This window comes from Loxodonta africana, chromosome 11 (genome assembly GCF_030014295.1).
Source record: "Loxodonta africana isolate mLoxAfr1 chromosome 11, mLoxAfr1.hap2, whole genome shotgun sequence".
NCBI classification, from domain to species: Eukaryota; Metazoa; Chordata; class Mammalia; order Proboscidea; family Elephantidae; genus Loxodonta; species Loxodonta africana.
The window spans coordinates 72,455,037-72,599,215 of record NC_087352.1 but is presented as its reverse complement, the minus strand read 5'-3'; the positions used below and the strand labels follow the sequence as shown (position 1 = coordinate 72,599,215).

General features: G+C 40.3%; 1 protein-coding gene across 2 annotated transcripts; it reads left to right on the top strand.

Moving 5' to 3' along the window:
• Positions 1-28,281: 28,281 nt before the first annotated feature.
• GALNT1 (polypeptide N-acetylgalactosaminyltransferase 1) lies at positions 28,282-133,308 on the top strand. 2 transcript variants are annotated; one of them, XM_064294602.1, is made up of 12 exons: positions 28,282-28,335; positions 92,108-92,357; positions 99,420-99,594; positions 106,650-106,816; positions 112,755-112,962; positions 116,001-116,171; positions 118,499-118,616; positions 120,532-120,712; positions 121,732-121,871; positions 124,944-125,042; positions 125,551-125,685; positions 131,120-133,308. In XM_064294602.1, the coding sequence occupies exons 2-12, from the start codon at positions 92,219-92,221 to the stop codon at positions 131,264-131,266; spliced, it is 1,680 nt and encodes a 559-aa protein (XP_064150672.1). In that variant the 5' UTR covers positions 28,282-28,335; positions 92,108-92,218; the 3' UTR covers positions 131,267-133,308. The 2 variants fall into 2 exon arrangements, with proteins under 2 accessions (XP_064150672.1, XP_003406374.1); XM_003406326.4 differs by lacking the exon at positions 28,282-28,335 and adding an exon at positions 79,840-79,910.
• Positions 133,309-144,179: the final 10,871 nt, after the last annotated feature.

Below are 144,179 nucleotides of genomic sequence, written 5' to 3'. Positions count from 1 at the left end.
CTGGTGGGTTTGAACCGCCAACCTTTTGGTTAACAGCTAAACTCTTAACCATTTCACCACCAGGAGTGATCAGAAGCTGAGGCACTAAGTCTCATTAGATGTTATTACAAGAGCTATGTCCTAGGCTAGAGCAGTGTGGAAGGTAACACTCACAGATTCCAGGGCTAAGGACCTGGATATGTCTGGTGGCCTTTATTCAGCCTATTTCTCTCTCTCTTTCTCTCTCTCTGCGCATGCGTGCACGCGCACGTGCACACACACACACACACACACACACACACACACACAAAGTCCATGTAACCATAAACTGATGGGTGCTCAGAACCCGGCCCGTCATTGGCGAGGGGTGACATGAATGACCAATAACTCTGTGAAATGTTTAAAAACTAATAATGCCTCAATAAGCAGCTTTACATATTAGTAATGAAAATGAAACAATACCAATATCTATAAATAACAATATGTATAATAATGTAAAATAAAATTATTTCAGTGACAAATACATTTAACTATTTAACTATGCATCCAAATATCCCTTTGATTTTGGGTATGATGTAAAAGAATAAGGGGAAATGAACCAATTCCATGTTATTGAATATATAACCTATTTTAAAATTATGTGTAAAGCCTCAAAATTGGAACAATTACAGCAACATTACAGCATTTAGGATAAATACTGTTTGTGCCAGGATATTTCTTTTAGCTTCTGACTTGCAAATTTAAAAAGGTACTTCAATTTTTTTCAAATAATGTTTTTTCTCCAGGTTATAAAGGTGATCACTGAAGAAAATTTTGAAAAACATAAAGAAAACATTTAAACCACCATCAATCCCATTCTCGGAAAGACCCACTGTTAACATTTTGGTGTGTATTCTCCCTGTCATTCACTTAAATATTAAATGCTGTGATTATTTTCTTAAAAGTGTTTTGATTTCCATCTAACATCATACCAAATCTTCTCGCCTATGCCATTAGAATTCTTTGTAAACATCACTTTCCCCTTCGATTTACTTCTTGATTGAGGTACTTCATATATTCTATAAATACACAAATTTTAAGTGTATATATGGATGAATTTTAGCATATGTACACACCCATGTAGCCACCATCCAGATCTTTATGTAACATATTCCCAGCACTTCAGAAGGCTCTCTTCTGCCCCTTCCTAATCAATATCCCCCTAAAGATAAGCACTATCTAACCTCTGTCACCCACAGATCAGTTGTGCCTGTTCTTGAACTTGATTGAAATGGATCTGTACCACGATTACTCTTTTGTAGCTGACTTCTGTCACTAAATATTAGGTCTATGAGCTCTGTCCATGTTGTTGCATGTTCCTATAGTTTGTTCTTTTTTATTGCTGTACAGTATTTGATTGTATGAGTAAATCAATATTTATTTCTTCATTCTATTGCAGATGAACATCTAGGTTTTATCCAATTTATGAGCAAAGCTGTTATGAGCATTCTTGTACATGTCTCTTTCAAGCACCCATTCCTGTTGGGTGGATACCTGGTAGTAGAATTACTACATCATACATTCTTTTGAATTCTACTGTATTTTTATATTGCAGGTATATCATATTTTTAATTTCCAAATGCTCTCTCTTGTTCTGGTTATTCCCTTTCTCATGAATTCTTTATTTTGGAATAAAATGCCCTCATTTATCTTTTTGAGGATTTTTTTTTTAGTTTTTTATCTGAATTTTCTCCTGCTTTGTTCATTGTGTCTGTTTTCTCCAGGTTCCTTTCTTTCCTTCTCTTTGTTCATTTGCAATCTCACTTACTTCCATGTTTAGGCTTTCCTTAAAGGTCTGGTGGTCTTGACTGGAAGGGACTGGGAGGGAGATTTCAGAGTGAACTAACAGTTCAGTGTGCTCGAGAGGGTGGGCTTCACTATACAGTGGTGGGGCCTTTCTGTGGGTTACTCCAAAGGTTTGTTTCTAGGAGACTTTTCTCTGGGCAATCCAAGCTTTCTAGAAGAGACTCCTTCAATAAACATGACGGGGCAGTTGTGGTGGAAAGCTCAACCAAAAAAAAAAGTATGAAAGGAATGTGGAGAAATGGGCAGTAAGAAGAGAATTAGAATTAATGAACATGGTGGAGTAAATTGGCTGTAGCATGAGTGGGGGGTGGGGAGGAATTCATTCAACTTGTATAAGGTAATAAAAATTGGAGATGTTATGATCAAAACTGGGGTCCAGTTTCACTCCTAGGTATATTCCTAAAGAATTAAAAGTGGGAACACAAACAGATACTCACACCATGTTCATTGCAGCACTATCCACAACAGCCAAAACATGGAAACAGCCTAAATGTTCATCAGCAGATGAACAGATAAACAAAATGTGGTATATACATACAATGGACTATTACTCAGCCATAAACAGAATGAAGTCCTGATATAGGTGACAACATGGATGAACCTTGAAAACATGCTCAGTGAAATTAGAAGTCACAAAAGGATAGATAATATATGATCCCACTTGCATGAAATATCTGGAACCAACGACTTCTTCATTGCAAATACCTTCTTTCACCAACATAAACGGCAACTATACACATGGACCTCACCAGATGGAACACACAGAAATCGAATTGACTACATCTGTGGAAAGAGGCAATGGAAAAGCTCAATATCATCAGTCAGAACAAGGCCAGGGGCCAACTGTGGAACAGACGATCAATTGCTCCTATGCAAGTTCAAGCTGAAAATGAAGAAAATCAGAGCAAGTCCACAAGAGCTAAAATATGACCTTGAGTATATCTCACCTCCATTTAGAGACCATCTCAAGAATAGATTTGAGGCATTGAACACTAGTGACCGAAAACCAGATGAGTTGTGGAATGACATCAAGGACGTCATACATGAAGAAAGCAAGAGGTCATTGAGAAGACAGGAAAGAAAGAAAAGATCAAGATGGAGGTCAGAGGAGACTCTGCAACTTGCTTTCAAACGTCAAGCAGCTAAAGCAAAAGGAAGAATTGATGACGTAAAATAACTGAACAAGAGATTTCAAAGGGCAGCTCGAGAAGACAAAGTAAAGTATTATAATGATATGTGCAAAGAGCCGGAGATGGAAAACCAAAAGGGAAGAACGCCCACTGTCTTCTCATCAGAAAGCCACTTTGCATCTTCTTCCTGAATTTTCTCAAATCTGTCTCTCTCCCTCCTCTTTCTGTTCATCCTTTAAAAAAAGTGTTCGTGTCTCTTATCCATTATTGTTTTCTTTCACATTCTTTGTCCTCGTGGGTGAATATATTTCTCCACTCTCATTTAACAGGGTCTTTTATTTTTTTTTTTTAAGCATAGATGAGAAAGTGCATGGGGTTGTTCTGCTATTTATGACCTTGAAGAGGTATTGATAAGACTGTGAGAGACCCTGTAGTGACACTGACCTCATTGTGGACATTTGGTGAAGTGTTGAAGTTAAGTCTCTCTGCTGGGCCAGCTCGGGGGCCAGACTGCCAGGGCTCCTATCTCAGCGCTACCATTTACCAGCTACGTAACTTTGGGCATGTAACTTATTTTCTTACTGCTTTGGTTCTCTTATCCATAAAATGGTGTTATAATAATAGTACCTATTTCATATTGTATATTGTTAAGCAATAAGACAAGTCAGTACCTGAGAGCCCAATACCAACAACAACAAACCAAGCCCATTGCCATCAAGTCGATTTCGACTCTCGGCAACCTTATGAGTGCCAAAACACAACTGTGCTCCATAAGGTTTTCAATGGCTGATTTTTCAGAAGTAGATCACCAGGCCTTTCTTCTGAGGTGCAACTGGGTGGACTTGAACCACCAACCCTTTGGTTAGCAGCCAAATGTAACCATTTGCTCCACTGGAAGAACTCAATAAAAACTTATTAATAAGATGCAGAGGGGAAAGCTAGTCTCTACTCTGATGGCTGGAGCAAACAGCATCTCTGAGGAGTGGTTCCCCTTGAAACGGGGAGAAATCAGTGGGGTTTGAAAACTGGGGGGAGGGTCTGAATAAAACTTGGGCACTGTCTTTTTGCTTTCTACAGATGCTGATGACTTGGTTTACCTGGATGACCCTGGCAAGTAGTCCAGAGAAACAAACAAGCCACTGAACTCTACTTTCTCTCTTCCCTCTCATTTGGGCATCCAAGTCCAGGCCTGCAGGTCTAGAGGGTCCTGATCTGACCCCGCCTTCCCAGAAGTCCAACTACTGATGAGGAACATCCATGCATGAGATCACACTGGTACTGGGAAGGGCACACGTGTTGCTCAGGCCTCTTTTCGTTACTAGTTACAAAAACCCAGACCACGTATGGTTAGTCAGGAAGATTTTTGGCTAAAATAAATAAATCATTACAAGGTAGGGTAGAGCAGGCATCAGGGACAATGGCAACAGCTTCTCTCTCCAGTCATGTCTCAGCTTCTGCCTATATGTGGCTCTCATTCTCTGCTTGACAGACCCATAGATATCCACACACGTAGGGGTTAGTGCTTATATTTTAAAAGATAAAGGCAGACTCTGTAACACATCTAAGAGAGTTCTTATCTCCTTGGAACTTGAGTGACAAAGAAAAAGCAACAGGAATCTAGGAAGGAAAACCAGAGTACATACAGAGAATGCCATCTGCACGGACCTTTGATCTTAGTCCACCCGCATTACCTTTGCAATGAGCTGTGCAACTCTCAAGCACTGGAAATATGCTGGAGCAAAGGCAATTTACTGCACCGCACCTGAATCAACAAAGAACCATGGGATTACTTCCTCTTTTCCCTTACTCAAAAGGCTGTTCCCTCCTTAAAGGGGATACTCATGTTTCTGAATTCATGTTTTCCCTGCCAGAAGAGCAATTTTATATTATTATGATTCCACTTGGGAGAAGAGATGAAGTTCCTAGATATATTGAAAGAAATAATTTCCCCACCCTTTCCGCAGGAAGAAAAGTAGGAAATATAAGAGTCTCAGGAAGTGGATAGAAATAAAACCTGAATCAAAGTGTTGTTTGTTTAGAGCAAAAACGTAACAGAGAAAATAAGGAATCTGTGGAATACTAGAGAAACACAACTAAATGAGAAACTGAAAGACCTTCTGTAAGATAAATATGGGATAAGTAGATGGGTGGATAGGTGAACGGGTGGATGTAAGGATGAACAGATGAACAGGCGACGGGTCCAGGCATGACCAAGGGCTTACGCCACCTTCTTAGACAAAATAGAGTTGGGTGAATCTTATCTCAGACTGACTCACAGATATCCACACATACTAATTTGAAGAAAGACAAGTGGCACTGCTAAGAGACCAAGAAATAACTATTGATCTTTCTAAATTATTAGGCAGGCCTAAGGAACATAATGGTATTTTTGTTGCTTCTTGTGAACTGTCTATGGGGCTTTAGGAGAGAAATATAGGCGGAAAGTGGTTTTCTACCACATGGTATGGGGCCATTCGACATTCTAGACCTTAATGTAAAGGGCTGGAATGATCCTTTCCTAACTAGAGATGAAGTGGATCCCATAAAGACAGAGAAGAACAGGTTTGCAGAGAGGTAGCCGAGCTGCTTAGGAGGACTTTTAAATAGTGTACTAGGTGTTTTTTGTTTTTCTGTAAAGAAAAATATGAAGGTGAAAACAAAAATGATTCAAAAGTCTACCATGCAGAATAAGTCTTAATATTAAAAAATAAATAAATAAAATAACCTATGCACATATGAGAAAAACTCAAGTAGTAACTGAGACATTTTTCTACAAAATATGGAGGACGATAGAAAGAGAGGGGAAAAAAAGTTATGGCATGGAAAGAAGAATAAGAGAGAAGGAGGTTCCCAATGATTCTCATGAGGAAAGTGACAGAGAAACAAAATGCATATGGCTTCAGTTTTCCCAGAGCTGATATAAAAATGGCGGCATAGCAGAGGCTTTGGCCTTCCCTAATTACATGAAGGGGAAAAAGAATCACCATCAGCATCAGTCCAAGACTGATACCTATGAAGCAAAGGTCAGGCATACCTCCTCTCTCCAACCTTTTTGCCAATTCTGACACCGGTCGCCTCTCCAGTGGCACCCTTTACTTCTATGCTGGGTTCAATAATTTGTTGCAATGGCCACACAGAACTCACAGACAATACTCATGGTTATGTTGTTTATTTGGGAAGTAACGGGTCCTGATACAGGATCAGAATAGACTCAGGATACAGTTCTTTCATCAGGACAACTTCTTAGTCATGCCTACAGGCAGACCTCTCTCTGGCCCTGGGCCCCTCAGGATTCTTAGGCAGGGCTGGCCTCTGCCTTCCTCAGGCAAGTTTTACAGAGCTCCTTAGCTTTACTGATAAGTGGCCAGAGGCACCCAACTCTACAGTAAGCCTGGCCCGAAGGCGCTCAGCTCTCTAGCTCTGTGAGTTGGCGAGCCTAAGTCTGCCAAGTTCCTGGAGGCACCATTCTGCCAGCAAGCCTCCTGCCTGGAGGTGCTCAGTTTTCTTGCTCTGTGGGCCAGGAAGTTGACTGCAATGTCTCCTGCTGGTCTCCTTCTTCTGTTGTTGTAACTTCTTACTGTCTTGCATCACCTCTAGTGTTACAGCTCTCTGTATCCTGGGTCTAGGAGGTTCTTAGCACAAGGACCCTAGGTCTGAAGGATGCGCTCCACTCCTGGCTCTTCTTTCTTGGTGGTAGTGAGGTTGCCCCAGGCACTTATCAAGAAGCTAAAGAGCTTTGTAACATTTGCCCAAGCAGGGCAGAGGCCAGGCCAAGCAACCCAGGAGCTGAGAAGCCCAGAGCCAGAGAGAGGGCTGCCTGCAGGCACGGCAGGTAAGGGGCTGTCTTGCTTGAAGAACTGTATCCTGAGTTGTTCCTGGTCCTGAATTATAACCTGTTACTTCCCTAATAAGTCTGGTAACTGTATGATCTGTAAGTTCTGTGTGACCACTGTGAGGAATTATTGAACCCAGCAGAGAAGTAGAGAGTGCCATGGGAGGAATGGTTGGTGTCAGAATTGGTAAAAAGTTTGGAGAGAGGAGGTATGCCTGACATCCACTTCATAGGAATCAGCCTTGGGCGGTTGATCTTGATTCTCCTTTCCCCCTGTGAAGTTATGGGAGGTCAGATACCCATGAGCTACCATTTTTCACAGTTGGCATCAGAAGTGGGACTCATTGTAATGACTCCAGACTCATAGAGACATGGGACTTTGTAAGAGAAAGAATGAAGAGGCATAAATTTTGATTCTTAGTTGGTCGCTTTGGCTGTTGTTACCTGTAATGGCTGAAAAGAAAGTAAGAGATGTTATGCTGCAGCTGAAGGGAGGAAAAAACACATCTGGAGTGGCTTGGGCCAAAAGCCAGGCTGGTTCAACAAGATGATTGATAGGGGACCAGAGTCTTCTGGTTCTACCCATCAGAAACCCAAGTCCATATGCATATGGATGGGAAGATAGTCAAGGTGAAGAGAGAAGAGAAGAGAAGAGAAGAGAAGAGAAGAGAAGAGAAGAGAAGAGAAGAGAAGAGAAGAGAAGAGAAGAGAAGAGAAGAGAAGAGAAGAGAAGAGAAGAGAAGAGAAGAGAAGAGAAGAGAAGAGAAGAGAAGAGAAGAGAAGATGGTTTTAAAAGGATTATGTGTTTATCTGAATGTACTATGGATATTGAATGTTTCTACTACCTTGTTTTATAAAACAGACCTATATGTACAATGGAAATGACTATTGGGTATTACAGATAACAGAGAGCGTGTAACTCCACCTTCAGCCAATACTTGATTGCATATGCTAAAAGGGGAATTAGAGTTTGCCAGAAAGAAACACAGGCTGTTGGTTAGAATGCAGTAGCCCTGAGTACAGAGTTTTGAGGGCTTAGGTTGAAAACCCGAGCCCCACCAAGAACCTTCAGAGTCAGTAAATTTGCATTTGAAAAGACATGCAGACCCACCCAAAACTGCTGAGAGAGCAGGAAATTTACATTAGGAGAAAGGACCTGGAGAAAAATAATGACTGTTTTGCTTTTTTAATTTCGAGCAAATGGTTTGCCATTGTATGAGTTGAGGCAGGAAAAGTCAGTACCCATCCAAAGAATCCCCTTCCAGGACTGGAAGTAAAAGAGAGCCCGATGAGTAGACAACCTGGTATGCTTGCTTGAGGTGACCACCTGGGGCCACTAGGTGAGTTGAAGTGCAGGGAGTTGTGTGGACTCCTAAGCCTAAGGCTGGTACCCACTGACCTAGCCCACAGGGGTTAAGGACGAGCTAAGCAGAACCCAACCAAATGAAGAGAAAGGTGTTTGGCACCGTGAGCTGGTATACATTGCTGCAATTTGATGGCTTGTTCCGGACTGGACTTTGCTTATGGATGCAGATGCTCAAGATTCCGACTGAAACAGAAGATCCTTCAGATCAAAGAACATGCTTGTCTCCTCAGAGCACTGGTTTGATAGGAATGGGCAATTTAGAAATTGGTTATGTAAAATGGGAGAAGATAAAGGCATGAAGTGGCTGGCTTACACACTTTCCTGAATGTGCTTACATTAAGTGAGGGGGACCTCGCTACCACCAAGAAGAAGAGATAAGAGCACATCCTTTGGACCCAGGGTCCCTACAATAAGAAACTCCTAGACCCAGGAGACTAGAGAGAGAGAGCTGTAACACCAGGGATGGTGCAAGATGGTGAGAAGCTGTGGCAGCAGAACCAGACCAGTGGAAGACAGCACAGTGAGCCAGGAAGTAAGGCAATTACAGTGGGTGTGCTGACCCACAAAGTGAGAGCGCTTAACATCTTCAGGCAGGAGGCTTCCTGGTGAAGTGGGGTGCCTCTGGGCACTTGTCAGCAGAGCTAAGCTTGCTGACCCATGGAGCAAGAGAGGTCAGTGCCTTTGGGCTGAGGTTTGCTGGCAGAGTAGGGTGCCCCAGGCACTTGTTGGCAGAGCTAAAAGCTTTGTAACACTTGCCCAAGTAGGGCAGAGGTTGAGCAGAGGAGGAAACGAGGGGCTGAGAAGCTGAGAGGGCCAGAGGGAGGCCTGCCTACAGGCACATCTGAGAAGAGGTTGTCCTGATCAAAAGGCTGTATCCTGAGTTGTCCCTGATCCTGAATTATAACCTTTTACTTCCCTAACAAACCCCATAACTGTGAGTATGGTCTGTGAGCTCTGTGTGGCCATTGCAGTGAATTATCAAACCCGGCAGAAAAGTAGAGAGTTCCGTGGGAGGGACAGGTGGTGTCAGAATTGGTAAAAAAAAAAGATTGGAGAGAGGAGGTATGTCTGACCTCTGCCTCATAGGAGTCAGCCTTGAGCTGTTGATCTTGATTCTCTTTCCCCCTGGTGAAGTTAGAGGAGGTCAGTCGCTCACCTGCCACCATTGACATTTTTTACAGCAGGGCACGACTGGTAAGGTGAATTTACTGTTTTAATTAACTAAGACTAGTGCAATAAGAAGAAAAAATACAGTATGATGGAGGAGTTAATTCAAAAGAAGCACACGCGAGGTAGCATCTCAAGAAAATGTGGAGCAACATTCATGAAGCGAGTGGATATTTATCAAATACGTACTCTGTGCCAGGAACTGTTCCAGGGGTAGGAATCCAACACCTGCTCTCAAGGACCTTATCATCCACCACCTCAAATTTCTCTTAGAATTCAATCAGATATAAATTATCTCAAATAATTTTAGTGAGAAAACAAGGACATAACTACAAGAAAGTTATGTTATTCTTTGGAACCTCTGAGAAGCTCTTCACTTTTTTTTTCTTTTTAACTTTTATTGAGCTTCAAGTGAACGTTTACAAATCAAGTCAGACTGTCACATATAAGTTTATATACATCTTACTCCGTACTCCCACTTGCTCTTCACCTTTTTAAAAAACAGATAGAAGATGGAAAGAAGGGAGCAGGACCAAAGATGAATTTGCAGATGAAGGATGTTTTCCTAAGGTATCAGGAAGAACAGAGCGCAAAAGGAGATGGGGCTGATTTTTTTCTGAAGTAAACGTTTTTGTTGAGCTATAGCATACAGACCCTAAAGACGGCAATCACAAGTGTACCCCTCAATTAATTTTCACAAACTGAACACATGCATGTAACCTCAAATACACCCCAGCATATTTTTTCCGTTTTCAAAGTGGGCAACTGAGGGCCTAATGTTAATGACTTTGTTCTTTGTTTTAATCTGATTTACATCAGATTAAATTGTTTTGTCAGACCACCTGTGACTTACAACCCCCCACAGGAAAATCAGAGCCTAGATATCTGATATGTACACCTGTAATCTGATAGAGTCTTTTGTCACTATCTTTTTCTAATGAATAACTCCTCCTGCCAGGGCATCTGCAAACTAAAAAGACACTTCTAACCCTTGGAAGATTCTACATAAGCTGTAATGTAAAACTGGTCTTTGGGATTCTGCAGAGACAGCCTGTGTGGCAGCCGGGTCCCCGGTGAGGTATAAAAATCACCTAAATAAACTTTCTCACTCTTTCTGACTTGAAGTATGTTTCATTGGCTCGACTGCTCCAGGGCATGGACCCTAATCAGTTAACACCGGTACTCAGATCAGGAAACAAAACATTGTCCGTAACATAGAAACTTCCTGATGACTCCTTCCAATCATTATTCAACCCAATACCCACCCCCAACCAAGGCTAACCACTTTCCTGACCTCTATCACTATAACTCAGTTTTGCCAAAAGCAGCAACTCATAGCAACCCTATAGAAGAGAGTAGAACTGCCCTATAGAGTTTCCAAGGAGCGCTTGGCAGATTTGAACCGCCAGCCTCTTGGTTAGCAGCTGTAGCACTTAACCACTGTGCCACCAGGGTTTCCAAAAGCATCTAACTTTCTTAAAATTACTTTGTTGAGGTATAAACCGCACATATTTAAAGTGTAAAGTCAAGCACCACGATCAAGATACAGAACATTTCCACCACACCTAAAAGTTATCTCATGCCCCTGTTGTAATCCATCCCTCCTCTTCCCCATTCTAGTTTTGAAGTAGAGAAAATACATTTTCTGCAGTGTTTTAATATTAAAATAAGAGAGAATGTATTTTCTAATTTAGGTGTATAAGCTGTGATTAAGTCTTAATCTTTGAAAACGTCAATTACTTGCTCTGGAATCTGTCTCTCGATTGTTCCTTTGTAGAAAAACAAATTCCATTGTAGAAAAACAAGGTAATCAAGATATTTTGTTGTTGACTAAACCATGTTTCTCTCCGAGGTGACAAAAACAATGAGTGATACCATCAGGACCGGTGATAATGGAGCAAAACCCGGACTCATCTTGTGACCAAAACCAGGATGGCGTAAAAAGGCCTGCAAGACGTCAACAATAGGTCACTTCGTCATTATGTCCCCCTCAGAGAAGGATCAACATTCCCGGAAATCTCTAAACCCTGACCCTCTCCCTATAAAACTCTCTTGTAGTCCTCTTGCGGCTGACAGAATCTGGGGGGAAATTCAGCCCCCTCTGTCTCTCGAACACGGGGTTCCTTAAAGCCCTCTTGCTGCTTACCTCCTCCTGTCTCAGAATTGGCTTTGCGGCAGACGGCTTGAATCAGCAATTTGTGGTAACATTTTCTGTCAATATATATTAGTTTGCATTTTCTAGAATTTTATAGAAATGGGATCATACAATAAACACTCTGTTTTTGTCCGGCTTTTTTCACTCACCACAGTGATTTTGTGATTCATCCATGTAGTTGTATGTATCAAGAGTTTGTTTCTTTTTATTGTTGAGTAGCATCGCGTTGTATGGATCTGCCACAATTTGTTCATCCATTCACCTGCTGGGTCATTTACAGGTTTTGGCTATTACGAATAAAGTTGCTACAAAACTTCACGTAGGAGTCTTTGTGTGAACATAAGCTTTCATTTTTCTTGGGCAAATACCTTGGAGTAGAATGGCTGGGTCACATGACAAATGTATGCTTAATTTCCAGGATAATGCCAAACTGTATTCTAAAGTGATGTGTCATTTTATTTTCCCAACAGCAGTGTATGTGATTACCAGTTGGTCCACATCCTCACCAAAACTTGATATAATCAGTCTTTTTAATTTCAGCATTCTAATGGGTATGTAGTGATATCTCAGTATGGGCTTAATTTGCATTTTCCTGATTGCTAGTTCCATTAAGCATCTATTCATGCACTTCAAATAAGTGCGTTTGTATGTATACCTTTGTGAATTATCTGTTGATTTGTTTAAAGAACGCCAACATCAGCAAAACAGACTTAAAAAAAAAAGTCTTGAGCCAAGAGAATTTAATAAAGTTATTGAAAATGGAAAACAGATGTAATGTTGAGAGATGATAAGGACAATGCAGGCTCTTCATCTTCTATCTTGCTTTAGTCTTTCATTTCAAGGAGAACAATCTTCAGGGTGAAAAGAGAAAACAGCAGCCCCACAAGTCAGGAAGGGCTATCAGCCCCACAGAATGCACTGGAGAGTGAGGCAGAGATCTAGAGTTTTTCAATATTCATTTTCCTCTCCTTTCTTTGGGAACTCTGGTGACGTAGTGATTAAGAGCTATGGCTGCTAACCAAAAGGTCAGCAGTTTGAATCTACCAGCCACTCCTTGGAAACCGTATGGGGCAGTTCTACTCTGTCCTATAGGGTTGCTATGAGTTGGAATTGACTCAGCAGTAACGGGTTTGATTTGGTTTTCTTTAGAAACTTTAAATTTTAGTTAGGTATAGGATGACCAATCACCCCTATTTGCCCAGGACTGAGGGAATCCCAGAATGTAGGACTTTGAGTGCTAAAATCAGAAGACACCAAAGCAAACCAGGACAAAGTTGGCCACCTTCCAGAATGAAGATGGTTATTTCCCAGCCCCCCATTCAGCTAGATGTGGCTGTGCGACCAAGTTCTAGCCAATGAAACAAAAGCAAAAGTGATACATGAAAATTCGGGGCTGCTCACATTTAAGGAAAGGGCTAGCTCTCCCTTTCCCTCCTTTCTGTCTTCCCACTGGCTTGAAAGAAGAAGTGATAGCAGGAGCAGCCATAGAATGCAAGCTGCCTATTAAGTATGTCAGAGCAACGAGAGAGAGGACATTGGGTTCCTATTATTACGGAGCTGCCATAACAAGCAGGAGTGCCTACCCAGCTTTGAAGTGAGAGAAAAGTAAACATATATTTTACTAAGACCCTGTATTTTAGGCCCCCTTTTACACTTTTACAGCTGCCTCATTAATATAGTATATAAGAGCACACCCAGGTAGTCTAAATGATTTCAATGAAAAAATGATTTTCTCGTTGAAGTAGGGAGGTGGGAGAAAACTAGTATTTGTTGAGCTGAGTACTCCACTGCTAGTTTCTTTATATAGGTTATCTCATTGGTTCTTCACAAAAATCTTGCCAAGAGAGTTTGTTGAAATACACTGGGAAACAGGAAAAGTAGTCTAAGGGTAGGTTTTTGAGCTTCAAAACAGGGAAGAAAGCAAAGTTCATAAACCCCAAACTATGAGTTTGACGGTGATCTTGGATCATTTTCTTGAGTAGATTAGTAAAGGGATGTTGGTGAGTGATTTAAAAATGGATGATGGATGCACCAAGAAGAAACCTAATACACTTGTGTTTTGCTCTTTTGAGATGCTATACTGGTAGGTCAGCAAAATGTGTACGTGGAATTTAATAAGCCTATTGACAAGTACATACATGACATCCTTGCTGAGTTGTTCTGGGTGCTAGTACAGCTAGATAGATAATAACAGGTTGAACAATCATACCCAAACAGTATTGGGTAATGCATCAACATCAGCTTGGAAGGAAATTTCAAGAGGTATGCCTTGGTCTGGATAAATCATTTTTGTTGCTGGTGGTGGTGGTGGTGGCGGCAGTTTTTGATGTGTGTGTGTGTGTTTTTCCTGTCCAAATATTTTTATCGGTGGTTTGAACGAACAGATATTGAACAGCTCATCAAACTGGCAGGTGACATAGAAAAACATACCATAAAGACAGAATCAAGACAAAAGCTCCTGCTGGCTAGAATGGCAGGTTGAATCTGACAAGGTAAAGTAATAAACTTGTTCACACACTCAGATTTTTTAAAAAGCTATCCAATTAGACAAGAAACAGGCGGATATCAATTAGAATCAGGCGTAGGAAAGAATTGGGATGGTTCAGGTTACGGCTCAGGTTAGTTAGCAAAGCAAAGCTGGAGTAGTTCTGTCTGTTCTAAATGAAGTGACAGTGTCTGCTGTAGGAAGGCATGGCTCTACTACCAATGGCCAGAGTGGCAGTTCTCATGCCACAACGTCAAAGACATAGAGGCATTGTTTGGAGACAGAGAGGATATAACACAAAATGGACCTCGACTATGGGAGAGCGATCCTGTGCCACTCTAACTCTTCATGGTCCCTTACATGGCTCTCATGCTTCACTCCTCTCTTATCTGATTATCTACCTGCTCCTGACCTTTGGCTTTGCACTCTGTTTCTGTTCACATTGGTTCTTCCTGCTTCTCTCTGCCTTGGAAAAACTCTCTCCCTGACCTGCGGCCTTGGTGCCAAAGAGGCTAGATGGGCATAAGAGTGGAGGAGCTGGAGGTGAGCAGTGGGGGTGCTTGCTCCTCCACCACCTGCTCTTAAAGTGGTGTCTTTTCATACAGATGGAGAAGGAAATCTCAAAGTGGCAACTGTTTAGTATGTGCTTCTCACCTAACTGCAGAATTTAGCTATGCTTCTGTTTTTTTTTTTTTTTCCTGAGCTAATGGATAGTACACAGCATTATGGTGAATAACCCTCCCATAGAAATCAACTAAAACCACTGAATAAAAATGTAAAATACATACTTTATAAATGTATCACTGAGTTTACAAGACAGTAAGGAAGCTTACCAGGCCAAAAATGAAATTAAAGTTGAAATCCAGATAGGAAAAATAGCCCTGAGGTTGGCTTTCACTTTGAGGCCCTCTACCCAACCCTGGTTACCTTGAGCTTTCATTGGATGGCCCTTCAAGGTATGATGAATAGGAGATAAATTCCAAAGCTTGCCCAAAGTGCAAAATCTAAAAGAAAACCCATGCATAAAGCTGGGAATGCTAAGGGTATAGCATCAGTGTAACAATAAACTACAGATAAATTCACCCAACAGAAAAAGACTTCAAGTAAACTTGCCTATGTTGACCTTGGCATTGGGTAAACCAAACTGAGCCCATTGCCATTGAGTCAATTCCGACTCATAGTGACCCTGTAGGACAGAATAAAACAGACTCATAGAGTTTCCAAGGCTCTAAATCTTTACAGAAGTAGACTGCCACATCTTTCTCCTATGGAGTGGCTGTTGGGTTTGAACCGCCAACCTTTTGGTTAGCAGCCAAGAGAAGGTGAAAAAAACTGCCCTGATAGTGTGTAATCCTCAGCAACTCTCATATGGGGTTTTTGCCTGAATTCAAGCTACCCCTGGGGTTTTAAAAGCCTCAGTCTAAAAATGTAAAATACCTTCAGACAAGCACAGAAGTAAGCTAAATCTTTCCTGAAAGAATATACCTTCACCCAGGCCTCAAAGAATTTCCACTGATAAAGTTCCAAGGAATAGGAATTTACTGTCAACTATCCTAGAATATACAAAGAAACAAGGCAACATGAGTGAGTTAGGAGATGGCAGAATCAATCTACAAACACTTCAGTTATTGGAATTATCAGATCCTAAATATAAAATGAATTTGTTTAATAAGTATATAGAAATGGGAGTCAATCCTAAAAATTTTTATCTTATTCTCTCATTGTCTTTCAAAGTATTTCATCCTTCCATAGCTGGGTTTTCTAACTAGCCATGTATCAGAAGGAAAGCTCTGATACTCTTTGCTGATTTATGAACTCTAATCTGTAAAGTAAAAAGATTGGTGCAGATGTGTGTAAGAGTGTGATTATGTGTGTGCTAGAGTATATGTGTACACATACGTACATGTACACATACCCACACAAGTCCATTGTTAGTACTTCAGTTTCCTCTGCTGTAAAATTTGTCTTATGATCGTCTGTCTGAGAAGGTACATTGGGGAAACTCCCAAACAGAAACTTTTAATGGTCTATCTTGTCTGCCTTGGTCCACAATAGTTGGTTGTCTGAGTTTCCAACAGATATACAAAGAAGATGAACAACGTGAAAACTTCTGAACATGGCAACACCTTTTGAGGGTGGGGTGGGTGGCAACTGTTTGGAAATAGCATTAAGATGTTTGTTTTTAATACAGATCTTCAGGTTTTTAACCACTAAATCAAGATCCATCAAAAAATCTCAGAGACTTTCCTGGGAAGTCTCTGGGACACAGATTGGATAGCTCTAGCTGTACCTCCTCCAAGGTGCTCCAAAGGTGGGGCTCAGAGAACGGTATTTTTTTTAATTGACATTTAGATGAAGGTTTACACAACAAACTAGTTTCTCATCAAACAGTTAGTACACACATTGTTCTATAACATTGGTTAACAACCCCATGTCATGTCAAAACTCTCCCTTCTCAACCCTGGGTTCACTATTACCCATTTTCCTGTTCCCTCCTGCCTTCTAGTCCCTGCTCTAGGACTGGTGCGCCCCTTTAGTCTTGTTTTGTTCCATGGGCCCATTCAATCTTTGGTTGAAGGGTGAACCTCAGGAGTGGCCTCATTAGTGATTTGAAAGGGTGTTGGGGGGCCATACTCTCAGGGTGTCTCCAGCCTCTGTCAGGCCAACAAGTCTGGTCTTTCTTTTTGAGTTAGAATTTTGTTCTACATTTTTCTTCAGCTCTGTCCAGGACCCTCTATTGTGATGCCTGTCAGAGCAGTCATTGGTGGTAGCCGGGCACCATCTAGTTGTACTGGACTCAATCTGGTGGAGACCATGGTAGATGTGGTCCATTAATCTTCCCCTCGCGTCTTTCATTTTCTTCATTATTCCCTGCTCCTGAAGGGGTGAGACCAGTGGAGCATCCCAGATGGCTGCTCACAGGCTTTTAAGACCCCAGACTCTACTCACCAAAGTAGAATATAGAACATTTTCTTTATAAACTACGTTATGCCAATTGAGCTAGATGTTCCCCAAGACCATGTTCCCCACAGCCCTCAGCCCAGTAATTCAGTCCCTCAGGGAGTGTGGATGTGTCTATGGAGCTTCCAAGACCTTGCCTTATACAAGTTATGCTGGCTTTCCCAGTATTGCGTACTATCTTACCCCTCACCAAAGTTACCACTTACCTATTGTCTATTAAGTGTTTTTCCATCCCCACCCCTCCCCTCCCTCGTAACCATCAAAGATTGTTTCTTTTCGTATGTAAACCTTTTCATGAGTTTTTACAGTAGTGGTCTCATACAATATTTGTCCTTTTGTGATTGACTTATTTCAATCAGCATAATGTCCTCCAGATTCATCCAAGTTATGAGATGCTTCACAGATTCATTGTTGTTCTTTATTGTTATGTAATACTCCATTGGGCCTATGTACTACAGATTGTTTATCCATTCATCTGTTGATGATTTTTTTTTTTTTTGATGGGCATCTAGGTTTTTCCATTTTTTTGCTATTGTCAACAATGCTGCAATGAACATGGGTGTGCATATGTCTATTGGTGTGATGACTCTTATTCCTCTAGGATATATTCCTAGAAGTGGGATTGCTAGATTGTATGATATTTCTATTTCTAGCTTTCTAAGGAAGCGCCATATCATTTTCCGAAATGGTTGTATCATTTTGCATTCCCACCAGCAGTGCATAAGAGTTCCGATCTCCCCACAGCCTTTCCAACATTTGTTATTTTCTGTTTTATTGATTCGTGCCAGTAAATGCCGGGGTGAGATTGTATCTCATTGTGGTTTTGATTTGCATTTCTCTGATGGCAAGACATCTTGAGCATTTCCTCACATGTCTGTTGGCTGCTTGAATATCTTCTTTGCTGAAGTATCTGTTCATTTCCTTTGCCCATTTTTTAATCGGATTATTTGTCTTTTTGTTGTAGAAGTGTTGGATTTTCTCGTAAATTTCAGAGATTAGACCTTTGCCTGACTTGTAATAACCAACTTTTTTCCCCCAGTCTGTAGGTTCTCCTTTTACTCTTTGGGTGAAGTCTTTTGATGAGCATAAGTGTTTAATTTTTAGAAGATCGCAGTTATCTAGCTTATCCTCTGGAGTTTGTATGTTGTTGGTTGTGGTTTGTATGGAGAACCGTATTTTTAATGAGCATCCCCAGGAGATTCTGAATCATAGTAAGAATTCAGAAATATGAATTTAAGGGACCCCAAGGCTTTAGCATAACAGGATAAAGCTCTTTTTCATGCTTTTGAATATTAATTTATCTAAATGTTCCTTGACTGTTTTCTTTTATTGGAGACACATATTATAAAGACATTTGGAGAAGTTATGCTCACTTTATTTATTTCTTTGCAAATTATCTTGGGTCTGTGTTTCCAATCACTTCTCATTTATTCTCATCTTTTTTTTTTTTTTTTTAGTGTTTCCAATCACTTCTCATTTATTCTCATCTACTTTTGAAAGGGAGTGCCTGAGTGGTGCAAATGGTTAATCTGCTCAGCTGCTGACTAAACAGTTGGAGGTTTGAGTCTACCCAGAGGTACCTCAGAAGAAAGGACTGATGATCTACTTCCAAAAAATCAGCTATTGGAAACCCTGAGGAGCACAGATTACTCTGACACACATGGAGTCTCTGTGAGTTGTAGTTGACTGGACAGCACCTGGCTTATTTTTACTTTTGAAACAAGATCACTGCCACTAATCACTGTGATGGCATGAATCTGACCACTTCCAGGAGTGTCATTGTTGCTAGGTGCTGTGGAGTTGATTCTGACTCATAGTGACCCCATGTGACAAAGTAGAACCACACTATAGCATTTTCTAGACATTAATCTTTCTGGGTGCAGAGCACCATGTCTTTCTCCCACAGAGATGTTGGGTGGATCAAAGCCACCAAAACACAAAGAAACCCAAAGTCATTGCTATTTAGTTGATTCCGACTCATAGCCACCCTATAGGACAGAGCAGAACTGCCCCATACTGTTTCCAAGGAGTGGCTGGTGGATTCAAACTGCTGACCTTTTGGTTAGCAGCTGCTGTAGCTCTTAACTACTGTGCCACCAGGGCTCCAAAGCCACTAGGAAAAAGCAAAAATGGCTATGGTTTTATTTTCTTTGATGGTGTAGATACTTAGGTTAAAAAATAGTTTTTTAGGTTAAAAAACCAGTTCTCTCTCCTGAGAGAGAGAGAGAGATTTATTCTGAGGAATTGGCTCATGAGATGGTGGGGGCTGACAAGTCCAAAATCTATAGGTCAAGTGACAGGCTGGAAATTCTAACAGTTTTGTGTCCTGAATTCGTAAGGCAGACAGTGGGGAAGAGAGAGGAATTCTGGCAGGATAGCTGTTTATAGTCTCGTGCCCCTTGCACCTACCCCTAACTCCCTGCTGAGGTAGTATCAGAGAAGACTAAGTCAGGAGCCAGAACTTTTATCTCAACCTGCCAATAACAAGGTGGTGCACCACTCCCTGCCCCAACCCACTTCTTGCTGGCACAATGTCAGGGGATACATGCTAAAACAGAACACTTAAATAAGATCCAGAATCTCATTACATAATACCCCAAATGTAAAGATACTATTGAAAGTCATCTGTCATACCAAGAACCAGTAAAATTTCAGCTCTAATGAGAAAAGATAATCAACAGATGCCAACACTGAGATGACACAGATGTTGAAATTATTTGACAAGGATTTTAAAGCAGATCATAAAATGCTGTAATAAACAATTATAAACACACTTGAAACAAATGAAAAAATAGAAAGTCTCAGCAAAGAAACAGAAAATATAAAGAAGAATCAAATGGACATTTTATAGCTGAAAAATAACAATAATAAACAAAATTTCATTGGATGTATACTTTCACTGAAATACAACAAAGTATGGATTTTTAAAAAACTTCATTGGATGGGGTCAACTGTAGAATGGAGAGGATAGAGGAAAGAACCAAGGACTTAGAGATAAACAATAGAAATTATTCAGTCTGAACACAGACAGAAAATAGACTGAAAAAGAAAATGAACAGACCTCAGGGCTGTAACAAAAGATCCAGTGTTTGTGCCACTGGAGTCCCAGAAGGAGAGGAAAAATAGGGTGGGGCTGAAAAGTATCTGAAGAAGTAATGATCCAAATTTGGGAAAAATAAAAAAAAGGACATAAACCTACATATTCAAGAAACTAAATGAACCCCAAAGAATTCCAAGACATAGCATAATCAAACTTCTAAAAACTAAAGTCAAGGAAGAAAAATCTTGAAAACACCCAGTGACAAATGACACCTTACTTGCAGGGAAAAATCAATTTGAATGGCAGTGGATTTCTCACCGGATATCACGAAGATCAGTACAACAGTTTCCAAGTGTTGAAAGAAAAGAATTGTCAACCCCAAATTCTATATCCAGAGAAATTATCCTTTAGGAATGAAGAGGAAATCAAGACAATCTCAGATAAAGGAAAACTAAGAGAATTTGTTGCTAGCAGACCTACCCTAAAAGAATGGCTAAAGGAAGTTCTTGAAACAGAAAAAATACGATTAAAAAAGACACACAAGCACATACAGGAATCTTGGAACATCAGAAAGGAAGAAAGAACAGCACAAAGAGCAAATATGTGGGTAAATACAGTAGACTTTCCTTCTCCTCTTGTTTTCTAAATTATGTTTGATGGTTAAGCCAACATCATAACATTGTCTGATATGGTTCTTAAAGTATGTAGAGGGAACATTTAAGACAATTATAAATAAGGGAGGGTAAAAGGGCTTAAAAAAAAAGGGAAATGAAATTCCTACACCTCACTGAAAACACTGGTAGACTGTGATAAGTAATCTATACATAATATAATACCTAGAGCAACCAGTAAAAACTCTATATAGATACACTGAAAACCAGTATAAAAAAATAAAAGTGGAATTCTGAACAGTCTCCAAGCAATCCAAAGGAAGGCCAAAAAAAAAAAAAAGCCAGAGAAATGAAAAACAGAAAGAACAAACAGAAAACAAAAAATAAAATATCAAACTTAAGCCATTACATGTCAATCATTCCTTTAATATATATATGATCTAAATTCCCCAGTCAGAACACAGATTAGTGGAGTGTATTAAAGAAAAAAAAAAACTCAACTATATTCAAGGACATTATGTTGAAAAAAAACCAAAACTTAAAACGTCACATAGTATATGGTTTATTTATATAACATTCTTGAAATAACAAAATGATAGAGATGGAGAACAGATTAATGGTTGCCAAGGATTAGAGATGGAAGTGGTGTTGGTGGAAAGCGGGTGTGACTATAAAGGGATAGCAGGAGGGAGATCTTTGTGGTGATGGAATAATTATGTATTCTACTTCTTGTGGTTATAGGAATCTACACATGTAATAAACTGGTATAGAACTGTGCATACATTGTACCAGTATCAATTTCCTGGTTTTGATATTATATCGTAGTTATATAGAATGCAACTATTGGGGGAAACTAGGTGAAAGGAAAAAGCACCTCTGTGTACAATTTTTAAAATCTCCTGTATAATTATTTAAAAAATAAAAAGTTAAAAAAATAGTTATTCTCAAACTTTGATAGTTTTGTGGTGATTAAAATACTTTGATAACTTTTTTTCCTACTCAGTATGAACTTTTAAAAAAATTTTATAGCACTTTAGGTGAAAAGCTTTACGGAGAAAATTAGTTTCTCATTCAAAAATTCATACACAAATTTTTTGTGACGTTGGTTGCAAACTCTGCAATGTGTCAGCACTCTCCTCGTTTCCACTCTGGGTTCCCCATATCAATTTGTCTAGTTTTCCTGTCCCTTCCTGCCTTCACATCTTTGCTTTTGGGCAGGTGTTTCCCATTTGGTCTAATGTACTTGACTGAACTAGGAAGTATGTTCCTCATGTGTGTTATTGTTTGTTTTATACATCTGACTAATCTTTGGTTGAAAGGTGGACTTCGGGAGTGGCTTCAGTTCTGAGTCAGCAGGGTGTCCAAGGGCCATAGCCTTGGGGGTTCCTCCAATCTCTGTCTGTACTTTGATACTTTTGATAGTCATTAATATTGTTCTCTAAATATTTCCAGCTCTCAACTTTTGGGGACATGCTGAAATTGATTGCGTTTTCCTACCTTCTTTGAAGTTAGATATGCCCATGTGATTTAACTAGACCATTGAAGCGCATGCTATAGAGACTTGGGGAGGATGTGTTAAGACAGCATGTAATCCAGCATGTGCTTTTTCTACTGCCTCTGCCAATGAATTCCCATGTGCTGGGCACAGCAGAGCCCCACTGACCATCAAGGTACATGGAGCATGGGCCAGAAAGGAACTTGTGCAGTTTTAATCCACTGGGGTTTAGGGCTTTTGGAGATAGCCATCCAGTACAGTACTATAACTATTAGTCACAGTCACCTGCTCTGTCTTTCACAAATGGCTGCTCCTATCCTATCCTGTCACCAGATGGAGCCCTGGTGGTGCTGTGGTTAAGCTTTGGGCTACTAACGAAAAGTTGGCAGAAACCGTATGGCGCAGTTCTACTCTATCCAATAGGGTCACTATGAGTCGGAATCGGCTTGAAGGCAATGAGTTTTTTTGTTACCAGATACAAGGCTATGGTGCCTTCCTGAAGGCTTGTGATCCCTTCATCTACCCAGGACTACTTTCACCACAGTCTGACATGCCCCACAGCTTGAACTTACCCATGATCACTGCCCAGTTGATCCAAGAGGACCCAAGGCTTCTGCCTCCATCTAATGTGCCCCCTCTCATTTCTGGGTCTTGGAGCAGAAAGTGCTCATGACAGTGACGATGTGCCATGGGCCGGAGGCTATGAAAGAAAAAAGCATATCCATGTTCCTGAGGCTTCAGCCACCAAGCAGGGCTGCCTGGCCTTTGGTTGGCAAAAGCAAAAACAAGGAGTAAAATGTAAGATGATTGAGTTTACGTGTACAGTAAGATTATGACATGCTTCATGTCATTTGACTCCTATGTGGGCTTGTCTTTGCCCATTTTTTTCCAACATCACCCTCTTCTGTTTCTCTTTTCTGCGTCAGGGTGCCTGGCGCACAGTTCTGTGTAAAAGACCTGTTCTGTTCTCTCAGCCTCCGCTCCTACCACATAGGTCAATTATTCTTGGGCAGTTTCCACTGCTATCTCCTCACTGGAAGTAATCCATGCTAAGGGCCATTCCTTCGCTTTCTAGCTAATCTTGAATGAACAACTAAGCCAGTTTCATAAATTAAAAGAATACTAGCATCACTCAGATAATACCTGTTTTAAGAAATACCTTATAGAAATAATGCACTGAGTTAATGATTTGCTCAAAGGAGCTGGTGCCCAGGTGTGTGCCTCAAGGGCTGTTGTGGAAGGAATGTTGGAGAAGGTAAAGTAGTCTACTTCACAAGGGATAGCCGTGTGTCAGTGTATCTCCGTTAATTAATATTCTGGGGATTCAGTTCTTCTGTGGTAAAATCATGAGCTCCTGGATGGCACAAACGGTTTCCGCTCAACTGCTAACCTAAAGGTTGGCAGTTCGAACCCACCGACCAGCACTGGAAGAAAAGGCTTAGCTATCTACTTCTGTAAAGATTATATCCAAGAAAACCCTATGGAGCAGTATTACTCTGTAATACTAACGTGGCATAGCAACAACAATGGTTAAATCATAGAAATCAGGGGAAATCTCTTAAAAATTCATAAAATCATGAAAAGAAAAATCATACCACTCTCCAGCACAATGTAGCACTCCTGTTGAAGCAACATGTACACAACTGGAGGAAACCAGAGAGTCACGGCACATTGCTGAAGGGAGATAAGAATAACATTGTGCAGGGCAGTGAATTGCCTAACACGGCCCTTCTAGCCATAGTCTTTGTGACTCCCACACGATTGTATGGAATCATCAAATAAGGCACATGGAACCCTAAGGAGGTGTCGTGGTTGGTGTCGTGTGTCAGCTTGATAGGCCCTGATTCCCAGCGTTATGTGGCTGTCCTCTATTTTTGTGATCTGATGTAATTATCCTCCATTTTATATGTTGTAAATCCTAAACTGTATATGTTAATGAGGCAGGATTAGTGTGGGGTATATCTTGAGTCACAGCCCTGTAGGAGGGCATGACTCAAGCCCCACCCTTGCTTTACCCACACCCTTCTCTGGAGAGTGGACTGCATTGCATGTATATATGTGGGTGCTGTGGTGGGGCTCTCTCTCTGCATCTGGAGCCTGCTTCTGGCTCATCATTGTCTGACCTCCAGTTCCTGGGACTTGAGCCAACGTCCTGCTATCTAACCTGCCGATTCTGGGATTCTCCAGCTTCTGCAGCCTCTCATCTGACTTGATTCACCAGCTTCCACAGCCTTGTGATCAGCAGCCTGTTGTCTGGCCTGACAATTTGGGTTTGTTGGCCCCTGCAGTGGCCACTTAAGTCAGAAGAAGCCTATGCTTGACTCAAAGACTGGGGATGTACCAGCCTCCACAACTGTGTAAGCTGTTTCCTTGATACATTTCGTGAGTTCTATAAGACTTTGCGGCAAATTACAGAACCCAAACACGAGAGGAAGTGTGCTGAGGGGAGGAGGTGCAGTTTATGTTAAAGATGATGGATAGTACAACAGTACAAAAGCTGGGCATTTGGGACTTCGTTAAGCTCTGCCTCATGGAAACCCTGGTGGCATAGTGGCTAAGTTTACGGCTGCTAACCAAAGGGTTGGCAGTTCGAATCCACCAGGCGCTCCTTGGAAACTCTATGGGGCAGTTCTACTCTGTCCTATAGGGTCACTACGAGTCAGAATTGCCTCAACGGCAATGGGTTTGGTTTTGGTTTCACAGGAACCAGGTTTGTGCTGATCCTTATAAAAGAAATTATTCATTTACATTGGGAAAGATTATGCCAGTGTCCTTACTTTGCATTCCCTGATCTGTATCCTTTCACCCCTTCCTTGTTGGCAAATCTTCATCCTGTTGTCGGGCATCCACTTCCTTCCTGCTCTCAAACTTGCTTACGCTTTTCTACCTCATATCCCATTCTTTTAGTAGATAAAGTGGAGGTACATTTTCACGGTAAGATTTTAAACAGGAGTCGGAAGACTAAGGGTGTTGAAGGGTAATTATGCTTGGTTATACAAAGTTATGAAAAATGCATCTTATTACTTTGTACAATCATGTTTTCCATTATAGTGAGGGAGCACTACTTGGCCCTTGCCAAAAAAATGTGTTTTAAGATTTGTTTTTTTAAATTTATTATTTTGTTTTTATTACAAACTGGATGAACTTGTTGCAACCAGATCAGAGTCACTATTATCCTGGGCTACCTAACAGTGTACAGATACAGACTTTTTTCCCCAATTGCTTTATTGAGCTTTAGTTTATATACTTTAATATTCATTTCCTTCAAGAGCACAGTTCAATGATTTTTAGTAAATCTGCAGACTTGTGCAGCCATCACCATTAAATTTTAGAACTTTTATATCATCCCCAAAAGATCTTTTGTGCCCTTTGCAGTCACTCCCCATTCCCATCCTCTGCCCTGGGCAACTACTAAAGGACTGTCTGTATAAATTCGCCTTTTCTAGACATTTCATATAAATGGAAGCATGTGCTCACTTGCAGCTGGGTTCTTTCACTTAATGTTTTTTAGTTCCTTCGCATTTTATCTTGTATCAATATTTTGTTCCTTTTAATTGCTGAATAGGATTCCATTGTATGGATATAATACACTCTGTTTATGCATTCACCGGGTGCTGGACATTTGGGTTGTTTCCACTTTTTGGCTATTATAAGTAATCCTGCTATGACCATTTGCACACAAGCTGTTGTGCAGACATGTTTTCAGTTCTCTTGGGTATATATCTAGGAGTGGAATTGCTGGGTCATATGGCACTTTTGGAAACCCTGGTGGTCCAGTGATTAAGAGCTACAGCTGCTAACCAAAAGATCGGCTGTTCAAATCCACCGGTCGCTCCTTGAAAACCCTATGGGGCAGTTCTACTCTGTCCTATAGGGTCGCTATGAGTTGGAATCCACTTGAAGGTTTTTTTTTTGTGGCACTTTTATATATACTTTTTAAGAACTTGCCAAACTGTTTCCCAAAGTATCTGAACCATTCTACATTCCCATTAGCAATGATGTTTACGATTTCTCCATCTCCTCACCGACACTTATCTTTTTGATTACTGCCATTGTGCGCTGGGCGTGAAGCAGTAGCTCATTGTGGTTTTACTTTGGATTTCCCTAATGACTAGTGATATCGAGCATCTTTTCATGTAATTGTTGGCCATTTAAATATCTTCGTTGGTAAAATGTCTATTCTTTTGCCCGTTTTTAATTGGATTATTAGTTTTCTTATTAATGAGTTGTAAGAGTTATTTATATATTCTGGATACAAGAGTTATTTATATATTCTGGATACAAGTCCTTTATTAGATAAATGATTTGCAAATCTTTTCTCCAAAGATACTGTATTTTTTAAAGACGTACATGTTTCTTTCATAAGTAAATTTCCTTATGGTGCATTAACAGGTTAATCATGATTGACTTTGTTCCAAATATTTAGTCAGGTACTTTAAAAAGCAACTTTCAAGTTTTATTTTACAATACTCGAAAAATGTAGATAAGCACAAAACGGGATAATAAAATGCCAGAGATCATTTTTGCTAACATTTTTTGTTTGTAGCCTTCTGAGTCTTTTTGTGAACATACACGACATATATATACATAAACAAACAAACCCATTGCTGCAGAGTCCATTCCGACTCTTAAGAAACCTATGGGACAGAGTAGAGCTGCCCCATAGAGTTTCCAAGAAGCGCCTGGTGGATTTGAACTGCCGATCTTTTGGTTAGCAGAGGTAGCTCTTAGCCACTACGCCACGAGGCTTTCATACATATATATAAACATATATAAACAATTTTTTAATGGAACAATTTAAGTAATAAATGTGGGTGGTGCAAATAGTTTGTCCTCCATTACTAACCCTTGCGCTGAACTACTAACCTAAAGGTTGGCTGTTCTAACGCACCCAGAAGCACCGTGGAAGAAAGGCCTGGCGATTTGTTTCCCTAAAGATCACAGCCAAGAAAACCCTATGGAGCACAATTCTATTCTATAACACATGGGGTCGCCATGAGTAGAAATCAACTTGACGGGAACGTGTTTGGTTTTTATATAATTCCAGTTCCTGGTTGGCAGCAACAGACGCAAATCTCATGAAAATTTAAGTGGAATATATTAAAAAAGCGGTTGGTTATGCATAGTGTAAGTCAGAGAGGACCGCAGTTCAGCGAAGGAAGGGTACAGCTGGGTGTTGGAATTAGCGCCAAGCGGGAATGTTTCCCAGGGGGCTACAGTAGAAGGGTCCCCCTCAGGGCACTGCGCAGGAAACACTTCCCGAAACAGTCCCCATTCTGATAGGGGCTCGGGCGTTTTTTGTCCCCAGAGGCCTGGCTGCCTCTTCCGGCACCTTCCGGGCGGTGGCCTCCCCTCTCGGTCCTGGACCTCCAGTATCCCCATCGCCCCGCAGGGCGCAGAGCTCAGCAGTGCCTGACGAAGGCGCCGACGACAGCCCTCCAACTCCCAGCCCTCCTCGGCCGCTCCAGGGCGGCCCCACCGGCTCAGGAGTGGCTTTGTGCTCGGCCCCGGGTCCGATCGAGGGCCTCCTCCGCATGGTGACGGCACTTCCATTTTCTCCCACCCCGTGCTTTGCTCGACGTGAAACTGCCCGAGTTTTATTCGACTTGCTGCGGCAGCCTCTTTGTCAGTGCACGGGTTCAGGTAGGGACCACCCGGCCCGGACGACAGGGCCGAGCCCGCCGCGGGCGGGCCTCCACTCCGCGCCTCCCCGCCGGCCGCGCTCGGCTGCACGCCTGTCGGGCAGGGAGGGGCAGAGAGGCGGGAACCGCCGGTCCGGTGAGCAGCGCCGCGCTGGACTCGCCGCAGAAGCGGGGGGCGGTGCCTCGGCGCAGGCGCGCGCCCCCGCCTCCCCCGCGCAGCCGCACCGGCCGCCGCCGCCGCCGCCGCGGAGCACGCCGCGCGCAGGGAGGACCGCGCCCGAGCGGCCTGCGCGGGCGGCCTGCGGCCCCGGCCCGCGGCGCGGAGGCGGCCCGAGCGAGCAGCGGCGGCGGTGGCAGCGGCGGCGACGGCATGCGGGGCGGCCCCAAGTAGCGCGCCCAGCCCGCGGAGGCCCGGCGCGGAGGCGGGGGCGGGCGCGGCGGAGGCGGGGCTCGGGTCGGGCCCGCCCGCCCGCTCGCCCGCCAGGGGAGCCGCCGGCAGTGGCCGAGGAGGCGGTGCGGCGGACGGCGGCCCGAGAGTATCGCCCGCGCTGCGGCCCGCGGGACCGCGCGGCGACCGCCCGGGCCGGCCCGAGGAGCGCCCGCCGCCGCCGCCGCGCGCGGACCGAGGTGAGTGCCGCCCGCGCCCAGGCTGTCCCGGAGCCGCGGCCGCTCGCGCGGGGCGGAGGAGGAGGAGGCCCGAGCGCGTCCGCGTCCCCGTCCCCCGTGCCTTTGTGGCCGTGCTGCTGTGGGCCGGGGCGCGGGCGCGCTCGGCGCCGAGTCCGCGTCGGGGACTCCGGGGCCAGTGGACACGCGGCGTCTCTGGTTGGCAGCTGCGGAGAGGAGCGAGTTTCCGCTCTACTTTGACATTGAGTTGGAACCGTTTTTCTTTAGAAGACGGAAGTTTGTTTTATTGACAGAAAATATAGCTAAATATGGCTCCTGGTTTCGGCCGTGCGGTACTTGGAGCCTGGGTGCCAGGCTGACCCTCGCTCGGCCGGCTCGGCGGGGGAGGGGAGGACATGCCGGCGGCCCGGGGCGGGGGCTTCCCGGCCAGCTGCTCACATAGAGGACCGGGTCTCCAATTTGCAAACGTCGGTGGATGGGAAGTAGCGGGCTTTAGGTAATATTCAGCCGTTCTTGAAAGAATGAATGAATGAAATGTCATTTACTCGTGCGTAGCCAATTCTGTTCCTATTTAAAGATGTACCAGGATTGTAGTCATTTGCATTGTCATTGCCTGTCTTACCTGATCAGCCTTGCTAAATGAAGCCCCCCCCCCAGCTTGTGACCTTGGCCTCATTCTTAAAGCCACTGAACTAACCAGCCCTTCAACGCAGCATTCGTGACATTTTCTTGTAATTGTTGGCAGTGGGCAAATTAGTGTTTGTGATTGTGAACTGTTTCTGTAGGGCAGATAATGGAACCTTAATCATACCTGTGTTTAATGTATTGCTTTATAGTAATTCCTGCTAAGAACACTGAGAGGTGGAGTCTCTTGTCCTCACTTCACAGATGAGGAAAAGCTGAGACTCTAAGAAGTTGTAACTTGCTCGTTTCACACAGCTAAGCTGCAGAACTGGGATCCAAACCTAGGTCTTGTAGTCCCATGTTCTTTACTTCACATCTGTGTCGTGTTTAGACCAATATGGTAGCCACTAACCACATGTGGCTATTTAAATTAATTAAATGAAAATAAAGCAGTTCCTCAGTTGCACTAGCCACATTTCAAGTGTTCAGTAGCCACATGTGGTGAGTGGCCATGATTGGACAGTGCTCAGCTAGATTATACACCCGTTGATTTACTCAGTAAATAAAATTTATTGAGGGCTGTCTGTCTTTTGGCAGTTCTTAAGTCCTAGGTATACTGTGGTGAGTAAGAGAGACAAAATGCCCTTGCCTTTATGAAGCTTGTGTTTTAAATGATTGTTTGAGGATGTTTCTGTAGTGCCATAGAGCATTGTGATTCGAAGTGTGGTTGGTGGACCAGCAGCATTGGCTTCACCTGGGAGTTTGGTAGAAATGCACACTCTCAGGCCGTTTTCCCCACAGCAACTGAATCAATCCACTTTAACAGGGTTGACAGGTGATTTGTGTACACATTGAAACCTGAGAAGCACTTACTCAGAACACAGGTGATAACTGAGTTTAACAAATATTCTGATAGTTTGTTTGGTGTGACCTTTAAGAAGCAGGCTGCAGAACTCTTGGGAAGTATTCACGCTTATGCAAATATTTGTTAAATGCCTGGCTTCCCTGATAGGGTGTAAGCTCTGTGAGAGCAGAGATTGTGTCTTCCTTTTCCAGCCATGTAACCCCAGAGCCTTACAGGGCTGGTAAGCACTAGGTACCAGTAAACGCTTGTTGAGTAAGTGAATGCGCGTGGTGAAGTAAGTTAAAACTGGTTGTTAATTACAAGCACTCCCAGGCAAGAAAATTCACTTAACATCAAGCGAGAGCACGGGACCTGTGAAAAAATCGAATCTACTTTTCTGACACTAAACAGTAAGGATCGGTCCAAAAAAAAAAAAAAGCAGTCTCAGTTTTGTTCCCCTGTGTTCCACTTCTGTTCTGACACCACATGTACATGAAGTAGTTCTCCCTCTGACCCTAACCCCCAGGATCTAGGTCAGACCTCCCAAGCTGAAGGGCACAGTCCTCCAGGCCACCAAGTCTGCCCAAGAATTCAGACTGCTGCAAGCTTGGGAGTCCCCAAGACACCCTCGCTTCTGACCTGCTGGCTACCCCCTCATGATACCAGCGCTAAACTCAGGGGTCCCCAAGCAAAAAAACAAAAACAAAAAAAACCCATTGCGGAGGAGTGGATTCCAACTCGTGTTACTGAGCTCCATAGGGATTTCTTGGTGTAATCTTTATGGAAGTAGGTCGCCAGGCCTTTCTTTCGTAACACTGTCGGGTGGGTTCTAACTGCCAACTTTTTGATTAGTAGTTGAGCACAAACTGCACCACCCAGGGACCTTTCAGAGGTCCCTAGGCCCCCCCAGTTCTGACTTGCTGGCTCTCACTACTCCCTTGGGTTCAATAATTTGCCCCAACAACTGATAGAATTCACGGAAAGCACTATACTTTTGACGACAGTTTTATTATAGCAAAAAGGATACAAATGAAGAGACACATAGGGTGAGGTCTGGGAGGGTTCCCAACACGGAGCTTCCATGTGCAAAAAAAAGGACGTGCTCCCTGCCCTTGTACATTGGGTGTCTTTCACCAACTAGGAAGTCCGCGGAACTTTGGTGTTAAGAGTATTTATTGGGGGGTCTCATTACATAATTCAAATTTCAGCCCCTCTCCCCTGAGATCAGTTATTTCAAGGTTGATATTGAAACTCTGTGGGGCAGTTCTACCCTGTCCTGTAGGGTCACCATGAGTCGGAATCGACTCAACGGCACTGGTTTTGGTTTGGTTTTGGTTTATTACTCATCACCCTGTGGGTCTTTCTGGCCTGGCCAGCCCAACCCCCATTAGCATTAGCATAACCTGTTTTGGTTTACCCACAATTCCGATTCCGACTCATAGTGACCGTATAGGAGAGAATAGAACTGCCATATAGTTTCCAAGGAGCACCTGGTGGATTCGAACTGCCGACCTTTTTGGTTAGCAGCTGTAGCACTTAACCACTACACCACCAGGGTTTCCTAGTATTATAAAATAATAATAAATAAATTTGAATCTTAATCATTTATTAGTGATTTTTATGTAGTATTTTTTTTTTAAGTTAACTGAATTCCAGGCTTTTTTTGAATTTCACATTTTTTCCATTGCTGTCTTTCTGTTCCAGGATCCAATCCAGGGTACCACAATGCATTTAGTCATCATGTCTCCTTAGTCTCTGGTCTGTGACACTTTCCCAGTCTTTCATATCCTTGATGGTGTTGAGGAGTATTGTCCAGGCTCTCCTTGTTGAACAGCTTTCCATAGAACACATAGGATCATCCAGTTCTGGGAAAAGGCACTCATACTTGGGCAAGTGAGGCCACAGCAGGGATAACGCTATCTCTGTTCTTATTTATTAGCTTGTTTATGTAATACATGTTTGTCATAACTTCAATATTTGTTTCTAGTCATAGATTTCTTGGATCACACTTTAAAATTGGTTGAGATTTACAAGTGTCACACTGCAGTTGTGAACCAGTGTTTTTTTGTGTTATTTTATTGTTTTGGGTAGAAGTTTACAAAGCGCATCAGGCCTTTTAACAATTTTTATACAAGTTGTTCTCTTGCCGTCGGCTTTCTCCTCATTTCCATTCTGTTTGTTGTCCTTGTTCTAGCCTCCCTTCCCCTCCTTGCGTCTCATCTTTGCTTTTGGGTAACTGTTGACTGTTTGGTCTCATGCAGTTAATTGTTTAAGGGAGCACATTACTCACAGGTGATATTATTTATTTTATAAGCCAGTCTATTGTTGGCTGAAAGATGACCTGCAGAAATAGCTTCACTTCCAAGTTCAAGAGTATCTTAGGGTTGCAGTCTTGGAGATTCCTCTAGTCTCTATCAGTCCGGTAGGTCTGGCCTTTTTTAAGAATTTGAGTTTTCTTCTACATTTTCCCCCCATTCTATCTGGGACCTTCTATTGTGTTGCTGGTCAGAACTATCAGTAGTGGTAGCCAGGCACCATGTAGTTCTTCTGGTCTCAGGTTTGAAGGAGGTTGTGATTCATGTGGGCTGTTTAGTCCTGTGGACTAGTTTCTTCTTTGAGCCTTTGATTTCCTTCATTCTCTTTTGCTCCATACGAGTTGAGATCAATAGTTGTATCTTAGGTGGCTACTTGTGAGCATTTAAGACCGCAGACACTACTCACCAAACTCAGATGTAGAGCATTATCTTATGTGAACTATGTTATGCTAATTGACTAAGTTGTCCCCCGAGACTATGGTCCTGTACTTTTGACCCAGTAAACCAATCCCTTGAGTTGTTTGCATGTATCTAGGAAGCCTCTTTAACTGTGCCCCTGTATGGTTTGTTATGTATGTGGATGTACATGCAGCACACACAAACGTATATACATGTGCCTATAAAACCCAGTGCAATCGAGTCAATTTTGACCCATAGCGACCCTATAGGACAGAGCAGAACTGCACCACGGAGTTTCCAAGGAGCACCTGGCGAATTCAAACTGCCGACCCTTTGGTTAGCAGCTGTAGCACTTAATCACTATGCTACCAGGGTTTCCCATGTGCCTACAGATACAGCTATATGTGCATGTGTATTTACTCACATATGCCTTCCTATACATATATATGCATATACACATGTATTTGTTGTTTTTACTGTTGCAAAATTGTAAATGTTAATAAAAAAATGTTAATAACATTCACCAAAATCGTCCCTTTTTCTTATGTACTTCTGTAGTGCTTTTACTTGCGTTGGTCAAGTTGTGCTGACTTCGCCATATTTGGGATTGCCTTTTCCATCACCAGAAGTAGCAAGTGTCTGTTATCTGGAAAGTGATTCCCCATCCTTTTCCCTCCCATCCCTGGTAACCATCAAAGAACTTTTCTTTCTGGGTGTATATTTATTCTCGACTTTTTATACTAGTGGGACCATGCAGTATTTGTCTTTTTGTGATTGGCTTATTTCACTCAGCATGATGTCCTCCAGATTCATCCATGTTATAAGACGTTTCGTGGACTCCTAATTATATTCTTTATAACCAAAAAAAAAAAAAACCCATTGCTGTCGAGTCAGTTCTGACATAGTGACCCTATAGGACAAAGTAGCACTGCCCCATAGGGTTTCCAAGGAGTGGCTGGTGGATTTGAACTGCCAGTTCTTTTGGCTGGCAGCTGAGCTCTTAACTACTGCGCCACCAGCACTCCATACTCTTTATAGTTGGGTAGTATTTCATTGTATGTATGTACCACGATTTGTTTATCCATTCATCCGTTGGTGGGCACTTAGGTTGTTTCCATGTTTCAGATAAGAAAGGCAGTAGGCTAGAGAGGGACCAAGATGAAGGGAGTGACAGTGGAAGAAAGGAATGAGATAGCTACACGGAAGAGAACTAGGAGCGGATACTTATTGCTTGTTTGTTTATTCAGCTAATATTTACTGAGCGTTTAATGTGTTCCAGACCCAGTGCTAGACACTAAACCATAACTGAGGGCAGGACAGCATTAAACAAATAAACGTGCAGATAAGTACATAATACAACCTGTAATGAGTGGTGTAAAGAAAAACTAAGGGATGCTGAAGAGACTGAGGTGAGGGGGGTGTTGCTGCTTTAAGTTGCCTGGGTTGGTGAGGAAGGCTTCATTGAGTAAAGTGACATTTGAATTCCTCTCTCTGGCTCTTGGGGACCCTCCATAATTACCCCAGCACTGCTTATCCCATCTCATTTCTGTTATTTCACAACACACATGTGCCTCTGCCGCCACAGGCATTGTACGTATTTCCAGCTCTGTGCCCTTTTTTTTCTTTTTTTAAATTTTTATTGTCCTTTGAGTGAAAGTTTACAAATAAGTCAACCTCTCACACAAAAACTTATACACACCTTGCTACATACTCCCAATTGCTCTCCCCTATTTTTTTTTTTTAATGAGACAGCCCGCCCCCTCACTCCAGTCTCTCTCTTCGTGTCCATTTCCTCTGTGCCCTTTTTTTTTTTAATGATTTCTTTTCCTTTCCAAGATGGCCCCTTTTCCACTTCCACTATCTTTTATTCAAAGACTTGCTCAAATCTCACCTCCTTTGTGAAGGTTTTCACTGCTGACCTCTCTGCCTGTGTTTGTCACTCTACTCGATCATCCTGTTTTTGAGAGTAGGGATAATATTTCACATTTATATCTGTGTGTTCTCTCTTGGTCCAGCACAAAGACAAATTTAATGAATTGGTAGAATTAATGTTTAAGTTGCTAAGAAGGGGGTAGGTCTGTTCTGAAGTGTTAACGTTTAGTGGTAAGTGCTCCTTGGATCAGTGGTGAAGGATCAGTTTTTTTTTTTTTTTAATTAAACTTTTTATTTTCAGATAATTGTAGATTTACACACAATTATAAGAAATAATACAGCTATTCATGGTGACCTCAAGTGTGCAAAGTAAAACTGCTCTCCACAGTTTTCAGGGCTGTGACCTTTTGGAAGCAGATTGCCTGGCCTGTCTTCCGAGGAGCCTCTGGGTGGGTTCTGACTGCCAATCTTTTGACAAGTAGTTGAGCATTTAATTGTTTGGGCCACCCAGGGACTCCACATGGGATCATCATGAGTTGGAATTAACTCCATAGCAACTAACAACAACAGCAGCAAATACAGAGAGACCCCAAGTGCCCTTTACACGCTTTTCCGGATGGTAATACCTTGCAGAACTGTAGTAATAGTTACATTGACATTGATACAGTTGCAATACAGAACATTTCCATTGCTATGGGACTCTCTCATGTTTCACTTCTATGGCCATGCCTGGTTTCTGCCTACTTCCACCCCCTCTTTATCTCCTGGCGTCTACCCATCTGGTCTCTATTTCTATGATTTTATCATTTCAAGAATGCTATATATAAATGGAATTATACAGTAAGTACCTTTCGTGTTGGCTTCTCTGGAGAGTCATCCAGGTTGTTGCATATATCAATAGTTTGATTCTTTTTATTGATAGGGTGAAACACAGATGAAATTGTGTACTACAGGTTAGTAAGTAAGCATAAGTCAGCTCGTGCATACCTGGCTTGTTGGGTGATCTGTCCCTGGTCTTGATTACTGCAGCTATGCAGTAAGTCTTGAAATTGGGTAGACTGTTCCTGCTTTATTATTCTTCAGAATTGTTTTAGCTATTCTGATTCCTTTGCCTTTCCATGTAAACCGTAGAACAATCTTGTCTATATTTACCAAAAAACTTGCTGGAATTTTGATAGGAATTTTATTAAATCTGTGTATCAGTTTGAGGAGAATTGACTTCTTTATATTACCTTTACCAATTTGTGAACATGGTATGTCCTTCAGTTTATTTAGATGTTCTTTGATTTCTTTCATCAGTGTTCTGTAGTTTTCAGCATACAAATCCTGTACCTGTTAGATTTATACGTATTTCTTTTTTTTTTTGAGTGTTTATAAATGGTATTGTATTTTTAATTTTGGTGTCCATGTGTTCATTGCTAGTGTATAGAAATATAATCAATTTTTCTATGTTGTATCCTGCAATCTTGTTGAACTCATTTAATAGCTCTAGGAGTTTTTTACGTAGATTTCTTGGGATTTTCTGTGTAGACCAATAGGGACATTTTTATTTCTTCCTTTCCAATCTTTATGTCTTAATCTTTTTTTTTTTTTTTTTTTTTGCCTTATTACACTGGCTAAAATTTCCAGCCTTATGAGGAGAATGGTGAGAGAGGACATACCTGCCTTATCCCCAATCTCAAGTGGAAAGCATTCAGTCTTTCACCACTAAGTATAGCGCTGGCTGTAGGTTTTTTGTAGATGTCTTTATAAGTTGAGGAAGTCCTCCTCTATTCCTGTTTTTCTGAGTTTTTATCATGGAATGATTGTTGCATTTTGTCAAAAGCTTTGTATCAATTGATCTGATCATGTGATTTTTCTTCTTTAGCCTATTGATAAAGATTGTATTGACTAATTTTTTAATATCAAGCAAGTCTTGCATCCCTGGAATGAACCCCACTTGGTCATGTTGTATAATTTTTTTTATACATCGCTGAATTCTGTTTACTAATGCTTTGTTAAGAATTTTTGCATCTATATTTATGAAGGCTTTTGGTATGTAGCTTTCTTTTTCAGTATTGTCTTTAGCTGATTTTGATATCAGGGTAATAATATATAAAATGAATTGGGAAGTGTTTCTGGGTCTCGCAGAGTTTCTGCCTTTGACAGGGTGCAGTCTTAACCACTTTTCTATTGCTCTCTATTAGTGATAAATACTTGAGTTTTCCTTCTCTGACAGGTTTCCGCCTTACACAAGTTCTGGCTTTCACAGGTTTTATTGTACTTCTTTAAGTACTTTTTCAGCCTTCCTTCTTTTCCTCTCATTTCAAGACTGATGACGTGAATGTTAAATCTTTTGTTATCGTCCCATAAGTTTCTAAGGCTCTGTCCATTTTTCTTTCAGTCTGTTTTCTCTCTGTTGTTCAGATTGGGTAATTTGTTCCATTTTCCATTTCCTTTGCTTATCCTTCCCATTCTGCTGTTGAGTCCACCTATTGAGCTTTTTATTTCAGTACAGTCCTACATCGCTTAACATCCAATGGTATGTTCTGTAAAATAGGATGTTGTGTGATTTGGATGTTGCCTGAACACCACAGGCAGACCCTTATGTCCTGACTTATGGACAACTCATACTTAAGAACGAACTGCCATAAACTGTATTATATTAAAATTTAAGTTAAATACATACAGTGGTTCGTAATAATGAATGTACATACTACTTTGTGAAGCTAATGAAAACCTTGCATAGTTTGGAACCATTTAAGTGTTATGTCTGCTACATCTTGTTCTCCGATTGGGATTTCTGAACTCTGTTATAACCTTATAGGACCACAGACACATGTATAGTCAAACATTGGCCGAACTGACGTTATGTGGCATATGACTAATTGTATTTTTCAGCAGTAAGGTTCACGTTTAGTTTTCCTTTACATCTTCTGTTTCTTTGCTGAGACTTTTTATTTTAATAATGAGGCTTTCAAATTTTTAATTTATTTTAAACATGTTTGTAATTGCTCATTGGAAGCATTTCTATCATGGCTTCTTTAAAATTTTTGTCAGATAATGTGTCTTCTTGATGTTGACATCTACTGATGTCATTTTTCATTCAGTTCTTCATATGACAAGTGATTTTTTTTTTTTTTTAATTGAAACCCAGACATTTTTGTATTATGTTATGGGACTGGATCTTATTTAAACACTCTGTTTTAGCGGGCTCTGTTTTGACGCCACTCAGGCAGAAGAAGGGAGAGTAGCCATGAGGACTTCAACTTTTGCCCAGATCAGGGACATAAAAACACCTAAAAGGGCTTTATCACAGGGGATAGGAAATGATGGTCTTTGACCTGAAACCTGGGAGGGGAATGAGAGAGTAGAAGGAAGAAGAAGGTCATTAGTAGTATCCTGAGAATCTTTGACAGGGCTGGAGAATCCTTTCATGGGCAACATCTGAGGTTTTTCATTTAATGAGCTGTAAGGACACGAGTTGGAATCAACTAGACGGCACTGGATTTGGTTTGTTTTTTTTCAAGGACACTCCTGGAGAAAAAGGGCCTTTGCAACAGCAGCTTTTGACTGGAAATGCCCTTGAGTTAGGGAAGGGGATGCAACATTGCCAGCTGACCAGCTGGTCCTTATTGCAACCCTTGTGTCTGAAGGGAAAGTTTGAGAAGTATAAGGGACCAGTGAGTTGGTTCAGATGGACTGGAATGTGGGCCATTGAGAGTTGGAGATGGTGCTGCAATACCCAAATAAAAGTAGGTATAGCACTGGCCATGTGCCAGGTACAATTCTAAGCGTTCTACTTATTAACGGATCTAAACTTTATAACAACCGTATGAGGTAAATACTCTTATTCTCTCCCATTGCACAGGTGAAGGAGCTACGGCACAGAGAGGTTAATTGCGGAAGCTGGAATCTGACTTGTCTTCATGTCTGTTCATTTAACATGACAGTCTGGCTCCATAGTTTATGCTCTTAACCACTGAACTAGGTTGCTTTTCTAAGATAGTTTTGGCAGGATTGAGAGGGACTTTGAATGACAAGCAGAAGAGCGTGTATGTTATTTGGAAGGCAGCACATGGGGTCTCTGTGAGTCGGAATCGTCTCAATGGCACACAACAACAGGGTGTCGTTGAAGGATTTCGATGAGGATATTGATTGGCATGATCAGAATTAAGTTTTAAGGTACATATATGTGGATGATTGTTATTTCCAAATACTAGAGGTAGGAGATGACGCTAATTCCATGTGTGTTACTCTGACCGTGTATAGAGGAACGTACAGGTCAGGTACATTTCTAGAGGTGGAATCAGATGTACTTGTTAATGGATGAAGGAAAGAGAGAAGTCAGTCACTCGATGTATAAGAGAATGCTACCATTCACAGCAATAGAAAAAAACAGTTTGTTGAAGAGAGTTAATGAGTGTGTCTTTGGACGTGTCTAGTTGCAGGTGCCAGAGAGGGAACTCCAGATAGAACTACCCTGCAGACAGCAGAGTTAGTGGACTTGATTTTGCAGGGAGAGGCCATATCTGGAAGTACAGATGAGCATCATCAGCCTAGAGGTGATGAGAATAGGGAGAGGTAGAGAGGGCTGAGAAATAAGCCTTAGGGGGTTCTCACATTTTAGGCTCTAGAGGAGGAAAGAGCATTTCACATCCTCCTTGAACAAATATTTATTGTCTCCTGTGTCCTAAGTACTGTGAAAACAAGGTGAACAAAATTTATATGGTTCCTGTCCTTTTTTGATCATACAGCCTAATGGGGCAGACAGAAATAGACACAATTACGTTAATAACGGAAAAGTGACATTTAAGCTGAGATCCAGAGGTCAAAAAAATTTTTTTTAAATAATACAAAGAGTGGAGGCAAGAGGATTCCATGTAAGAAAAAATGATATGTGCAGAGGCCACCCAGCAGATAAGGACTTGTTCTCTTTAAGGAGCTGAAAGATCAGTGTGGCCAAAGGAGCATTGGTGCAAAGGAATGTGTGTGTGATGAAGATAGAAAAATTGGGACAAATCATGCAGGGCCTTACTCTCAGTGCTCCTGGAAGGTTTTAAACATAAGAGAGCTCTGTTTTCAAATTTTAAGCAGATCACCCCTGCTGCAGTGTCAGTTTGGGTAAGAGACTGGATGGGCGAGGGGAGACTAGTTAGGAGATTCTTGCAGGTGGACTGAAGTAAGATGGTGGCCATGGATATGTCTGAGGCCAAGGACTGGGCCCTGGTGTTTTTCTCAGCAAGCCTCTCTGGCCTTCCCCTCTGTGCCTGTTGTTTTCTCTTCATATCATGTATTATGTTGATTAGTCCTTTTATCTACCTCTGTCCCCTCCTAGTTTATGAATTTAAGAGTAAAGACCTTCTGTTACTGGCCTCTTAAGCAGCAGTGTCTGTCACCTGAGAAGAGATCAGGAAATGCTGAATAATCAATGTACTTATTTTCAGAGGAGAAAACTACAGTCAGGTTTTAGGGTATCTTTTTCCTGTTGTTTTTTCCCCTGAGAGAACTCCAAGAGACTGGAGAGGCTGGTGGCAATGTTTCAGGGGGAAAGGAGCTTGCCAGATATTTGGAGTCTACAGCACAGTGGTTAAAGCACTCAGCTGCAAACCAAAAGGTCAGCAGTTCGAACCCACCAGCCACCCCCTGGGAGAATGATACGGCAGTCTGCTTTTGTAAAGATTTACAGCCTTGGAAATCCTATGGGGCAGTTCTACTCTGTCCTTCAGGGTTGCTATTAGTTGGAATCGACTTTATGGTCACGAGTTTTGTCCCCCCCGCTCCATGGGGAGAAGCACGTACGGAGCCTGTCTGGCGTTCAAGGTGTTTACAGGTGTCTAACCATTGGGAGGTCTGTGTCATTTCCTCAAAGGAGGGCTAGAAGAAGGCAAAGCCAGGAAAGTCAATGGGAAGAGGCCTTATGAAGGAGAATGGCGGTCACTGATGTCCCTTGCTATTCAACAGGCAGGAACATGAAATGATTTGCTCTTTAGTGTAGTGTCAGTAGAGGTAGGAGCAGAAATATTATGAGTAGGAGTGAATGCATGCTGACAAAGTAGCAAGAGTACATGTAGACAATTCTGAGGAAGTATTGTGGAAAGGGGAAAGGAAGAGGGTGTATGTGCAGTGGGAGTAGCTGAGGAAAATAGTTTTTTAATATAGAAAGGAGCAGAACCTATTATTTGTAGGCAGTAGGGTGTGGGTTTCAAGGGCCAAGGAAGTAAGGAGGATTAGAGTCAGTGTGAGGCCGACAGGGGACAAGGAAAGGGGATTGTAGTGCACTGGAGATGGCAAATGTCCCATTGAAAGGGGGGTGACAAGTAATTAGTGCCCAGGATCTTTGAGTGTGTTCTCTCAGTGGTGGCAGAAAATAGTTTTGTCAGACAAGCCAGAAACCTTGATTTTAACTGATATGTCTTGATTTTTAAACGTTGGCAATTAATTAATTCACTTAAAAAAAACTTTTGTAGGGAGGACAGGGTCCCCCATCTTTGGGCCAGCTTGTCCTGAATATTACCTCAGGAGAAAAAGGCCTGGTGGAGTTGGTTGGTGAGTGTGAAAGAGAGAAGTAATTTGTGGAACAAGGCTTTGGAGGCTGTAGAAAGGAATGTAATTAAGTTTACGGGCAGTGAGCATTACCCTTGAAAGGGAGGAAGGACTCTGAGAAAGGAACAAAGGAGTGTGAGGTAAGAAAAGTGAAGTGGAAGGATCTTGGGTCTGGTAAGGTCAGAATCCTCTGCAGAGTCTCACAGAGTGTTTTAAAAGTGTAGTGTTTGGTGGTCTGTGATGGTGTGCACAGTGAAGGTAGGGGGAGAGAGAGGGTGTCCAGGAGGGAAGTTGTGTAGAGCAGTAAGGGTTTGGCCTAGCTAGTGTGGATTTACAGTGTACTCAGCCAGCACTGTTTCAGAACTTTCTCTGAAGCAATGCTAATGTCCTAGAAGTTGAAGCAGGAAAAGTAAACATTGGAACTTGCTTAGAGTTAGGGATTGTACCTGGAAGTTCCAATGAGGTGAAGAATTTTTGTGTGTGTGTCAAAGGGACCATAATTACAAAGGCTGTATGGCTTCCAGATTGGTACCCAAGCACGTGAAACCCTTAGAGGCCATGTTAGGTGGGAGAATAGAGGTGACCTGGAAGCAGATGGAGAAGAGCAGACTTGGCAGGGGTAGAGGACTCTGAGTACCAGGTGGTGTGGATATATGTTTGGATGGTATTTTGTTTTGGGGTTTGTTTTTAGCTGAAGTGTAGGTTCAACATATAGATAGGTAGGTTGGCTCTGGGCCCTGAGACGAGACAAGTCACTTGGGTTGAGGCTGCTGAAGGCTACAGTTTTAAACGGCAGCCTGAATGTTGGAGCCAACAAGGATTGAAGTGTATTTGAAATGGGGAGGAAGATGGTGAACCCAGTGCTGAAGTCAGCTCATTGGGGAAGGTTGGATGGTGACTTAAAGATTAGTGTCAGACTATGAGGATAAGTATTTTGAGGGTGCGGCCTAAAAGAAGTAGCCAGTTTTGACATCTACAGTTCAAAATTTAACTATTATAGTAGCAAGGAGCCCTGGCGGCACAAAGGTTAAATACTCTGGTGTTAACTGAAAGGTTGGCAGTTTGAACTCACCCAGCAGCTCTGAGGGAGAAGGACATGGCGATTTGCTCCCAAAAACCCTATGGGGCGGTTCTGCTCTGTCACATGGGGTCTCTGTGAGTTGAAATGACTCAGTGACACCTAACAACAGTATTGTAATGGCATAGGAAACATCATATGTAAAATACATAACGAAATAAAGCAGTGGATAATATGTAAAAAGTTTGAATTAGTCCGTTTTGCTTAGGGCACGCAGAGGTGGTGGGGTCAGCCTGAAATTCACTTTACGCACACCCACAGACAGGCTGGGTTGCCAGCCCTGATCTGTTTTGTTCTAATTTACTAGCACCTCCCACACTTGTGGGAAGTGACAGTGACTAACCTAGTCATGCCACCGCCTGGAGCCTAAAGCTGCTTGTATTAACACTTTCTGTGGGATCAGAGACTTGATAAAGGCCTTGGGATTTCCCTTCAGGTTTCAGCAGTGGGAGAGCATCGGTTTGTTTAGCAGTAACCAGACCGGAAACTTGTGGCAACAAGCTGCTGCCTGTCCACTCCTTTCCCTCCAAACAAAACCAAAACAAAAATGATTGTGAGTTTAGGGATGCTCTCTTCTCCCCATGTGATGTCCACGTGTTTCTGCATAAAAATGCCGCTGGGCTAGTAAGTTAATTTTTTTTCACATTTTTTAAGTAATGACAGTATTTTTAAAGAGAAAAAGTAATATGGTTATGTGGTGAAATAGCCAAACAGTACAAAGGTGTACCCAGAAAAAAAAAAACCCAAAAAGGTACACAGTGAAAACTAATTCTTCTGCCTCAGTAATACGTATTTTTAATGTTAATAGATGGAAATTGCAGATTTTTTTCTGGGCCAGATGAGCATTGCCTCAGTTTTTTTTTTTTTTTTAAATGAGTAAGAATATTATGAAGAGATATGATAGCTAAGAGTGTCATTTGCTGGTAGACAGTTTTTAAAAAGTTAAATTTGGGGTATATTTTGAAAATGGAAGAAGACAATGCATATTTTGGAGGGAGAGAGAGGATGGCTTGAAGACTAGGGAAGAATAGAAGAGTTCAAGGAGAACTTTTAGAACCAAAAAAAACCAAAACCAAACCCCCTGCCATCAAGTTGATTCTGACTCATAGCGACCCTAGAAGACTGAGTAGAACTGCCCCATAGAGTTTCCAAGGAGCGCCTGGATTCCAACTGCCGACCTTTTGGTTAGTAGCCGTAGCACATAACCATTACACCACCAGGGTTTCCACTTTTAGAACACTGGATGGTAAATATAGTACTTAGAGGGTAGGTTATGTCAGAGGTAGAGAGAAGCACAAAGTCCGATTGGGAAGAGGATTTTATAAAAAGCCAGTCGCTGTTATTAGCTACCATTGAGTCAGCCCCTGACTCATGGTGATAGTGACCCCATGCACAATGGGAGATGCCTGTTGTGATCCACAGGGTTTTCATTGGCTGATTTTTTGAAAGTATATCGCTAGGCCTTTCTTCCTAATCTGCCTTAGTCCGGAAGCTCTGCCAAAACCTGTTCAGCATCATAGCAGCACGCAAGCCTGCATTGACAGATGGGTGGTGGCTGACTTAAGATGTATTGGCTGGAAATCGAACCCCAGTCTCCCCTATGGAAGATAAGAATTCTACCACTGAAACATCACTGTCCCATATAGTCAATTAGGAGGGGATATCTGAGACCCGAACTGAGGAAACCTCGTTTTTCCACAGACCCAAAATGGGAGCTAAAAACAGTAGCTCAAATGATAGAGGGTGGAAATAGGTAGACAAATCGAAGGAGACTGGGATATAGTGGAGCCCTCATGACACAGCGGTTAAGAGTTTGGCTGCTAACCAGAATGTCGGCAGTTTGAGTCCACCGGCGGCTCCTTGGAAACCCTGCTCTGTCCTGTGAGTCGGAATCGACACGATAGCAACAGGTTTGGTTGATTTTTGGTTTTAGACTTGAATAGTGTTATGGATTGAATTGTGTCCGCTCAAAAAAGATACGTTGAAGTCCTAAACCCTAGTACCTGTCAGTGTGACCTTGTTTGGAAATAGGGTCTTTGATGATGTTATCGTGTTAACCTGAGATCATACCAGACTAGGGTGGGATCTGAGTTCTCTTCTTTTAGAAGAGAACAGACAGAGAGAGATGAGGAAGGATACCATGTGACAGTGTAGCTACAAGCTAGGGGAGAGGCATGAACATTTTTCTCTCAGAGCCCTCAGAAGGAATCAACACAGCTGATACCCTGGTTTGGATGTCTCATCTCCAGAACTGTGAGATAATAGATTTCTGCTCTTATAAACCACCCAATTTGTGGTATTTTGCTGTGGCAACCCTGGGAAACTAATACCAAACCAAAAACCAAACCCAGTGCCGTCGAGTCGATTCCAACTCATAGTGACCCTGTAGGACAGAGTAGAACTGCCTCATAGAGTTTCCAAGGAGCACCTGGTGGATTCGAACTGCCGACCCTTTGGTTAGCAGCCATAGCACTTAACCACTATGCCACCAGGGTTTGGGAAACTAATAGCAAATCAAAATCAAACCGTTTGCTGTGGAGTCGATTCTGACTCATAGCGATCCTATAGGATAGAGTAGGACTGCCCCATAGGGTTTCCAAGGAACAGCTGGTGGATTTGAACTAACGACTTTTTGGTTAGCAGCTTAACCACTGTGCACCAGGGCTCCCGGAAACTAATAGCGGTAGTAAAAATAGGATTCCTGGAAAAAATTGTTGAGTTTAAACCTGAACCAGGCCAGCTGGGTAACTTTTAGATTGTTCTTTAACTTCTGAATATTCTATACCCTTAAATACTGTTGAGTTGTAATAAAGTTTTTATATGCTAAAGTGTGCTAAACTAGGGAAAAGGATTGCTACCAAAGAGTAAGAAATAAGAGGAACAACAGTGACCCAAGACCTGGTTCTTTGTGAAAGGTCCCCCCCTTTGTATTCTTGTACTGTTAGCAGCAGTGAACTTGAGGTTGGGCTCTGCATCACACTACTCTTGGAAAGAGGCCTCATAAAAAATACCAAGGTGTCTGCTCCTTGCCCTAGAATTTCACCAGGTAGAAAGTTTCAATTAGTAGTAAGCGGGCTGTCTTCCTCCTACCCAAGTCACACCCGACACACCATAGTTCTGCAGATCTCTGGGGTCGTTCTTCACGTTCATGTACTTGGATGAACCTTATCCAATCACTCACCACATTTCTTCCCTTCTCCCAGGCATCTACATTTTTAAAGCCAGACTTGCTTCCCATGTCCTAGTTAGTATAGCCTGTGACTTCTCCCTGTACTTCCTAAAACATTTTTCCAAGATTTGGCTTTTCTTGTCTTCAGCAGAGCCCCCATTCCATTCTTGGGTCCCTGCATAGTACCATCATGCTACGTCCCATTGACTGATCGTAGCCTGCTTCTCAGTTGGTTCTTTGCTTGCCTGCAGCAGAATTCAGCTCTACTTAAGCAAGCAGTAATTTACTGGAAAGAAATTAGACGTTTACAGGACAGATGGACTACTGGAGAACCAGGCTTTGGAACAGACAGAAACGACGGCAGCTCTGAAAAATTACAGGAGTGTCCTGAGTAGGATGTCAACACTGGCATGAGTGAACTCTACCTGTTTCTTTCTATCTTCGCAAGCCACTTGGTCAAGATTTAAAACTCCTGGAGAGCACATCTGATTGGCCGAGCCTAAATCACGGGTGTGCCAGTGGTGAGAGGAGGAGGAATTTAGCTGCAGGAACCTCCAGGAATCCCTGTGACTTCTATAGTGAGAAGGTAGACACATGGGTTTATAGTCTCACCCAGATCATACAAGGTGAGGGAGAGAGAATTATCCAGAAGGAAATTAGGAAACGAGAATGGAGGAATGCTGGGGAGCAAAAAATAACAAGTGTCTCCTACAGATCCTTTTTCAACATCAAAAAATTTCATGATTCTTCATAGTAGTTTACTTGTGTGAGACAAAAAATAGCTAGAATTTATTTAGTGCTTTGCTTTAATACGATTTGTATCATGCCTGCTCTCAGCCCTTAAATGCTGTTCCTTTAGTCATGACAATGTCCCTGAATTTATATGATAGTAGGTGTCAGAGGCAGGATGCAAACCTAGGTAATCTGGTGCCCACTGCCTCTATGTTATTTAAAAAATTACTGTGAATTAGTTAATACTTTACATGAATTTAGATTTTATTAATCTTTATGGTATCTGTACATATTTTAAAATGATAGTACCATGTACCTATGACACACACACACACACACGTTAATTACATAATTTATTCAGAAGTGAGGCAACTCCTCAACTTCTCAAGGCTCCTTGGACGGTAGATTTGGAATCACTGACCTTGTAGTGACGTGTGGTTGTCTTCCAACCATGGCCCTTCGTTGGGTAACAAGTGAAGGTGGATCCTGAGTAGTCTAAGGCAATCTTGTAGTCCCATCCTCCTTGCCAGGATTGATTCAGAAATAGGCATGTGACCATTTTAGGCTGAGGAAAGTTTGCAGAAGCTTCTGGGAAAGATCTTTTTTCCTTGTCAAAGCCATGGGAAGAAGCACTTCTCTTTGTATACAAGTTGTCATATGTGAATGTGAGACTGCGATGCTGCAGCCATCTTGTTATCAAACCTGAGGAGGAAACCAGCTCAAGAAGGTGGCAAAGCTGAGAGAATTGTAGTGGAATGGAGATGAAAAAACTGCTAGGTTAAGCCAACTCTGAAGTCCACCCTCCCCCTGGACTAGCAGTTATAGACTAATAGTTAAGTGAGCGAGTAAATTTCCTTACATTTAAGCAGTTTGAGTTGGAATTTCTATTCACTTACAGCTAGTCATCCCAACTGATACTTCAATGCAGAGTTGCATTGGGAAGAGGTAACAGGATTCCTCCTGCTAGATGGTCACAAGTGAAATCAAGATACTGTCAGATAGGCTAGTTCCCCAACCTGACAAAGTAGAAAGAGCATTGAATTAGGAGTCAGAGACCTGGATTTTAGTTTCTGCTCTACCACTAGTTACCTATGTCACTAGACCTAAATTTCCCTATATGTAATAACACGGAGGTTGCCTTGAATGAGCTGTAATGTACTTTTCTTTTTATCTCAAACATTCTCTAACTTTGGAACCCATGAAAAATACCTTGTTAAACTTAATTAGGAATTAAGAACGAGATGGTTTTTGGAAAAGGCATCATCCCAGCTTTATATTTATTATCATTCCATAGTCTCGTTAGAGCCCCAAGATGCTCCAGCCAAACAGTTATGAATATTTAGGCATTCGTATTTGTGCATATCCAGATAGGCTAAGTCATGCTGTGCTAACAAACAACTCCAAGATCCCAGTGGCTTAAAACAACAAAGCGTACTGGCTTCGTCACTGGTTGGCTGCTAGGGACTCTGCTCTGCATCACCCTCCCTCTAGGGCCCAAGCTGAGGGAACAGTCTTGAGTGTTGCCAGCACTGTCCCAGAGGAACTCACACGCTATCTCTTAAAGCTTGTGTGTGTCATTTCTGCTCACATTTCATTTGCCCAAGCAAGTCACATGTTTCACTCTTATTTTAAGGGGGTGGGGAAGTGCAGACCTACCCTGTACCTGGGAGAAGAACCAGAAATACTTGAGGGATAGCACTAATGACTATAGCAGTATTGTTACAATGACTATAAACCCATTGCTGTCAAGGCGATTCTGACTCACAGTGACAGAGTAGAACCGCCCCATAGGGTTTCCAAGGCTGTAATCTTTACCGAAGTAGACTGCTACATCTTTCTCCCCTGGAGCGGCTGGTGAGTTCGAACCACCACCTTCTGGTTAACAGCTGAGGACTTAACCGCTGCACCACCACGGCTCCTTCTATAATGACTGTAGCAGTATTTGTAGACAAATATAAAACCTCATCTGTCTTTCAACTGCATGTGTAACAGCTAAGACTTGACTTGGTTACCTTCATGGAACAACTGCAGGTAATGGTGTTAAAATTAACCTCATTGTTTTCTTTGCTCATATTTATTGTAAAGCCACTTTTAGAACCAGTTAATTAGGAAAAGTCTTCAAGAGAGGAAATTGCAATTTGTAGATTGAATCCCTAGTTCTTTCTGGAAGATAATGGACTTTTCATTTCTCTGAGGTAAAAAGAACAAGGAGGTTATCTTATGGATTTGCTAGAAGCAGAGTCTGAGATGCAGGTTTGGGTACAGGTGATTTATTGAGGACGTGTTCTTCAGGAAGAACTTGGAAGAGAGTGAGAGAAACAGGTTGGGGAGGAGAAGGAACAGAAAAATGTGTCTCAGGGTGAGGTTCCTGAATGAAAATCCCCAGCAGAGTTGTCACACCTTGTGGGGCCAGCCTTGTGTAACTTATCAGTCAGTGATCTCCTTGCAGCAGCTAGGGGATGGGTAGATCAATCTGGGCGTCAGTTAACTTCTTGTCTTCCAGCACTTGGGATTGCTAAAACTTTCCTTTCTGATCCAGTACTGCATGCTGGGAGAGGAGCCTGTGCTGGAGCCAGCTGACATGGCCCCTTCTTGTCTCTGACAAGCCGTGAAAACCAGGCTGTATTGGAACCTGCAGGTTTGTGATCAACTAGCAGTCTACAGGGCTGAAATTTAGAGACCTCTATAAAAAAAAAAAAAAAAAAAAAAAAAAAATTTTTTTTTTTTATGAGTGTATGTATGAGTGTGTGTAAGATTTAATGGTACACATGTTGGGAGCAGCAACAGGTTTACATATACAGTCATGCATTGCTTAATGTCCATGATATGTTCTGTGAAATAGGATGTCATGTGATTTGGACGTTGTATGAACACCCTATTATATACTTAGCAAAGCTTCATGGGATACTTTTTGTTTCACTTTCGTATTGGTACTTCTTTGCCTCTTGCTACTGCTATCACTAGCTCTGGTTTTGTTGGGTTTAGAAGCCATGATGCACTTCACGGTAATATTTTCAAAAGAAAATTAAACAGATAATGCTACAACACTCCAGGGACGCACGATACACAAGATTGGATGCTGCTGCCTATTAGCTGAAGCATACAGTATTATACGGTAAACTTTATTTAGGTAAGTAGGGAAGGTTCACATTAAAATAGTGATAGAAAGTATAGTACAGTACATACCAGTAACATAGGCGTTTATTATGACTATCAAGACATACGTATTATAGGTTATATGTGTTCTGTACCATTATACACATGGCAGCACAACTGCTTTGTCTGCAAGAGACATGAAATAGACGTGTTGCAGGTGGGAAGCTGTTGCATTCGCTACGTCCAGTCACAACGTTCCATTCTCCGACTGGGAGTTCTGAACTGTAATATAGCCTTATGGGACCAGGGAGGTACATGGAGCCAGACATGGCCCAAACATGTGCTATGCGATGCATGACTGTATAGTCTTTCAACTTCAGGGAGAATGTAGGTGGCTCTGAATGTCCCTGTGGTTGAGTGCCTGTTACATTGTCCCTGCCTGAGATACTGGGCGGCCAGACATGCTGGCAAGTCTCTTTCAGCATAAGAAATGGGTTGATGGTGTTGTTAGTAAGTTAATAAGTAAGCTAGTAAGTCCTAAAATAGACTTTAACTATAGTGTTTTCTGTGAAATATCACATATGTAGACTAAAACAGTTTAGGAATATAATAATTCATACAGCAAACATTTTGTCTTAGCACAGCCATTCGTCCCAACCCCAAGGAAGTGAAAAGTTTCTCTTTGCTGCTGTTGATAGTCAGAAGTCATGAGAGAGGCATGACTGACCAGCACTGACGAAAGTGGACTGAGACTGTTTTTTTGTGGCTGTCATCCTGACACTGATGAACCCACTTCTTTGAGGATGCAGCGTACCAGAGACAGGGCAGAGCAATTCCAGCTTCTTTATCTGCCGTTAGAGAAAGACCTGCCCATCAGTACACCTTATCCTTTTAAAAGTAGCATTTTGGATTTTAATTCTGACATGGCTGCGATCCCAGGTCAGACCCTTGGAATTGGGGTTCTGAATTCTGGATCAACTCTCTTTGTGTCTTTTCCTTCTGGAGGATGGTGTTAATACAGATCCTGACCATCCTGTATAAGGTGTGTGTGTCAGTCATAGCACCTGCTGTATCTACATTGCCTTCGAGAGGAAACTACCTGGCCCACACAGTCTGTGCTCAAAGGTACTGATAGTTTTATTTTATACCCCTCAGAAGTGTGCGCCAGAAACAAGGCAGCAGGTTTGGAGCAGCTACTGTGATATAAGCTGGCTTGAAAAGATTAGCGGAGCCAGCCGGATTCTCTCTCTCCTGAGAGTTTAACTTCCAAGACTGAGACAGAGGCTTGAGTCTTAACATGATGCCATGGGAGTAAAGAAGCCACGATCGATAGGCAGTTTGAGGAAAAGTGATGATGGAGTTAACAGGGACTGAGCAGAGGTGGTTACTTAGGGGTGAGGTGGAGGAAGCAGGCTCCTGGAGTGCTACTGTTGTTATAGAGTCCTTGAGGGACACTCTACTACTTCCTGCTGCTGGGGTTCTCAGTCAGCCTTACATTCTGCAGAGCCTTTGCATTCCTGCTTCCTTCCCTGAGGCCCAGCGCTATCGGAGCTTCTGCCCTGCTTTGGGATTCCTGGGTTCCCTCACATATGTGCTGTAACTTAGGATTAAGCATGAGTACTTGTTGCAGAGACCCAGGATAAGAATGGCCAAAGTAAGGGAAGGTACTTCTCGCTCATGTCTAAGCCTGGGCATTGACGGCTTATGGATGGCATGATGGCCTCATGGTTTTCTGGGATCTTGGCTGTTCTAGCTTTCTCATCTGCGGCCCCAGCGTCTGGGCTTCGTCCCCATGGTCTAAAATGGAACTTAAGCCTTCACATTCATGTTCCTCGCAGCGAGATGGAGGTAAGGGTGGAAGACGCGCATACTTTGGTCTTTTACGAGTTCCTGTAAAATTAGCACACATTACATCAACTAGAACTTCACTTCAAGGGAAGCTGGGAAATGTGTCTTTAGAGGTTTATCTGCCTAGCAAAATCAGAGGGTATGTAACTGCAGAAAAAGGAGCGTGAATATTGGGGAACACCCAGCAGTCTGTGTTTCTTTTATCTTAAAAGTAAATTCTCTGTTGCCTGAGGCGGCCTGTATGCCTTGCTAGGAAAGAGGCTAATTACCTCACCTTCTATGATCTCCGTGTTTTCATTCCATGTCTGTTTGTACCTAATTTTCTGCTCCATTAATTGTTTCATCCAAACTAAATAAGGATTCATTTGGTTGTTCATTTACCAAGCATTTTATCAATGTCAGTTATGTATTCCAGGGGCCCCTGGGGGGTGCAGAGTTAATGCACCTGACTGCTAACTGAAGGGTTGGTAGTTTGATTCTACCCAGGAAGAAAAGCCTGGTGATCTACTTCCAAAAAATCAGCCCTTGAAAACCCTGTAAAACACAGTTCTACTCTGATACACGTGGGTTTGCCGTGAGTCAGAATTGACAGCACCCGGTTTGCTTGTTTTTAAATCATGCATTCCAGGTACTGTATTAGGTATTGAAGATACAGAAATGAAATAATACATGATCCTCACCCTTAAGGAGCTTACAGTTTGGCAGAGGAAGATATATGTTTAAAAAAATGACAATATAGTGTAATAAATGCAATAACAAAGATCCTTATTAGAGGCACGAAGTGTACCTACTGCAGTGACAGAGAAAAAGGAGTAGTGACTGCACCTTTCATCTTTTTTTTCCCTTCAAGACACAGGAAATGAAGACCTTCACCTTGGCTCTAACGAAGCATTAGCCATCATAGGAACACCTGTCAGTCCAAATGCCATCTTACAAGAACTTCCCTTGGCTTCCCTATCAGTGAACAGAGTAAAAGCTTTCTAAGACCAAATCCCTAAACCTATCACAGTAAAGACTGTTAACTATATGTGCAGTGCCTTATGTCATATAAAACTCTTCCCATTAAGAGCCCCACTTTTCCAGAAATTAAAATAACCTAGTGTACTCGAAGGCAGTGGATTTATGAGTGTTATCAAAACTAAGATTTTACTTGACGTTTTTTGGCATGTTGTTCTTTGTGTCTTGACTGACCACTAGTGTTTTGTTTTACTCTAAATCTTTATTTCCTTTTTTTTCCTCCTGCATTTGTCTTTAAAAAGTTGATCTTTGTTTGATACCAGTGTTGTTTTAGGGAATATCTACACAATAAGTTTAGGCTGAAATTGAATTTTTATAGAGGAAAAAATCAGGTCATTTTAATATGAGTCAGAATCAACTCGACAGCAGTGGGTTTGTCACCTTATGCAGAATGTGTGGATAATATGAGATTCATAAAACATTTTCCTGTGTCCCATCTATCTGCTGGGATGTGGAAATAGCTTTTTCAGACTTCTTCCTTGAAATGGCATTTTCTGTTGGATAATTTTACGTGGAGCCCATTGGTCCCGTTGAACCTCTTGTTTGCACTGTCAGATTATATGTTACATGTATGAATTGAAGCCACTGCTATACTTAATAGCTTATCTGGGTTATGTTACAGCTCTAAATTTTATGTGTTTGCTGTCTTCGCATCTTGACCCTATAGACACAATCAGAACTGTCCAAAAAAAGGTTTTCCTGTAGGAGAGAAATTATTTTTAAAAATGGAGGGTGACTTCAGCCAAAGATTAGAGAGGCCCATAAAACAAAACAAGACTAAATGGGCACACCAGCCCAGGAACAAGGACGAGAAGGCAGGAGGGGACAGGAAAGCTGGTAACGGGGAACCCAGGGTTGAGACGGGGAGAGTGTTGACATGTTGTGGGGTTGACAACCAATGTCACAAAACAATGTGTGTATTAATTGCTGAATAAGAAACTAATTTGCTCTGTAAACCTTCATCTAAAGTACAATTTAAAAAAAAGAGAGTGGAAAAGACAGACATTACCAGAAACAATTGGGGTAGGAGATAGTGACTATGAGACAAAGTGAATTTTTTTGAGTATATTTTTTGGTACTGATTTCAATCAGTTGCTTGCTCTTGGCTTAGTATTAATCTATTTAGATTCTCTCTCTACATGGCGAACTTATATTGTAATAATGACATCCCAAATAATGTGTAATATTTTTACATTTAAAAATGAAATTAATCTCTAAGATTCAGTTTACCTTGAATCCATGTTTGGTTTTTTTTTTTTTGATTGAGTAGAAAATAGCTACAAATGTCATACTATTTTGAAACTAATGGAACGCAGAGCACTTCAGTTTTGTTGTTTTTTATCTTCATTGTGCGAGGGACCATTTAGGTGTACTTTCATAGAATCCCTGGTGGCGTAGTGGTTAAGTGCTACGGCTACTAACCAAAAGGTCAGCAGTTCAAATCCACCAGGCGCTCCTTGGAAACTCTATGGGCAGTTCTACTCTGTCCTATAGGGTTGCTATGAGTCGGAATCGACTCGACAGTAGTGGGTTTGGTTTTTTTCATAGAATCACAGAACATTAGAATTGCAAGGAACCAGGAACAGCTATATCATTTGCAGGGTCCAGTGAAAAATGGAAATGCAGGGCTTCTTGTTCAGAAGCTATTAAGAATTTCAGTATGGTGGCAGCAAAGCATTAAACCAAATGTGTGGCCCTTTGCACAGTTTACCTGCTCGTGAAATGACACTGCAAGGAAATCCTAGAGTTCATTTAGTACAGGCCCTCTGCTTTTCTTAATTAGTAAAATTGATAAATACTTTATTCATGTAACATGAGTAACCTGGCTAACCATTTAACAAATTAGTTGATGCTTTGATTGATTAAATGGTTTTTTCTTTTAACTCTTTTTTTTTTTTAATTGCACTTTAGATGAAGGTTTACAGTACAAACTGGCTTCTCATTAAACAGTACACAAACTGTTTTATGACATTGGTTAAGAACCCCATACCGACCCTCCCTTCTCAACCTTGGATTCCCTATTACTAGCTTTCCTGTCGTCTCCTACCTTCTAGTTGCCCCTGGGCTGGTGTGCCCCTTCAGTCTTGTTTTGTCTTGTGGGTCTGTCTAATCTTTGACTAAAAGGTGAACCTCCAGAGTGACTTCATTTCTGAGCTAAAAGGGTGTTCAGGGGCCACAGTCTCAGGGTTTGTCCAGTCTGTCAGGCCAGTAGATCTGGGTGTGTGTGTGTGTGTGTGTTAGAATTTTGTTCTGCATTTTTCTCCAGCTCTGTCCAGGACCCTGTATTGTGATCTCTGTGAGAGCAGTCAGTGGTGGTAGCTGGACATCATCTAGTTGTACTGGACTCAGTCTGATGGAGGCTATGGTAGTTGTGGTCTGTTAGTCCTTTGGACTAATCTTTCCCTTTTGTCTTTAGTTTTCTTCATTTTCCCTTGGACCTGAGGGGGTGAGACCAGTGGAGTGTCTTAGATGGCTGTTCCAGGCTTTTAAGAATCTAGGTGCTACTTACCAAAGTAGAATGTAGAACGTTTTCTTTATAAACCATATTATGCCAGTTGAGCTAGATGTCCCCTGAGACCATGGTCCTCACAGCCCTCAGCCCAGTAATTCGGCCCCTAGGGAGTGTCAGTTTGTCCATAGAGCTTTCATGACCTTGCCCTGAACATGTTGTGCTGGCTTCCCCAGTACAGGCCCTCTTTTTATAGATGAGGATGTACAGCATTTATATACAGATAGATGCTCTGGTGGTGTAGTGGTTATCCACTGCTAATCAAAAGTCAACAGTTCAGATCCACCAGCTGCTCCACGGAAACCCCACGGGGCAGTTTCTCTGTGCTGTAGGGCTGCTAGGAGTCAAAACTGACTTGATGGCACCCAACAACAGCAGCAAGAGCTGCTGATAAATTATTACTTGTACCCTGTTGCTGTCAGGTACATTCAGCCTCATAGCAACCCTATAGGACAGAGTAGAGCTGCCCCATAGGGTTTCCAAGGAGCAGCTGGTGGATTCGACATGGTGACCTTTTGGTTAGCAGCTGAACACTTAACTTCTGTGCCACCGGGGCTTCTGTTACTATACAGCAGAGTTAAAAACTCAACATTAAAAATGTATGCTTCTGAACATTTTAATTTTGCTACCTTTAAATGCAGGCATAATTAGTATAATCAGTTATTTGCAGTGGTCATAAAAATAACATGGGTTGTTCTGTTAGTTGCCATCAAGTCCATTCTGACTCATGGCGACCCCTTGTGTGCTGAGTAGAACTGCCCCCTAGGGTCTTCAAGGCTGTGACCCTTTTGGAAGCAGGTCACCAGGCCTGTCTTCTGAGGCACCTCTGAGTGGGTTTGAGCTGCCAGTAATCCCAAAGAATTTTATCCTAAATTGTTTCTCAGTTTTCCCTCCAAGAATCTTTTTTTTTTTTTTTTTTAATCTTTGTCATAATTGCTGTCCTGCTGCAAAATTTATTGGTTTTAGGTTTAAATTTCTTTATTTTCCTGTCAAATCTCTAATGAGCCTCAGAAGAACTCAACAGGAAGGAAAAGGAAGAGAAGAAACAAAGAGCCTTTATACAGAGTGGGCAGTAAGCCCCTTACCGCTGGGAATGGTGCAAGTGTGGCAGATACCGTATAGTTTGTAGGACATATGGAAAAACAGCCAACATGTATTTGTTATTGAAAACCACTGCGTGTCTGTCGCTGTAATTGGGATGCATCCCTGTCACTACAGTTTTTTTTCTTAATTAAATTACTTTTATTAGCCAGTGACTAGTTTTTGTTTTGTTTTACAAAATCACTTTGAATTTAGGTAAAACTGATCATCACTGATGTTAGAGATAATTGGAAGCAGCTAGCTACTTAAGCATGACTCATAGTTAAATCATTTTAACGCTTGAATGTTAACCCTCTGTAGTTGTTTGTCTAGAGCATCTTGGGATCATATTTCATTAGCATGCCCTATTTTATACTGTTCTATGTCACAGACAATGGAATGTATGTTAGACCTTGTTTTCTAGCATTGTGGGCTCAGGTGATACACTGGATCACCAGCTAAAGAGAACTACTAGAAAAATGTGTGAGTAAGCAAGCATGTGAACAGTACAAACGATGAGGTAGAAGGAGTTTGCAGTGTAAAAGCTACCATGTGGTCGAGCAGCCTTTCAGCAGACATCAGCTTGGTAGATATAGAAATGGAAAGATCTAACATCCTTTTAAATGAAGTCATTTGAGAATCATCTTTTACTGTCTCGTTAGTCACCTGCAGTTGCCACCTGGAAGACTGGATCTGCTTTGCTTAACTCCCAGTTTTTGGCTAACTGCTGTTACAGTCCAGTGTCTAACAAGAAGTGGTGCCTCGCTTCCCTTAAATACTGACTCAGGGAGCTGAAACCCTTGATGTGAATGCCAGCACGTCTTCCACCATTAAGATAGAAACAACGTGGTGTAGTCCTGTTTGAGTATGTTGCCCTTTAAAAAATGGCTCTGAAAATAATAAAATGCTTTATAGATTAATTCAGTTCAGTAATTTGATAAGCATTTGTAGAGTATGTGTGATATATAAGCCCAGAGTTAGAGTCAGTGGGCGTTAGATGAATAAGACATAATTCTTGCCTCTCAGAGATTGGAAGTAAAAACAGCTATAGTTATAATAAAAAATGTGTTTCAGTGATTTAGTCATTCATCTGTGAACCAGGCACTGTGCTAGACACTTTGAATACAAAGATGCCTATGCCCCAGCATGCACAGGTGTACAACCTTGTGATAACACTGATAGAGGTGGAATGGGGGGAAGTGTTTAGAAGGTGAGGAGAGGTTCCCAGTCCTAGCAGTGTGTCTGCCTTCGTGGAGCTTTGACCTGAGTCTTAAAAAGTTTGGCAGATGGACAAATGGAGGCTGTTTCAGATAGAGGAAACAGCTTATGTGGTGACAGGGAAGCAAGAGAAAGCACGGCATGTTTGGGAACTGGGAGTGGCGGGATGTGACTGAGGAGCGGAGCACGTGAAGGAGGTGCAGTGCGGAAGCTGGAAGTGTGGTCCCGGCCGGATGTGCTGTGCAGAGCTCCAAAGCCTCTGCCTGGAGCACTCCTCCCAAGACCTCTTTGCTGTTCCAGTCGACTCAGTGACAAGCTTCCAAGAGCCTTTCCTGACACCCAGTGTAAAGTGAGTGCCCAGTCACTTCTGACATGCCAGCTCCCCTTTTTATTTCATTATGGAGCACTTATTGCTGGCTGACACTTTTTATTTTTGTTTATTGTCTATATCCCAACACTAGACTACAGTTCCGGGAGAGCAGGAACTTTGTCCTATTTGTTGCTGTATCCTCAGCACCTAGAACCTAGCGTAAAGCTGGCATTTAATAAACGTTTGTGGAATCAGTGTAAATCACGCTATGGATTTTATCCTATAGGTCAGAGGTTTGCAGTCTTATCGGTCTCTAGGCTCCTTTTACATTCTTGTAAATTATTAATGACTCCAAAGAGCTTCTGTTTTTATGGGTTATAGCTGCTGATATTTTCCATATTAAAGATTAAAACCTAGAAATTAAAAAAATTAATGATTCATTTAAAATAATAAAAAAACACCTAATATGCTAAAATAAATAATATATTTTTATGAAAAATAACTTTTTCAGAACAAAAAAAGAGAAGTGTGGCATTCATCTCATTAGTGGAGTCTCAAAACTGGATTCTTGTATCTGCTTTTGCATTCAGTCTGTTACACTGTTATAGGTTATATAGCTTTTGGAAAACTCAGCTGTGTATTCATGAGGAAATGAGAGTGAAAAGGCAAAACGTGATGTGGTGTTAGTGTAAAAATCGCTTTGACCACATAGATCCCTTGAAAAGGATCTTGGGGGAACCGCAGAGGCCCCCTATGCTACATTTTGAGAACTGCTGGATAGTTTTCAAACTTTTTCGTAGCAGGAGTACATTTTCAAATAATTTCTTCTACTAAGCCCCAGGAGTCCCTGGGTGGTGCAGATGGTTAGTATGCTTGGCTGCTAACCAAAAGGTTGATGATGTAAGTTCACCCAGAGGTGCCTTGGAAGAAAGGCCTGGTGAAAAGTCAGCCATTGAAAACCCTGTGGAACACAGTTCTGCTCTGACACAGTGGGGTTGCCCTGAATCGGCGTGGACTTTTTTTTTTATTACTGTAGCTTAACTTTCAGTATTTTATTTAAAGGCTTTTTAGTATATCATAGCTTACCACTTATATTTTAAGGATTAAAATACTAGTATTAATGTTTTATTAAGATCTCATTAAGATTTAATTGTAACCAGAGACTTAGTTTTGTTTCTGGGTCTTACTTTGCTGATGTTGTGAAAGACAGAAAACTTACATAGATTTGCAGCAACCTTATAGAAATATTTGTCGTTAAACATTATCTAACTCAGAGTTTTATAAAGGTAGTTTGTTATCTTTGCACATCTGAGTGTGTAAAATAAAACTCAATTAAGGCATAATACATAACATACCAGTGATCGACGGCGCTGGGTTGGGTTGGGATCGTGAAGATGGCACGGGACCAGGTAACATTTTGTTCTGTTATGCGTAAGGTCACCGTGAGTCAGAGCCAACTCAATGGCAGCTAACAACAGCAACAAAGGTCCAGTACATAACCAGACAAAAGTAAGGAGGAAGTTAAATTTTCAGACTTGTGAAGTCTAATTCTGTTTGCCGTGTACAGGAGGAATTCTCAGGGCCTGCAGAGGGGAGGAGGATGGCAGTTGGCAAGGGTGAGACTGGAGCTTGGACAGTGCTTTAAAACATCGTTACCACCAGCCGGTGTCAGTATGTCGCTGTGTTAAAATACTGTCTTATTTGCCTTGGAAAATAATTCAGCTTGGCCTGTTTTGTTCCTATGTGAAACCGTTTCTGATTTGTTTATTTTGAAAAAGGAGTCACAATCAAAATTCTTGTAAAGCTTCTTTTTTACAAGTAAACTCTGTTTCTTAAAATTTGTAGGCCCTGCCCTTTGGAAGTTTTCTTTGACAGGCAACATAAAGTGGCCACATGGGAACATTAATTCAGTAGCGTTGTTGTTTTCGTATCTGTATCATTGGAAAAAAGGAAAAGCCAGATGGTAATTATAACATGTTTATATAAAAAAGATCTAGCTTTATTGTCTGTCTTTTAAGAGATATAAGGAAAAAGTAATAGATACAGAGAAAAGCAATAAAAATAATTACAGGACTGAAAAGCACTGTCTTGGATTTAAAAAGTAATTATAGGACTGAAAGTACATTCTTGGATTTGGAGTTAAATATTTTAAGGTGTGACTTAATAACTCAGCATCATACCTGATTCTTAGGAAAGGTAGAAAGCCTGTTTTAAAGAGTTCTAAATAGGGCATAGCTCCATAAAAGGTAGAATAAGAGATAATTGGACAAATTGCCTCCTAGGTTAGATATAACATTCAAAAGAACTACCTTCATAATGATAGTAATTAAATTCTAATTACCTTTGGAAATAGATAATTTTGCTCTTAATAACCATTCTTTCAGTAAAAATTTCAATACCTTCTTTGATTTCATCATAATTTTATGTATTTATTTTTTGAAGAGGTAACATAACTTTTTGAGCAACATCTCCAACTATGAGTATTAAAGTGTGCCCCTAACTTATTGGAGTGGGGCAGTTATATAGTGTTAACATGTCTGTGAGCTACCTCACACCAAGCCAAGAGGAAAATGTTCATAGTTCCTTATAATTTTATGTTTAGTAAAAATTAATTGGTGGTATGTTTTGGAGAGATACTAAGTGTTTTAGCAGTAGCTGCCTTGTTGATGATTGCAAACTTTCACCCCCAGGCACTTCTGATCCTTTTTCCTATTTCTCCTTTCTACTGGACTTGCTACCTTCTCTGATATAATTTAATGTACTTATATTTATGTTTGTTGTCTGCTCCTCTCTTCCCACATAGGCCCTTGGGAGGCATCAGTCCTTGTTTAGTCTACTAATACGATACGTGCCAAGTGCCTTGAACAGTGTCTGGCACATATTTGTTAACTGAATGAATCACTTTCCCTTTGGTTTTTACAAGAAGAGGTACATTTCTTATGGGGAAAAAAATACTCAGCTAAGCAGAATAGTTACAGCATTTAGAGGCTTCAGTTTCTGGCAGTGTGGCAGATCAGAGATTTTAAAAAAGCTCCCCGTTATTAAGTATTAAAAATACTGGACCAAATATTCAAATAGTCTTGCAGTGCATAACTGAGCTGACAAAAAAGTAAGGGAACTCCTTAGAGGCCCAAAACAAGAAATCTTGAATCCCAAGAGGTTGGCTTTTGGTGATGCTGCCTGGAGGTTTTTGCATCTGTGGATCTCTGGAACCCTAGAGCAGGATGGCCATGGGGTACTGGACAGACTGTAGGGATCAGGCAGGGTGGGAAGTAAGATCCAGAGATTCTTAGGAAGCTGGAACTCCCTGAATGGTGTTCGTGGGTAAACTAGAGAGGAAGAAAATCCCACTGAGCCGGGATGGGGGAAGGAGGGAGTGAAGAGAATAGGAGTGGGGCAAAAGAGGGTTTCCTGCCTCAGCTTATCTGTCAGTGGAATGTCTCTCCTGAGAAATTATACCTGCAAGTTGTTCTCACTGGATTTGGGGGTGGAGTTCATACTGCCTAGTAGACACACACACACCGAAATCCCAAGCCAAGAATTTAGTGAAACGGCTTAGGGGCCTGAGAAGCACACTATATTCTCTCTGGAGAGAATGCTGTCAAGTTGGTCCCCACTCGTGGAGACCTCATGCACAACAGAACAAAGTGCTGCCTGATCCTGTGTCATCCCTGTGATCGTTTGTGGATCAGACCTTTGTGATCCACAGGGTTTTCATTGGCTGATTTTCAGAAGTAGATTGCCAGGTCATTCTTGGTAGTCCATCAGAGTCTGGAAGTGACACCAAAACGTGTTCAGCATCGTAGCAGCACACAAGCCTCCACTGACAGACAGGTGGTAGCTGCACATGAGGTTCGTTGGCCTGGAATCTCACCACATGGAAGGTGAAAATTCTACCACTAAACCATCAGAGTCCCCTTAATGTTTAGAGAGTATAAAAATATGCTTAAGGAGCAAGAGGCTATCAAAAATATTGAACAGAGGGTTTATGCCAGGAAGGCAAGATTGGTTCTGCATTAGAAAATCTATTTATGTAATTATTCACGTGAACGGTTTAAAGTTGAAAAGCCATATGATCTTTCTTTTTAAAATTTTTGAGCTGTAAGTGAAAGTTTACGAATCAAGTCAGTTTCTCATCCAAAATTTTATATATGCCTTGCTGTGTACTCCTGGTTGCTCTCCCGTTAATGAGACAGCACACTCGTCCTCTCCACCCTCTATTTTCATACATTCGGCCAGTCTCATGTGTCTACTTGATCCAAGAAGCTCGCTCCTCACCAGTATCATTTTCTTATAGTCCAGTCCAATCCCTGTCTGAAGAGTTGGCTTTGGGAATGGTTCCAGTCTTGGGCTAACAGAAGGTCTGGGGACCATGACCTCCGGGGTCCTTCTAGTCTCAGTCAGACCGTTAAGTCTGGTCTTTTGGCGAGAATTTGAGGTCTGCACCCCACTGCTTTCTTGCCCATATGATCATTTTAAGAGATGCTGAAAAACTGCAGAAGAGACCTATATAAATGGAAAAACATTCTATGCTCATGGGTTGGAAGGCTTAGCATTATAAAAATGTCAGTCTGCCCAAAGCAATCTGTAAATATATTGCAGTCTGATCCAGATCCCAACAACATTCTTTAATAAAATGGAGAAACTGATCTCCAACTTTATATGGAAAGGAAAGAGGCCCTGAATAGCTAAAGCAACATTGAAGAAGAAGAACAAAGTAGGAGCCCTGACACTTCCCAACCTTAGAAATTACTGTACAGCCACAGTAATCAAAACAGCCTGGTACTGGTACAATGACAGACACAGACCAACGGAACAGAATTGAGAACCCAGAAGTAAATCCATCAATCTATGGACAGCTGATCTTTGACAAAGGATTGAAGTCCGTTCAGTGGGAGAAGTATCTTAACAAATGGTGCTGGCAAAACTGGAAATCCATTGGCAGAAAAATGAAACAGGATCTGTACCTCACACCATACACAAAAACTAACTCAAAATGAGTCAAAGACCTAAATGTTAAAACCAGGGCTTTGAAGTGGTTCAAAACAGTTCTGTCATGGCCAACGAAAATACTTTGAAGCGTGTCGACCACCATCTTTAAGGAGGTCACTGATGCCTGTTTCCTAGCCAGGTCAGAAGCTGACGTGCAAGAGATTTGGTTGCTATGCAGTGTGTACGCTGCCCATGTTTCCATCGGCCATAACTGAACTGATTTGAACTGGTTCGAAGCCCTGGTTGAAACTAAAATTACAAAGTTCCTAGAAGATGACATACGGACAAAGCTAGGGATCCTGGTTTTTGGCATAAAATACGCTATGAAACACAACTAAAAATGCACGAATGACAGAGAAACTAGATAAGTGGGACCTCCTAAAAATTAAAAACTTGTGCTCATCGAAAGAGAAAAAGTCTGACACTGAGCTCTTGGGAATGCATGGGGAAAGAAAAGTAGGGAAGAGGGAGTCACAACAGAGATTTCTATTTACTCTGCAAATTGTTTTTAGTCTTCCTCATTCATAGCCCAGAGCCAAGATGCTAACAATCATTAGCCATTAAAAAAAACCACTGCTATTGAGTCAATTCTGACTCATAGTGCCCCTATAGGACAGAGTAGAACTGTCCCACAGGGTTTCCAAGGTTGTACACCTTTAGAGAAGCAGACTGCCACATCTTTCTCCCCCAGAGCAACCGGTGGGTTTGAACTGCCGGCTTTTTGATTAGCAGCTGAGCAGTTAACCACTGCGCCACCATTAGAGAGATGCAGATGAAAACTACAATGAGATACTATCTCACCCATGCAAAAATGACACCAATCAAAAAAATTGAAAACAACAAATGCACGTGAGGTTGTGGGGAGAGTAGAATTCTCATATACTGCTGGTGGGGTTGTAAAATGGTACAGCCACTATGGAAAACGGTGTGGTGTGTCCTCAAAAAACTAGGAATAAGAATACCTTATGATCCAGCAATTCCACTCCTAGGTTTATATCCTAGAGATAAAGAGCAGTGACACGGGTAGACATATGCACACTCGTGTTCATTGAGGCATTATTCACAATAGCAAAAAGATGGAAACGACCTAAGTGCCCATCAACAGATGAATGGATAAACAAATTGTGGTACGTACATGCAGTGGAATACTACCCAATGATAAAGAATAATGATAAGTCCGTGAAACATAACATGGATGAATCTGGAGGACATTATGCTGAGTGAAGTAAGTCAAACACAAAAGGACAGCTATTGCATGATACTACTTTTATAAAAAGTCAAGAATAGGTATGCACCCAGAAAGGAGTATTCTTTGATGGTTACCAGGGGAGGGAGGGTGAATCACTTCCTAGATATGAAAAAAAAAAACCTGTTGCCGTTGAGTCAGTTGTGACTCATAGTGACCCTAGATATTAGACACGTTTTAGTTCTGGTGATGGGAAAGAGAGTACACAATATGGGGGAATAAGCACACCTTGACCAAGGTAAATGAAGGCACTGAGAGGTATGTACGAATAAAGGACAAACTACGGTAAATGCTGTAACATATGCAATTGTGCAACAACAGTAGTAACAAGCAAAAGATAAATGAGTGGTTATGTAGGTAGATACGTATCCTGTACGGGCGTGGGAAGGCATGTGGGAGTGCATGCATGTGCATATACAGGTGCAATTGTGGACATATGTGTATCATGTTTGTATGTCCTGCATATATATTCACATATACAATAAAGCACATAAGGGGCACAGTTATGGATACTTCCTGGACATACTCAGATGCCTTGTGGGATTGATTTCCTGTGTTTGAAGGGCCAGGACCATAGTCTCCTGGGACAGCTGGGTCAATTGGCACAACTTAATTCATGAAGATAATGTTCGTCATTCTAGTTTAATGAGTAGCATCTGAGGTCGTAAAAGCTTTCGAGCTGTCGTCTAAGATACAACTATTGATCTCATCCTATCTGAAACCAAAGACTCGAGGGAGAAATTAGTCCACAGGACTAATGGCCCAGCAAACCACAGCTTCTTGAAGCCTGAGACCAGAAGAACTAGATGGTTCCTGGCTACCACTACTGACTGTTCTGACCAGGGACACAATGGAAGGTCACGGTTAGAATGGGAAAAAACCGTAGAACAAAAATCAAATTTATAAAAAAAAGATCAGATTTACTGGACTGATAGAGGCTAGAGAAACCCCTGAGATTATTGCCCTAAGATACCCCTTCAACCTGGAACTGAAGCAACTCCCAGAGGTTACCTTTCACCTAAATAATAGATTGGCCTATAGAATTAACCATAGCACCCCTGAGGAATGTGATCCTTTAAACAATCAACTTATATGAGACTCAAACACTCAACATTTACACAAAAGCAAAGATGAGAAGGTAAGGAGGGGCAGGTGGAGTGGAAATGGTGAGGCAGCTGACACATGAGATTGTAATCAATGTCACAGGACAACTTGTACATTAGTTGTTGAATAGGAATTTAATTTGCTATGTAAACTTTCACCTAAAACACAAGAATTTTTTTTTTTTTTTAAAGTGAAAGGCAACATAAAGAATATGAAGAGATAAGAATGACTTTGAGGGTGATGGAACTATTCTGTACCTCGATTGTGGTTATGCTTCCATGGTGTATCTGTCAAAATGCATCAAATTGTGCATTTTAACTGGGTCCAATTTATTGTGTGTGAATTATTCCTCAATAAATAAGTGTTAACATCTAAAAAAAAATTAGTTTTTAGGGGAAAAAATGCAAAAAAAAGCAGCATTTATTAAAATCCAACAATCTTTTATGATCAAAACTCATACCAAGCTTAGAAGGGAAATCCCATAACTTGACAAAGAACATCTACAGAAAACCTATAGCAAGCATCATACTTAGTAGAGAAACATTAAAAGCATTCTTTTAAAAATCAGGAACAGTATAAGGATGTTCACTGTCAATTACTTCATCTCTACAGAATAGCACTGGAAATACTAGCCAATGCAGAAAGGCCAGACAAAGTTACAATACTGTAAGGAAGGAGCAAAATGGTCAGTCCTTACAATCAGTATGTATGTAGAAAATTCAGAAGAATCAGCAGATAAACTTGTAGGACTTGAAACAGTTTAGTAAGTTCTTAAATACAAGATCAGTATAGTAAAATCAGTTCTGTTACTCTGAACTAGTAGCATACAATTAAAAAATTTTACAGTAGCAAAAAAAAAAAAAAGCTACCTAAGAATAAAAGAAAAAGACGTGCAAGATCTTTACGTAGAAAGCTATATAAAACCAGAAACCCGTGTATCAAGTCGACTGACTCATGACGACCCCATGTGTTACAGAGTAGAACTCCATAGGATTTTCTCAGCTGTAATCTTTACAGAAGCAGATTGCCAGGCCTTTCTTCCGTGGTACCACTGGGTAGGTTACAACTGCCAACCTCTAGGTTAGTAGCGCCACCCAGGGACCTATAAATTCATTGCAATTTCAATGAAAACTCCGAAGGGTGTGGTTTTATTTTGGTGTTTGTGCAACTTTACAAGTTTTTTCTGAAATATATTCAGAAGAGTAAAGGGACAAGAATAGCCAAAATATTCCTGAAGGCCACTTGGCCTATCAGATTTTAAGATTTAATGTAAAACTTTAATAATTGAGTTAGCGTAGTATCAGGGCAAGGATAGGTAATGGAAGGAAATTGTGGCAACAACAGGATTGAACATATGTGGAAACCTGATACATGACATAGCTGGTGTTAAAAATTAAATAAGGAAATGGAACACTCTTTAAATAGTATTGAGATTATTTTTTGGCCACGTGGAAAAAAATAAACTTGGTTTCTTTTCCCATGCCATGTTAAAGCAGTTCCAGATGAATTAAAAATTTAAATGTGGAAGGCAAAACTTAAGCCTTTAGAATAAATATTAGGGAGTATTTTATGGGAAGAGGGCTTTCTTAACTAGATGCCAAAAGCACAGTTATTGAAGGAAAAGATTAATAAATTTGGCTCTTTTAAGATTAAGATCTTTTGTTTTTTGTTTATGCCAAAGAGAATATAAACACTAGTCAAAAGTAGGGGAAGATATTTGTAATGCATAACACTGACAAAGAATTTTTTAATCACAGCAGTATATGTGTGTGTCTACACACACACACACACACACACACACACACACGGCAGCCATGAGTCAGAACTCACTCAGCGGCAGCTGACAAAAACAGGCACATATGTATGGAAAACATAAATGGGCAAGACAAAAGGAGAACAGTTTCACAGGAGAAAAGTGGGTGGCCAGTAAACATTTGTCATCAGGGAAATGCAAATTCAAGCTACATTGACAAAAATGTAAAAATATCAGGTATACCACTAGAGTACTCCATGGTAAAGGTCAGTAAACTTTCTGTAAAGGCCCAGATAGTAAATCTTTCAGACTTTGCAGGCCATACATTCTTCCGTTGCAGTTATTCAGCTGTAGCATGAAAGCAGCCATAAACCACACGTAAACAAATGGACATGGCTGTGTTTCCCATGAAATTTTCATAATGAAAATAGTAGTTTGTGGATCCCTGCTCTGTGGCAGTAAAGTTAATGAACTATTAATACATCCAGATCCCTGGTGGCACAGTGGTTAAGCGCTTGGCTGCTAACCATAAGGTCAGTGGTTTGAACCCACTAGCTGGCTCTCCAGAGAAAGATGAGATAGTCTACTTCCATAAAGATTCCAGTCTTGGAAACCCTATAATAGGGCAGTTCTACTCTGTCCTATAGGGTTGCTATGTGTTGGAATCACCTTGATGGCAATGGGTACTGGTATATCAACATGGGTTATTCTTAACAAAGTTGGATTAAAAAGGTTGTAGAAGAATACATCCAGGAAGATTCCATTGATACATACTCCAGAGGCAGACAATATAAAGGGTACAGGCTTATGGATTTTACCGTGGTTACTGGGATTTAACTCATTTTAAACTCTGGCCTTGACATTAAAGTCTGTGTGATTTTGGCGAGATTATTTAATGTTTTAAAATATGAATTTTCTTACCTGTAAAATGGGGAGCGTAATAGTACCTAGCCCATTGAGTTGTTGGGAGGGTTATGTTGTATAATGCCATGAAAGTGCTTATTGTTGTTAGTGGCCATAGAGTTGGCTCCAACTCATGGCAACCCCATGTACAATAGAACAAAATGTTGCCTGGTTTCTGCCATCTTCACGAGTCCATTGTTGCAACCACTGTGTATTTTGAGTGCCTCCCAACCTAGGGGGGTCATCTTCCAGCATTATATCAGGGTGTATTCTCTTGTGATTTTCACTGGGCAGTTTTTAGAAATAGATTGCTAGGCTTTTCTTCCTAGTCTGTCTTAGTCTGGAAGCTCTGTTGAAACCTGCCCACCATGGGTGGTCCTGCTGGTATTTGAAATAATTGTGGCATAGCTTCCAGCTTCATGGCGCATGCAAGCCACCACAGCACAACAGACTAACAGGCACTCAGTAATTGTTAGCTATGCTTTCTTTCCCCTCCTTTAGCGAGCTTCAAACTTATATGCCTATTAAAAGGAAGGAGCCTTTATTGCTTTAGGAATTTTTAGGTCTATTATTTAATCCAGCCTTGTACTACATAGGCTAATGTGACTAGTACTAAGGCTTTGAATGTCCTCACATTGAAGTTTTGAGTAATGTTTAATTTCTTTTACTTAGTACAGTTCGTAAGACTTTCTCATGTTTTAGTTTCCGTGTTTAAATCATCAAACTCACTCACTCACTGTAGCTTGCTAAATCCTTGACAAAAACAACTTCCAGTGTCACTTGACCTTTCTGTAGCATTAGCATTGTCAATGACTCCCTTCTTATCCTTTGGTTTACTCCCCAGATTACTATCTGATCCCTCAGACCTTTCAGTTTTCTAAATATTGATGTTCTACCTACCTCTAAAACTTCTGACACTTCAACTTCCTCAACTGAAAAATGAAGATCAAGCCTACCATAATGGGTGTTGTTAGAATAAAATTATCTAATCCATAATCACCCGTAGATGAACCCCATACACAGGTTCTGATTTTTTTATAATTACCCGTAGGTGAACCCCATACACAGGTTCTGATTCAGTTAGGCTGGGCTGGCTCTGTCATGAAAACAAAACTTTATGAGTAGTTCCTCTCCCATCTGAGCAGCAATGATACGTGAATGGAATGCATATGGCACAATGCAGGCATTCAGTTTCCCCTTTCAGCTATCTCTCTGGCCACTGTTCTTGATACCTGGCTATTAAACCACCTTGATTCCTTTATTACAGGTATTCATATCGACTGTCTCCTCTCTGAGGGCAGTGACATTGTTTAACTCACCCTTGTTCTCCCAGGATCAGGCAAAGTGCTTGACGTATGGTAAATAGGTGCTTATTAAATTTAAGTCGAATGAATGAATATGTACATGCCGTGGTCTTATTCACAAAACACCAGTGTTTGCAATATTTGGCCTACCCAAGTAGGGTGTTAAATCCATTGGAAATTCTAATTTAGCTTTTAGCTATCTGAAATGCATTTAAAAGCTGTTCCTTTGTTTTAACTTTGCATTTCAAAAAATTCTAACATAAGTAAACATAGAGGGAATAGTAAAATGAACCCCCTTAACCTGTATCTGGCCTCCAGATTCAACAAAGACCAAGATTTTACCACACTTGTTTCAGATTCAACAAAGACCAAGATTTTACCACACTTGTTTCAGATTCAACAAAGACCAAGATTTTACCACACTCGTTTTCAACCTCTCAGTCTTCGCCTCCCTCCCCTACCCTTGAGTCCAGCATTCTTCAGTTTATGTCTCTTAAAATGAGGACATTTTCATATGTATAACTACAATGTCGTTATCATTTCTAAATAAAATGAGCAATAATTTCATGTAATTATCTCATAGTCCATAATCACATTACCCCACTGTTCCCTGAATTGTCTTTTTGAGTTGGTTCGATTCAGTAGATTCAGAAATCAAATAAGATCCGCACATAACATTGGGCCGTTAGGAAGAAGCTATTCTTAGGAGGAAATCAAGCAATACTTAGTTTTTATTATTTCTCCCCCTTTTTACTCTTTTTATAGCTCTCCCTCAAGATTAGGATTCTTTATAATGAATCTATAAACTTTTCTCTGATCAGGTACAAGTTTCCTCTCCCTTAAGACTTGCTTTGCTGGTGTTTGTTGTAATCAAGCACTTAATGCCTGCGCTCCAGCTAACAGCAGGGCAAGTGCAAAACTGAAAGTTACAGTTAAATATAACTATTCTCTGATCTTCCTGGTGCAGCGAGGTAGCCTGTGATCAGTACTGTTAAGTTTTTTTTCTTAAGCTGTAAAATTTATATTAATTAAAAAGTATGTGTTCTTTGTGTAAGCATAGCTTTTTAAAATTTTATCATTGCCCTTCTTGAATTTATGGTTGTAAGAAGGAAGCCAAGACTAGGTTGTAACATAGTATGTGTTTGGAAAAGAATGCCAATGACTGAATTTACACAGTTCTTAAACCCTCAAAAGCCAAGGTGGAGAAATGTCATCTGCAAAAAATGTATGTTTTGGTTACAGTTCTGTCGGTAATAAATACACGCACAACTGGTTAGTGTATTTAAGAAGGAAAGGGGCATAACCCAAGTGGTTAGAGGCTTTAACAAAATACAATTTTGAGAATTAGGTAGGATTTTAAAAAATTATGTAGAAGATATGTTTTGATTTAAATACTGTGATTAGTTCTGGGACTTTTTCAGCAGTTATGTTGTTAAGTAAAAGCTTCATTGCGTTGTTTTTGTTGTGTATTTTGTTTTTTGTTTTGGGGGGATTCCGAGAGCAGGAAACAAATCCTATAATCTGCCCCCCAGATAGTTGAGAAAAATCCTAAAAGTGGACCTTTGAAGTGTTATCCCCTAGTAAAGGTTTTAACTAGTATCAGTGCAGAAGCAATCTGAGAGGACAGGAAGACTGCCCTGGGGGGAGTGAGGCAGAAAATAGCGATTCACAGAAACAAAGGGAAAGGGGCCAGAAAGTTGAGTAAAATCAGCAGGAGAGAATGCAGAACAGGCACTGTAGTTACGAGAGAAGTTAAATGGCATTAGAGAGAAAACAAATAGGGGAAAAAAAAACCATGTACTAAACTGCTGACTGAAAGGAATTGTACGGTATATGTGGCTTGCAGTATGTGCACCTGTGAAAAATCTGTGAATGGAATTCACGACTAACTCAAGCACTATCTTTCCAAAACATCCTAAATGAACAGAGTTTTGTTTTTTCCTTGTTTTTTTTCACGTGGAATCTAAACATTCCTGGCCATTACCTTGCGCTGAAATCTAAAATCTACCCCCGCCTGGAGTTTGTTTTTACTTGGTCTGTTGAGCAAATTTTAAAAACTCTCAGATCCCAAAATATCACTTAAGTTTAAATATCCAAGCAACATCAGACAGAAGTAGTTCTCAAAATTGGGTTACAGAAAAGAACCAGAGCACCTTCATGTTAGCGATTGTAGAAGGCAACCGTGGTTTCTTCTCAGGGTTCTGTCCTTTTATATATATATATATATATATTTTTTTTTTTTTCTCTCTCCTCCCAGATGATCCACTTGTGATGGAGGAAGAGTAGGGAGGAGGGAACGACAACAGAGATTTCCATTTAGCCTGCGAATTGTTTTTAGTTTTCCTCACTCCTAGCCCTGAGCCAAGAGGCTGTGGTGTCTCAGAGCCTGGTTTATCGTTCATCCTGGCAGTGCAGTTCTGGGGGCAGTAGTACACTAACTGCCCTTACAGTGTGGTCGACAAGCTTCTGGTGAATTTTTTATCTACCCTAGTTGGCCACCTCTGGTAGTGTACATGTTACCTTTGCATTTTGGCTTGGTCTGTGGGCCAGCAGTTGTCTACGGTAGTACAGAGGGTAAGATAAGGGACAGTCACGTACCTACCTCTCCCCTGTGTCTCATCTTAACATTTTGCCATACTTCTATAAGTTAGCATCTGAAAGCTCCCTACCGTCTCCCAGCCCCCCTCAAAATAAAGGTGCTTTAAACAAGGTAGAGGTTTGTTTTTCTGTCAGTGAAAGAAGTCCTGAAGTACAAAGTCAAGAGTGGATGTGACAACTGTGTGGTCATCAAGGACCCAGAGCCTCGCCTTTTATCTTTCTGCTTTGCAATTCTTAGCTGTGGCTTTCATTCTCAAGATCACCTTACCGGTTGCAAGAAGGTACCTTGCAGCTCCATCCATCTGGTTTACATTCCAGACAGCAGGATAAAGGAAGGGGTAAGGGCAAAAGGATCCATGTCCCAGTGGAGTCAGTCCCCCTTAAATACCTTTCCCATAAGCTCTGCTTGACAATTTCTGATTTTATCTTATTGGCCACTGTCATCTACAAGGCAGGCCCAAGATATAAATTGCCACTCAGGAATACAGTAGTTTTATTAGGAAGATTGAAGAGGACTGTAGATATTGGGTGAGCAGCTAGCAGTCTGCCACGGTTCAAATCTGCTATATAAAAACAGTTCTGATGTAGTTGAAGGTCTTTCCTTCCTCCTCAGAAATAACTCTTCTCTGAATTTGGTATATTATTTCCATGCATGTTATCGTTTACAGTGTATATTTGTGTGCATAAGCAGTGTCTTATTTTTATGTTTTATGTAGTTGTAAATGGAACTTATGCTGTAAATAGGACATAATCTTTCAAATTTTTTTTTCTCATTCAACAGTTTTTTGAAGTTCACCCATACTGAAGCACATAATTCTAGTTATTCGTTTTAACTGCTGTATAGTATTCTGTTACTATGATTTATCCATTTCCTCTTGGTGTACATTTAGGCTGTTATTTTTATTTGTTTGCCATTATAAACAGGTGCTACAGTTTATAATGTCTTTGTATGTGTCTCCTTGAACACATGTGCGAGAGATTCTCCAGGTTATGGACCTATATAAGTGGAATTACTCAGAATATTGCTTTCTTCTGCTTTCCTAAGTTTTCCCAGATTGCTCTATAAGTGGCTGTGCCAAGTTACAGTCAGACCAGCAGTGTATAAGTGTCCCCGTTTCTTTACTCATTACCAACACTTTATTTTTGCCAATCTGAATGAGTGTTAATTTCCCTGAAACCTGCTGAGGTTGAGCATATTTTCATATGTTCAGTGGCTGTTTATGGTTGCTTTTCTGTGATTTGCCTGTTCAGACCTTTTGCTTCTTTTTCAGCTGTGTTGTATTTTTGTTGTTGTTTGTTTGATTTTTGTTTTGGAAAAGTTTTTATATATTGGTACTAATTCTTTATTGATTATTTAAGTTACAGATGTTTTTCCCCCAGTCTTTGGATTATCTTTCAGTTTTATGGTTATATAGGAATATTTAATTTCCATGTGGTAAAAATTATTTAGTTTTCTCTTTCATAGTTTGTACCTTTTGAGTATTGCTTAAGAAATTCTTCTCTACCTAAGAACATGAAGATGTTTGCCTATATTTTGTTTTAAAGTTTTAGTGCTTATATCCTTAAATCATTAATCATCTGAAATTGATTTTTGTATATAGTGTAAGGTAGGGATTTTATGTTGTTTTTTTCACGTGGATGAACATTTATTAAATAGTTCATCCTTTTGCATTGATTTGTAAAGCCACCACTGTCCTTTGTCAAGTTTGCATATTTATATAGGCCTGATTTTGAGCTCTCTATTCTGTTTTATTGGTCTGTTAATCTCTTTCTGGCCGTGTGCCACACAGACTTCATTGCCATAGCTTGATATGTGGTAAAGTTTTCTCACCTTGTTTTTCAAAATTGTGTTAGCTATTGTTGACTTTGCTCTTCTGTGTGATTTTAGGATCTGCTTCTAAAAGTTCCTTTAAAATTTATATTGAGATACTGATTGGATTGGAAATGCATTAAGGTTTGCAGTTCAAACCTACCCCACAGTACGTCAAAGAAAAGGCCTCGCAGTTTGTGTCCATTGAGTTTACAACCAAGAAAACACTATGAAGCAGTTCTACTCTGTAACACATGGGGTCACCATGAGTCAGAATCAACTCGCTAGCAACTAACAACATATAGATTAATGTTGGGAGAATTTACTTCTTTACTGCAGTAAACCAGGAGCGTGATACTGTAACGCACCCACGAGCATCGTATCTCTTCATTTTTTAAGAGTTTTCTAAGCAATTTTCTAACTGTTACTGATCCGGAAGAATTCAATTGAATTTTGCGTTTTGATCTTGTATCAGGCATCCTTGCTGAAATTTCTCATTAGTTCTAATAGCTTCTCTTTATTTTCATGGTTTTTCTATCATTACTTTGTTGTTGTTTTCCTCTTTCCGATTCTGAATTTTTTTGTTCCTTGTTTTACTGCGCTAGGTAGGATATCTAGTACGATGTTGACTGGAAGAAGTGACAGCAGGCATCTTTGTCTTTTTTCTAACTTTAAAGGGAATCCTTCTTATGCTTCACCAGTAAGTATTTTGTTTGCTGTATGTAGGTTTAGGGCAGGTATTCTTTATCAGGCTAACAGCGTTCTTTCCTTTTTTGAATTTCCTAGAACTTTTATTTCTTTTTAATGAGTAGGTGCTGAATTTCATTAAATTCCTTTTCTCCATCAATTAAGATGATCATATGGTTTTACCCCTTTAATTTTTTAATATGGAGAATTACATAATAGAGTTTCTAAATATCAATAAATCATTATCACCCCTAAAAATATTAATAATTTCTTACATTATAAAATTTTTAATGAATGTTCAAATATCCCTGATTGTTTTATGAATTTTTGTTACAAGTGTTCAAATCAGGATACAAATAGTCTATACATTTCAATTGATCAATATGCTGATTAAGTCAGTCTCTCACCTCTTTAGTAATATTTTACTTCGATACACATAATTTCAAACTTAAAGAAAATTTGCGAGAATATTACAAAGAACACCTGTTACCTTTTATGCAGATTCAGCATTTGTTTCTGTACTCTGCTTTTTAGTAGTGGAGATGACCAGTAATCAACCAATCACCATTATGTCAGTTCCGACTTCCTGCGAACCCCATGTGTGTCAAAATAAAACTGTGATCCATAAGGTTTTTAATGACTGATTTTTTTTGAAGTAGATCACCAGGAAATTCTTCCAGGGTGCCTCTGGGTGAGCTTAAACCTCCAACCTTTTGGTTAGCAGTGCAGTGAGTTAACTATTTGACCACACAGGGACTCTGTAAATCTAGCTTTTCTGGCTGACGCCCAGCTAGGCTCTGCCAATAGAGGGCACTAGAGGGAAACTGCAAAGCTACAGGAGGGAGAAAGGACGTCCGTTGTGCTTGCTGCTTTCCTTCTGAGAGCATCTCCACAGTGGCTTCTTCACCCAGGCAGTGGCAGGTCGTCCCGTGGTGGCAGCTGAATCCAGTTTGTAGTTTTTCTAACACTTGCGAAACTAGCCTCATCATACTCCTCTCAGAGAAACCAGTGCCAGCTGGCCAGCACCCCTTCCTTATATGTCTGGGCTCAGGCTCAAAGCTCAGTCACCAGCCCACCAGGTAGCATCCCTCCCTTACAGGTCTGAGTTTCAGCTACAACTGCTAAGCTTCCAAGTTTCGGTTAATTCTAAACTCATCTTTTTGGTCCCCCAGGTCCAAGGGAAGTTGCTACTTTCTGTGATCCCATAGTGTCCTCTTTTTACAGTTTCAATTATCTAGTTAACAATTCTTTGTATTAAATTATTTCTGTTCATATAAGTGATGTGGTTTCTTTCTCCTGGCTGAACCCGGGTCTGAGAAAACAGACCTTCACATATGGACTTTTGAAATCGTTTTGTTTGTGTCCTGGGATTGAGTTAAGTGCTGAGCTCCCTGGGGAGCTTTCGGTGGGAAATGGGTGCCAGTAATTCCTAACATAAAGTGGCATCATGTTTATCAAATTATCACCTGTGCTTAATTGAGATGATGTGTCAGCTTTAGCAAATGACTTGGGCAGGGTTGAGGGGTAGGGGGGCCCGTCCAAGGAATTGCTATGTTTGATTATTATGGCAGCAGTAATGCCTGTAGGGCCTGGGGTGTTGAATGATCCCTTATGAAGGAACTGGAGCTTATTTTTTCAGCTTCATTCCACAGATTTTAATATGCTGTGTTTTGATTATTCTGTTAAAGATATTTTGTAATTTCCCTTGTGGTTTCTTCTTTATTGATCCATTTGTTATTTAGAAATGTATTACTTAATTTAAAATATTTGGGGTTTTTGTAGATAATTGTTTTCTTATTTAACTCTACTCTGGAATCCCAAGGAGACTATTTGATTCTATCATATGTTATTGAACCAGTAGCATCAGTGATGAACTTCACTGGTTTTCATGGACTTACTGTCATGAGTTTGATGAATTTTTGTCGAAGGTAGAAGTTAAATGCCCTGATTGGCCCTACCACAAAGCAGTTCAGTGGCCTAACGGTGGTGAACGTTAACTGTAATTTTTTGAGCTCGGGGCCAAGAACAACGGTCTCTTGTCTCCAGTGTGCTGTTGTAACCCAGCAAGTGAATTTTCCATTTCAGACTGCATTTTTGTGTTTAATATAGCTCATTCTTTTGGTTTCTGTTTCTCTGATGAGAGATCCCTCTCTTCATTTATTATCATTAGTCCTTGAATATATGTGTAGTAGTTGCCTATCAGTTTTTAACTAATTCCAGTATCAGGGTCATCTTATATTTAATGACTGTCCCCTGCTTTTTTCCTTGATTGTGGGCATATTTTTCAGTTTCTTCTCATGTCTGGTAATTTTTGACTATACTGGATATTGGGGATGTGTTGTAGTGATCCTCAATTCTGTTTTTTCCTAACGTTGGTTCTTTGTTTCAGCAGGCAATTAACTTCGGTGCATTTAAACTCCAAACTCTCTCCTGCTTTGGGCAACAGCTAATAAGCTGCTCAATTCTTTCAGCCATCTAGATGTTGCTTTCCTTTGGGGCCTCTGAGTCTCTCCTGTATATGTGTGATTCAGGAGCCAGCGGGTAGAGTTTATATGCGTATCTTGGAGTTCCCTCTTTTCTAGGTTCTCCACTTACTTTCTAGTTGCTGTAGTAGCTCTAAACCTCATCCTCTGATGCCTCAAGCCAATAAGATTGTGCCTTTTCTTTTTTGGTTTCAGCTACTCTGCACGGTGCCACTATGAGTCAGAATCAACTAGGCGGCAGCGGTTTTTTGTTTGTTTGTTTACTTTGCACAGTGTAGGCAAGTGTGTGACCTAAGGCAACAAGCCCCATAAAGGCAAATTCCATCCCTCTTTCAAGGCTTAAGGAGCCCTGGTGGAGCAGTGGTTAAGTGCTCAGCTGCCAGCCAAAAGGCTGGCAGTTCCAACCCATCAGCTGCTCTGTGGGAGAAAGATGTGGCGGTCTGCTTCCTATATTGGGGCAGTTCTCCTCTGTCCTGTAGGATCTGTATGAGTTGGAATCGACTTGGGGCAGTGTATTTTTGTATGTCAAGGCTTGGCCTCCCTCCAATTTCTGACTTCTGGTTGTTCTCTGGTGCCTTCAAATAGTTTTTTTTTTTTAAACATATTTTGGCCAGAGTTTATAATTGTTATTTGTGAAAGGGTTAGTCCAGTCAATACAAGCTACTCCACCTCTTCTGTGCTTAAGTTTTCCATGCTTTGCTTCTGAGTTTTCTGAATCCTTGTTTTTGATATGTGGCTTGTAAATAACTTCTAGCTTTTATTAAAAAAAAAAAAAAAAGTTGTCAATCTGACAACTTTTAATGAAACATTTAGTACTTCTATCTTTATTTTGATTCCTGATGCATTGGGATTCATGTCTACCATTTCCTTTTGCGCTTTCTATATTTCTGGTTTTCTATGATTTTAAATGCCCTTCTCATTTTTTTTTTTAATTACTTGAGTTTCTTATTCATCTTTTCTTCAACTTTGGCTTCTAAGTTAAACATTCTGTAATGAGTTGTTACCTTTAAATTTTTCAATATGCATATTTGACCTGAAAAAGTCTAAAATCAAATATCTCAACCCCTAAATACAACAACCTTAAAATGCTCTAACTTTAGTTACCTCTTCTTCTTATGCAGTATTTCATTCTGGTATTTTCATTCACTTGTTTAATCAGTTATTCAGCTTCTCTACCACATGCCAGGTACTATTACAGGTGCTACAGTAATAGCATTACACAAGATAAATTCCTGCTCTCCTGGAGCTTACACGATAATTAGCAAATCAATATAATGATGTGAATTCATAATTGGTGGTATAATGGAAAGTAAAGCATAATAAAGGATAGATAATGTGGATGAGTTTCTGCAGTATTCAGACATTTTGTAAGAATTTTTTGGCTCAGGTATGAAAACACATAATTCCCATCCTGGAGGAGCTTGCAGTCTAACCAGAGAGTACCAGGAGGGGAATGTGGACATGGGAGCCATCGGCACATGGTAGGTGCCACTCCGCAACTGATGAGCTTCCCAGGGAGGGCGTGCAGAGTCAAAGGCCCTCAGGGCAGATCCAGGGCAGAGGAGGAGGAGCCAGTAAAGAAGACTGCCAAGCAGGGTCAGAAAACTCAGAGTGCAAAGAATGACTTTGGAAGCCAAGAGAAGAAGAGGTTTTATTTTATTTATAGCCTGTCTTACTCCAAAAATAATTTAAGATAGCTGAGACATCAAGTAAAACGAGGGTGAGAAGAACACTAGTGTTGGGAGTTAGGAAATGAGAGTGACTTGATCAGTAAATGGTTTCATTGGAGTGAAGGCATACTACAGTGGGTCAAGGGATTGAGAAATTACACTTTAAAGGCTACTTGCACAAGAAGTGGGGAATGAAAAAAAAAGAGAGAGGAGAAGATAATTTGAGGGAAAGAGGGCAGCATGTGGAACTCAGGACTGGGGTTGGTGTTGTGGCAAAAATACAAAGCAAAACCCTGTAGATTTGGGGTTCCTTGGACAGAAAATAGCTTGGGCCTCTGGCCTGGAGGAAGTTCCTGCTGGGTCCTTTCCTTCCCAAAAACTGCTCCTCAGGATCCCTGGGGTTTTCCAGTGCAGTGCCCTGGCAATGTTTTTCTTAGCATCTGAGCTCATGGTTGTAGGGAAAGGTATCTATTTCCTGGAACCCCAACACTGTGTTCTATCATAATGGTTTGGTATTAGTATTCAAGAGATGGAAGTAAAAACAAAGAAGAAATTCATGACTTCCTTTGACCATTGCCCTTCAGACTCCTTTGCATGATAGTCAGGATTTTCCCTGTACTGAACACATCCCTTCAACCAATCTTCCAGCTCTCCTGCTGGATGTTCCCTAGACATTCCCTGCCTTCCTCTTTTATCTTGCACTGTTTTATTCACTTGGAATGTCTTTTTATGTGTCTACCTTGAACCAATTCCCCAGTCACTTCTCCCCACTGATTTCTCTCCTTTATGCACTGTGTAAGCCCCTTTTGCAAAGATACAAAAGCTTTTTGTAAACTGTGAAGTGCCGCACAAACTTACCTTGTGATCTCTCCTAGAGTGTAAGCTTATTGAGGGCAGGGACTGAGCCTTTTCATGTTTATGTGCATCTGACACTTAAGTGTAGTGTCTTGTACATATTTGACATTCTTTAAAGTTTGAATGAATTATGTATATGTGATTCTGTGGTAAATTATGCTGGGTCAGAGATAGGTATATTATATGCCAAATTCTAGTTTGTAGTTATTAAATGCATATTAAAATTCCACTTTTATACAGTGTCCTCTGTGAAGGTTGTTGTGTGCCGATTCTGACTCATAGCAACTAGGTCAGAGTAGAACTGCCCCATAGTGTTTCCTAGGCTGTAATCTTTACAGGAACAGATCAACAGGTCTTTTCTTACATCTGTAAAGGTAGATTCCTTAATTTGAGTCCTCCGCTGGTTCACATCCTCACTTTTGTCTTTATAGCATACACGCCTGTTCAAATCGGTAATTGTAGCTTGCAGAGTGGCGTATGGGGATGTTGTTGACTGAAGTAATGGAACACTCAAACAGTGAGAGCTTTATCATCTCATAACCAGAAGTCTGGACGTAGTTGGTTTCAGGTTTGGTCTGTTTGGTGGCTCTGTGATATCCGGGTCCCATGTGCTTTCCGTTTTTCCCTTTGCCATTCTTACATGTTGATGATGGCTTCCCTCATGGCCTCCGGATGAGAACAGCACTTCTGGGTATGCTTAACAAACAGTATCCAAAGCAGGGCTTCAAACCAGTTCATTGTGTTTCGAACCCCTGCAGAGAATTTGCATTTCTAACAAGTTCCCAGGAAATGATACACCAGGTGATTCTTATGTGTAACATCCTGGGAACTTGTTAGAAATGCAAATTCTCAGCAGGGGTTCAAGCTGGAACAAACTAGTTCAAAGCCATGATCCAAAGGCAGAAAAGTATAGTTTTTCTTGGAGCATCTCTGTGAGGGAGCAAAACTTTTCCTCAGGTCCCACTGGCCAGGCTTGGGTCACTTGTACTGGCAAGAGGAATAGGAAGGCCATGGTTGGCGTGGACCAATCAAGAAAACTCCCCTCGGGGAAACATATTGAATGATAACCTGATTCAATCAGAGCTATGATTCAGTGAAAAGATGGGAATGGGGTGGAATAAGCAATGAACTTTCTGTGGTCAGCCACGGATGGTATGTGTCTTTGGCCTTTCCCTCTGGAAAGTTAATATCCTCATAGATTTTTAAGAGGAAGAAGGACAATTTTTATAGTATTTCTACTGAGCTTCGTGTTTGATCTCAGTAATACTTTATTCACTGACTCATTCATGTAATAGACATTTATTGACTACTTTTTTGTTGTGTGCCACCCACTCAGCACTACCGAAGTACCTGAATAAGATATGATCCTTGCTTTCAGGTGACAGCTGGCTTACAGTCCAGCAGAACAAAGTGGCTGAGGTGAGGGGAGAGGATAGAGTTATTCTGTAATAAACTGATACGAAGAAATTTATTTTTCAGCAGGAGATGTGGGACATGTGGATTTGGGAAATGAATTCATTTGAAAAACCACTTTGGGGTAAGTTGATAGTTGGGAATAAATGACTTCAGCGTTGCTTTTATTTCTCTTTAAATTGGCATTTGATCTTACAACTCTGTGGGTTTGGACTCTTTGATTGATTGGACTTTACGCTTCAGATACACATAAAAGTCCCATGTAGTGATTTTAGAAAGGTAACCATTAAGCATAGCCCCAGTTGCAATTAGTTAGTGCAGGTGCACTAATTACTTCTCATTAAGGTGGTCAGTTTGAAAACAAGGTTCAGAAACAGAAGCTTATTGTGTATACCCTGCTTGAGCTTATCCAGTGGTTCCGTCTTGTGCTCTGGAACTCAGTCACAGAGCCAGTGTTGAAGATACAGGGTCACAGTTTGCCTCTGAGCTTCGCTTTACAGTATTCCAAATGGCCATTTAAATTCGCATTGCTTCAGTTCTCATATAAAAGCTGCCTGGTTGTTTCATCTAAGAAAGTGCACTATTGAATATTAATGTGTACTTGGAGCCCTGGTGGTACAGTGGCTAAAGTGCTCGGCTGCTAATCAAAAAGGTCAGTGGTTTGAACCCACTAGCCACTCTGCAGGAGAAAGATTTGGCAGTCTGCTTCCATAAAGATTTATAATCTTGGAAACCCTATGGGGCAGTTCTACTCCGTCTTATAGGGGAACTCGATTAAAGGAATAGATAAAAAGGCCCAGGCTTATACTGGTAAAGTAACATTGCTAGGGGGCACAGAACTGAAGATGTAAATTTGAACTTAAGCATTTGGCCTAATAGACATTCATTTCTGTTTCAATATGCTGGTTAGATCATGGGTCATGGGTCGCAAGACCACCCCCAGGTTCGGTAATTCATTAGGAGAACTCAGGACTCAGCATACGGTTGTACTCATGGCTGAGATTTCTTACATGGGAAGAATATAGAGCAAAGTCAGCAGAAGGAAAATGTGCATGGGGTAAACTCAGGAGGAAACCAGCTGTAAGCTTCCAAGAGTTCTCTCCATGTGGATATGCTTAGTTCCTCCCACAGTAAACCGTGACAACATATGTGAAATCTTGTCTACTAGAGAAGCTCATTAGAAACTCAGCACCCAAAGTTTTTACTGAAGGCTGCTTATAGCATGTACCAAAATTCCAGACTTCCAGAAGGAAAGCAGTTGCTCAGCACAAACTGTTGGTATGAACAGTTTAGGCGGAGTGAGCCACCTTATCATCTAGGGAAGGTTTTATATCAATGTAGGAAATGGTTTACAAGTTCCCAGATGCTAGCCAAGGGCCAACCTTACAAGCAGGCCTTTCTAAGGATAGCTTCCAGTCTTTGATAGGTCTGCTATGTTAACTCTGTTTGCACACTAATTTGCCCATTTAAGGAGATTGTGATTATGATCATTTAGCTTCTGACAAATAAGGAGAGAAGTATGGCAAACTGAATTCTTTAGTGATACCTGTTTTGGGCATCCCACTGGTGATTGAATGGACGGGCTCACACAGCTCAACATAAAGTTGTATTCATGATTAAGATTTATTACAGCGAAGGACACAGTATAGGAATAGCAGGAAAAAGATATACATAGACAAAGGCTGGAGAAGTTAGGGACAGGCTTCCAAGCCCTCCCTCTGCAAGGGCCGCACAGACACACACACTTTTCTCTCCAGTTGTGAATCATAGAGACACATGCAAAATGTCTCCGCCCAGGGAAGCCTACTTGAGTATTACAGTCCAAAGTTCTTATAGGAAGCTGGCCACGTAGACAAAATCGCATACCAGCCATGGTAACTGAAACTTGGGACCCCAGACCAGATACCAGGTGTACATCATAAATCTTGGTGTTTACTTTAAACAGTGCTGACAGCCTGGTACAGCCTTACGCACTCCCTGAGACATACAGAGTAACATCATTAACCAGTGACTGTATGAACATTCCAGGAGTTTAGTTCTCAGAGTTTGGCAAGGGTCATTGCCATGACTCCAAGGCATCCCCAGAGATTAGCAAGAACCGAGTAAAACAGACCTGCTATATTAACTCTTTCCTCACAGTAGCCAACACAAAATAATACTGCATTGACTGAATGCAGATATTTCATGCTAGATTTATTCTTTAGAATATAATATTCTACACTCATAGAAAATAATTGGTAGTAGAAATACTTGGTAAATTTTACTTCTTGGAAGGGCAGTTTATAGATTCTTTTATTTTAGAGATTTTTGTCTACAACCGTTATTGTATACCTTTGTATGTTATATTAAAGGACAGTGCAAAAATATGAAGTTAAAAGTTAAATTAAGACATTACAAAATTAACCTTCACTTTATGAAGGCTTTTCTTGTGAGATGCTTTTAAACACAATGGGATTCCTTTTTATGGAATTTGCAGATTCTCAGAAATCCCAGTTTTGCAGAAAGAAAGTAACCCATAGTTTAAAAAAATGCCTAATTCCAGGATTTGGGACCAGTCTTTACTACTTCAGTTATTCCTACTTAAAACCTACACTACGTTATGCAAAAAAGAAAGAAAGTGGACGGGGAAGGCTACATGCTTGAGTATGGGAAGCTCTGAATTGACCACGTTAAGTACATTTCCTTATTTTTCCCTATCACAGAGCCTGTTGTGCAATAATAGGAATCTCCCAGGGTGACTAGAGTACGTAACGTTTCCCTAACTTATTTGACCATGAAATCTCTTTAGTGGGGCTTCTTTCTCAGCTATGGGGGAAACATTCTGTGGGAAGCCATTAAAGGGTTTTAGGTAAAGGAGGGGCAGAAACAAAACAAGTGTAGGGAAAAACCTACTTTAAATGAAACTTTGTTACAGAAAATTTTAGTATCTTATACTGTCTTAAGATAAAATCTATTTAGGAACTTCCCTATCTGGTTGTCTTTTTCCTGCCAGGTTTCCTGAGTCGATGTTTCTCTTTTGGAATGTGAGTGTTATGTCTTAGACTGTTGTTTAACAGTGGGTTTAGGTGATAAGAACTTCCCTAGTGTGGGTTATTGCCTTCACGCTGGTACCATCCCTAATACCTGACACAGTATTAAGCACATAGTTGGCCATGACTCACTTTGGTGAAGGGGAAGACAGTACACAATACTGTAAAAGTCAGTACAACTTGACCAAGGCAAAGCCATAGAAACTTCACAGACACATCCAAACTCGCTGAGGGACTGAGTTACTGGGCTAAGGGCTGGAGACCATGGTCTCAGGGGACATCTAGCTCAATTGGCATAACAGTTTATAAAGAAAATATTCTACATCCGACTGTGGTGAGTAGCGTCTGGGGTCTTAAAAACCTGTGAGCGGCCATCTGAGATACATCTACTGGGCCCATCCTGGCTGGAGCAAAGAAGAATGAAAAAAACCAAAGACACAAGGGAAAGACTAGTCCAAAGGACTAACAGACCACAACTGCTACAGCCTCCACCAGACTGAGCCCAGAACAACTAGATGGTGCCCAGCTGCCACCACTGACTGCACTGACAGGGATCACAACAGAGGGTCCCAGACAGAGCGGGAGAAAAATGTAGAACAAAATTCAGATTCCCAAAAATAAGACCAGACTTGCTGATACAGACTGGAGAAACCCAGAGAGTATGGCCCCTGGACACCCTTTCTACTCAGTACTGAAGTCACTTCCAAGGTTCACCCTTCAGCAAAAGATTAGACAGGTCTATAGGACCAACGGTAACACATGTGAGGAACTTGCTTCATAGTTCAAAGACTAAATGGGCACACCAGCCCAAAAGCAGAGATGATGAGGCAGAAAGGGACAGGAAAACTGAACGAATGGTAACAGGAAACCTGGGGTGGGGGCGGGGGGTGGAGAGTGTTGAGACATTGTGGGGGTTGGCAGCCGTTGTCACAAAACAATTTGTGTATTGTTTAATGAGAAACTAATTTGCTCTGTAAACTTCAGCTAAGGCACAATTAAAAAAAGACATTCTAGAGAGGCTGGCATGAATTGTGACTGTGAAATACTGAAGCTTTTTTTTTTTTTTTTTTTTTTAAAGGAATACAAATAACGATGCCATTTTGAAAAACCATTTTTGGAACTTTTAGACATCCCTTGAGTTTAAATCATCTTCCTATCACCAACTTGTCTTTTATGGCCTCTGCGATTTTTTTGTTTGCATATTTTGTCAGAACAGTAGAATTATCTCACCACAGATGTTTAGTTAAGTGCCTTTAACTATCAGAGTGTTTTTGTTTTTTGCAATAGATAGAATGTAATTTTTAGGGGATTAAATGGTCAGTCACAGCAAATACATTCCTTCTTTGCCTTATAAAAACAAAGCAAGGGAAACTTTAAGGTCAGGAATAAAACATGGATGCCTGTTATCACCTCTTCTGTTTGATATTATACTGGTGGTCCCGACACAGTTGCTGGATTTAAAATCAGTAATCACAAACCAAGTGCATTTATGTAAATCAGCAAAAAACAAAATGTAATTTTAAAAAGATCTGAAGTATCTAACAAATATTTCGTAACAAAATTTGTGTTAGCCCTTGAAAGGAGAAATTTATAAGATTTTATTGAAAGAGATTAACAAAGGCCTAGGGGCCCTCGTGGCACAGTGGTTAAAGAGCTCAACAGCTAACCAAAAGGTCGGCAGTTCAAATCCACCAGCTGCTCCTTGGAAATCTTATGGGGCAGTTCTACTCTGCCTATAGGATTGCTGTGAGTTGTAATCAACTCGATGGCAACGAGTTTCATTATTGGTAAGTAAATGGAAAGAGAGAACATTTTTATGGATTTAAAGACTCCATGTTGTAAAAAATAGCAGCTTTCTCCAATTATCTATACATTTATTGTAGTTCTAATCAGAATTCTAACAGGCTGTTTTGGTAGAACTTGAAAAGCTGATTTCTGAAAATTTTAGGGAAGGCCAAAGGGTCAGGAGCACTCCTAAAGAAGGTAGTGAAAGGTGAGAAGACTTTAGCAGATGTCAGTAATTATTAGAAAACTATAATAATTAAGATAGTAGTGTATTATAGGAATAGACAGACCATCGACAGAACACAGACCCCCAGAAACCTAGTTTATGAGAAAGTCAGCACAGCCCATCTTCAGGGAAAGGATAAACTTTTTATACATAATTCTGGACAGTTATCAATATGGGAGAAAATGACCTTGAATCCCTACTTACATGTGAAAGGCAGGACTTTCCACTTTTTTTATCAGATGGTAAATGAGTAATTTCTCTTATAAAGATAACACAAAGCTGGTTCCTATGAGGCAGAAGTCAAAGATGTCCCAAATGTCCACTTTTTCCAATATGTTGTACGACTCCATCATCTCTAACATCAACTACTCCCTGTCCCCTCAGTACCCTCCCTCCAGTCTTTGGGTTCCCTAATTTGCAGCAATGCCTCACAGAACTCAAGAACAGTATAAAAGAAATGGGTCATGTGGTTGTGGAAGCTGGCAAATCCCAAATTTGTGGGTCAGGCATAGGCTTCTCCTGACCCACATCGCTGCAGGAGCTGACAAACCCAAACTGGTAGTTCAGACCACAGGCTGCTGGCTCAGAAGCCTGCAGAATCTGGCGAATCAGGTCACACAATAGACCACTGGCCCAAGGGGCTGTGGAGGCAGGCGAATCCCAGAATTGACAGGTCAGACAGTAGGCCTCTGGGTAGGTCAACTGATGAGAAACAGGGTGGGATCCTGATGACGTAGAGAGAGCGAGCCTTGCCAGGACAACACCGGTATATCTTAGATTTAGGTCACACCGCAGGGGAGGGTATAACTTTACTAAAAGTGGGGCTTGAGTCACGCCCTCCTGCGAGGTTGGATCCAAGACACTTATCCCAATCCTATCTCATTATCATGTAGAGGTCAGGATCCATGACACATAAAATGGAAGACAACCACACAATACTGGGAATGATGGCTTAGCAAGTTGACACACAACCCCAACCTTCACAGGTTCCATATACCTTATTTGCATAGTCCCACTCAGTCATCGTGTGTGAGTCACAAAGACCATGGCTAGAAGGGCCATATTAAGTAATTCATTGCACCACACATGGGTTGTTTTGTCTTTTTCTTATGAGTTTGTGAAGATCTTTATAGTCTGGATTCCAGCCTTGTGCTTTATGTATATTGCAAGTGTCTTCTCCCAGTTTTGTAGCTTGTCTTAATAAAAAGGTATCTTTTATGGCTCACATTTTCTATGTCTTAAATTCTTCTGTACCCAAAGATCATTAAAAATAATGTTTTAATCTCTAAAAATTTTAGAATTATATTGAATTTATAGATTAATTTTGGGAAGAATTGATGTTTTCTTTCCAAACATGGTTTATCCATTAGACAGATGTGCTTTTATATCCTTCAATAAATCTCCACAGTTTTCTCCATGTCTTGCACATATTTTGTTAAATTTATTTCTGAAAAAACCTTAGATTTTTTATAGCTCTTTTGAGTATAATTTGTTCTCTTTTGTATGTTCTAATTAGTTATTACCACCGTATAGGAACTCAGTCGATGTTGTATGTTCATCTTGTATTCAGCAACTGTGATGAAATCGTCAGTTAGTTCTAATGATTTATCTATTGATTCTTTTAAAATTTCCATGTAAAAATCATGCCATCTGCAGATGATAATTTTTTCTTTTTCACCCTAAAAATGTACAGTGTTTAGGAAAGACATAACTTGTCTTGTTTATGTTACCAAAGTGTACCTGAAGTTCCATCAATTAAATATGATGTTTACTGTAGGTTAAAGAATTTCCTTTCCAGTCCCAGTTTGCTGTTGAAGTTATTGCTGAGTATTGAATTACCCTAAAACTTAATGGCTTTAAACAGTAAACGTTTATTATCTCACAGTTTTCATGGATCAGGAGTCCAGGAGCAGCTTACCAAAACCAAACCAAACCCATTGCCGTCCAGCCGACTCCGACTCATAGTGACTCTGCAGGATGGAGTAGAACTGCCCCAGAGGGTTTTTTCAAGGAGCACCTGGTGGATTTGAGCTGCTGACCTTTTGGTTAGCAGCTGAGCCCTTAAACACTGCACTACCAAGCTGCAAGAGCAGTTTAGCAGAGTAGTGTTGGCTTAGGATCTGCAGTCATCTGAAGGCTTTGACTGAGACTCTGCTTCTAAGGTTGCTCCTTCACGTGCTTGGCAAGATAGTGCTGGTTGTCGGCAGGCAGGAGGCTCCAGTTTCTCACCATGTGGACCTCTCCATAGGGCTGCTTGAGTGTCCTTAGGACACGGTAGCTGACTTCCCCAATGTATGCGATCTGAAAGTAAGAGGAAGCTACAGTGACTTTTATGGCTTAGTTTTGGAAGTCACACACCATCACTTCCACTGTATTCTGTTTGTTAGAAGCAAGTTACTAAATCCAGCCGACACTCAGAGAGAGAAATTAAACTCCACCAAAATTATTTTGTGTATTGAGGGGTGTGTGAGGAATAGGAAAAAATACCTAGCCCTAGAAAATGGTGATCGATCTTTGGAAAAATTTGTCATATGACACTACAGGTAGGATAAGAGAAATTTACTGATGTAATTGATCAGTATATTTTTACATCAATTCCAATTTCACAACATTTAAAATAAATGTATTTTAGATGGAAGGTTTAATCTACTGTCATTGGGAAAAACAAGCTGAACTCTCAGTGAATTCTAAGATAAGTTCTGGTACGTGTCATTTGAGGACACACAAATTTTCTCCTTCTAAAATTGACGTTCTCTTTCTCTGAAGTATTCCCTTTGTATTTAGTTACTTAAAGTTTATTGAAGTTGAATTTGTTGTTGTTGTTAGGTGCGGCTGAGTCGATTCCAACTCATAGTGACCCTGTGTACAACAGAAGGAAACACTGCCCGGTCCTGTGCCATCCCCACAATTGCTGGCTATGTTTGAGCCCATTGTTGGAGGCACTGTGTCAGTCCCACCTCCTTGAGGGTCTTCCTCTTTTTCACTGACCTACTTTACCAAGCATGGTGTCCTTCTCCAGGGCCTAGTCTCTTCTTAACATGTCCAAAGTACATTATCCTCACCATCCTGACTTCTAAAGAGCATTCTTGGCTGTACTTCTTCCAAGACAGATTTGTTTGTTCTTCTGACAGTCCGTAGTATATCCACTATTCTTCGCCAACACCATAATTCAAATCTATCAATTCTTTTTCAGTCTCCTTATTCATTGTTCAGCTTTCACATGCAAAATTTACACACAGTAAAATTCACATTTTTAAGTGTAGTTTTTTAAATTTGAAGAAACATACAGTCATATAACTACCACCACAGTCAAGATAAAGGATGTTCCCATTATTGCATGTTTCTTCATACTCCTTTGAGGGCAATAGAATCCCCTACCCCCATCCCCAGTACTTGGCAACCACTGCTCTGATTTCTGTCTGTATAGTTTTGCCTTTTCCAGAATGCCGTATAAATGGAATTAGGTAGTATATAATATGTAGCCTTTCATGACAGCTTCTTTCACTTAGCATAATGCTTTTGAGGTTTATCTACATTGTTGCATGTATCAAGAGTTCTTTTTTATTGGTACTTAGTATTTTACTGATAGATGTACCACAGTTTGTTTATCCATTCACCAGGTGATGGACATGGGTTGTTTCCAAATTTTGATGATTATGAATACAGCTGCTAGATTTGCATGCAAGCCTTCGTGCGGGCATGTTTTCATTTCTCTAGAGTAAATAGCTAGGAATGGGATTGCTGGGTCCTGTAGTAAGAAACTGCCAGATTGTTTTCTAGTGGCTATACCACTTTGCATTCCCACCAGCAAAGTTATTAGAGTCCAAACCAAAACCAACCCCTCTGCTATTGAGTTGATTCGGACTCATAGCAGCCCTACAGGACAGAGTAGAACTGCCCTATAAGGTTTGCAAGGAGCAGCTTAGGGGATTCCAGGTGCTGACCTTTTGGTTAGCAGCCGTACCTCTTAACCACTGCACCGCTAGGGCTCCATTAGAGTTCCAGTTGCTCTGGTTCCTTGACAGCATTTGGTATTTTTCTTTTAGCTATTTACATTGTATTTCATTCATAGTTGTAGTTCCTTGTGGTTTTAATTTGCACTTCCCTAATGGCTAATGATACTGAACACCTTTTCATATACTTATTTGCCATAGGCATCGCGTTTTTAGTGGATGGTTCAAGGCTTTTGTCCATTTAATTGGGTGGTTTGTTTTCTTATTGTGTTTTGAGAGTTCTTATATATATTCTGGACACCAGTGTGATTTATCAGATGTGTAATTTGTAAATTTTCTCCCAAGCTGTGACTTGTCTTTTTTCCTTTTCTTAACAGTGTCTTTTGAAGAGCAAAAGCTTTTAATTATGAAGTCCATTTTTCAGGATTTTTTTTTTTATGGTTTTTATTTTTGTGTTTTATCTAAGGAATTTTTTCCTAACCCATGGTCTCACAGATTTCTATCTTATGTTTTATTCTAGATCTAGTTCAGAATTTTAGTTAAATTTTACACATGGTACAAAATATGGGTGAAGCTTCCTTTTATTGTGGATATCAAATTGTTCTCAGATTATTGAAGACTATCCATTCACAATATGTTGATCATGTATGTGATTACCATTTGTCTTTTCACCAATACTACACTGCCTTGATTGCCACATCTTTATGTAAGCACTTAGCTGTTAACCAAAAAGTTGATGGTTCAAACCCACGCAGAGGTGCCTCGGATGAAAGGGCTGGTGATCTGTGTCCAAAAGGACATAGCCTTGAAAACCCTATGGAGCATAGCTCTACTCTGCAACACATGGGGCACTTGGTTTTGGTTTATGTTGTTACTTGTGAGCTATTGAGTCAATTCTGACTCATAGTGACCCTACATTTTTGGTTTATAGTCTTTTAGTCTTTAAGATGTAATGTGGCACTGGGGTTTTTTTTTTTTTTTTTTTTAATGAGCCTTTTAATTTCTTGCGGTGTACTCCTGAGTGTTCTGGGAACAGTAAGGAGGCTGGAGTGGATCAAATGAATAGTGAGATCAGAGAGGTAACAGGCAGCCAAATCATGTAAAGCCTTGTCGTTGAGTTCTGCAGAACTGAGTGCCACTCATAGCGACCCTACAGGACAGAGGAGAACTGCCCCGCAGGATTTCCCAGGCTGTAATCTTTGCAGTAGACTGCCACATCTTTCTCCTGTGGCGTGGCTAGTAGGTTCGCCTGGTGGGTTTGAACCACCTACCTTTCACTTAGCAGCAGAGCGCTTAACCACTGTGCCATTGGGCTCCTTGTAAAGCCTTGTAGGGCACAGTAATTGGGCTTTCAGTCTGAGTGAGATGGTGAAGCTCTGGAAAGTTTTGAGTAGAGTTCTTACTTGACCTGGCATTTATCAACAGGATCATTTTTGACTACTGAAGAATAGACATAAGCAGGGGGGCCTAGGTGGAAGCGTTTCCTGCAGTCTGTATTTTGCTGATTGTGTTGCTCTGGTGTCATTTAATCTGTTCTGCTGTCCTTTTTATTTCCTGTAAATTGGTAGATAAATAGAGATTTGACCAAATTCAAGTGTTCTTCCTCAACCACCTCAATATGGGTTATGGTATTGTGTACTTCCCGCAGAAGGTCCTAATGACTGGTCTCTCTTTTTATGATGTTAGCAGCCTTTCATGGTCATTGCTTAAAATCAGCAGAGGTTGTAAAATGATGTTCTGTCATTTCTCCTTCCCTGATTAGCTGGAATGCTTCCTTAAAAAAACACTTGGCTTCTTTTTTATTTTGTACTAGTATTATGAACTCATCAATTTAAGCATATTGACATAGATTTTTCACACTCACAAATTTCTCTTAAGCTGTTAATTCAAAATTGTTCCATCTTTGGTCTGTGGGGCTTCTTCAGTTTGACTGCTGAGATAATTTTTGACACAACGCTAGTCATCTTTGATAGCTTTGATGTTGACAGCCAAACTCATCTTGTCTCATTTTCTGCGTCAGACCTGGAATCTAAAAATTGTCTAAAAAGTCCTGATATCTTTTAGTGGGAAATGGCATTTCATAAGTATATGAATTGGGATTCAAATTATCTTCTGATCTTAAATCTGTATCTGTTTCTTTTTTCTCTGCTAAGATTCTCAGCTCTCAAGATAACCAGGGATAATATAATTAGAATATAACAATCAGAATAAACTGAATTGCTTTATTTCACATTACAGTCTTAACATTCTCAGAATAACATTTCCACACTGCCATCAACAGTATGTTAACTGAAAATGGTTCTTTTTTTTTTTTTTTTTTGCATATGCTTTCTCCATTCTCTCCTCGTTATTTTGCAGCTGTACTGTATCTGTATTGTCAGAGCATGGATCATACGACGTATATCATATACATATTGCATATAGACTTTCCCATAACCTTTCACTTGGCTATAGTTTAAACAAGTAAGTATAGTTGTAATTCTCACCTTTAAATCTTTCTTCAGTCATTTTGATTGTCTGAAGCTTATTTTTTAGTAGATTCCTCAGAGCTCATGGGAGGAGCAGTGATCTCTGAGTTCTGGCATTTTTATGACAGTTCAGTTGCGTCCTTTATACTTAAAGGTTATTTTGGCTGAATATAAAATTCTTGAGTCCGATTTTCTTTTCTTGAAATCTTAAATATGTTAGTTTTGTTTTTTTCTGTTATAAAGCATTGCTGACTCAGTCTACCGGCAGTATGATTTTATTTCCCTTATAAGTGAGCTGATGTTGCCAGTATGTGCCAAGTTGTTTCTTAATTTTTTTTCTATGAATTCAAACAATTTTATAGGAATATATTTTGGTGTTGTTTGTATCTGGGTCAGTATTTTCAGATGCATGTTGTCCCTTTTTATTACATGGTTTCTAACTCCCCCTCCCCCAGAAATTTTCCTGGCAGAGGGTTAGGTTTAGGGTTAGTTAGATATAATAAACCTTTAAAATTTTGTTAATCTGATGGGTGTGAAATAGTATCTCACTGTTCTTTTAATTTGCATTTTTCTTATTGTAGTGAATCGAGCATTTTTTCAGTGTTTATTGGCTAGTCAGATTTCCTTTTTGTGAAGGCCTGTTTATTTCCCTTACCAGTTTTTCTCTTGCATCGTTGTATATTGGTTTGTAGGATTTATTTGTGCATTCTTGATACTAATACTTTTTACATATTTTACAAGGGTTTTTCTGAGTCTGATTTACAGTCTTATTCTTCAGAGTGCAATTTCATACACGTATTAATCCTAGGATTAATGTACATTCTGAATTTTTAAGTAAATGTTTTTTTCTTTCTTTGTAGGTTATGAACGTGTTTTCTGATGAAACGGAATTGGAATAATTTTCATGATATTTGTATATTTATACATATATATGTATATATTTTAAAATTTTGCATTTGACTTAAAGTGCCATGAGAAAATTTGCATATTGCAAGGTGGTCCTAGCCACCTCCTTGATTTGGGTACTCTTGGACATGTTCCTGCTGCTTTACTTCAGTGAATGCAACAAATGTGATGAAAAAAAGGAAAGAGGACTTCCTGCTGGGGATGGTGAGTGAAATATTGTAATAATCTAACCATTTGGATAAATAGATCACAGATGTTTATTAACTAATTTGTATTGTATAAAGTGTTGACTTTTTAGATTAACAATTTTGGATTCCTATACATGATCATATTTCCAACGGTTCTGCAGTGGGTTCTTCTAACAGCTAAAAGTATTAAAATACCATACATAGAATTACTAAGTTCCGTTTTTGTGTTCATTGTTAAATGTAGTTAATTTTCTAGAAATTATTTTATGTTACAGAATGAGGTAAGGAATCTCATTATTGGAACTATGAAAGCTCCAAAGAAGAGTAGTCTAATGCCATAATGCTGAGTGGAGTGTTAAAATAGCATTATCAGTTAGTTATCAACAGAGGTTTATTCCGCCTTCCCGTCTCAGGCTTAAGGGGAAGAAGTTATTGTGGGTAGATGTGATCTGGAGAGTTAAAGAATTGGAGATAGTTCCACTTAGCACTTTTAAGGAGGGCTTTTGAAAATATTGGGCGAAAGAATAGGGCTGCATTAAAATCATTGCAGAATCTGGGATGGAAAAGAAAGGAAACATACAGATATAAAGGGCCTAGGTAGGTAGGACTGGTAGTTTTGGCCGGAGACACCTGGAAAATTGAGTTTTAAGCTCTTTGCATTCAAACAAACAAATGCTGCTTTTTTTGTTTTGTTTTTAACCCGAATGGAAACAACTGCATGTGATAGTAATTCTGCTTTCTGATTAGTTATAAAATACGTGGCATGCAGTAATTCTACTAGTTTCAGGGATTATGTACAACTAATTAATACTTTCAGTATCATTTTTGAGTGTGTAGCCATATGTAAACTTTTTATACTTATATAATGAGAAGGATACCCAGTCTTACTAAAATTTATGATCTAAAAATGATTTATTTGTTTTGGCAACTCTGCCTATTTACTGTAATTTTTATGGATAAGCTTATATAACCAATTTTGAAGAGATTTTTTTTTTCTAGGGAAATTTCCCTAAAATTAGGTTCGGTTACTAGTACTGGACTCAAGTAATACCTAGTCTAACCCCTAACTTAAATTTTGACTTAGGTTTTAAGAAAATACATCTTTACTCAAAGTCAGTTTATTAATTTAGGTAATCTTTCCTGGTTTACTTTATGGCTTGGTGTTTAGTGACTTTAGTTGGTGACAAAACTCTGCCTCCTTAATTGTTGCTAAAGCTCTTACTCCCTGTGCACATTTAATCAAAGGGCAGCCAGTCAGAAAACTCGGGTAGTCTTTTCTCAAATAAAACAGATTATTTTCCCCTCGCCCAACCTTAATTCATTTCCATTTATAGTGGGAATCCATGGTGTTCTATTTTAAATGCAAAAGCATGAAAATAGAAAAAAAATAAGACCTGTAGCATGTAAAGATTCCCTTGGTGAATTATTTTGTGCCGAACAGTGTTCTAGATGCTAGTGGTACACAGTTGAACAACAACAAAAATAAGACAAAATTCCTCCCCTAAGGGAACTCACAGTCTAATGGGAGGGAAAGAATAATAGTAAAATACCAGTGTAATTAATATCATATGAGAGATGTGTACAAGAGCAAAAAGGAAGGAAAGCTTCGGAGAGTCTGAGAAAGTGCAGGAAGGAAGTGATGCCCAAGTTGACTGTCAGGGTAAGGGGGAGTTGGTTCGGTTTGATGCAGGAGAGGAAGACCTTCCGAGCTGAGGAAAAAAAGCCCGGGCAAAGATAAGCAAATGAGAGCAGAGTTGATAGATAGGAGAATGTGAGGATAGAGCAAGGTTGAGGCTTGGGAGGTCAGAGGCCACATCACAGAGCAGCTTTCATAAAGATGTACTAAGGATTTTGGACTTCATCCTGTAGGTGGTGGCATGCCACTGAAGGACTTTAACCTAGGGAGTAAGGACCAAGTAACCTGATCAATCTGTATTTTAAGGAAAAAAGCTTTGGTGGTCATGTGGCTGATGGAACTGGAAAGGAATGAGACAGGTAACAGACCAGTTGTGAGGCTGTTGTGAAAGTTTCAAAAAGTTCTCAGGGCCTACACTAAAATGACACTGGAGGTGAAGAGGAATGAAATATATGAGAAACACTTAAATAGGGAAATTTACGTAACCTGGTGAGCCATTGGCTGTAGGTAATGAGAGAGAGAGAGAGAGGAGAGTCTAAGATGACTCTCAGGGCTCCCTGGTTGAGTGAACTGGTATGAGGTAGAGGCTCCCAGAGAAGGAGCAGCTTTGATGAGAAGTGAATGATTTGAAATACTGAATTTTGGGGTGCTGGCAGAGATATTCAGCCGTAGAAAGTGGTTGAGGCAATCAGTGGAGGATATGTTCTGGTGGTAGGTTAAGCCTTGTCTGTACATGAGACTGCAACAGGCATGTGTAGTGTTAAATGAGATAAGATCCAGCATTGGGAGCCCATCCTGGAAGGTCAGTGATGAAAGAGAAGGCATCTCAGGAAGTCAGAGGTAGAAGAAGTACCTGAAAGGTGGGTTCGTGGAAATCCAGGAGTGGCGTTTGTTTGGAGGAAGATCTTTCTGATGTGTTTGGCAACAGGAGGATTCTCGTAAGCTGTGGAGGGGGGCCCGTGGGTTTGATGGACCAGTGAAGCAGTAGAGATGTGTTGCCCGTTCTTTCAGGAAGCTTTGGCATGAAGGGAAGGAGGTAGTACGATGGTTAAAGAAGGAAATGGAGCCAAAGTAGGCTTCTATGTTTTATTTATGTATGTTGAGAGAGAGAGGCATAAGATATAGGGGAAGGAAGGAATGTTTGAGAGAACAAGTTCTCGGTAGATGAGATAGTATAGTATCGAAAGTATAAGAAGAAGGTTATCTTTGAAGAGGGTTCTGGCGTTAATAGTTTTGAAAACCACTAGTGGTGTGAGTGTCAAAAGGAGTAGCTTTTGTACAGAGTTTAAGAAAGTACAAAGACAAGGAGAAATGGTGAGTAAGTAACAAGGTAGAGCTATGAGATAGCACTGCTGCCTTCTAGCAGGAGAATCAGCAGTTCCTCGGAAAGGGTTGCAAGGTTCCTGGTCTATGGGAAAGAGCCAGATTGGATTTAAATCTGGTAGATTGGAACCGTGTTGTGGAAGCTTTAAAATGGCCTGGAGTGTCAGGCTGAGAAGGAGGTCAGCAGTGGAGAAGTGAGAAAAGGGCTGAGCAGTAAGCCAGAAGAACAGTAAATAGCCAAGGGGAGGAGTTGCAGATGGAGCATTAGAGCAGTGATTTTCAAACTGTGTTCCATGTAGCCTTAAAGGGTTGCAGGGAAAGAAGAGAAGAGAAGAAATGATTTGGGGTGGGAGATAGCTGATGCTAAGCAAGAACAGTTTGAAAAATCTGCTGTGATATGAAGTTTAAATGCAGTAGAAACTGAGAGGTCCCAAGAGGCATCAGAGCCCTAAGTTATTAAGGTTCCAAACAGAGGGCTGGTGACAAATTGCTGTGGTGCCTCTGAAGTGATATTTTACTAAAGGGGGTGGGAGGAAGGGTGATGGCTCCAAGAATGTGGACCCTCTTGATGGAATTAGCAAGTACATTCAGGAGCCCTGGTGGCGCAGTGCTTAAGTGCTGCTAGCCAAAGAGTTAGCGGTTTGAGTCCACCAGCCGCTCCTTGAAATCCCAATGCGGAAGTTCTACTCTGTCCTATAGGGTTGCTGTGAGTTGTAATCAACGACAACTAGTTTGGTTTTTTGTTGTTGTTTGTTTGTGTTTTTGGGTTTCTGCAACCCAGAAGAAGGCTGGTAAAGTTCTCATCTCTTGAGAAGCATAGGGCCTCCAGGATCTTTCCCATTCTGTTGTATTTGAAAACAAAAAGGCAAAAAAAGAAAACAATGAGCAGGTATGACAGTCAGAATAATTGAGTATTGTAAGAATCTTATTTCTGAATATTCTTTGAATTGCTTTAGAGTGTGATTTGGTAAATTTTACCAAATTCTTTCCTTCTTGTTATGAATAAAAATATTCTAGGTTTAAACAGATCCATTATCCTTAGGATCATGCTTAAGGCCTCTTATAAGATTGTTGTTGATATACTTACCAGTTTTCTAGGATTCTTATGTTGTTACTTGTCTACTGTGCATTACATGGGCCAGTCTTTGCTGATGACAGAAGGGTTTGTTTTGTTTTGTTTTCCTGAACAGTTCTCTCATAGTTTTATACTTGTATTTTATACCCCAGGCTATCTGAGAATAGCAAAATTCTTCTGTGGCTAGAAAATTATATTGGGCTTCCCTTGAGAAAACAGGGTTAGTGTTTGAGTTATGGCCTGGGAATATTCTTAGCATACTTTGCAGAGTGGGTTCCTTTATCCAGTTTATGGATTTGTATGTTGTACGCAGTATTAAATATTTTGCAGATACAATTTCAAGTAGAAATTAGTCATTCATACTAGCACTGTACTCGATTTTCTGATCACTGTCATGTTGGTGATTCAAGTTTCCATGTGCTTATGCTGAATTATTTCAACTGCCAAACACTAGGAGACTTTGGAGAACATAGTATGTAGAAGAAATTTCTGGTGATTAAGAATTTGAAGATATTACTAGTAAAGGCTTTCGGAATCTCTTTATTACTGTTTTTTAAAGTAGTAGAGTTTTACATACTGGGCACATTACAAACACAGTGATCACGAGATTAGAATGAGGGTTGAAGCTAACAAGGGTGTTGAAGTAGCAAAGTGTTACCAGTAATTAAGTTACATATAATATTTCAATGTTAAAAAAATCAGGCAGTATATTGCATTTCATTGCATCTGTGCCGCACACCTTTGTTTATAGAATACTTATTTTATATACCACTGAGATGAAAAAAACATTCCAGTTACCATTATAAACCACATCCTAATATCAGAGATGTTAAAATATGGGAAAAAATATTTTAGAATAGATGAAATATAGTATATAAAGACAGTAAAGATGATAATTGTGTAATAAAACCGTTTGGAAAAAATTATTTTAACTTTTTATTAGTATTTTTTCCTAAAAGGGAGTCATAACCGTTTAAAAAAAAAAAACCAAACCCGCTGCATTGAGTCAATTCTGACTTATAGTGACCCTATAGGATGAGTACAACAGCCCCATACGGTTTCATAAAACTACATGCCTCTTTATTCTACTTCCATGAAAAAAATATGAATTAGAAATTTGATTTGTTAAAGTACATTCAAAGTGTGTTGCGTAGTTGGTATATTATTTGGGGGCTTTCAGAGTGAACCTGGTAATGAAGTGTTCTAAAAGGTGACAGTTTTACATTCTCATGTAAGTAAAGTTTAACTGAGGTATATAATAAAGTGTGTTTGTTCTTACAAAGTACTTTAGAACACTCCCTTATCAGTTAAAGTTGATTTGTTTCTTAGAAATTATCTGCATGTACTTGTAGGTTTTATTACTCTTGGCATTGGGGTTCTTTTTCTTGTTTTGTTTTGTTTTATTCTGCCAACTCATATTTAAAGAGCTTACTTGCTTGATAAACATGAGGTAAGATACTGTTTATAGAAATGGTATTACTTGGGTTTCCTATAATTTCTTGTTATTTAATCCTAACATTTTAATGTCTCTCCTAAAATTACAGTTTATTCTGAGAACAGGGGAAATTATTACACACTGTTGTTCTTCATAGTTCTCTAAAATAGATTTTTATATTTCTGGACAGATTCATTAAAGGCACAACGAATAATTTTATATTCTCGCCCTAAATTTTTGTAATTTTTATTGCAAAGCGGCTCTCGTAATGATAGTAGCTTTATATCACCATCTGGAACGATCTACAGGTTAGCCTTAACAGCTAGTGTTACTCTTGGGCAGATGATGCCCGGCTGAGAGATGGTTTTTCTGCTGTTTTTATGTTGCCATTTTTGTGCAAAGAGATTTTTGAGGATGCCTAAAAAACAAAACTACTGAATGTTTAGCTTTTAAAATTAACAATGTGCAAAACAGATATTTTCATTCCGTTCTTGGCCTTTTCCCATTCTTTACCTATCCCGTTTTAGAGGAGAGGTTTATAAACACAGCATTTTCCAAATTTAATATACTCCCAGAACCTGTTTCTCTTGAAATCCTTGTTAACGTTACAAAAGCGTGTAACCAAGTTCAAGGATTGGGAAATGCTGATCTGGAATATTAATCTTTATATGACATTTCAAGTGTTAACAAATTCTGATTAGAATTGTCTTTCATGAGGCCATGCCTTGCATAAAAATCATTACAGTGTCTGTCCACTGTTATCAAGTGTAGGGTTTTCATTTTGGCGTATTTTGAATATCATTTGACTTCCTTATCAGTTCAGCATATACTTATAGAACTCCTGTAAGGCATTATGCTTAACTCCACAGAAGGTACACAAACCAAGCAAACACCTCAGAGCAAAAGAAGGGTGGTAATCTCGAGGGAAGGAGGAGGATAAGGTGGGTTTAGCAATTATTATAATAAGAGGTTGCAAATGAATGGAGAAATAAGAGCCCTAACTGGAATGATAAGGTTGTCAAGATCAGTCAATGATCACTCTAAAAAGATTCAGAAAAGCTGCAGGCAAGAGAAGCTTTATTTAATTTTGCCTTGAAAGACAAGTAGGGGTAAGAGAGATAGGAGTGGGGAGGGAGACCTCAAGGGAGAGGAGCCATGTGAACAAAGGCACCGAAGGAGGACAGCGGGAGGCACATTTGGAGCTAAGTCGTGAGTGGCTGTTTGACTAAAGGATGAATCACTGGGAGGTAGTAGAGGGAGTTCCAGCAGGTGCCAGGCTTGGAAAGTTAGGTTAAATCCATGTTAAAGAGGTTGGACTCTGGGAGACGATAGGAATAAGCTGATAAAGGCTGTGTTTTAGGAAGGTTAATGTGTTGGTAGTATTTGAGATGAGAATGAGGACATTCTGCAGTGATTCAGGTGAGTGGTGAAAGGTGAGGTGGTCCTGAGTCAGGATTTTGGTGTGGAGAGGTGTCTTGAACTAGAAGAGGAGGGGTTCAGAGATGGCTCCGGTTGTTGAAGGCACACATTAAACTCAGAGGTTATTAAACAGAGACATGAATCAATTGCTGTAAAGTTGATGTTAGTTAAGTTTCCTCCTTATTCTTAGTTCTAGAGCCAGTACAAAAGCCTCATGAAGGTCCTGGAGAAATGGGGAAACCAGTCGTCATTCCTAAAGAGGATCAAGAAAAGATGAAAGAGATGTTTAAAATCAATCAGTTCAATTTAATGGCGAGTGAGATGATTGCACTCAACAGATCTTTACCAGATGTTAGGTTAGAAGGGTAAGTACCTAGTGTGGTCCTGATAGTATTTAATTTGAATGAAAATGTGTTCTGAATTCCCAATAAATTGCCCTTTCATGCTGATTGTTCTTAAAGTCAGTGTTATATCACTAAGTTACTGCTTACCCCACTTAAAACATAATTAAGTACTGATGAAATAATACCTCAGATTACTCCTGATCATTAAACCAAACCGATTCATAGTGACCCTATCATTTAGGACTCTGTATTTCAGGCTTTGGAAAATCATTGTTTATCTTAACGAATGGATTACTAGGGGTGTTTTGAATTAATGATTATTAAAACATTCATATGCTCAACTTAAAAAAAAAATCTTTCTTGTAAATGGAAGTATAACTTAAAACATGGTAAAATACAACAATCATAAGTGTACAGCTTGCTGAATCTTTGTGTATGTGTACACCTGTATAACCATCATTCAGATCGAGATACGGAACAATTTGAGCACTCCTGAAAGTTCCCTTATGCTCTTTTCCAGTCAGTGCTCTTGCCCCAGAGGAAACCATTATCCTAGCCTCTCTAAATATGGATTAGTTTTATTTCCAACTTTTTATAGATGAATGCATATAGTACGTAGATTTTTGTGTCTTTGAGATCCATATTGTTGCATATATCATAAGCTTATTCTTTTGCATTGCACTGTAGTGGTTTGCTCTGTGAATATACCGTAGTTCATATACACATGGACGAACGTTTGAGTTGTTTGTACTTTTCTAATATTATAAACAAGGTTGTTGTGACATTGTTGTTCGTGTTCCCGTTTCCTCTTTCCTCTAGATTGGTAGGCTTTCCTGTAGATCTGGATGCTTTCTGTACTGAAATCCTTGAAGTCAGGTAAATTGTGTGCTTGTAGGATAAAGGTGTGAAATTTTACCCGCGGTGTGCGTCTTGGGTCATTGTGTCCATCATTATTACATATTTCAGTTGTCTGGTTTCTCATCCTGGAACGATAGAATACAGCTATGAAAATGAACAAAAACTACATGCCACAGTACAGATAAATCTCACCAACATGATATTGAGCAAAATAATTCACACACAAAAATATATACAGAATCATGCTGTTTCTGGAAAGGTTAAAAATAGGCAAAACAAAACTATAATGCTAAGTATTAGGATGGTGATAGGTCACCTCTGAGCAGGAGTGTGACAGTAATAATTGGTAGCAGGAGCAAAGGGGTCTTGTGAGGTGCTGGCAGTGTTCTATTTCCTGACCTGAGTGGTGGTTACATTGGTGTTTGTTTGTGATAATTCACTGAGCTCTTATGTTTTGTGTTCTTCTCTGTATTTTTGTTATATTTCATAATAAAATCAGTTTCTAAAAAGAGTGGGAGGTAAAGCAGTGGAGACAGCAAGCCTAGACAGCTTTTGGAGTGTGTTACCATAAAGGGACATAGATACATGCTCAGTGCCGTTGGGTTGATTCCGACTCATAGCGACCCTATAGGACAGAGTAGAACTGCCCCATAGAGTTTCCAAGGGGTGCCTGGCAGATTCGAACTGCTGACCCTTTGGTTAGCAGCCATAACACTTAACCACTATGCCACCGGGGTTTCCACTATAAAGGGAAGAAGGCAAATGTGGGTGTTAACCATGGAGGTCATGTAATCAGGGAGACTTTCTTTTTTTAAGACAGTATATAGTACAGTGTATTTGTATGTTGATGGGAAAGTTTGAGAGGAGTATCATAGTAAGGGAATCCCTGGGTAGGGCATGCAGTTAATGTACTCAGCTGCTAGCCAAAAGGCTGGAAATTACAGTCCACCCAGAGGCAGCTTAGAAGGAAGGCTTGGCAATCTGCTTCCAAAAGATCAGCCATTGAAAACTCTATAGAGCATAGTTCTACTCTGACACACATGAGGTTGCCGTGAGTTAGAGATGACTTGATATTGCACCTGGTAAAGCTTAACTCTGACCACAAATCCACGGCATGATCTGGAAGGACTTACGTAAATTCAGTGCCCCTTGTCCTTGTTTCTGGCTGTTTTTGTTTAAATTTCTTCTTCAAAATTGAAGTTCTTAATTTATCTCATTAGGCATACTAAAATACTTATTTAATGTCTTCATTAGGTGGTTCCGTAAAATTTAATTTACCTGAATTAATTTTATGTTCCAGTTGGTTTTTTTTCCTGTCATTTTTAGTGTTTAATTTTTTTCCTGTGTTTTGGGATAGTGCTTTGCAGACTGTTTTAGAGAAGGAGGTTTCTGTTGCTGCTGCTGTTTTTTCTTCATTTGTGGGTTGATTCCCAGCCTTTTCCTGTGCTTTTTGATACATGCAACAACTTGAGTGAATCTCAAAGATATTATACTGAATGAAAGAAAGAAACCAGCCTCAAAGGTTATGCACTGTATGGTCCCATTTAGATGACATTTATGAAAAGACAAAGCTGTAATGATGGGGATCAGGGGTTACCAGGGGTTAGGTGTGTGACTGTAGAAGGTTAGCACAAGAGAGTTCTTTGAGATGATGGAAATGTTTTGTTTCCTGATTGTGGTCGTAGTTACGTAACTCTGTGCATGGGTTAAATCTCATAGAACTATATACACACATACCCAACACCAGTTTAAAAAAAAATGACAATACCAAGTGTTGGTGAGTGTATGGAGCTGCTGGAACTCTCATACACTGCTGGTTTGAGTGTAAATTGTTACAGCCTCTTTGGAAAACTATTTCACAGTACTCACTAAAGCTGAACTTGTCCACACTCTGTTGCCCAACAATGCATAAATGTGTACATACAGTAACCCAAAGACATTATCACAATTCATAACAGCCCAAACTGAAAAGTACTCTAGTGTCCATTAATAGTAGAATGGAAAAATTATGGTAGACTCATGTAATGAGATATTATATAATAAAAACGAACAAACTGTTGCACATAACATGAGTGTTCTGCAAACATAATGTCCAATGAAAAAATTCAAACAAAAAAATAAATTGCATATCAGTGGTTCTCAAAGTGTGATCTTAGGACTTCTGGGGGGTCCTTGAGCCCTTTTCAGGGAGCCTGTATGATCAAAACCATTTTCATAATACAAAGAACATTATTTGTTCATTTTTGTTCTCATTCTTAAGTGTACAATGGAGTTCGAGAGGCTACATGGATCAGGGTCCAGTCAGGAGATAGAAATCACAATAATTTGAACAGGGAAAGTTTAATATAAATAATTATTAACTGTAATGGAATTAACTATAAAGGGTAAAAGACAATTCTGAAGGACAACCTGGGGTTGAAGGAGAGTACCAAGAAAGGTAAAACCAGAAGGTAGTTTCCTCTTAAGGCTGAGATTTAGACCTCATTGGAGAAGGTCTGATTGTAGCTGGATGGTGGACAGGTCTGCTCGTTGCTCCTGGCTACACCTGGGGTACCCTCTGGGGTGGGGTGGAGACTAGTAGGCCAGCCATTGTGGCCAGGACTGACAAACAGGAAATCAGGACTGTAACTGGCAAACCAGACCACCCCAGAGGAGTGGTTTGGCAGACAGCCAAAGCTAGGAAGCTAGCCATTGGGGTGCCTGCAAGGTCCACTGAAAATCAGCCTGTAAGTCTGCTCCTGAATCTCAGTGAGGATGAATGCCTTTGAGCGCCACCACCCATACTCCACTGGAAGCCATGCGATAGGAGGAAGAAGGAAACAAATAGAAGCACATCAGAACCAGGGAGGTAAATTTCTTCCTCCTGCAGCGCCCCTCCATCACCCTTTACTGACAGTTTAAACATTGTGCCACCTGCAAAGGAGAAATGCCTATGGGGTCCAGTTCCATTATCACAGAGCAGGTAATTAAGGATGGATTTGGAACTGAGAGGCAATAAATTGGTAACTGGCACACTACAGTACATGACAGTGATGAGTCATCCCTCTGACAGCTGATGTATGTGTTTGTGAATTCTTGTGTTTTATAATTTTCTGTTTTAATTTATAATATGGTAAATATCAATAGATACAGCCTATGTGGACAAACACTCTTTGACTTCCTCAATAACTTTTAAGAGTGTAAAGAGGTCCTGAGTCAAAAAGCTTGAGAACCATTGCCCTGTATTGTTCCCTGTAAATAAAGATCAAAAAACAGGCAAAACTTGTCTGCAGTGGAAGTCCAGTAGTAGAATGATTACCTGGGGAAGGGGACAAAGGAAGCCTCTGGGGTGTTGGTTTCTTGGGGTGTTCTGTTTCTTGACATTATGATAAAAATTTTAGTCAAGACTCTTCTCTTCCTAATTCATACTGTCTTGATAAACCTGTATATAACTTTTTAGAAAAAGAAAAGAGAAATGCAGGCTTACACTGGTTAGTTTTCATCCCTGAGGATGAAGGGCTCAGTTGGGACAGGGTGGGGCAGGGTGGAAGAAAGCTGCTTCAATACTCTGCCTGTGGCCTTCCTGCTCATGCTCAACTCTGTGTCCTGCAACCCCCCACCCCCACCACCGTCCCAAACACAAACACACAAGTGATCTCTCCGTGTGAAAAGCTTATGTAGATGGCTAAAATGATCTTTGGTTCTTTTCAAGTGCTTTAAGGCTTTCACAGGTAGGTGTCTATGTGTACCTGTTCTGAGAATAGTTAGAATTTTTTCTGTTTTGCTTTGAATTTTATCCTTTATGAATTTATGTTCTCTGAATAATTGTGGTTAATTGCTTGATTTAGGAATCTTTTTTCCTTTTTTGTCATTTATTCTTCTGGTTCCTAATATTTGCTGTTTTCTGATTCTTCCATCCTGTTGTGAATGATTTCCATTTTAGTCTTCTTTTCTCCGAATATTCCTCTCATTTTCTTTCCCTACCGTTTTAGAATTTAATTCTTTAACGCATCATCCAAGAAACGAGTCTGGGCTGTCTCGTGGCACGTCTCTTCTGCAGGATCTGCTGCCTCAGATTTTTTCTGTATTCTTCCCAGCTGCTTCCTAGCCATGCACATGGCTAACAGTACTGTTTGTACACTGTGCGTTTTGTTTAATCATCTTTTACATCTCACTTGATTTTATTTTTGTTGTTTTGGTAAGCTATAGCAGCTTGGTAGTCATTTTGACTATTTTCTGCTTCCTAATTGTACTTTGGAAACCCTGGTGGCATAGTGGTTAAGTGCTACGGTTGCTAACCAAGATTTCAGCAGTTTGAATCCGCCAGGCACTCCTTGGAAACTCTGTGGAGCAGTTCTACTCTGTTCTATAGGGTTGCTATGAGTTGGAATCGACTCGACGGCAGTGGGTTTTGGTTTAATTGTACTTTAATACTAAGTAGAATTAACTTGGGAAAAGAGATCATATATGACACAATGTAATTCAGTTAAATACTTTAACAGACTCTTATTCCAAATTCCCTTTCCCCATACACAGGGCATTCCTGACTTCAAAGTCCTATAGTCTGTGAGTCAGGCATTCAGGATGCACCTTCCCTTTAAAACACTTGGGTTTCTTGTCCTGCTCACCTGTGATATACCTGAAGCTTAGTGCTAATGATATATGCAGAATTTAGCTATTATAAGAGAGTTTTGATGGGAAACTGGTTTCAGAAGAATTATTTGGAGCACTGAGGATTGTTTTCCTTCCAACAGCCAGGACAACCAGTCTTTTGGGCCCCAGTTTTTTAGCCCAGACTGAGAGGCAGTGAGCTGTCGAGAGGGTGGTAGGCTGTGTGGGGCCTTCTAGTGGATTTGCGGGTGAAAATATGGGAATATAGGTAGGGGAAGTGGATGGTGACGTGGAAATAAGGCTATAGAGCTTTTGGGTCAGCAGAGTGATAGTGAGGTTTACTGGTAATAGGAGGTGGAAATCACTCTATGAAAGGGAGACTTGGAAATGGAAAGCGGGGAGAGCTCAAATGGATTTTAATGAACAGGGATGGTGGAAGCTACTTGTTTCTCCTTTCCTGCTGGAAAGGAGGGACAGGTGCTGATGGGGACCGTGCAGTGAACTCTCCTTCTTTCAGCCCCCTTACCCTGCTTTTTTCCCTTCCCATTTCCATTTCTTCCAACTGCCAGTGAGCAGCCCTAGAGTAGTGGAGCCCTAGTACTAGGGTTATGAGGTTGTAGGTACTAAGATTGAAGCTTCAGGAAAGATTTTGTTGATATTTTTGTCATTTCTTCCCACTTCTTCCCTTTCTCCACTCCCATTGCCAGATGATAACAGATAAGGTTGGAGAGAGCACAAGGTTTGAGAAGAAAGAGGAGGGGGGGAAAGGAAGACAGAGAAGGCTAAAGCAACTGTTAGAGTTGGAGATACCTAAGAGAGCTATTATATGCCCTCCTTAGAAGTGTTCATGTTCTGAAACACATCCCGTGGTTTCTGGTTATTGGCTGCCTGTTACTGATCTCTGCTAGTCTGTTTTTAGTAGTTTTATCTAGCTAAAAAGAAGAGACCACATTGCCTAAAATTAGTAGGTTAATTTTATGTTCTAGGTATGTTTCTGGTCATTCTGATGACTGCATTTTTGAACATAGTCCTTCCTAAACAAGATGCACTGTGATAATTATGGAGATGGCAGCATGAGAAGTGCCCAGAACAGCACTGTCTGTCTCTGTGTCCCCAGTTTCTGATCTGTAAATGGCAAAGTGTACCTACCTTACAGAATTACTGGGAAGCTTTTAAGTGAAGCGCCTGGTTCGTAGTAGGTACTCAGCAAGTATTAGTTCTCTTCCTTTGTAGAAGTTACTTTGTTTAGATTATTTAACTGTGTAGATGCAGGTGGCTCTGACTTTTTGTCTAGTTGAATTCTTAAAACCCAATTCAATTCAGGGTGGATAGTATGGCCTTAATACATCCTCCGTTAAAATGATTTCAACGGAATACATCAGGAAGAGACACCTGATTTTAAGAATGCAGCTGACATCCTTAACATAATTTTAATCTAAATGTCTAACTTGAGGTAGGTTCTATTGATTATACATGCAACATTAACCAAAACTTGAGAAGGCACTAAGGGGGCCACCACTAGGAAAAACTGCTTTTATTGCTCTGTCACCCCTTCGAGGCCTCTCCAGATTGATTGATTCTGCTGTCTTCAAGGCCACTTCTTATAAAGGTGTTTGCTTTGTCTCCAGGTGTAAAACAAAGGTGTATCCAGATGCTCTTCCCAGAACAAGCGTGGTGATTGTTTTCCACAATGAGGCTTGGAGCACACTTCTGCGAACTGTCCATAGTGTCCTTAATCGCTCACCACGACACATGTTAGAAGAAATTGTTCTGGTAGATGATGCCAGTGAAAGAGGTAAATTTTAAACTATAATGCCAATAACATGCTACAGGTTTTGTGACTAAAGGTTTAAAAAAGAGTTGCTGTAATTTTTAACCTAATAATTTTATACACTTCTAATTTATCCTAAAATTATTTATGGCATTTGGACTCATTCTCATGTGCAAAAAATTACACCCTTGGGAAACCTAAAATATTGCTTTAATTAGCATTTACTTTGTATCACTTCTTAATTTTGCTTTAAAAAGAAATAATGGTGTATAATGTAAATGTTTATGCAGAACAGTTACAAGGCCTGCATAGTCTTGTTAGAATGTTTTCTTTGGGAAGCTGCAGCCCTCCCCAAGTTAATGGAGAGAGGCTGGATCCTGCGTAGAGCAACAAATGGAGAAATTTACTTTGTATGGTTGGAAGTGTTTTTGACAGCAAAATGGAACCTTAGGTGGGTAAGCTTTCATTCACTGGATTCTGTTTTCTCCATTTCTAAGTTTCAGAAATGATCTACAGCTCGGTGCATAAAAGGATTAGGAAGGAACTTATGAAATGGGGTGATATATGACTCTTCTAATAAATCCTTCTAAAAATCTCAGAGTTTTTCACAAGTGTAGCATCTCCCGAATGGTTTCATAAAGCACTCTTTTGGGAAAGGATGTTAATTAAAGGCACACTGCAAAGTAGTGATGAAAAGGCTCATCAGTAAAGACACATGTAAACTTGGAACTACCCAGCATTTCCCTAAGTCTTTTTTTCATAATACATATATTTAAGTATCATTGGTGCCATGTTTTCTGCCTAATATTCCTATGCCTACTTGAGAAAAATTTGGAGATAGCCATAGCAAATAACTCCCTACTACTTTTCTTTCTTTCTTTGGCCAGCTTTAAACTTCATGACCCATCATTTCAATTTCTTTCACTAGTATCTTCAACTTTTTTGTCTGTTGTCTCATTGCATCTGCCAAGATGATTTAGTCAAGTATCCTACCTTCTCCAGCCTGTGACCCCACAAAATATGTGCATTAAACAATGATTAAATCTAAACATTTAACATCTTAATTATTGGGATTAATAACAATTTAGATCTTATTACTTTGCCAGACTGTAAGAGGTACAGATGACGAGTAAGATATAGATCTACCGTGTTCAAATATCTTATAATCTAGTTAAGGATAACATAATTATGTAAAATATTTAAATAGTATAATATATAATTAAATGCCAGAATGAATGGTAGCTGTTGTAAATTATGAATATCACACTTAATGAGATAATTTCTGTTGAATACAGAAGTGTAAATCCCATGCAGTGAATTTGTTTTCTCTTTAAGAAAATTAACTCAGGTTAAAGTAAGCAGTGATATATGCCAACATCTGTCCTGCAAGTGGCTTGTGTTTGGATGACTTATGTGTTGATATTAGCTAAAGTAAATATTCCTCAAGGAGAGAGAGTTTCCCTTGGATAAATGAATTGTTTTCCCATTTCCTCTTTTGCTTTGGCTACGATTTTGTTGAATGTTTAAAAGGTCTGTGTGGAATAGTTTGTGTAGGATAATGACCTAATCAGAAAGGGGCATGTGCCCGAAATTCAAGTGACAAAAACCCACATATACCATTTCCTTCTTTTCCTCATGCAGAGCCTTAGTTATTTACCCTAACCTGTATAAATCTGTAAGAGAAAACAGGTGTGAGAAGATGGCTACTTTCCTGTTCCATCTGAGGCTCTTAGTCAGGATCCCCAGGTGCTACCTCAGAGTCCCTGATCAGAGGTCTAATTATCCTGCCTGGGAAACTCCAGGTGTCCAGATCACCATTTCTGGTGTGTGAGAACCTCTAGGCATTGTGGTTTTGTGGTTATAATTACAGCCTTGCTATCTAATTGAGAGTTGTCTAATGTAATTTTCTTTGCCTTCATTCATTCCTTCCTTGTAGATGGACCAGGAACCAGAGCAAGCTCATTTTTCTATGTCACTCTTAAATGGTTATGCCCTGTGTATTTTTAAGTTCCTATTCATATTTTAATGGTTATGCCCTGTATATTTTTAAGTTCCTATTCATAAGACACATTCAAGGCACCTTTATTTCTCACCTGGACTGCTGGAATAGAATAACTAGTTCAACTAGTCTTCTCACAGCCACTCTCAACCCTTCCCATGCGCACACCAGGTGCATACAGAGTGAGCTTTGAGAGATGCGAATCTAATCGTGTCACTTCTCTGATACAAACACTTCTCAGGTTTGCATGGCCTGGCCCCTGCCTGTATCTTCAGTCATACCTGGAACCACTCCCTAGCTACCCCACCCCCATATTTCTGCCCTCCCTCCGCAATTTTCTTCTTTGAGTTTGTTAAAAACAGCATCCTTCTTTCTGTCTCATTGTTTTCACTTGGACTGGTACCGTTCTCTCAATAGAATTGTGTTCTCTAGGTAACGTTCTTCAACATCTCCTCAGCCTAAGCCTAATCATTCGTCATAGGCCAGCTCAAATATGAGTTATTTAGAGAGGCCTTCCTTGACCTATCCCCGCCACCCTCAACCACACCATGTCCCTCTGAACACATCTCTAAACACTGTATTTCTCCACAGCCTTCAGCAAAGTTTTATGTGTCTGTTTAGTGTTTCCTTTCCTTGTTAGACTAATGCCATCAGGGCTGTTTGCTCACCCTTGTCTCCTCATTGCCCACAGTGTTTGTTACATAGTGAACAGTCCAGAATTTATTTAATGAATGAGTGAAAGAAATAATTCACATTAATCCTCCACATAACTTCTTGTCAGTACAAACCTCCTGGTTAGGTTGTGTAGCATGCATAGTTTACTCATGGGCTGAGGATATTTGATTTCCCAGTCAACCTGTTGAGTTGTCAATAAAGTCCAAATAACGAAACCCATTGCCAATGAGTTTGTTTCATTGGCAGTGTGTTTCGGAGTAGAATTGCTCCACAGGGTTTTCAATGGATGTGATCTTTTGGAAGGAGATCACCAGGCCTTTCTTCCAGGGCACCTTCAGCTGGATTTGAACTGCCAGCTGGAATTGTTCTCTCTAGCCAAGCGCTTAACCATTTGTGCCACCCAGGGACTCCAAGTTGTCAATAACTACGATTTATGAAGTAGATGCTGTAATTATGCCTGTTTTACTGAAGAAGAAAATGAGGCTTAGCAAGGTAAAGGAGGTACCTAAACTCTGTGTAAACGCAGGGCTTCACCTCTTAACTGCTATGCACATCCCTCCTGGTACAGTTTTACTGTTACAGTTTGTAGTGAAGGATTGAGTTTAGATGAGTCTCTAGTGCATGTCAGAAGTTATGTAATCGTCCTCTCAGAAGGTTATTTTAAAACTTAATTACAACCGATATATGTTCCTAATCTGAGATTACTATTGTTTTTCTAATTTCACACAAAAGGAAATGGGGGTTCATATTTAATAGGGATTAAGTCTCAGGTTTATTAGACTCTAAATACCTTGTTCTTCCTATACACTTCAGAATTCTGGCTAATGTTTCTCATATGTTGCTGTGAGCAGTGAAATTTTTCCTGACCTTCACATTGACATTCATTCCCTCATATTCTCACTCCTAGACAACCTCACACTCCCTGATGGAGCGATACCTGTTGTTGTCGTGTGCCGTCGAGTCAATTCCAACCCATAGCGATCTTATAGGACAGAGTAGAACTGACCCATAGGGTTTCCAAGACTGTAATTTTTATGGAGGCAGACTGCCACATTTTTCTCCCGCTGAGTAGCTGGTGGGTTTGAACCGCCAACCTTTCTCTTAGCACTTAACTACTGTACCACCAGGGCACCTTGCAGAGATGCCTAAGAATCCATTTATAGGCCAGTAAGCTTTACCGATATTCTAATAAACAAGAGTCTCCCTTATTTTTAGGTGAAAATAGTACCTTTTAACCACGATGACTCTTAGCCTCCATGGCATCATTTTGTAAAAGGAGGCTCTAACTATCTAATCCACTGCAGTGCCCTGAGTTCATAGTTACGTATCATCTGGCAGGAAGATACCTTTATTGCTTGAAAGCCTTCATGATGCCAAGCAAATGTGTGAAATAACTTTTTTGAGCTACCAGACCAGAAAATCATGCATTTTTTTTTTCATTTTGTTCATAGACAAGACAGCGTATTCCAGCTTTCAAAGGTATGGGACTTGGGAAATTAGGTTGTTTTGGTTCTTAAGCACTTTAAACTAATTTTTTTTGAAAAACTCACTTGGAGATACATTGTGACACACCCAACCTTTGAGGTACTAGAATATGTTCCAGACCTACTGCATGAGACTCTATCAAACTCTAGACATAAACTGATTAATTTCATGTCACATGAGTTGATTCCACGCCTGGAATTGTTCTGTCTAAAGTTCTCTTCTACAATTTTTTGCTATAGGTGAAAAGATGGACTTTGAAGTCAGGCCTACCTGGTTTTGAATCTTATATTCATTCTTAACCAGCTGTGTCACCTTGATCGAGTTCATTAAATATTCGGAGCCTTAGATTGTCATTTCCAAAGCAAATGTAATAATACATGACCTCATAGGGTTGTTGTAAGGATTAAATGAGATAAAATATGTAAAGAGCTTACCTAGCATAGTGCTAAACGAACACAGAAAGTTAGCTACTACTGCTAAATAGTGCTTTTCCCCAGGGTTGGGTATTACATTCACCTTTTTACTTGGAATCAATTTGTCTCTTTCTTTGTTAATCCTAAGACTTGGTGCCAGAAATCACAGGGGCGATCAGGTAGGAGTCCTACTCCAGGTATTTTTCAGATACTCTTTGTGGCCCAGGTATTAGGAAACGTATGAGCAGAAATGCAAATGATCAGTACTCTTGCATAGTTAGACATCTACCCCTTTCTCTGTCACAGTTTTCACATCCCTGATTACTTCATTATTGAGTCATTCTGGCCTTATCAGTTCATACAGGCAAAAACCATTTCACCGCCATTTGTCTTTCTTTCCCCACTGCATAGGAAGCCCTTTGGATCCCCATTTTTAGTATCTAAAGAGCCTCTTAATGCATGTACCCTGATCTCTCTGTGGCCTTCCCATTGTTAGAGTCCTGTGGGGCAAAGCTAGTCATAGAGTCCCAGTAGTTCCATTTCAAGTATGTCCTTTCCTAGAGGGATAATTTTCATACTTGTCATATAGTTGAGAAGACATTTGGCTATACCACCACAGATAGCTTCTCTGACGTAAATTCTGTGAGGTAACCTGATTTGAAAAATCTTTTCATTTTTCTTTGAGGATACTGAGCCTTTTCTGCCTTTTAAAATCACTTGAGTAATTTGGAGGCAGAAAATTCTTGGTTTTAGGGGCAAACCTCTGTCTGAACTCTCCAGCATAGCCATTGATTTCATATACCCTATACTCTCCTGCTCTCCATTTCCCTTCTCTTTTCTCCTTTCTACTTCAGTTGTCTTAAAAACTTTTTTTACTTAGTCCTACTTATCTGCTAAGGATCTCTAAGTATTTGTCTTCTGAGTTGGACCTCACTTCCCATCCTCTGATAAAAGAACTCTATAGACAAAGACTGTAGTAACCCTAAGACAGTTCATTTCTACCTCTGAAGAAATTACACAATTTTCTGAATTCTAACAGGTACTGCATATTCTGTTCTTTAATCCGTTGGGCTGTTTTCTTTCTGTTCCTCATCATTAAGCATTATTAGAAAAAGAAGACTTGAGCCAGACAGAGAGTTACGCAGAAAAATGTGACAATGTGTCTACTCTTGATTGAGCCTGAGCCGTGTAGTAAGGTAGAGGCAGCTCTAGTAAATGCTCTCCGGAAATAAAGTTTCTTGGTAGAGAAATGAGTTTGTGAGTCAGGCAGGCTGTTGAAAGTGTTACTAAATATGTTTTGGATGAACATTACAAATCAAAATTGCTTTACATCTGGGTAGCCTCAGGTCACACTTTTTTCATGTTACTTTTTGTTTTGTTAATTTCTCAGACTTTTTGAAAAGACCTTTAGAGAGTTATGTGAAAAAATTAAAAGTACCAGTTCACGTAATTCGAATGGAACAACGTTCTGGATTGATCAGAGCTAGATTAAAAGGAGCTGCTGTGTCTAAAGGCCAAGTGATCACCTTCTTAGATGCTCACTGTGAGTGCACAGTCGGGTGGCTGGAGCCTCTCCTAGCCAGGATCAAACATGACAGGTAATTTTCTGGAGTCCATAAATTTGTTTTCAGTGTATTTTTCCTAAGCTATATGGTAAGTTACAAAATTCTGTGTTTTTTTAATAAATGCAAAAATAACTTCCTCCCAAGTTTCCTTTAAAATACCCAGGAAGAGCACTGGTAAACTATGAGAGAAAACCACGTTCTAAAGTCTGGAAGGAATGTTTGCAAACTGTCTTGTGAATGAGGACAAATTAGGAACCACATTGGAATACGTATTGTAGGCTGTGTTCACTAAACTGGAGTAGGACAGATGTACAGTAAACTCCAAGATGCTAGCGTAAAGCCCGTTACTTGTCCCTCCCCTCTAAAGCCAACAGTAGGCAGCCAGTGCTTGTCATACCCCATCGTCTCATCTCTGTCGGCATGCATACTGAGACTGTAGCTTTCAGTGTGTAGCACAGCAGGAAGTTGAAGGAGGTAAAGAGACACATTGCATCCTGAAATGTTTAATTGTGTGTAGGAAGGCACTATAATCTTAATAATGCAGGAAAAACATCGGTAGTAAGGCCATGTGTATGGTTGTAGTCTTCGTGTATCACACTTGTCAAAGAATTACCTACTGCTTGGGTCTGGCTTAGCTCTCACTTATCAGGGGAAAACTAACCTCAGTCTTTTAGGCCTGTTTTAGATTAATTTCTCCTTGTCATCATAATTTAAGCTAGAGGCCTTATCTCACAATTAGCATAGTTCAGGGCTGGAACTTGTTAGGTTATTTGGTAGCGCTCAACAACTAATAAAATGCCAGGTTATATAAACTTAATAAATGTTCATTGAGTGAATAAAGAGCATTTTTTCTACCTTAGATCTGAGATACTTACTTCAGCTGTAATTTTTAAGACAACACCAAACTCATCTCCAGGCTCTAAGCATCGTGTTGGTAGGATGGTTATTCTTCCCCAGAACAGTTTCTACCATGGATTAATAAGCATTTGGTAGATCCAAAAGACTGCTGTACAGTTATTATTTTTGCTAGGCTCTTTTGGTTTGCTCGAAGCAGAAACCCACTCATGTTAACTACAGAAAAGAAAAAGAATATATTGGAAGGCTCCATGTGAGTTGGAACTAGATCAGCGTCAGGAACTGATGGCAGCTCTGGAAACCAGCAACGTCATCTTGTTATCTTAGGCCACATTGTGCTGCCGTTTCAGAGTTTTTGGCCTGCACGTGGCTCGTCTTGGCATTTGATTTACATCTCACAACATCAGAGCTTAGCCTTAACATGGTGTTGTGGTTAGCTTATCTTTTGTTCCAGGTCACAGGTCGCTGGCCAGCCTAAGATTGGACTGCCTTTGAGTAGATGGCCATTCCTAGTCTAATCAGTTGGATGGGAGGATATCACATACTACAAAATACAGCTGCCCAGGGACAGCCGTTTCAGTAAGGGCTGTGAGGAGTAGGTCAGCTTTCCCTAGAAGGGGCTGTGGTCATGTAAACGTGTTAGCTTGTTCAGATTTTATTTTTTAAAAAATCATGGTGCCAATAGAAAACTTTACATATGTATGGTCAGTTTGTATTAAGAAATACAAACCTGAGAGGAAATATCCTTTCTAATAATTAGAAAATACAAATCTAAAAAATGCTGAGATATTATCATTATTATATTAGCAAAAATGTAAGAAAATAACATCCAAAGTTGGTAGCATTGTGGGGAAACTATAGATAGAAGTATAAGTATATATGTAGAACACCTTTGGAAAGCAGTAAAGAAGAGTGCCACAAAAAGTTCCTGCCCTTTAATCATAATCTCACTCCTAGTAGTGTATTCTTACAGCAAAAGTGAAATGCTGTGTATATAAATATGTTCACTGTAATATCTTAATAGCAAGAAATTATAAAAAGTCAGTGTCCCAATACAGGGGAGGTCAGCACAACTGGACTAAACCAAAAGCAAAGAAGTTTCCTGAATAAACTGAATGATTTGAAGGCCAGCGTAGCAGGGGCAGGGGCCTGGGGACCATGGTTTCAGGGGACATCTAAGTCAATTGGCATAATAAAATCTATTAAGAAAACATTCTGCATCCCACTTGGAAGAGTGGCGTCTGGGTCTTAAACACTAGCAAGCAGCCATCTAAGATGCATCTATTGGCCTCAACCCACATGGATCAAAGGAGAATGAAGAACACCAAGGACACAAGGTGATTACGAGCCCAAGAGACACAAAGGGCCACATGAACCAGCGACTACATCATCCTGAGACCAGAAGAACTAGATGGTGCCCGGCTACAACCGATGACTGCCCTGACTGGGAACACAACAGAGAACCCCTGAGGGAGCAGGAGAGCAGTGGGATGGAGACCCCAAATTCTCATAAAAAGACCAGACTTAATGGTCTGACTTAGAGTGGAAGGACCCCTGTGGTCATGGCCCCCAGACCTTCTGTTGCCCCAGGACAGGAACCATTCCCAAAGCCAACTCTTCAGACATGGACTGGACTGGACAATGTGTTGGAGAGGGATGCTGGTGAGAAGTGAGCTTCTTGGATCAGGTGGACACTTCAGACTATGTTGGGATCTGCTGCCTGGAGGGGAGATGGGAGGGTAGAGGGGGTTAGAAGCTGGCGAAAAGGACAGGAAAAGAGAGAGTGGAAGAAGGAAGTGGGCTGTCTCATTAGAGGGAGAATAATTGGGAGTATGTAGCAAGGTGTGTATAAGTTTTTGTGTGAGAGACTGACTTGGTTTGTAAACTTTCACTTAAAGCACAATAAAAATTATTAAAAAAAAAAAAATGTTCAAGAGTTGCTTATTAAGAAAATACCTAAAAGTGGTGATTTTGAAAACTGTAGAGCTGTTTTAAGTATTTTTACATGTGGCAAGTATGTAAAAATAAGACTTTAAAAATGTACGGATGACAATAAATGTGTAATTATGCTAGCTTGGTAGGATGTAGCAAGAGATTTTTTCACTATTTTCTTTAACGTTGTAGAATTTTTTATTTTTAAAGCACTTCCTACACTGATGTGGCTGTCATAGGGAAAATTTTTAATAAGAGTTTTTAATTTGCCTTCATGATTATAGGAAAACAGTAGTATGTCCTATCATTGATGTGATCAGTGATGATACTTTTGAGTACATGGCAGGCTCTGATATGACCTATGGTGGATTCAACTGGAAGCTCAATTTTCGCTGGTATCCTGTTCCCCAAAGAGAAATGGACAGAAGGAAAGGTGACCGAACTCTTCCTGTCAGGTAATTAATTTGTCAAATGTTTTTTCTAAAGTATTATTGGCAGAGGATTGTAAAGATTCAGGAATCATATCAAAAGGATGATGAATACGTTTTGAGAGATGTGAAGCATGTGCACTTTATATATAGTTAAGAGCCATCTTTCATGTATCTGTATTTTAAAGAAGGATTTTATTTCCCTCTAGTCAACTAATAAAATTATAATTTTTCATTTGTATAAATCTAGTACACAGGAGAATTGACAACGTGTGTTACGTTTTTGGTTCCTGTATGAACATCAGTTTGTAAATGAGTAAGTCAGACTTGTGCTTTAATTTGGTTGAAGGTAATATTTAGCTTAAATCAGATTGTCCCCTTGATTAATTACTTTTAAGTGTCAGTATGTGAAAATATCACCTAAAACTGGGTCCTTGCACCAGAATGTACATTTTTAAATTCGGGCTTATAGCATCTGGATGATAATTACTGAATAGTAAAGATTAGAAAAGCTTGTTTAAAAAATAAGTGACTCGATTTGACACAGAGTGTAAAAGGAATTTTTGTTAATTCATTTTCTGATTTTCTTTTGTTCTACACTTGGTCATTCATAGGTTTTTTTTGTTTGTTTGTTTTTTTAAAATGAGATAAAATCTTCTACTGTTCAGAACCTTTCATTTGAGACCTCTGCGTTTTCTGAGCCACCCTAAGATTTATACCAGTTGCCTGCGGCTTCTAAGAGTAACTAGGAGTTCCTTCAGAACCAGTCTTCAGCTTTCTCCTTTTCCTCCTGTCCTGGGTCCTCAGCTCTGCTTTCCCTTGATTTCAGGTCCAGTCCTGGCAAAGTTCACAAAAGCTTTCACTAACTCTACACTTTCCCTAGCCAGCCTCAGTCCTTTTTTATTCTAAGGGACTTTTCTTCTCTTTAGCTGACAGTTTAGTCCACCATCTAAATGAAGGCTTCGTATATGTTCTTAGATTAAGGAACTCTTTGAAAATCTGATACAAGCTGTGGACCTTCTCCAACAGAGAAGAATGTACATCTGTAGACTGGAAGATTTAGCATACAGTTCTAGGAAAATAAGAGATATTCCAAAACCTAGGTCAAGATAAGTCTGGATGTTGGTCTGTCCCCTGTGACTCCTACATTATTAGCCTTTTCTTGTTCTTCTCTTCTAAAACCAAAGTAAGCCCTCAGCTATTCGTGGAAACTGTTTTCACTGGAAGAACAAATGCTGCCACCCTTACTAGGCATGGAATGAGTACATTTCAGGGTTACAGAGGTGGCCAGCTCACCCTAAAATATGATCTTCATACTATCCTGGGTCCCTGGGACTTATTTATTATCTCCTGGTTGAAGTCCCTTTTTTCTTTATATTCATCCTTCATGAAAAACAAAAAGGTTGACTGATATTTAAATCTTCCTTTATTGTCATTTCTCTAATTCCACCAATTACTATCCTCTTTTCAAACCTAGGCAATGTTTTAATAAATTAGACTCTGTTTTTTGCAGAGAACACACCATACTTGATGGGAATGATCATCCCCTTAGAAGAAGTGTATTGATTTTATTCTGTTCTTCATATCCTCCTTTCCTATGAGCTATAGAGAAAGGGCTTATTGTTTTCATCCTGTTTAATCTTATATCTTTACAATATCTGCCACACTTTAGATCCTGGCGTATTAACTCTGTTGTTAGTTGCCGTCAAGTTGATTCCAACTTATTGCGACCCCATGTGTGCAGAGTAGAACTGCTCCTAGGATATTCTAGGCTGTAACCTCTTAGAAGCAGGTGTCCAGGCCTGTCTTTCGAAGTGCCTCTGGATGGGTTTGAACTGCTAACTTTCTGGATAGTAACCGAGCACTTAACCGTTTGTGCCACGGGAGGATCCTTATAATAACTCTAACCTGAGTCTATTTGGTTAATATAGTCGGCTGCATTTATAGTTGTTAGGGACTCTGTAAGAGGTACACAGTCAGGTGGAGAGGATTAGAGAGGACTGGCTTCAACTAAAGAAATTCAAGGTGGACGCTCAGTCAGGATCTGAGAACCAAGAAAGTTACTGAAGGCAGGAAGAGCCCTGAGGAGGTCAAGGATCTTGGCAGAGTGAAAGGAATACCCTGGCAACAAATGATTGGAAGTAGGTCCAGTGGTGGGCATCACTGTAGTGTAGGTCATGTCTGAAGACTAAATAACTGGCATAAAAATAGAGACAACCCCTGGGGGCCTATGAAAGCTTTGGAAGACATATGTGAATAAGCATTTATTCTGTAGTTACAAAAACTACTTTTAAAAACAAAAACTGATTTTTAATTATTGTTATTAATGATACAGTATTATGATTGAATTTCAGAACCCCGACAATGGCAGGAGGCCTTTTTTCAATAGACAGAGATTACTTCCAGGAAATTGGAACATATGATGCTGGAATGGATATTTGGGGAGGAGAAAACTTAGAAATTTCCTTTAGGGTAAGTACCTTTTGGGGAAAGAAAAAAAAAATCTTTTATTTAACCTCAAATGTAGATATGCTTTGATTATTCATGTTATCGCTAAAAAATCAAAGTTAAATTTAATTAGTTTAATTTGACTTCAGAGCCTTCAGTCCATAAGAGCTTTAAACACAAAAATTAATCCTTTAAGTAAAAATCAAGTATGCAGAGAAATTCATATTTATTTATCTGAGATTGTTAATTATTTGTAGCCAATTTGCATCTTTATATCACTGACTAGTTTGGTGATGCTATTAAGAATTCATTACAAACTATTTAAGCCAACAATTCAATTTTTTTTTTTTATTGTACTTCAGATGAAGGTTTACAGAACCAGTTTCTCATTTAAACGATTAGTACACATATTGTTTTATGACACTGGTTAACAACCCCACAACATGTCAACACTCTCTCGACCTCGGGTTCCCTATTACCAGCTTTCCTGTCCCCTCCTGGCTTCTAGTCTTTGCCTCTGGTCTAGTGTGCCCCTTTAGTCTCTTTTTGTTTTGTGGGCCTGTCTAGTCTTTGCCCAAAGGATGAACCTTGGAAGTGACTTCATTACTGAGCTAAAAGGGTATCCACGGGCCATGCTCTAGGGTTTAGTTTTCTTAAGTAATTATCCAACTATGAAACTTGTACAAGATTTCCTAGTTGTTTTTGTTCATTCTTATTATTTTTAAGGAAGTAATTCATTTAAAATAATACATAATTTGTATATGCTACTTTGTTATTTAACTGCCCAAAAAAAAAAAAATTTACACCCTGTAATATACTTTGTACTTCTAGTGTGAAATTTTTTTCTTATATAAAACCTAGTTACTTTACCAGATTTATATTTTTCAAAGCAAAAGAATTCTGGAGTTGTTCTAAATTTAACCTATTCTAGCATATATAATAGCCTTTTTGCAGTTCATGTTTACTAAAATCAACATATTATTCTAATTACATTGCATATTTCTTAAAATAATCTACTTTAGACATGTACCTTACACTGAACGGCACTGTAACCTGAACCTGCTCACTTTCATCCCCAGGGAATCACTTCGTCCCTTGTAAAAAGAAACGGTTGGATTCTAGATAATCTTGGAAATCCTGTCCAACTCTAACATTTTATGATCCTGAGAAATATTAAACATTCTGAATGTTTGACAAAAACAAAGCTTTTCTAAATGTGTTCTAATGGCAAATAGTTAGAAGGTGTTTTAACTCTCAGAAAATTGTATTTTGAAAGAAGCAGAATAATTTATAAAATTAAAAATGTGAAACCATACTTAATATTTTTTTTTTTTTTTACTTTTTCCTTATTGTTCTCAGAGAGACAACAAAATCATGCTCACACTATCTCTCTGAATAACTAACTCACGATCTAGTTTCGATTCCTGGGTTCTGTTTAATGTACAGGGTGTGAGACAGGTTTGAAGGGGAAGCAGGTGAGAACCTGGATGGCTACATTCTGGTCAAAGGTTTTTTGACCATAAATCATATTAATAAATACATTATGCCTTATACACACAATTTAAACAAACATTTCATGAAACAGTATTTCCTTGTTACCAAGTGCTGGTTGTAGTTCATCAAATTTGAATTTATGATGTTATGAGTCATGGTCTGCAATTAGAAAAGCACTATTTTAGACTTCATCTCATGTCTTTTCTATATTTAGCATTCAACCTGTCTTTTCTGAATTTTATCCTTCATCTTGTGTTTAATCAGAACCAAAAATTAGAGAAAGGGTTGCTCCTAAGAAGGCACTGGCTTTGTGACCAGACAGCAAGAGCCACACTGTGTGTCTTTGATTCTGTGAAATTCCGACAATGAAACCCAGTAAAAGTTAACATTTGTTTTTTAACACAGCCGTGACTATCTTACATGATCTGCTCTGTGTTGTCTCCAGATTTGGCAGTGTGGAGGTACTTTGGAAATTGTTACATGCTCACATGTTGGACATGTGTTTCGGAAAGCTACACCTTACACATTTCCAGGAGGCACGGGGCAGATTATCAATAAAAATAACAGACGACTTGCAGAAGTTTGGATGGACGAATTCAAGAATTTCTTCTATATAATTTCCCCAGGTGGGCATTATTTTGTGTTAGAAACACAACACTGTCATTTTCTTATCCCTGATCCTAATGCATTCTGGGGGATGGAAAAGAAGCTTTGATTAAAGGCCAAACACCTACTTCATAGGGTCATTTTAAGGAATAAATGAAATCACACACAGTGTAAAAAGTGCTTAGCAGAATGCCTGGTATAAGATATTATTAACAACAATAATACATTATCCAGGTCAGTTTACATAAATTACTGTTAGCCCAAGTGTTATTCATGTACTTTTTTTTTTTTAACCTAACTGCAGCATTTTACATTTATTAAGTTCCATTGTATTATTTTCATTAATTTCCCTAGCTTTTATGGATTTTCCTTTATCCTTGGCTTCATTACCCAATACTCCTACTCGCCGTTTTAGCAGTAGTCATGTGCATTCTCTCTAAGCAGATCCTCAATGCCTTCATCATGCAGGGCTTTCACGAAAGTATCAAGTATCGAAAGGCCCCATTTTGGTCCTCAGGGACTTCTCTCCGGGAACTTTTCTCTGCTACTCAGAGTTCTGTGGGAGCACTTGTGCCATCAGCCATAAATCTACCTGAGCTTGTTACCATTTCATCCTCATTTTTGTATTACCACTGACTGTCATGTGGCAGTGTGTACAATTCAGTTAGTTGTGTGAGAGAAATCCGACCAGAAGGAATGGTTCTGTTTAGTATCTGATTGGTTTGGACAAAAGAGATCTTGGTTTTTGGCCTTAATATATATTAAAGTGTTCTGAGCCCGTTTAACTTATATCTATGTTTTTAGTATTATTATGTTTAATATTATGTATTTCATTCTCATATAAATTTTTCTTTGAAAAACTATAGCACATTTTGATGTCTTTTCCTTGTTTTATACTTTGGGAGGTAGATTCATGGTATATGAATATGAAATGCTTCCACGTTTCCCATTCATGTGGCTTGTTAGATGAAGCATATAAGTAGAATTGTGTTACCTAATAGAACACTAATAACTCCGGGTCAATTATTTCTTTCAACAGGTGTTACAAAGGTAGATTATGGAGATATCTCATCAAGGCTTGGTCTAAGGCACAAACTACAATGCAGACCTTTCTCTTGGTACCTAGAGAATATTTATCCTGATTCTCAAATTCCACGCCATTATTTCTCTTTGGGAGAGGTAAAAACATAGCTATATCCTATGTAGTTACTATTTTCCCACTTCTCTATCAAAAATAGTAGCGGTTAAACTTCCAACAAGGACTTGCTTTTATATTAAAGTTACATAACCTTAAGCATGGGAAAACTCTTGTTGACAAGAGTCTGCCTCATAACTTGAAATGTCTTAAACTTTTAAACTTGTTATATTTTAAAATAAGAATGTTCTATCCCTAACCTTTCCCAGTTAGACTCTTGCTACAGTATATCACTGTCTTTGGTAGACTTTGTATTTAACAAACTGGTTCCTTTAGTTGAAACTGTTTACTATTAAAGCTAATGTTACGGTGTTAGTGCCTAAATCAGAGCTTGAGGAACTTCGGTAAGAAGGTAGATTTATAAAGAACTGACAAGGAAGCTTGAGGGGGTGAAGGGGATTTTTAAATCTCAGTTTGGGCAGGAAGGTTGGAGAGAATGTTGGTGAGCATGTTTATTTCCAGTGATCCCTTTAGTTATTTAGAATTCAGCAGTAAATTTTCGTGAAACTTGAAATTTACTTATTCATGCTTACAATTAGCCAAGACAATTAATTGTTTGGAGGATGGTCACAAGGAACTACTTCTTGTGCCCTGTTCCACTATATTCCTAGAATGTGAAGGGTACGTTGAGCTTCTTGAGCCTCAGATGGTTCTCATTCACACTTGAGGGAGAATGACTCATTCATGCTTTGTTAACGAGGGAGCCTTCCCTTTGTGGGAGCCCCATTTCAGTCAGGAAAGGCCCTGAGGGGTGATGTGCTGTGGGAAGAATTAGAGCAGTCGCTCTTATAACTTGCTTTTAGAATAGAGAATGAGGAGTTGCTTCTTTCTTTTGAACTGACCCAATTTTGAACAACACCTAGGCCTTGTTGACTGAGCCAAAACATAGGTGTATTACAAAGAGACACTTGTCTAACCCATAGTGGATGATTGCCAAGGCAAGTTTTCTTCGTGCCCTGCCCCTTGGCAGCTGGCCTCCCATATAAGGGACAGGTTTTACCCTGTGTGGCCTGCTGGCTATTGCCGTATTAACTATGCAGCTGGTCTTAAACCTGCCATGCCCTGACTACCACAATCCAGGCTCTAAAGCTCTGATTTGGGGGTCTGTGGTCGTCCCTAAGCACCTGTCACAATATAGCCAGGACTATTATGCTGCGGCCATTGCTCCACCCTAGTGAGCCTGCCTTAGCCAGAGCCTGGAATGTAGCCATTCAGAGATCTCTTGTCATACTTCAACAGCCCAGGGGAGCCTGAAATCATAGGATTTTAGAGTAAAAATGGAAATTAGAAGGCCTAAGTTTGACTAGGATAAGAGACATAACTTAGAGTGTCTGGCGTCAACCAAATTTAACTCCCTTAGCCCTGTAGGACCTAGAACCGAATAAATGTTTTCCATTGTGACATCTAATAGTTACTAATCTGGCAGCTGAATATTCTAAACAACAGCAAAAAGCAAAGGGTCCAGATTGTTGATGGTTTTGTTGGTCATATTGGGCAACCAGCTGTTTGTCCAGACAGATCTAATAATCGTACGATTATTGAGCATGTACTCTGTCAGACATCAGTCTGAGCGCTTTATGTATACTAACTCATTTCATTTTCACATCAACACCGTGAGATGAGTGCTATTACCCCATTTCACAGATAGGTAAATTGAGGTACAGGTAAAGGTTTAACCAAGTGGCTAAAATCACAGCCACAAAATGGAAGAGACAGGATTTAAACTCAGGCAGTCTGGCTCTAGAGCTTGTGCTCTTAGCCACTAACACTCATACTCTTTTTCAGATCTAACCAGTATTTCCTTTATGTGCTTAGTTGAAAAGACAGGGGATGGAGGACGGGAAAGTGAATTTTGCAGCCAAAAATGTTTGGGAAATGCTGTTTTTTGTGTCTTATGCTTTCTGTACCACCGCTTCCCACTCCTACTGAGATTTTTGTGGCTGGGGACATTGCACTGTGACAAGGGCTTGGGAACGACTCCAGCCCCCCAAATCGGAGCTTTTGGCTTTGGATAGCGTGGCCCAGTCATATGACACGTTGAAAGGCACTGAGAAGTTCTTTAGTAAGGAAGCCTATTTAAATTTGTTTAAACCAGCAGTTGCCCAACACATTTGATCACAAAACCTCTTTTTTAGTGGTACATGTTGGAATATTTTGCAGATGGTACATTTGTTTTTATAAACAATAAATGGCCTGTTTGCGGTTTCAACTGTACTAACGCTTTATCACTCAAAATTGGTTACACATTTTTTCTGCCGCCATGACATGACAAATGCCTGTCACACGTCTCCCTTCTGGCTTTCCTTCTAACAATACCATCCACTGGAATAGATGAGGACTTTCAAACCTTCGTTAATCCACCACATGCTTTTAAACTTCAGTGGTTCAGGAGAAACAAAATATCAAAGACATTGCTTAAAATGTTCTTCCTAAGGTTGGTGACTGATATAAATTCCTTTTCCCTAATTGACAAATATTTAACAAAAGAGTGGTGTTTGCACCACACCATGCGTAGGCTTCCAGTTAAGCCAGACTCCGAGCTTTTTGACTAGAAAATTCCCACCTTCACTTATAATCATCAGAAAAAAAAAAACCAAACCCAGTGCCGTCGAGTCGATTCTGACTCATAGCGACCCTATAGGACAGGGTAGAACTGCCCCATAGAGTTTCCAAGGAGTGCCTGGTGGATTCAAACTGCTGAGTAGTTATCCAAAGTCATGTCCCTTGTTTGTTAATAGTGTCCTCAGAGTTGTGAAATCGCTTTACATTATTAGGCAAAGTAGAGATTGTTGCACTGACTGTAGGTCCTAGAAGTACAGCTTGGAAAAGTGAAAGAAATAAGAATTTAAAGGATGTTCCCCTTGAGGCACAGAAATCATATAAACAGCGAAACCTAGACCAAGGAATTTTAGATAGTTGAGACAATGACTTTCCTATACCCTTTACCTGGGGGAATCGAGGTTTTTTTATATAGTACCAGGAAAAGTGACTTTTAGTGTGTATGTGTTTGTCTCCTTCTCTGACTCCTTCTGTTTTCATTATTCCTTGTCCCATAGATAAGAAATGTGGAAACAAATCAATGTCTGGATAACATGGCTAGAAAAGAGAATGAAAAAGTTGGAATTTTTAACTGCCATGGTATGGGGGGTAATCAGGTGAGTATCTCAGTAAAGCTTTAAAAGAGGTAATTTTCAGGTTTATTTTTTTCCCTTCTGCTCTTTTTATTGCCATGATACTGCTCAGGAAGTAATTTCCTACCTTTAAAAATAGTAAAGACTGTTAGGTGAAGAGAACCTTCAATCTAATTACTACTTTTAAATGAAACATTTATAAAAGGCCACTTGTGAGAACTGTATTTACCCTGCTGAGTGCGGGGTTTACTTTGCCCTTTTTATTTTTAGGCAAAGAGGTAACAACCCGTGACAGCATACTTGGTGTATACGTAGCACTCAGGGTCATTTTAGCTTTCCTTTGTGTAAACTTAATGGTAACTTTTCTGAGTCATTTTATTGAGAGAATAAAAATTTATTGTTTTCTTTCTCCATTATTTTAATAAAGTTAAAAAATCATGTATCTTGTAATACTTGTTTTTTCCATGCCAGATTGAGCATAGAAAACACTGTTTACTGTGAAACCTTTATATATGTGCATTTTTGTTTTTAGGTTTTCTCTTATACTGCCAACAAAGAAATTAGAACAGATGATCTTTGTTTGGATGTTTCCAAACTCAACGGCCCAGTCACAATGCTCAAATGCCACCACCTAAAAGGCAACCAGCTTTGGGAGTATGACCCAGTGGTAAGTTACCCGGTTGCCTAACGGAAAAAAACTGTGTGTGTGTCATTTGGGTATATTCATATATTTTATAGCTAAAGGAATGAATTCTTAAGGAGTTTGGATATGAGTATTCTTATACTTCTTATACTCTAAAAAGTGATAAATGGAAACTATAGTGTAAGCAAAATAAACACATTTTATTTTCTCCAGTAATTAAACTAGCCTTGTAAAATCACAGGTACCTTCATTCCCCTGGGTCTTTGTTGTTACCAGGTAGCCACCGATCCTTCTGTATGTCCTCAAGCTCTGTAACCTAGCATGGAAGAAATGGAGCAGCAAATGGGCTTTTTAAATAACTGAAATAAACAGTTAGGTAAAAGACGGGTCTTAATAAAATTATCTGGCCCATAATAATTTTTCAATGACATATATAACATGACTTCTCATATTTATCTTCTCTGCTTTCCTCTGGAGCTGATCTCTGTCCAACTGCTATATATCATGCAAACATAGAGGTACTTAAAAGTGTCTCATGTAAAACTCTCTCCCTCTCCTCATCTCTGGCTAATCTCTCAACTTGTACATTTGACTCTATTTCTGGAATCGGCACCAATGTTTCTTTCTCTGTTGGTGTTTTTCTTCTGCTTATGAGCACAATTAGTTTTCTTCATCATAGGAGAAACATCAGTTCTACTTTACTTTCTATACGCCATCTTACTTGTCTCCTGCCTTGTCAAAAGGGGAGTGAGTTGCCAGCATTCATGCCTCTGGTTCACCAACCCCGACTCTGACCTTGGCCTGACACTTGGAAACTGCTCTTGAATGCAAAGCCAGGAGCTTTCCAGTCTCCTTTTCCCCTAAATTTCTCTGTAGCATTTACTATTGTTAACCAGGTGATTTTTTAAAAACTTTTTATCCCTTGGCTCTTGAAGTCCTACTACTTAGGTTCTTCTCTTAATTTATTCTGTGTTCCTTTTGTCTCCTTGGCTTACTCTGCTTCTTAAATGGAGGTGTTGTCCAGAGTGATGACTTCAGCTGCCTCTTCTTTGTGTACCATGTCATATACAAACCCTGGTCTACTTCACTCTCTCCTGAGTATACCCTGCACTTTCCCACTTCACATTTAAAATCGTACATCTCCCTCTGCCTGACAGATCCTTGCTATTCTGGGGGCCCAGCTTTGACCTCACTTCTGTGGATCCCAGTGAGAAGAAATTAGCTCTCTCTGCCCTAACTTAATTATCATCCTCTTTGACCCCTGTAGTGCTTGTGCTTCTTTGTAGTTATTTATCTACCCGTCTTCTCTCCACTACTAAACTGTTAAATTTAATAGGGCAGAGACCATGTTTTATGGGTTCTGGGTCTCCCTTCACAGTGTCAAACTATCCTATTATCGTCAAGTCGATTTCAACTCATAGCATCTCTATAGGACAGAGTAGAACTGCCCCAGAGGGTTTCCAAGACTATAAATCTTTACAGAAGCAGACTGCCACATCTTTCTCCCACAGAGTAGCTGGTGGGCTTGAACCGCACACCTTTAGGTCAGCAGCTGAGCCCTTTAGCCATAAACTATAGCAAAGATAATATTAAATATAATAATGGTTCACTGAATATGACCATTAGAAATAGCCTGACTATTCTCTTCCTGAGTTTCCCATGGCAGATGCCATTGCCATTTTGGGTGCCACTGCCTCATGCGTTGCAGGAAGTACAGTGTCTCTGGCTCCAGACAGTAAATGCCAGTAGTACCCACAGTCATTGCAACAACCAAAAAATTAAAAAGCCTCTCACATCTAAGTTTATTTGGAAATGGAAATGACAGTGTATTAATTAGACAGTGCTAAACCTACTCATAATAGCTTAAACAAATAGGATTTTTTTTTTTTTTTTAAACATAATAAGTGGCTTCTGGTGTGGATTAAATGGCACAGTGATGTCAGGGCTAGCATCTCTGCAATCCTCTTGGCTTTTCTTTGTTGACAGCAAGATGACTGCTGCACCTCACACATCACATCCCAGTTTAAGGCAGGAAGAAAGGGGAAGGGGAAATGTTGCACAACCACATGTATTACCCTTTATCAGAAAAGCAAAGCTTTTCCTGGAGCCCCCTCAGCAAACTGTGCTAGTGTCTCTCGGGCCAGAACTTCATCTCATAGTGACCCCCAGGTACAAGAAAGGCTGAGAAAGCAAGCATTTGGTTTTCCAGACCTTATGGTATGAGATAGTAAGGAGAAAAGATGGAAATGGCTGTTGGGTAGCCATCTTACAGAGCCTACCACGACATGTATTCCAAAAGTAAACGTTTGATGAGGAATATAAGAAGCTAAAGGTAGGTTGGGGTATTTAGAAAGGACTAGTTGTGAGTGTAAAGTCTTAGAACTTGTAGATTGCTTTGCTAGGTCAGTACTTAGACTAGAGACCAAATCTTTTTTTTCCCCTGAGATGAAACTTTAGTGTCACATTCTGGGTTCTCCCAGAAACACAGTTTGATGGAATTTCAAATTCTCATAGACTCCAGACTTTCTGGAGCCATGGAGGCAGGATAAACCCCTGACACTATTGCCCTGAGATCATCTTTAAACCTTAAACCAAAAATATCCTCTAAAGTCTTCTTAAAGCCAAACAGTAGTCTAGCTTATCTAGTTAAAAAAAAAAAAAAAGTCTGCCTTGAGCATTATGCTCTTTTAAGAACTGTCTATAGGGGATCAAAGTGACAACAACAACTTGAAAAGACTTAGATAGGAACCTTAGGTGGGCAGTGAGTTTATGTTAATGGGGGAGGAACAACTCAGAAAAGGACAAAGATGTACAACACAAAGGATGTAATCATTGTCACTGAATCGTACATGTAGAAATTGTTGAATTGGTATATGGTTTGCTGTTTTTATTCTCAACAACAGAATAAAATTTTAAAAAATTATGCCAAGAGCCCAGGAAACATGAATTGGACACTGATCATGTCAGCCACAGAGGTTAGTGTTGTTGTTACAGTTATTGTACTTTTGTAAAAACAAACTCTGTGCAAAAACAGGAGAAAAAAAAGAATGTAATGTACGTGTAGAAATTGTTGAATGGAAACCTATTTTGCTGTGTACACTTGTCACCAAAAATATTATCTTTATAACAAAACACAGTTTGAGATAGAGTTTAGCATTCAGTATATTTATTAGGGAGCACCTTTGGGATGAACACCGATGAAAGGAAGAAAGCAGGGTTGGACAGAAGGAGAAGTCAAGCTGTGACGCAGACCCGAAAGTCAGCCTGAGCCAGCCTTCACTTCCACACTTAGTTTTTGTCTGGACATGGGACCGAAGGCCTCGGCGGCAGTGTGTGTGGAGAGCTTCAGCTCTCTGGGCTGCTGGATTGTGTTCCAGGTGTGTAGGAGATTGTTAGGATGTTGAGTTTTCCAGTAATGAGGACCCTTTATGGAGCACCTGCCTTGAGCTGACCATTGATGGTTTGCTTTTTTTTTTTTTTTTTTACATATCAGTAATTCCTACTAAATGTGCTGTCACTGTGAACAGACTTCCAAGATTTTTTTTTTTTTTCTGATTAGAACTGGTAGAGCCAGTATATGAAATATTGATATAAAAATAAATGAAAAAGAACTGGAACCAGATTCAGTATCATGAAAACAACATTTTTACAACAATAATTAAAAAAAAAAAACTATATTAAACAGGGTTTAAAGAAAATTAAATCAGAACTGTGTGAAGTACAATTTGTTATATAGTATAGTATCAAATTTCTATATAAATTTTATACCTCAGTGGGGAAAAAGAAAGATACGTAGCTGTATCTGTCAGCCGTTCGCTCAGGCCCTGTTTTGTGTGAGCTAGGCAGCACGTCACCGGCATTATCTCAGTGCTTCCTTAGAGTCACTCTGTGAGTAAGTGTCTTTGCCCCCTTTTTGTAGGTGAGGAAGCTGGGCTCGGACAGGCTGATGTGCTCAGGGGCACATAGTTGGTACATGACAGATCTGGAATTCACTCTAGGTTGGCTCGCTCCAAAGCCCATGCTGTCACCCACGAAACTAGAGAGTATCTGCATTAAAAAAGAACAGTAATAACCACTGTCATGCTGACTCTCCAAGCCTGTGTTCTACTTGTTACACATTTATAACAAAGTGTATGGTTCTGAACCTAAAACCAGTGATGACAGGAAGTTATGACACCTGCAAATGCATCCTACATCCGCTTGTCAGTTCTCACACTTGGACCATGATGCAGAGAGTGATGAGTGATTGGAAGCTAAAAACCTGTATTGCATACAATGAGAGGTTGTTTTTAAGTTCAAATAGGTGCAAAAAAGGAAAGCTTATGTAAGGAGGTAAAGTGTTATCTGATCTTAGAGCAACATTGCTTGAAAATGAAAATGTTCCAGATTAAAAATTACATTGAAGTAGAGCCATGAGTGAAAGAATCGGGTAAATGTGTGTTGACAGACATATTTTACATTTCATCATCGTTGTTTAACACTTAGACAGGATCATCTTTATGCAAATTCCTGCACAGCTGCTGTGGAGTCCTTAACATGACCACGGCACAGTATATCAGAACCAACAGTGTGGGTCATTATAACTGTGTACCTGGTAGCTCTCAGCTACTCTGCCCTTTTTGAAATTATCCTCAAATTCAGCATGACAGTGTCCGATCTAGAATGTAAATAAGTAGCTAGGAAGGTACATAGCTATATCTGTCAGCCGTTTACTAAGGCCCTGTTTTGTGTGAGGCACTGTGGTGGGTACTTCACGCTCATTATTTCTGTTACCAAATCTGCTGAAAATGTGTCATGTTATCCTCATATCAAAAGTGAGAAGGCACAAGTTAACCCACCTCTGACCCCAGTCTGTCTGGCTCCCAAATCCTGTGCTCTTCCTTCTGCCCTGTCTCACCTCCCTCCATCACAAGGGCACCACTAGGTTTGATGCAGACATAGACTCAAGGTTGATGCTACTAAATCATAGCAGTCCCAACATTCTTAGGATTTTGAGTCTTCAAAAGGACCTGAGTTTCTAAAGACTTGAGGTTTAGAGTCAAGGAATTTACTTGAACAGCCTTATCACAGGGAAATGCAGCATTTTCTGAAATTACTTTTAGGAAATCGGTTGAGAGTCTAAGATTAGGAACCTCTTCTCTGGTCATTTTTTAGGAAACTGAACCACAAAAAAATGAAGCTTTGTAGTATTACAGAGCTTCTGGCACAACTGAGACTCAGATTTAGGTCATCTTACTCCAAGTCCAGTGTTTTTCCTCTACCCCAGTGCCTTTGTCCCAGCCACAGCTCTTAATGCCACCTTTAAATATACACCATTTTCTCTGTAGTATTTTAAACAAAGCCACTTTTTCTGCAAAGAAGAATTTAATAATCACCAAAGATGATGGTAGAGTGTTGTTTTTTTTTTTTTCTTTTCCTTCCATTTTCATGGTAAGATTTTTTTTTCTGTCACTTTCAGAAATTAACCCTGCAGCATGTGAACAGTAACCAGTGCCTGGATAAAGCCACGGAAGAGGACAGCCAGGTGCCCAGCATTAGAGACTGCAATGGAAGCCGGTCCCAGCAGTGGCTTCTGCGAAATGTCACCCTTCCAGAAATATTCTGAGACCAAATTTACCAAAAAAAAGGAAAAAAAATTAAGGATTGACTGGGCTACCTCAGCAAACATTTCTGCCACATTCTTAAGTAGCAAAAAAGGAAAAGTGCTTTCCTGCTCTGTGGGATGTAAGGTTTATCAGCCATTAACACTTAGACTTCTAGCTTTTCACTAGCTGTGAACCAGCCTTCCTGTCCGAGGACATGAAACTGCGTACTGGTGAGACTGTGCACACTGATGTTTACAAGATCAAAAGAGTCTTTCATCAAGAATCAAAGAAATTGTAAGGAATATTCAGACAATGAAACAATCAAGAAGATGGGCTTTCTGGAGAGCTGGACCGTTGACGGTTTGCTTACACATCAGTAATTCCTACTGAATGTGCTGTCATTGTGAACAGACTGCCAGGGTTTTTTGGTTTTTTTCTGATTAGAACTGGTAGAACCAGTATATGAAATATTGATATAAAAATAAATGAAAAGGAACTGGAACCAGATTCAGTATCATGAAGACAACATTTTTACAACAATAAAAAAGAAAACTATATTACACAGGGTTTAAAGAAAATTAAATCAGAACTATGAGAAGTACAATTTGTTATAATGTATCAAATTTCTATATAGATTTTATACCTCAGTGGGGAAAAATACTGATTCCGATGACATTCATTTTGTTTTCATCCGTGATAGTCATGGATTGTTTTTTTTTCCTTGGGGTGCTGAAACTGAGCTGAAAAAAAAAAAAGCTCTTCAAACATAGATTTAATTTCTACAACTTTTTTATTTTATTTGGTTTGTGGGCTGTGGGAATTGTAATATTTAACTGCCTTCTAAAAATGTCTGGTCTCAACTGAACAGGTTAGGTATCAGTTGCTCTTGGGTCAACTGGCTTGTAGACTTTTTTTACGCACACACATACACACACATTATATTTTCAACTTCTTAACTAGATTCATCAGAGTATGCTTAATACCCAAGATTCATACTACTGTACCACAGATTTGTTTTCACAGCAATAAATCTTCGGTTCTTTGTTCATGATTCCACTCAACAAAAGGCCTGCAGGAGTGATTTATTATTTGGGTATTTGGAGATGATCTATTTGATGGTTTTTTTTGAAAACCTTTTTCACTCCATACTCAGATGTACTTCATTGTCGAGTGCATATTTAGATTAGATTCTTGAATTGTAATGTTGATCTGCTGCTTTTTTTTTAAATAAAATTTTATTGAAAATGTTTAATTGGCATTTTTTTAATGTTAGCCAAAGAAGTGCAGCTGTTTGTATTTCTAGTCCTGCATTTCTTCCCTGCATCAGTTTTCTTTTTCTTGATTTTTTTAATACCACAGAATAACCTGAACATCAATTAAAAGTTAATCTTTTAATCTTATAGAAAGAAAAATCTCAGTGTGACATTTTTCCTGATACTTAAAACAGTCCATCGGCTCCAGGGCGTGTATTATTCCTTCCTGTTTGTAAGATTATATTTAATGGTATTCTTTTCTTTGATTATCGGAGGCTTTCACTGCAGGCAGTGCTGTTTCTCGTACCTAAGAATGTTTCTGAAGGTCACATCCTTGATGATACCTGCCAAGTGGAGTGTACACAGAGTTCCTCGTAGCCTAGTCAGGTGAACTTCTAACATCAAGCACACGTTGATGCTTTGTGGGGAGCTGTGATAGAGTATATAAACTTTGTCCCCAGGAAATTTGAAATGAAGCGGGTGCTAGATGGATTTTTTTTTTTTTCCTGCTCCATGAGCTATGTTAGTTCTGTCTTCAGTAGGCCTAATGCTTCAGTAAACCATATGTCTAATCAATAAATTATTTTCATGCTCAGAATTTCAGGTTTTGTACTCTAGTGTAGCTTGGACTTATTCCTTACTGTAAGACAGCTTAACAGCAATGTGATTTAAGGTTTTGTTTTTCAATTGGGGGATGTGTGTGGTGTAAGTCATGGGTACTTTTTAGAATCTGATAGATAATCCCATTGCCTTTATTTTTCTAATTAAAATTTCCTAAGTACTTTGAAAATATAAAATCTTCCTGAATAGTTGTGCCTTACATTGGTTTTATTTGAAGTTAAAATGGCTCCCCGCTCATTATAGGCTTTTTGTGAATCAGGCAGTCTGCAAATTACTGTAAATCAAATTGGGAAGAAAACAAGTGAGAAAGAATGAAAAGATGGGATTATGGACCATTGTTTAATCAGTGAAGAATACATAAATCTGATGATTAAGGATAATTTGAATCTCACAAGGCTAACCAAACCTCTTCTCCTTTAGTAGCCCTTAGAACTTGGAATTTACAGCATTTCCTCACCCACTGCTATCCCAACCCATCTTAATACGTCTGTGTTTCTGTTCTAATTGGCAGTCTTAAAAAGTGGTACTTTGTTCACCACTCTGCAAATGAAGGGCACCAAGTATGCCATGTCTCTGTTTCTCTGTTCTACATTTATCTGAAAAACAAAAGATTCCTGTCTATAAGGATTAGGTACTTTTCTTGGAGTTAAAGTGATCATCATCTATGAGGTATCCCCAGAGCAAATTTAATTTCAGAGCTACACGTTCTTCAGAGGAGAAAAGTTCAGAAGGTATCATCTCTGAGAGGATAACTGTGGGAAGTGGGATTCAAACAGTGAGTCACTTTTTGCTGTTTGGAAAATTAGATGTTTCCAATCATATGTGACGCTTCTCCCATTCTCCTATTGCTTGAAGAGTACCAAAGTGTCAGTAAATCTACTAGAAGTAATAATTTTGTAGGATTTGTGGTAAATGTAAGACACTCAGTTGTGTCTATACACCAGCAAGAATTGAAAATTAAAATTTTAAGTACTGTTTATAATACTATGCTATACCCATTGCCATCAAGTCAATTCCAACTCATAGTGACCCTATAGGACGGAGTAGAACTGGCCCATAGGGTTTCCAAGGAGCGGCTGCTGGATTCGAAATGCCTACCTTTGAGTTTGCAGGAGAATGCTTAACCACTGCACCACCAGGGCTCCCTCTATTTACAATAGCATCAAAGAAGTCAAATATCTAGGAAGAAAGTTAACAAAAGATGTACAAGATCTCTATCCTGAAAGCTACAAAACATTGCTAGAGAAATTAAAGAACATTGCAATAAAATAGAGGGATATACTCTGCTTGTGGCTTAAAAGACTGCATAACTGCCAAATGGCAGTTTTCCACAAATTGATCTATAAATTCAACAAAATCAAAACCGTACCAGTCATTCTTGTATAAATTGACAAATGTGTATGGAAATGCAACAGACCTAGAATAGCCAAGATAATCTTGAGAAAGAAAAATAAAGTTGGAGAACTTAAACTACCCAATTTCAGGAATTGCTCTAACACTATAGTAATTAGGAGAATGTGATACTAGAGTTTGGATAAAAAGACGTTAACCATAAAAGAAACTGATAAATTGCATCAAAGTTAAACATTTCTCATCAAAAAGATACTGTTAAGAAAGTGAAAAGGCAAGCCACAGACTGGGAAAAAATATTTGCAATACACATAACACCTCTTAAAAACCATTGCAAGAGCAGGCCAGAATGAAAAAAAGCAAAAGACTTGAATAGCCACTTCACAAATACCGGAATGACCAATTGGCATAGGAAAAGATGCTCAACATCAGTTACCAGGAAGGGTAAAAGATGATACCACAAGGAAATAGCACTGCACGGTGTAAATGTGAAGCAACTGGTGGAAGTGTGAGATAGTATAATTACCTTGAGAAACACTTAACCAGTTTCTTTGATTCAGTGATTCCACTTCTAGAGAAATAAGTATGTTCATAGTAAGATTTGTACAAGAATATTCACAGCAACTTGTAATACCCCAAAACTGGAAACTGCCCAAATATCAATGAACAAGTTAATGAATAATCACATATTTATACCATGGAATAAACAGTTGCCATCAAGTTGATTCCAATTCATGGCAACCCCATGTGTGTCAGAGTAGAACGGTGCCATAGGGTTTTCAGTGGCTGGTTTTCCAGAGTTTGATCACCAGGCTTTTATTCCGAAGCCTCTCTGGGTGGACTCCAACCTTTCAGTTAGCAGCCAAGCTACATTAACCATTTGTACAATCATGGAAAAGTACCCTCCAATTAGAGAAAAGAAAAAATTACTGATAATAGGGATAAATCTAAAAAACACTGTTAAAGGAAAACTAGATGCAGAAGAGTATATACTGTATATATAAAAAAATATTTTTTTTTTTATATATAGATAAGAATATATTTTCCCGTTATATATCAAGAATAGGCAAAATTTAGTATAGGCAGATCAGGGTATAAACATAAGTAGTGTGAGAAAACTCTCCGTGGTAGTGGAAACACTCCATGTCTCGATTTAGACGATGGTAACACTTGGGTATACACTATTTAAAATTTTTTGTGCTATATACTTATGGTTTATGCATTTTAGTATGTAAATTACACCTCAGTAAAGCACTGGGGGGAGATGGTAAAGGTGTTTACACTTTGACTTAAAGGTTTTCTAAAAATGTCCTCTATTGCTACAAAACACCCAAAGCCTGAATAAATTGCAACAAATAAACTTTTAAGTGGAAATATGATCTCACAGGAAAATTCCTATGGCTCAGGAAAGAAATGAAAAATTATATGTAAACTTAAACCACGAAAGTATTAATTGAAAGTTGTTCCTCTCGGGGAGGAGGGGGGGACCTAGATTTGAGAAAATGCGAGCTTAGATGTTGGGCTTGAACAAAATTGGGAAATTGAACTGAAGATACCTGCATGAAGTTGAGATATTCAAAGGAGTTACACCTACAAGTGAAAAGGTGAGTGAGGAAAAGTCTGCCTTCTTGTAAAGGAAACCAAAGGGGAATCGACCCTGCTGCTTTTCCAGTTAGTATATAACGATTTCTTAGTTATCTAGTGCTGCTGTAACATACCACCAGTGGATGGCTTTAACAAACAGAAGTTTATTCTCTCTGTCTAGTAGGCCAGAAGTCTGAATTCAGGGCGTCAGCTCTAGGGGAAGGTTTTCTTAGTCAGTCTGGAGGAAGGTCCTCGTCATCAATCTTTCCCTGGTCTAGGAGCTTCTCAGTGCAGGGACCCTGGATCCAAAGGACACACTATTCTTCTGGCTCGTGTTTCATGGTGGTATGAAGTCCCCATGTCTCTCTGCTCGCTTCTCTCTTTTATATCTCAAAAGCAGTTGGCTTAAAACAACCTAATCTTTAGATTGAGTCCTGCCTCGTTAACGTAGCTGCCGCTAACCTCGTCTCATTAACATCATAAAAATAGGATTTACAACACATAGGAAAATCGCATCAGATGACAAAATGGTGGACAGTCACACAATACTGGGAATTACAGCCTAGCCAAGTTGATACATTTTTGGGGGGACACAATTCAATCTATAACACAACCTAGCTAAATTGACCCAGATTTTGGGGGACACAATTAGTAACGGTGACAGTGACGATGCCACCCTTTATAATTACAGGCCTGCTTTCATATAGATCATAGGTTTAAAACCAGTCATGAAATCCATAGATCAAGAAAATCAAGTGAGTCCAGCACTTACTGGAAACCATTAGAATAAAACATAAATCTGTTTTGGAAAAAATCTTGGTTCAGGCTTCCATATGCCCACAAATTAAATTCAAACAAGAAATCACTGTCAAAAGGAGGATTTGAGCTATCATAATGAGTGTTAACAGAAAAGAATGAACAGAATTACTCCTGGTTTTGGTAACGGGAGAGTAGCCTGTATCAGACACCCTCCTGCCAGTATCGTGTTAAGTCTGATCAAAATACTTTTATTTTGTTCTAAGGTGAGCGAGGTCGTATTTACATGGCTTTTCCCCAGAAAGCACTCCTCCGTGCACACAGCACACTGGAGGTAGAGTTCATGCAGAAAGTGAGGGTCTTTACTAGGCTGAGCAGTAAGAGGTCCAGCAGAATGGCTGGAAATAGGGAAGGAAATCCCAGAAAGAGGGATCCCCAGATCATTTAACTGAGCATGCACAGGATAAGACTCCTGGAAGTCCTGAGTGAAACAAGAAGGCAGGAGGATAGTAGAGATTTCAGCAGCGATCTCAGAGCCCAGCACTGAGAATACAGAGATTGGAGTTCAGATATTCCCACCTGGAGGGGCTTGATAAACACTGACCTTTACTTTGAAATCATGATTTTGAAATGAACGGCCATGTTTCGGAGTAAGGACCACTTTTCAGGGCTTAGGGCTACTCCCAGAACCACAGGAAGAGTGGAACTAGACCAGACCTCACAGCCTAAAACCAAGCCTGTATTACGTTCAGTTGATCTGCCAGTGGATTAACCACCTCCTTGAGCAAAACAGCTTTCCTAAGAATAAAACAGAATCCAGAGTCTCTAATGTATCAATTACGATGTCCAAAGCTGTCAAATCCATTGCCGTTGAGTCGATTCCGACTCACAGTGACCCTATAGGACAGAGCAGAACTGCCCACGTAGGGTTTCCAAGGAGCGGCTGGTGGACTCAAACTGCCAACCTTTTCGTTAGCAGCCAAGCTCCTAACCACGGTGCCACCAGGGCTCCATGTCCAGTATACAATAAAATACAGGAGAACAACTTCCAGCGCGACAATGTGAGGACCTCTATAAGCCCACTCTTTAGTGAAACTGGTGAAATTTATTTATTTTTTATTATTTTTTTTTTCAATTGAAGTAAAAGTTTATTTGACTTGATTTCCTCAAGATATAGTTAAAATTAGTTGGCATATTCCTCACTTTGTTTTCCTAGGTACATACAGTCTAGTATCTTTGGTCTCCTAATAAAAAAATTCTATAATATTTGATTTTCCTAATCTTTATTTTTTTTTCCTGAATAAAACTTATCTGTTTAATGTAGTTCTTTTTTTTTAAATAACTTTTATTAAGCTTCAAGTGAACGTTTACAAATCCAATCAGTCTGTCACATATAAGTTTACATACATTTCACTCCCTACTCCCACTTGCTCTCCCCCTCTTGAGTCAGCCCTTTCAGTCTCTCCTTTCTTGACAATTTTGCCTGCTTCCCTCTCTCTCTATCCTCCCATCCCCCCTCCAGACAAGAGTTGCCAACACAATCTCAAGTGTCCACCTGATATAATTAGCTCACTCTTCATCAGCGTCTCTCTCCCACCCGCTGACCAGTCCCTTTCATTTCTGATGAGTTGTCTTCGGGGATGGTTCCTGTCCTGTGTCAACAGAAGGTCTGGGGAGCATGGCCGCCGGGATTCCTCCAGTCTCAGTCAGACCATTAAGTTTGGTCTTTTTATGAGAATTTGGGGTCTGTATCCCACTGATCTCCTGCTCCCTCAGGGGTCCTCTGCTGTGCTCCCTGTCAGGGCAGTCATCGATTGTGGCCGGGCACCAACTAGTTCTTCTGGTCTCAGGATGATGTAGGTCTCTGGTTCATGTGGCCCTTTCTGTCTCTTGGGCTCTTAGTTGTCGTGTGGCCTTGGTGTTCTTCATTTTCCTTTGCTCCAGGTGGGTTGAGACCAATTGATGCATCTTAGATGGCCGCTTGTTAGCATTTAAGACCCCAGACGCCACATTTCAAAGTGGGATGCAGAATGTTTTCATAATAGAATTATTTTGCCAATTGACTTAGAAGTCCCCGCAAACCATGTTCCCCAGACCCCCGCGCTTGCTCCGCTGACCTTTGAAGCATTCATTTTATCCCGGAAACTTCTTTGCTTTTGGTCCAGTCCAAATGAGCTGACCTTCTATGTATTGAGTGTTGTCTTTCCCTTCACCTAAAGCAGTTCTTATCTACTGATTAATCAATAAAAAACCCTCTCCCACCCTCCCTCCCTCCCCCCCCCGTAACCACAAAAGTATGTGTTCTTCTCAGGTTTACTATTTCTCAAGATCTTATAATAGTGGTCTTATACAATATTTGTCCTTTTGCCTCTGACTAATTTCGCTCAGCATAATGCCTTCCAGGTTCCTCCATGTTATGAAATGTTTCCCAGATTCGTCACTGTTCTTTATCGATGCGTAGTATTCCATTGTGTGAATATACCACAATTTATTTACCCATTCATCCGTTGATGGACACCTTGGTTGCTTCCAACTTTTTGCTATTGTAAACAGAGCTGCAATAAACATGGGTGTGCATATATCTGTTTGTATGAAGGCTCTTGTATCTCTAGGGTATATTCCTAGGAGTGGGATTTCTGGGTTGTATGGTAGTTCTATTTCTAACTGTTTAAGATAACGCCAGATAGATTTCCAAAGTGGTTGTACCATTTTACATTCCCACCAGCAGTGTATGAGAGTTCCAATCTCTCCGCAGCCTCTCCAACATTTACTATTTTGTGTTTTTTGGATTAATGCCAGCCTTGCTGGTGTGAGACGGAATCTCATCGTAGTTTTAATTTGCATTTCTCTAATGGCTAATGATCGAGAGCATTTTCTCATGTATTTGTTGGCTGCCTGAATATCTTCTTTAGTGAAGTGTGTGTTCATATCCTTTGCCCACTTCTTGATTGGGTTGTTTGTCTTTTTGTGGTTGAGTTTTGACAGAATCATGTAGATTTTAGAGATCAGGCGCTGGTTGGAGATGTCATAGCTGAAATGAAATTTATTTTTAAAACAGCCACTTAAAGTCTCTGGAAATTGCCTAAAGAGCATACAGCAAATGAAAAAAAGATCCATTCAAGGGAAACTAGTACAATTTGGTAAGAAAATTGAGCGTCCTTTTCCGTGCAGCAAGAGAGAAACTCCATCCTGGTATAGGCAAGAACACAGGACTCCATTTCCCCACAGCGACCAGTAGAGAGCTGTCTTCCTGGGAGGATCATTTCTCATCCTTCCCCATTGTCGAAGCTAAGTTCCAGACCAGTGTGGCCAGGAGGTGGGGGTTCCCTTCTCCCACCCAGCCCCCATTCATGGAATGGAGACGCTACTGTAGATGTGGCCCTGCTGAGCATTCTGGGGCCCTGCTCCCGAGCCAAGAGGCAAGCTGAGAAGACCTCAGACTACTGCCCCCGTCAGTGTGCACTCAGCTCTTAAAGGGCAGAGAGAGTATCACCCAAAACGAAGCACGCCATTTCCCCATCCCAAATGGTGGAGGTTGGGGTGAAACGCAGCTGAGAGGAGATTGGCAGATTCAGTGAAGATGCAGGGTAAACTAGGAGTCTCTGGGTGGCACAAGTGGTTAGGTGCTTGACTACTGGCTGAAAGGTTGGCTGTTCAAATTCACCCAGAGGTGTTTCTGAAGAAAGGCCGGGTGATCTGCTTCCAAAAGGCCACAGACAGCCTTTATATAGCAGTTCTGCTCTGCATGCGTGAGGTCGCCATGACCTGAAATAGACTCAACGGCAACTAACAACACCAGTAGGGGTAAACTCTAGGTTGGCTAGTTTGCAGGAGAAAACTGGAGAAAGACAGTCAGGAGGAGCCCTCTTGGGATCCGAACAAATATCACACATTGACCTCAGGGAACTATTGCTTTAAAAGAGCCCAAATTTGATTGGATTAGTCTGCAGAGCAAATATATACCCCAGGGCATTGCTGAAAACAGTAAAGGAATAAAGCCAGCAATTAGTGGAGTTTAACAGCTAGATGTGGTCAGAAAAAGAGAGTCCTGACAAAACCACTGTCGTTAAGTGGTTTGGGGCTGAATTGTGCAGCCCAGTTTTGAATTTTGGTTATGGGTTGAATTGTGTCCCCAGAAAAGACATAGGGTCTTTGCAAATAAAATTAGCTAACATGGAATCATACTGGAGACCCAGACACACAGGGAAGAGAGCCTTGTGAAGACAGGCCGGGATTGTAGCTATGCTTCCACAAACCAAGGAATGCCTGGGACCACAAGGAAGGATTGTCCAGGTCTGCAGGCAGGAGGGCTATGTCTGAAACTGGCACTTCTCTATAATCCTGCAGGGAGGATGCTGCCCCTGAAATGCTTGAGGTCCTGGCTCATGGGCTGTGACTTTCTGTCCTCGGCTTTGGGCCTTTGCCAGGTTTCAGGGCAGCAGGCAACATCACTCTGCATGTCCTGTGTGGAAACATCGACAATTGTGACATTTGAGGAACCAACATGAGAGGGTCCCCATGAAAGGAGATAGCCTGGCCCTATGGAAATCGCACCAGCTTCATAGTCACAGGTTCAGATCCTAAGTGGGGTGCTTACCAGCTGAGTGACCTTTTCCAAGTTCTTATTCTCGAAGGGCATTAGTCATGTCGTCTCTAAAATGCCAGCATCATTGGGGAATTATAATGCACTGATAGAGATGGTGCTAACAAATGATTTTTCCCTTCCGCTGTTCTCATAATTTGCTTCTAGGGCTAATGCCTGCGGTGGGGCAGCTCCACAGAGCTGTGTGGTCAGAGCAGATCAAGGCTGTCTGCAGCTGGGCAGCTGCAAGAGGAACCAGTCCAGAAGAACATAAATCTAGTCCCATTTCCCCACTACATGATTCATTCAACTACCAAAGAGACATTTAAGGAGCCCTGGTTATGCAACAAGGAGCCCTAGTTGCACAGTGGTTAAGTGCTCCGCTGCTAACCAAAAGGTTGGTAGTTTGAACCTACCAGCTGCTCTGCAGGAGAAAGATGTGGCAGTCTGCTTCTATCAAGATTACAGCCTTGGAAACCCTATGGGGCAGCTCTACTCTGGCCAATACAGTCGCTATGAGTTGGAATTGAGTTGGCAATGAGTTTTGGTTTGGTTTAGTGGAGTAAAGGTCAAGCACTTGGCTGCTAACCAAAAGGCTGGCAGTTTGAACCCATGCAGCCGCTCTTCAGGAGAAAGACTGGTGATCTGCTTCCTTGAAGATTACATCCTAGAAAAAAACTTATGAGGCAGTTCTACCTTGTCACATGGGGTCACTGTGAGTCGAAATTGTCTCAAAGGCACCCAAAAACAACAAAGAGAGGTATAAAACTGCAAAAAGGGAAAAGAAACAATGTATAATAAAAGATAGCATTTATTCTTATCTTACCTCCTCTTTTCAGCACTTCCAGTGTTAATAAACCCAGCGAATTTGACTTCAGTCTGCACCCTGAATGTGGGCCCAGGGGAGGCTGATCCACAGGGCAGCTTTAGGGATAGAAGCTGACTTGAGAAAGAGGGCCAAAAGAAAAGGCTCAGCCAACCTCCCCCGGCTACCAGCCCTTAGGATTACAGGCTCAGAACTCCCAGATACAATAGTAATAGGCAGAACTGAACATTAGATTAAAAAAAAATTCAGCCATGTTGGGATTGTCTCAAAGTGTAACTGTAGTTCAGTAGAAAAATTAATTAATGCATAGGCCCAATAGTTGATAAAATATTTCTAATAAAAACATCTTGCAAGAGAGTGTATGTATTCAGCATGCTTTTAGACGGAAGTGCTTTAAATAAAGTACTTTAAATAATATTTCAAACCAACAGCCAAAATTATATTTAACAATAAAACCCTAGAGACTTTGCTATTTAAATCAAGAACAAAACAAGGATGCCTGCTATCACCATTACCACTTCACTGTGTTCGGGAAGTTCTGGGTAGTGCATTAAGACATGAAACGGGAGGCAAACATATCATCAAGAAAAACAGTTCGTTTTCATTATTTGCAGATGATGGTCATTTATTCTTCATTAACTCACCAAACGCACACCAAGTACCTCTTCTGTGTCCCACACCATTCAAGGCCCCGCGGACTCAGAATGCCAAACTCCCTGCCCTCATGGGGCTGATATAGTGGGACCCAGGGGGCAGATAAAAAATAAATAAATAAAGCAGCTGACAGAGGGACAGGAGAGGAGGCCATTCTAGAGCAGGTGGACAGGGAAGGCCTACCTGAGGAGGGGATATTTGACCAGAGCCCAAATGGTACAACAGAGCAAGCCATGGGGCAATTGGGGTAGTGTTCTAGGAGGCAGGGCAGTGAGTGCAAAGGCCCTGGGGCAGAAGCAAACTCAGCAAGACAGAAGACTAACAGAATAGTGTGGCCAGGGCATAGTGAAGGAAAGGGAAACTGGTTTAAGATAGGGCCAAGAAACAGGCAGGAACCAGATCATGCAGGCCTTATAGGCCATGGAGAGGCCTTGGCTTTTTATCTGAGTGCAATGAGAAGAATGGTTTTGAGCAGGGGAGAGGCATAAATCTCAAACATTTACTCCAGCTGTTGTGTAGAGAATGTTCTATTAGGCCTAAGGGTGGCAGCCAGGGGTCCAGTAAGGAAAATGTTTTAAGAATCCAGTGTATGTTCACAGAAAATCTTATAGATGAATGTTCATAGCTATATTATTCATTTCCAAAAAATGGAAACAACCTAAATGCCCATCAATTGATGAATGGATCAATCATACGTGGTATATCCACATAATGGAGTATTATTCAACCATAAAAGGGAACGAAGTAGTGGTACTGGCTACAACATGGGTGAACCTTGAAGACATGGTCAGTGACAGCAAGCAGCCACAAAAGGCCACCTATTGTATAAGATCCAGCACCCGGAGATCACCTCTTTTTGCCAGCCTGCTGAGCCCACTCCCCACCACTTTCTCCCGAGACTGCTCTTGTCAAAGTCACCAGCGGCAGGCACCCTGGAAGGAAAGGGCTCAGGCTTGGGTGAGAGATTTTGAAGGTAGAACTGGCTGACTTGCTGATGGATTGGATGTGGAATGTGTGAGGAGAAGCATGAAGGACGACAATACAGATTTTGGCCTGAGTGGCAGGTACCACGGGCTGCGGAGGAGAAGCGGGAAGGAGCCAGTGGGCTCAGGAGGCCTGTGCTAGTTATGGCATCCAGGTATGCCAAATGAGCAAGTGGATGTTCTACCCTGGGGCCCAGGGAAGAGCTGCAAAAGATAATGTTTTGAGTAATCAACAATAGATAGTGTAGGGAAAAATGAGTGCCTCAGTGGGGAACCATGAATTGTTTACAGCACATCTTTCCCGGTTGCCTGATCCTGGCATCT

What these genes read in the sequence shown, in the direction of transcription:
- GALNT1 (XM_064294602.1), top strand. Translation starts at nt 92,219, where the DNA reads ATGAGAAAATTTGCATATTGCAAGGTGGTCCTAGCCACCTCCTTGATT. An exon ending in CCAGATGTTAGGTTAGAAGG is followed by an intron (nt 99,595 to 106,649) that starts GTAAGTACCTAG and finishes CTTTGTCTCCAG; the next exon opens with GTGTAAAACAAAGGTGTATC. An exon ending in TTTGGGAGTATGACCCAGTG is followed by an intron (nt 125,686 to 131,119) that starts GTAAGTTACCCG and finishes TGTCACTTTCAG; the next exon opens with AAATTAACCCTGCAGCATGT.